This window comes from Corvus hawaiiensis, chromosome 6 (assembly GCF_020740725.1).
Source record: "Corvus hawaiiensis isolate bCorHaw1 chromosome 6, bCorHaw1.pri.cur, whole genome shotgun sequence".
In the NCBI taxonomy this organism is placed as follows: Eukaryota; Metazoa; Chordata; class Aves; order Passeriformes; family Corvidae; genus Corvus; species Corvus hawaiiensis.
Window position 1 is genome coordinate 51,965,451 of NC_063218.1, and position 144,179 is coordinate 52,109,629.

Sequence of the window (144,179 nt, forward strand, 5' to 3'; positions counted from 1 at the left end):
GAAGGCAATAAAAGCTGTGTTTGTGATGAAAGAAAAAGCGTGGGGCAAATTAAAATAGCCATTTTGAAACAGTAGTTTATGTCTTTAAAAAAAAAAATCTTTAATTCTCCTACAGCTTTACATACAAAGAATAAATGAGATACGATCTTATTTCCTTAAAATTTAATATGGGAAATGGGTGCAAGATAAAAATCTATGATGTGGTTGACTTGTTTTAAATGTGAACCTGAGTAAGGGCAGGAAATAAACATGACTTATGACTAAAAGAATAAAATTCCTTCATAATTTAAGTAGCTGAACAGGTTTTTAATGTTCTACCACAAAACAGCAAGGCAACAGATGCTAATGGCCTTGTATTCAATGAATTATCATGAACATCCACTGCAAACCTGAATATTTTCTGCAAAAATAAAACATCAGATTATGCACAATAATAAAAAGCATCAGAAATAGATGCACCTGGATTTTCTTCCTTTTTTTTTTTTTAAACCACAAATATCAGAATTCAGCATTTATGTCACAGTCCTTGAACAGTTGCTCTGAGATGACTACATTAAGCACACTACTGCACTAGGTAGACACCCCACAACAGGCTTGCACTGCAGCAGTAACATAGTTTTCATGTAGGCACAGACTTTTTTCTCATTCATGTTCAAAAACAACATGAAATAAGCAACTCAAGACAATATTAGGATTCATCCCGCGGTTCCTTGTTAGCGAAAAGTTCTTGCCACTTTGGTAATCGAAGTCACTGAATGTTTTTAAAAACTGCAGGTACCTCGAGGAAAAGAAGAGTTCCATATTCAGCAAGGCAGCATTATATCAGGATATTTTATACCAACTAAGGCATAAAGAACTTTGCATCAGGGTGTACAATACTCAATCTCTGAATAAAGTTTCATATTCTGTGTGGCGAAAGTGCATAGGAGTGGGATTCCACCAGAGTAGAAAGAATCCTCTCACAGTATTAAGGCCTTTCGATTTTGTGTGAGCTGTGTCAGGCTGAAGTCAGCACAGTGGAAAAAAAATAGGCTGTCATCACACTGAACACCACTGGAGTTCCCTTAGCATGTCTTGTCTTCTCCTAGTTGTCGTTCGTCATCTTCATCAGCTTCCTCAATAACCTGAATGTCATCTGCTTGAGGTAAAGATGAGATTTCAGTCAGCAGTTTGGCTCCTTCTGTTTTATTTTTTTCTTCCTCTTCGATCACTTTCTTCCATATTTTGTGATTTTCACTGAGGTGGTGTATTAGCTGGCAAAATATTCGTCTACCTTTTTTTCTTTGAGCTTCTGTAAAATTATAAGCATATTGGATTGTTTGACATTCCAAGTAATTGTACTTCGCACATACAAAACCAATGACAGATTGCAAGACAGACATAAATTTGAGCAAGGCATATGGATGATTATTCTGAATATTTAAACAGTGGCATGGCAAAGGATATCACCAAGTTTCTGTTTCAAACTGCAAGTCTCCTGGTAGCACCAAAATTTTTATTGAAAGAGGAAAATTTATGAAGCAGCATAACAGCAAAATCTACAAGATTTGTACAGCACAATTTTAACTGTCATCTCTATGTCTGAAGCTACTGAATGAGAACTACACACCAACTGAAATGCAGAAACTTACTTAAAATAAGATCATCTTCCATTTCTTCATCATCACTCTCTAACTGTGCACCATCGTCATCCTCAGTGCTTTCTGCATCCTCCTCCTCTTCATCAACCCACTGCCCTGGAAGCAATCCAGCTGCATTGTAGGAATTACAAAGGGGGCCAACTATGTGAGTGATGAAAGATTCCTGCAGTTTCGCCAGCTGGGGAGAAGAACGATCCATGAAGGGGCTTATTGGTAATCCAAGACTTGCTTCTTCATCACCCTGAAAGAGAAATGAAAAAGCTTATCAGAATTTCTCACAAAATTAACTTTAAATTTTTATTTTAAAAATTGCTATTAATGAACCAAGTAACCTACAACTTCCTCACGAGGGGAAGCGTAGAGTCAGGCACTGATCTCTTCTCTCCAATGAGAAGTGACAGGACACAAGGGAACAGCCTGAAGTTGGGTTAGGAGAAGTTTAGATTGGATATTAGGAAAAGGCTCTTCACCCAGAGGGTGGTTGGGCACTGGAACAGGCTCCCCAGGGCACTGGCCACCGCACCAGCCTGACAGAGCTCAAGAAGCATTTGGACAGTGCTCTCAGGCTCATGGTGTGATTTTTGGGGTGTCCTGGGCAGGGCCAGGAGTTAGACACTGATAATTCTTGTGGTCCCTCTGTGATTCCACGAACCATCACAAGGATTGTATCTTTTTACTGGTGACAATAATATGGACTAAGTGAATGTAAATGTAATTAGGCCAGTTTAAAATAAAGACACATTATGGCTCGGACTTGCACAGTCCACAATCCTCCCTTCAGCTTATGCCTGGATGGAGAACTAGCTCTACTGGAGCTGCTATTCCTCTGCCTTCACAGGATGGCTTCAGAGGAGGCAGAGACTCCACTTCAGTTGCTGAGCTGGTGGACAGAGAAAATGGCAGAGTGATCAGCCACAGCAAGGCACTCTGGTAATGGCATCCCCTGCAAGGCCACAGACGAATGACATGAACTATAGCATCCAGAGTAAAGTGGTTTGGCTTGGGTTTTTTTCCCATTTTATAAACTGGAGAAGAAAAACACTGAACAGTTGCTCACAGAAAAATCTGATCTCTAATTACTTATCTCAGCATTTCCATGGACTTGATAGTTTTAGAGCTGAACATACATTTCCAGCTTGGGGATTTTGCACATATTCTTTGACCTGGAAACATATCTGTGAACTTACCTTCTGAAAGTAAAAGAAGTTATTTTGGTTTATCAGCATCATCCTAAGGAAAGAAGCCCTCCCCCTCAAAAATCCCCTAATATCTGAAAAATGGAAAATATTGGCTAGGAGCTTGTTTTCTGGACACAATTAGTACAAACTAAAAGATCATCTAGTAAGCTATCAATGAAAATATATTTCAGTATTCAGAATGAGAAGATGGAAATATCTTACCTGAAGATTTAAAACAAGGAATAAAGCTTAATTTAGTTAAACCACTGTTAAAACAAAGAATCAATCATCTGCCCATCATTAAAACAGAAGAGAAAATTGCTCTCTCCATACCCACCTGTTCATAAAATTCATTGACAATGCCTTCAGTCCATTTCAGATGTAGCTCTCTGACTTTGGCAGGGCCATTAATATCAGCCAGTTTGATGCATATTTGACAGGCCAGCAGGCGATCGTTTTCATTGCTCCATTCTATGCCATTACTGTTCATGTCATTCACCTGGCATAGGCACAAACATCAAGTTAAAACTGTTCATCGTGGGTTTATTAGGCAATCTACAAACCATCTACAGCTGGTTTGTACAAAGAAAATACTTTATTTGCGTTTTTAATAACTTAAATTTAAATAATATAAAACTTTAAATGCAAGTAGTTAAAACTAACAACTACTGAGAAGCAGTGATAACATCGGTATATCAAGACCAGAGCAGTGCAGACACTAAAGTGGAACAAACCTTGGCATTAAATTCTGCAAGGAAATCAAAATGCTTCTTGAGGTCTGTGGCAAGGATTGCTTCAATCACTAAGAAACGAAAACGCTTGAATTCCACGTGATCGAGGTTCGATAAAAAGTTGTATTCTGGTTGTGATAAGAAAAGATTCCAGGCAGATGCAGCATGGTGATTTTCTAAGACTGATCTGTCATTGTAGAGAACAGCCTACAGATAAAAAAAACCAGAATATCGTAAATTACACAGGAAAATGTTAAAGTTATAATTAAATATTCTGAAGTTTCAGGGCTAGTCAGGAACTACATTAGGAAAAAAAAAAAAAATAGAAATTATATTTTGCCTTCTAGTTTTTGGGTTAAAGCGACACAAAAATGACAGATGAGGGGGAAAAAAACCCTCAAACTTAACAATTAGCAAAGTTCTTTGATTCTTTAAAAGTCCTTAACAATGTCCTAGTGACATCTACATTCAGACTGTAGGCACACATACACAAACCACTTAAGACTTTGCACAGTGTACGTGTGGAGCAGTGTGTGTTTTATGTCAAATAGTGATGAAAAAAAAACCAAGAAAAAGAAATCTAAGTATATGCTTTTAATTCCTCTTAATTGTGTTGGAAAAACAAAAGCAAACAAACAAAAAAAACCCCACAAACCAAACCATTTAAAAACAAACAGAAAATCCCCCATCTAACAAAAACAAAGAAACAAATAAAAACATAACAAACAAAAAAACCCCACCACAAAAAGAACTCCAAAACATACAAAACATATAAGAACTGTCATTACTGGGAAATGGTGCAAAGTATCACTAGTTTTCAAAGTGCTATGTTTAATGCTGATGCATAAAGCTAACTAAAATATAAAAGCAGCAGCGGATTTTACTCACAGCTTCCATGTTTATATAAAACACTCTATAAATAATTAATCCTGTATAGATGAAACAGAACCTGAAAGAAACCTTCATTTTGTCGATGCTTTTTGCAGTTTTTTAAAGAATGCTTATATTTTTGAAACTTGGTGATGGGTGTCTGTGTTGTTTGCTTTTCTGCTTCCTTGCATGCTATTTTCAGCAGAAATACATATCTGCCTACATCCTAAACTCTCTTTGTAAAAAGGAGTTGTTGAAAACTGATTGGAAAGTTCCCTTTCTAAGTTTTTATCTCCTAACAAGCAGTTCCAGTTTCTGATCTATTGTTGTTATTGGTGTTGTAATTATTATTTAAGTTTCCTGTCCATACCTTACTAAGAGAGATCCAAAGAGCCATCAGAGTTGCTTAGACAGACCTAGGGCCAGCTCTCTATGAAATAATCCTTTACTCTGTCCTGCACTGGTTTAGGTTGTTATTTTCATTTTTGCAAGTTGAAAGTTGTTTCTACATGCATATACAACCAATACATACAAAACACACCACAATTTAACAGGGTAGAAAAATAACAATATTACACATGTACAGTACACATTAATTTCCCCATTCCTTAAATTGGGCCTTAAACACTTAAATCCTAAATAACTTCTTTAGGGATATAGAATAGAAAAAATTTCTTTGTACTGATTTCAAACAGAAACAAATAATTTTCTGCTTACAGAGGTTCTTACCTGAGGTGCATTTGTGGCCACTAGAAAAGCATTTGTACGTCCAGGATGGTCATAGTCGTGCATGGCAGCTGCTACATACAAAGCCATCAATTCCAAAGCAGGAATGTTTGATGCCAGACAGCCATAACTGTCATCAACAATAGGACAGCTTTTTGAAGAAGTGTAGCTGACTTGAACAGGGGCAATACCACTGGCTTCATCTAAAAAAAAAATCAAAGTACAAAAAATAGAAGATTTTTTAGAATGGTATTTCATTCATATCTGTAATACATTATGAATGATGCAGCCAGACACTGTTGTAAACATGGTATTTTTATCCTTGCTGTCATGAAGCTGAATAATTGGCAGAGACTTATATTTCGAAAAAGAAAAAGTCAAATTTATAGATAAATTAACAAATTTGAAGAAAAGCTGAAATGCCATTGAGTTGCAAATTTGTAGCACTAACAGAACGTTCTACTGTTTGTCTCCAACCTCAATTAGTCCAAGAAAAGATCAATCAGCACCTTCCTTAGTATTTCTATAATTTTCCCATTTCTTGAACTTGCAAACCTACAGGAAAACCTTGGCGAGGGCAGTGGAAACTACCACAAAAGGAACTAATTGCATGAAGATAGAAGTATTTGCATGATAAGATTCACAGTTTTATTCTTCTCTTTCTTTTTTCTTTTTCTAGTGACAAAGTCACTACTTAAAGAAAAATAAAAAGGAATAGCACTTATTTCATCAGTGCATAATATAAGAGGAACTCCTTTTCCTTCATAAAATAAGCAAGGATTGAAATCCTGAAACTACTTACACTGGAAGAGTTTCCAAGCAATAAGACTGTAATTTCTTATTTTAATTTTGCTTTTTTTTTGTAGAAGGGAACAAAATTATTTTTATCACTTTTCTCCAGTTAAGTCTCCAGTCCCAATCCATTTAACACTTGGAGAAAGAAAAGGCAATAGGGTGCAATCTGTAGATATGGACAAACTTGGAAAAAATGAGAAAATTCCAGCCTTTTAAAAGCCACACAACTCATGTCTTGTCTTTTTCTACTACACATATAAAGCACAGTTCTTGAAGAGAGTTTGATTTCCTCTCTTCATTTTTCCAAAATACAAACCATTTAGCATCAAAGTCTATGTTTACAATCTTTTTTTTTTTTTTTTTTTTTTTAATCCTTCACTTACAGGAAAGATTTTGGTAAAAATTACAAATTCTTAATTAAAAAGTTAAAAAGTTAGTTCTATGAAGTCATAGACAACACAAAAGCAAGCTTCATTGGAAGTAATGGCACACAAAATTTGAATTTGGAGTCTGTATTACTCTTTCAGGGATGCTCTTACACAGTTATTGGTAGGGTGGTCACTTCCCTGCCTGAAAGTCTGCATGTGACACCTAATAGAAAATTCTGAAGTATTAATTTTTATACTAAAGCCATTAAGGAGAACTTCAATTACGTTAAATACTTTGGTATTTTTTCTTTGGTCTGTTTAACTTTCCAAAAAATTAAGAAATATTAGTCTAACGTATTTCAAATGCTAAAAATACCCCTGACTATGGCAGGAAACAGAGATTTCATTCAGCATAGAAAATTTATTAAGTGAACCAGTTTTCTTGGCTAACAAACTAACCATTACTCATCTAATAATTTTTCTAAAAGTCAATTGCATGATATTTCTGAACGGTGTGTGCTTTGTAATTTTTTTCTACTGCCTTATATTAAAGCACAAAAAAAAAAAAAAAAGTGAGTCATAAGAATAATTAGATCTTTTCTTCCAGAATAATTTGGTTTACCTGCTGTAGTTTCATTAAAACATTCTTCAGCAAAACAAAATTAACTGATGTGAATGCATACCTATATCAGTCTCCATTATATGCTCACTACGGATTTGCTGAAATCCAGGAATGGGCCGTGTTGTCAGATACCACACTGCATGGAGAACATCCGTGGCATGGATACGATTGTGGTCTGAAAATCAGCAAGATACAATGAAGAAATGTTATCTGAAATGTCATCAAAAAGAACAACAACAACAACAAAAGAAAACAAAACAAGTACAAAATGTATTATGTGATTAAATTGATTAAATATAAAAGGAAAAATTGTATTTAAGCTGTTAGTAGAGGATATATGTATCACTGAACACTTTTAAGAGGGAAATTAGATAGACATCAAGCATTCAAGCCTATGCACACTTCATCCTACCTGGGCCTCAGGAAGGGATTAAATGTCCTTTTAAATCAACCATGGTGAGAAGCAAGCACAGCTTGCAATCTAACACCTACGAGCACCTGGGCTGGGGAAACATCTGTGGAGTGGGGAAGTGTGTTTCGTGCTTTGTTTTCCAATAAATTTGGCTGCTCTACACAGCAAGATGAACAACTACCATCAAAATTCTCTATTTGCTTCTCATTTTATTAAGGACCTAAGCCAAATTTCTGTTAAGTCAGCAAATATTCCCCAAGTGACTTCAGTATGTTTGATTCAACCACTAATTCAAATTCTTTAAGATTATCTTCAAACTGCAAATTAACAAATTCGGTTTTAGAGTCCACCCATTTTGTCCTACAATTCATTAGAGCAGTTCCAAGTTCTGTCAAGTGTATTCATTAAAAACACACTAAGCTCAGACACTGCCTACCAATACAAATGCACGCACTGGAGGAGACACACTGATATAAAATTCCACGTGCAGCCAGGGAGTACTTACAGGGAATATCCCGGTAGCCGTTTTCTAGCGCGCAGAAGTAATTCATGAACTCTTGAGTGGGGATTTTGAAAATTTCAAACAAGCCAGTGTCTCGAAACAAGCTATAAGTTACCTAAACAAAGATTAATATTAATTGAATTCTGAAAGGTATACCAATGCATGTTCAGCTTTTTCAACTTTGAGAATATTCTTGTTTTTAAAATTTTACATGCCAACAGACTTTGAAATTACTGAAATTCCACTAAAGATTATCAGAATGATATTGTCATAGAGATATATTTAATAAATTTTTAGCGCAAAAATGTGTATTTTTATGATCCTCTCAATAACAAAAGCTTTTATTTCCTTACTGATAAATTCTATGCACAACTGATTATTTTTAATAATATTGCCAAAATTTTTTCGTAAGGCTAAGTAAGTCCTGCTTTATTCCGTTAGCGACCTAAAAAGAAGAAATTTACATTCTGATTTATTATTCAAAACTTTGAATTACTTAATTATAGCAGCAGAGTCATTAACAATAAAAAAAAGAGAAACAAACAGCACCAGCCCCTCAACACTGTGGTTATTTTTGAGACTTTGACAAAGAGATCCTAGTTCTTGTGTTTATTATGACTTGAGTGTTTTTAACAAAACTAGCTGGTAAATGAAGAAGTATTTCAAAAAGGTACTCAGAATATCCAATTATGTATATGAAGCATATGTTACGGTTTACATGGAGAACTTAGTGTACTTCAAAGCCTAATCCCGCCCCCCCCAAGGCTAAAAATATTTTTTAAAACAAGTCACTGCTACTCATTTTTATAGCTTTTTTTCCTAGACATAGCAGAGGAACAAGAAGTTCTGAAATGTGAGAGGTGCTCACAGGAACAGGAGCAGCAAAAGAAGGAGACATCACTCCTTCCACCTGGCCCAACCTTTCCCCTTTCACATACCCAGTCTGAGAACCTTACAACTGATGAGGGTAAAATGCACTTTTTAATTGGCTGCTAAATAAGAAATGAATCAGGTGCTTAGAGCGCAACAGGCAGAAGCTCTGGGGTGGGAGGAGGAGAAGTAACAACACACACACAATCTCAGGAAGAACTAGTACAGAAATTCTGGTAGAGTTAAGGCCTGTACACCAAAGTACATAGAAGTGTGAACTCTGCCCTAGAGTTCCTCTGCACACAAATGGAATGCAAGCCTGTGTGGATCACTGAGTATCCTGCACTAGAAAAACCACTCAAAAGTGGTTTGGGGCATTCTAGTCTGTACATTAACACTTGTCACTAACTTGGGTGACAAAAGACCTGAAAACATTCGATCAACAAAGACTAATTGAATATTAAAAAAAAAACCAAACCAAAACCACCAAAGTACTGTGTATTATGAAAGAAAAGATGGTGTCTAATAACAAGAATTAAATTATTCCCATTGGTGTTTCCTGACTTCAGTCCAGGGGCAGGCCTGTGATTCCAACTGCATCAGAGTGCTTCCAACTTGTTTCCTTCCCTCCAGCTGATTGTTCCTAACACTGACCTTGAACAAAAGTGACGTGTTCTGTTCCAGAGTGGAAAACTAAGATACTGGAAATAAAACTATTTAATGGTCAGATCAGAAGCTCCACGATTGCTAAATCCACCCTAAGGAAGGAGACAGAAGCTTCCAGATGACCTTGATGAATGGGAGAAGCTGGGGAAGAGCAAACAGAATCCTATTCTTGCACCTGCCAGCAGGTTTGGCTTCAGCAAAATGAAACTGCATGGAAGAGCTTAGTAGTAAGTCAGAAAGAGATAAAAGGGATACTACGTGCAGAAAGCAGCATGGAAAAAACATCCCACTGTTTGTAGGATCAAGAGGCAAAAGACTGCCTAAAAGATCACTTCTCTTCCCTCACGGGGGTAGCACTGGCAGAAATATTTTACTGAAATAAAGAAAAGAGAAATGGTTGATAAACAGAGTAGTAATTCTGAAAGCAGGAGGTAATTTTGCACAGGCAATGGCATATTGTGATAAAACCCAGTCAGTGTGAGTCTAACCTATGTACATTGAGAATAAAATTCAGAAAAACTGGAGCATGTTCTCTATAGATAAACCATTTTTTATGGTTTACAATGGCATGGAGTACATGAGAAGTCATATTTCTGCTTTTCAAGATAGCATTCACACATATGTGCACTGCAAAACTTCTTCATGGTTTAAATAAAATACAGAAGCATGACACCTTTACATACCCTCCCTCGTATAATAAAAGACAACAAACCTGGCTAAGGATCCTTCCAGACTGATCTCCCATTTCTTTTACAAGGTCAAAAATTTGGAAATTCCAATTGTTCATCTTCTCCATTAGTGAATCATGGTCTAATAACATTGTTTCTAATGAAGAGCTCTGTTCCACCTGTACGAGATTAAGATACTTTATCATCTCTAAAATAACAACGAGAACTAATTTATCAGTTGTGTTGGCAAAAAAAAGCCTTGAAAATGATAAATCATTTGTGAATTTATTGAATGGTGCTGCAACTACGGCTATGAAAAAATCATAAATCAGTATCACAAATAGCACAGTTAAAGGCTTGACTTCTCCTGTTTTGGGCAGCAAATTCCAGGGCTTTCTGAGATGGCACTAGATTTTCCTTCTTATTTGTTTTTAAGCAAGATGAGTTAAAACAAAGCCAAAATATGCATAGGCTAACCCAAGATTTACTGAGCTTTAAGATTTTGTTAATTGGACGAGCTTTAAAAACACCTGATTTATAAACCCAAAATGTTAATAGCACTGTATTGAGCATTCCTTTGTAAGTCTCACTGGAACTGCTGCATCTTTCATAAACTTCCAAAGGAAAATACCAGCCAACCAGTGTTTGAGCATACCCCCTCAACATTAAATCTACACAAATCAATATTGATCAACAAAATCAATACAATCACAACCTTTCCTATCATTTGCTAGGGACATTTATGCAAGATAGAAATAAACAGTTGTTAAAGGAAAATTTGAACTCCCATGCACCACCACCCTTTGGAAATTACTATTTTAGCAATGCAAGGGCCTCTTCACAGCAAGTTAGGAATTACAAAGAAATACTGAATTGAGAAAAGTTACTGCAAGTGGTTTTTTGCAATTACATGCTTACAAGCAGTTTATTTTGTGTTTGATCAATCATTTCCTTCCTTCCATCTTTCCTCTCCTCCATATGGTGGAAAGATTCTTTTGAAGCATTAGCACTTGCAATTTCACCTTAAAGAAAGCACATACAGAAATACTATATCAATAATTTATTTGTAAATTACTACTGTCTAATAATTTTTGGACTGATCATACAGATTTGTCACAGAAATAAAAGTAATAGCTTGTTTCTAAACCATTTAATTTAAGAAATATGCAAAAAGAGTTGTAAAGGACAACATTTATTAGACAAAACCTATTTGAACATTAAGAAAAGCTAAAAGCATTGCTTTTATTTGCAAAAATTGGTTCAGTGATCAGTTTAGCTTAGTTGGTAGAGCACTTGTTTGATATATGGAGTACAGATCTATAAAGGTATTAGTGGAAGCCTGTTTTAAAATCCTTACTATGGAGCAGGCAATATTTTGTATTCTTTTGATTATTCTAAAACACAAAACAAAGTCAAATACACACATAGGTTAAAATATAGGAAAAAAATTATGTAGAAATAATAAAATTTTAATTTAACTGGCTTTCAAAAAAAAAGCAGCAAGCTGATATCAAGTATTTGTCTATTTTGAAATCCCACCTGATTTTCTGTCTCTGTATTCTGCAAATTCTGGTTCTGGTATTGGAACAGGCTTGAGTATCTGACGTCCACAGCTTACAGAATACATGAAAAATATTTACAACATTCAGTAACTTTCTTCTTTTGCTACTGCTGTCTTCTACTGAAAAATATCTGCAGATTACTTTTTAAAAAAAAGGCTTGTGAAGATTTCTTCAACAACTGACCTTAGTGTTTTCTCTTAAATTTGGCACACATAGATTTAGTCTGTCCTTGGATAACAATCAACCATCACCTCCCCCAGACTTAGACCTCTGAATTAATAAAGTAGAGCTCATAACTAAGAGGGTATTCAGAAACACAGACTTCAATTCCCAAGTAAGAAACCCTCCTTTTCTAAAATTCCATAGAATATTGTTCCTCTACAAAACAGCTGCTGAGAAGGATGGGCCATGGCAAAGCAGTGACATACATTCAGCATTCTTTATTCTCCCCTGGATAACAGTTACAGATTATTTTGAGATCTTATGCCTTTTTCAATCCTAGTAGGTGCACAGGTCTTGCTTTATTTTTTTGCTTTTTTTTGGTTTTGGTTTTCATTTTAATTGCACTCCTTTCAACAGATATGAAGTGACTGAAACTATAACAGAGTTTACAGTACCTGCTGCACATATAACCTACAGGTGTTTTAACTGGCTGCTGAAAATCTGGAGAGCTAGATGTGTGTCCTGGAGCCTTGTGTATATTAATGCTTGGTTTTGTGAGGAAATCAGCAGTGTCAGGGAACTCGACAGGTGACCAGTTGCTGAAAGCCCCACTGGAGACAGATCCGTGACTCGGTGACCCCACGGGACTCAGGCCGGGAGAAGCACCTTCCAAAACAAACATTGCATGGGGTTCAGATGACAGTGAAGTTGTTGCTGTTTACCAAGACTGGATTTAAACAACAAGGGACATACTAATGTTATTTTAGTGCTGTGTTTTGATGAAAAACCCCTTGATGTACCATCTTGTTACTGTACAAATTGCGTGGTCTTACCTGCTCGTCTGGGACCCATGTGATGGGTCAGTGTCACAGAGGATGATCTTTGCTTTGGTATTGTCAGCAAGTTTGCACCAAAAGACCCATTTGAGTGAGATCCTTGGCTGAAAAGAAAAAAAACAGTAAGAATTTTTTTTTATGTCTTTCCTAGTTTTTCTTCCATTTTTATTAAATAAAATCCTTTTAAAATAGGTATACTGCCCTGTGACATGTCCACCACCATTCAAGAAAGAGAGAATACTACAAAGCAGGCAAATTCAAGACCAGCTAGAAAATATGCCAATCACATGAAATAAAAACTGCTGTGTACTGACTGAAAGCAACAAAAAACTTTACACAGTCCTAAAATGACACAATAAATATACTCAGACTATGTGTGATAGGTTTTACTTTCTAACATGCTACTTTCCTTGAACATTTGAAGCAGGCTGTTTCCGAACAGATCTGAGGATTGATTACTTTGGAAACACACTGAGAACCTCACACAGCCACAGCGGTTTTCAAATAAATTTTGCATATTCAATTAATTATTTTATTTAGTATAAACTTAAAACCAAAGCTATTTTTGACATCGAATCATATTTTGCTTCAGTGGCCAAATCGTTCAACTCAATTGCTCAATTCTGCCATCTGCTGTTGCAGAGACGAAATTTCATGCCATAATTTAAAATTCTATTTGCTTTAGTGAGCAGAAACGTAATATGCAACTAAAAATAATTGCATATGCGCATTTCAACGTGAAAATAGTTAATTTAAAACTATTTCTCTTCAGGAGGGGAAAGCAGTATTTACCAAAACAGATTTAATCTTTCTTAAGCCGATTGCAAAAAAAGTCCAATACAGAAATAATACTTGATCTCCCATCCCTAGTTTAAATATATGAATATGAAAAATGAGTTAAAGAATAAACATGGATTTGTTTCTGTGTATCTACACCCACTGGAGAGGGTCCAGCAGAAGCCACAAAGGGGATGAAGGGTCTGGAGCACCTCCCTTATGAGGAGAAACTGCAGAAGCTGGGCCTGTTTAGTCCAGAGAAGGCTGAAAGGGGATCTCATCAGTGCATATAAATATCTCAAAGGTGGGCTAAGAGGATGGTGCCAGATTCTCTTCAGTGGCACCCAGAAAGAGGATGAGGAGCAATGGCCATAAACCAGAACATGAGAAGTTTCACCTCAACATGAGGAAGAACTTCTTTACATTTTGAGCTAGTGTTTGAATGAGAAACCAAATCAAAAAATCTGCATACAAATAAAACAGATGCTCCCAAGAGCTGCTTTTGAACAGTAAGGAAAGTAAGGAAACCCTCTGTAAATATACATTGAGACTGCAGCAGGAGGGCTGGGCCTCAGATTGAAATCCCATGGTTGCTAAGGTTGAAGCAATTTCTCTGGTCCCTGGTTATTTCCAGAGGATACAACTGAGGAGGTTTGTCTGGACACTGGCAACCAAATCAGCATCAAAATATAATCTTTACATGATTACCAGTGCTCATATTAGAATATTCAATTGTGCTTTATACACAACCCACAATTAAGTTTTACAACGTAAAAACTTAAAGCTCATATTTTACTCAAGGAGAAGAAAAACACTGGGCCAGATTATTTAAATGGTTCACTTTAAAATTAAATATAATACTGACAAGTAAATTCTTGCATGTGTGTATATGAATTTCCATCCTCTACTAATAATTAGCAGTTATCAGCTTAACTCACATTTTCTTTTTTAAAAATGCATCTGTTATACTTTCCTTATGACCTATGTAGAACCATTTAAAGAAAAAAGACAACAAAAACCCCCAAACAAAACAAAAACAAACAAAAAACACAAAAAAAATTAAAAAACCAAGAAAGCCAATGAAAGCAGAACTCCACCCATTTTTACAGATTTCCAGAGCAAAGATATACACATTCATACATTTAATAAAATTAAATGTGCGAATTTTCACTAATATACAACTTTACACAAAAAGAAAAAAAAAAAACATTTATTTTAATCCTAATTCAGAATGTTATCTCAACTCTGGAAATAAAAGCTCTCTTTGTACCATACTGATTAACAAGAAGAGAAGAGATGACTGCCTTAATCTGTTTTACAGCTTGCTTGATGACTGGAGGAACAATAAACATTGTAATACACAAAACAGTGGCTCCCAACCACAAGAAAATTGTCTCACATTTTAGTTATATATGGGTATATGGAAGTTGGCAAGTGATACATATTTTAAATAAAAAGAAGGAGGAAGTCAGTACAAGTTTAGACACTAAACTAGTTTGTTTTGCAATCATGTATGTTGGACTTTTTTTTCATTTCCTACTCAAAGGCCTACTTATTATGACAGAGCAGACTATTTAACCTCAAAATGACCTGATTTCTACTTAAGATCAACCCGAGTTACAAAGCATAGTACATAATTAACTTTTCCAGTTTATGCTGGCAGAATTTGGAGACTTAATTCACAAGACTTTACCTCAAATACTTCTGCCAAGTTCCAGCACTATTATTGCCCTTAAAATGCTGTTCAGTGCTTACCTTGGTGTGTTATACTCCTGATGGGATCTCTTGCTAATGTTACTCCGTTCCCATCTAGATGATGTTGATTCTATAGGTGACAAGCCAGAAACTCCTGAAGATCGTCTCAGCTGTGGGGTTGGCAGGCTGCTCCTGCTAGTTAATCCCTGTGGAGAAATTTGGCCATGGTTAAAACCCATGGAAGTTAAAACAGACGTTAAAATCTTATTTATGGTTTGTAAGGGCTATTTATTGCTTATTTTTATAGTGAAACAGCTGACGTGGTATCTTGCCACAGGTGTGGTATCTTACTCCAGGTGGGGGTCTTCCAAGGGCAACAAGAGACAAGAGATATGAATACTCAGGGGTTTGCCTAGACAACTTTTATTTGCCTAAATTGTGAAAACTGTTCAAATCATGACTGATAATAACAGCAGCAATCCACCCATCCGGCAAGCATTCTGCTGCCATACACTAGGAGAGCTGGGGACACTCTAGGGACAGTCATGATGACAGTGGAAAGTGTTTCTCTCACAGAGCAGCCTTGTAACATTTTTTGTGACAGAATTAATTTTCTTTCTTTTTTTTTAATTTTTCTGAGTACTGGGCAGTTCATGCTTCCTAGAAACCCAAGGGAAAAGGCTAGTGTTAGATAACCAGTTATGACCAGCCCAAGGTCTGAAGCCCAGTTTCAGTTGCATTCTTTCCTTGTTTTTAATTCCTTTCCTATCAAGGAGAACAGGCAGCTCACCACTGAATCATAGAACAGCTTGTGTTGGAAGGGACCTTAAAGATCCTCTAGTTCCACCCACCCTGCTGTGGACAGGAGCACCTTTCCCTAGACCAGGTTGCTCAGAGTGCCATCCAACCTGGCCTGATATCCAATCTAACCCTGCCCTCTTTCAGTTTGAAGCCGTTCCCCCTTGTCCTGTCACTACACGCTCATGTAAATAATCCCTCTCCACCTTTCCTGCAGGCTCCTTTCAGGTACTGGAAGACCACAATTAGGTCACCCCAAAGCCTTCTCCTTCTCCAGGCTGAACAAATCCAATTCTCTCAACCTTTCCTTGTAGGAGAGGTGCTCCATCCCTCTGATCAACTTGATGACCCCCTTAATCAACTTGAAAATTATAACTGAACAAACTTTGGAAGCCAGTCAGGGAAGAGAAATAAAGATGTACATAATCAGCAGAAAAAACACATGGAGGAGACCTTTTATATTCCGAGTCAGGGAAAGAGAGCCCATTTTGAAGAAATACTTTCATATTATTTTCTTTGGAGTTTGTGCTCACTTACCTGCTTTTTGGAAGAAAAAGAAATTTTTCTCTTGCAGTAACACATAGGGGGAAATACTTGGGCTTTACTTAAACATACACCAAAGCCAAAAAATCATTGAATGATAGTGGCAAGCCCTAGGAAAATTTCTATACAGAAACCCCCCAAAATTTGAGGGAAAAGTTACTTTTCGGAAGGAGAAAAAGAGAATAGCTGTGAAAAAACATATCCTTTCAATCTCACATAGTCTTCATAACTCATCTCCAGTAATGAATACTTTTCATTTCACACTATTTTGACTAGCTATAAAGAAATTTTAAAAAACAAAAGGTATACAAATCCTTAGTGGCTTTTAAAGAAATCCACAAAGAAAAACATCCTGAATGACTGTGATCCCTGTCCAACTGATTTCTGCAGGTATCCATGTGACATTCTGAAGAATTTCATACTGCAGTGATTCTGCAGGATCTTCCACCAGAGTAACCTGCAGACACTGAGTTTTTTCCCCAAAAATATGGCTCCCAACAGACATTTCACGATCTGAATCTGGCTCCAAAATACTAAGCCAGTAAGACGATCAGTTTGGGCCAAGCCTCCCACTTTCCTGGAAAGGTAAACACCTCAAGGGCATGTTCCAGAGCAGCCTCCACAATGAACAGCCTCAAGCTGTCAGTACTGGGCTGGAATTACTGGCTCTTGTGCTCTGCAGCTGAGTTCCTACATTGTGATGTTTTTCTACCACATTCCTTAGTGTATCATGTAGTAACTACATTTTTGCTTTCACTTGCTAACGCAGGGTAATGGAGAAGTGACTGTGGATTTTACACTAAGTAATTTGTTGAAGAGAAAAGGGAACTTTTCCTTTGACATAGCTGATTTGCTTCTGGCTGATGGCTGGTTTGCTGTCCACAAGAGCAAATTCCTTGGGGAAGAAAGGTCAATGAAAAAGCCAATCTGACAGTAATAGTTAGATAAAGAATGTGGAAGAATCAAAAGCAGCCCTGTTTGTCCCATATCATGAGACTGTAACATCTTCAGTTTATATTTGCTGTTATTTTGAGGAATGATGTTGTCAGGGTGCAGACCAGTGCTTGTACCTGTCTATCCACCAACCACTTAATTTTGCATTTTGGTACCTATCTCGATTTCATTCAATGTGTTTTCACAGCTGCTCTCTTTCAACCTTAAACATTGTCCATGGGTACTCAGTAGAGAACCTACTACGCATACAGGAGCATTCTTTCCAGATGAATTTTTCTTTATCTATTTATTTTTGTTTAATTGCAACATACACGTGAATGAAAATGAAAGCCATTTGACCTTGAGCAGCTTCCGGTCTTTTTCAGCAGGATCCTCTATTTCAGGACAGGGGAAGAAGCCAGGAAATGGTGTGAATGGGCTGGCCTTTGGCCTGCATGCTCCTGAGAAAGCACCAATGAGACTGTTAATGCTTCGAAGGGAAGAGATCACATGTGGTGGAAGAGATGGGTCACTCAGGAGCTCTGTGAGCATGTTCCGAGCCTCGTTCAGCACTGAGAGATCAACTCCATTTCCACTGCCAGCACCCTGGAATAGATGGAAGTGTTGCAAACTATTAACATGTCAAAAGACTTCATGGTATACTTTATTTTAAATAAGGATTGCGAATTTTTAAAAATAAATTTAAAAAAATTAATGCAACATTTTTCTTTCAAAGGAAATATATACATATAGACATTCAGACAGCAGTTTCTGCAGGTTTTTATCACACAAATAAAAAGTAATTCACAACTCAACATTAGCTTTCAGTTTATTTTTTTCTATTTAAAATCTGTTCTGAATTTTTTAATCTCTATTTATCTCAGCATTAAACTTAGTATTCTATTTATTCCAACAATATCAACAAATTTTGGCAGTCAAACTGCTGGAGCCCCTTACAGAGGTACAATTTCCACAGCCTCATCATTTTTATTAAGCCTGATTCTACTGAAAGAAATTATTAAAAAATTGTCCAAAAAAAAGTGATTCGTTTTAAGTTTGCATAATTCTCTGAACAGGAACAACGAGAGCTTACTACAATGTAAGAGACAGAGGGTAAAATTAGGCAAATATAACATCAACAGAAAACTGAAATTTGACAGTTTACAGTGAACTCTGTACTCAATCACATTTTACAAACCCCCAATTAAATTAATAATATACTGACCTGGTAATAGGGCTTGTACCATTGCTTCAAATCCCAATCCCAAAGTATCATCTGTAAAGATTAAAAAAAAAATAATAATTAAAAAAAGATTAATAGATGATATGCTAATGCTGAAAAACAGCAATGGCATAAATCTTGATTGTGTGGTGCAATGAGAAATGTTTCTCCCTTCATCTTTTCATATGTAATTTGGGCCATATTCTTGGTTAATGCTACCCAGCAAAAGCCCTAAAGAAGAGTTTGAAGAAATTGCATGCAACAGAGATATTGTGATGACAGAATAATACGGCCTTATTTCAATATTTTTGGATTGCTTATAAATCGTTTAACATACACGCTCCATTTGGTGGTGACAGTGCTTTCCTGCTCCTATTCACCTCAACTTACAAAAGCAAATCTAGCCTAAAACCTCAAAAATATTTTTTTCTTTCCAGAATCATTCAAACAGTAGCAAGTTTTTGTAAATACAGTGCAGAAAGCATTACATTAAATAATGTACTTTTAAAGGGGGCAAAAATCTCTCCAATATCTTAGGTTAAAAATTGGTATTTTAAAAAACATTTTCTTGCAGGAGGTTTTGTTAGGCTTTGCTTGAACATGGCTACAAAGCTCCATGTTCTGAATAACCTCACTAAACCCACCAAACCCACAAGAGAACGTCAGCAACACAATTTGAAGATGCTATCAGCTTCAAGTACGTCAACAGCACTCACTTAATTTGTCTTCTATACTGACAAAAAATGAAAACAACATACAAGAAATGAAATTCAGATGTCTGTTCTGTTTCAAAAGCTTTCAGTCTTCATGACTTCTAGACAGATTCTAACTATTCTCTGATAAATTAATTCATTTGCAAAATGCGTACTCACAAATTAAACATAGCTTTTCACTCTTTTGCGTAGCTACAGAGCACAAATAACATGCCAATACCCCGCTTGGTAGTTCATATCTTGCAATCCTGGAAGCTCTTCTGCTTATTTTTACAGGTGAGATCTAGGTATGTTTTTGCTCCTCTGGGACTAACAGCTCTTCCACGGAGAAAACACAATGTTCCAGTCTGGAGCTTGTCCAGAAGAAGGTGCAGAAAGTGTCGAAAAAGAAACACAGGTGGGGACGTGTCAGCAGTGCCCAGGCAAGGGAGGCACTTAAAGGCTTTTTTTCTCTTCAGTTATCTTCACAGAGATACCACTAAACTATGCTTAAAGTTAGTAGTTATGACATCCACTTCTAGGAAAACTGAAGAGATTTACCTCGAAGCATGTGCTTGGACTGGGAGTAAGTTGTGCTCTGTCAAAAAATCATACTGGGTGATACTGAGTAAAGCAAGCAGATCAAAATCAAGAATTAAGAATTTAAGTATTTGAGAGTTTGGGGTTTTTTCTAAGTGACTAATCTAGCTACCATGTCTTTTTGTTTTGCTTTTTTTTTACTGTCTGTCACTGACAAACAGTAAGATAATGACCAACATTCTCTGGCCATACCCATTTTGCCACGATGCATTTGGTTTTAGCAACATCTTGTCAGACTGGGGTGGTTTTTCATTTGTTTGTTTAAGTGGGTTTTTTTTTAAATTTTCTTCATTGTGAGGTTTCTCTTTCTAAATTGACATTTCTGTACTGCATTGAACATCAGTAGATCTTTTGGTTTCATTCTGTCCTCGCACACAGAGACTGCATTAATCTGCTTCATTAACTTTTGACTCAATCAGCACCAAAGATCAGCTGTCCACATGGGTTTTGTTAGTTGTGTTAGTAACCTTTGATACTAATGGGCCACTGAGTTGCGTCAGCTCGCTCGCAATCTTGCAGCCTCCATTAGGGGACAGAAAAGAGGTTTCCCTCTTGGACTATTTTATTTTTCTTTTAAATAAGTGGAATGTTAGCTAATTTTATTTGTTGCAAACGAGCTCATAATAATAATTTAAAAAACATAACAAACGAACAAAAAACCAAACCAATAAACATCTTGCTAACTCCAGAAAATTTCTGTACCAAACATTTTACTGCAACTCCTTTATTCATCCTTTAAGCCACGTGTACATGTACATATGCTCACATAAGCTACAATTTCGGGGGTCCACCTTTGTGACTAAAGAGGTTGAAAACCTTCCTTTTGGTTTTAGTCCCACTATGGTAAATAGATAGGCTCTTGTGACCCATGCTCACCCAGTATACAAAAGGCAGAAAAATCTTCCAATCTACTTTCAACGCAAATAATGGTTTGATATTTTAAATGGCAGGGCATAATTTTATGCAGTTTTACTTAAATGAAAAATTTCACAGCTTGGATTCATCACTGAAAATTTTCTGTTGTCATTTAAACCAGAAGATTTAAGCTTCTCCACTGATACCAATTTTACAGCAAAGACACTAAAACAGTTTTGAAATAAACAGAACTTCAGTTTACATGTACTTTGCTATCAGATTTTTCTTAATTCATGATATATCACCATTAATTAGAAGCCATATCTCCTGAGAGAAGACAGAGCAGTATATCAACACAGCTAGCAGGCTACCACGGTCTGTCACATTTTCAGGGGTCACTCCATGTGCCACACATCAAAGTAATTAAAATGAACTGATGAGAATTATAGGTATAAAGTAGCAATCTCTTCTGCTAAGCACAACTGGAAAAAAGTGCAAATCTCTAAACAATGAATATTTTTCCACGGTAAATCCGACTTGGTACATCTCTACACTAAGCAAATCCTTGCAGGTCAGTAGTGGAAGGAGGGTTACCTTTCTTTAGGTGCTGAGAACGCACCACAAGGTGGCACTCAAAATCCAGAAAGCCTCCCCCACAAAAAACAATTTCGGGAGAAAGGAGCAGAAAGCAGCAGAATATTCCTTAATATACCTTCTGCAGAATTGACAGGGTTTGAAAGACAAGGAGGGTGACTATTTTAAAGGTTAACAGCTGATAAATTCTATTTCTCTGTTTAAAGAATAATTTTCTCCTTAGCACTAAGGAAATTGTACTTTGTCTCACTACCTACCAGACTTAGTTTAAGTAGCCTAACTCCATGCCTTGGAAGCTAAATCTGGAATACTAAACAAGCAGCATTTCTGGCATTATTTTTTGTTGAGAGCTTAGCAGTCGAAGCTTTTTTTCATTACTGTACATCAACAAAAGTTACAAATATCGCATTGATATTACAACAGGAGTGAAAAGACACCATTTATTTTGACCTACTGTGAACAGACCAAGAGACCTTAAAATAGGTCTTTTGCAGAGGCTCAGCAATTTCTGATTTTGCAACCATGAGACTTGTTGCAGAAAGATCTGTAATCTGTAATACTAAGATTTTGTAATCCATTGCACATAACGTTCTTCCCTCACCTCCTCCATCAAGAAACACCTTATCAAGGATGGACTTGAGTCATAAAAGTTCCAAGCTGCAGCTTAGACCTCTGCTTAGTAATTCACACACTTGGGCTTTGAGCATCCATTGTCAGTGGCAACATCACAGCAATCGCATGTTTGGGAGCTCCTCTGAAAATCAAACTGCAGTGGGCTCTAATGTTGCAGATGAACTTCTGAAAGGTAAGAAGTCTATAGCCATTCCCACCAGAAATATGCATAGGAAATTGCCAGTCAGCTTGGAGGAGAAGTTCTCATATCAGCCTGAGTCCAACCGCAGAGTTTTCCCAGCTTATCCAGAGAGCCATGAACACACTCTCCCGGTTTTGTATCACTGATACAAGCTGATCAGGGGTTTGAAGGACAGCTTCAGTAGAAAATAGCTTCAAATAGAAAAAAACTAACCAAGAAAAAACCCACACATGCACCATGCCTTGTTCTTTAACAGTCGGGGACTGTATTACTTTTAACTGTAATAACTGAATCTATTTAGCCTCTGAAATAAATTTCCATCGGTTAAAAGACAAGCCAGCTTACAAAACCCCTTTAAGTACAAGTGACCTTTCCCAATTTGGCCATCATCAGCCAGCATAGGTCAAACTGAAACTTGTCACTCAAAACAGCCTAAGAGTGTCAAGAGAAGGAATTTGCGTCACTGAAAATAAGGGTTTTTTTAAAGGCTAAAAAAGTTGTTAAAGCTCAACAAATTCTGCCCAAAGTTGCTGTTCTGAAGAATTAACACTGTATTCAGTACTATGGGCGTTCAGTCAAATCTCAGGAGATCTTAAATACTTCTCACTTAGTGGATATATGGAGAAAAATTGACAGCAGGCATCAGGCTTATGTTTTCTCAAAGAATAAAAGCAATATTTCCATATAATTCAGAGGAGTTGCCCTGCTATTTGAACACCAGAATAAAAACCTAACCATCACCAAAGCTTAAGGACAGCACTTTTGGCAAAACACACCTTGTTAGCAACATCAGAAGCACGTAAAAAAATACATGAGGTAACAGTAACCGAGGCCTTTCCTAGTACAGCTTATAGCTCCAACAGCAGCAGGAACGTGGCAACGTTACTTTTCACAAAGTAAAAGGCAGTAAGTGCTCCTCTGAGAAGTGCATGGTCTAAATAAACTAAAAACAGATGAGGAATGGGAGAAGACAGTCAAGGCAAATCAGCAGGGTTTCAGGGGGGTTGGTTTTGTTTTTAATTACTTTTCCATTGAAAAGGTTATCTTTCCTATCTCAGCGCACCCAGCGGTTCCAGGGCCTGGAATAGAGGTGTCTTTCAGAAGAGTTGATGCCATGGAGGGTGGAGGTTTTTTAGAACTTCTTTATACAAATACCACAACTCCATTTGTCTAAAGTTATGTTTGAGGAGTTATTTTCAACTTCCAAAGGCTTAAGCATGACAAAAGATTATGGATTTTACTTTTGTCAAGATATAAACCACTGAAATTACTATAAAAGTACACTAAGCATTTCTAAACATTTTTTTTTTAAATGCTAATGTTGAACTCAAAGTATATTTTACTAGGTAAATGCAGTGATGTTTTCCTAATAATTTAACTTATAAAATACAAAATCATATTAGCTTAGTTACTCCAGAATTATTTGTTTGTGAAAAGTTGTACTAAGAACAACACTAATGCTTATGCAGAGATTTAAAATACACAGCTACAAAAAAAAAATATTGCAGAGCTTAGAAATCTAAAAATCAATTTTAAAAGTCAAATATAACCAACACTATTCTCCATGCCCCAAGCTGAGGTGTGCACACTGTCTAAGGCCACACACAATGTTAACATTTGTAACATTGCCGTATGATTCCCTGAACATAAAATAGGATTTCGTTTCACTGATGATACTTTTTAGGAGATTCAATGTGTGCTTTAATGCTTGTAAAGAAAAGAAACCTTGTCCTATTTGAGGACATCCATTCCATTCCATGCTCCAAAATTTTAATGAAGAAAAATGAGCACAAAATTGAGTTTCTACTTCTGACTGAGGCTTTCATTGATCAAATATAAAGGATTCCTAGTTGCCAGTAGCATCTGTTTGACACCATTAGGCATTAGCTCCGTAAATAAGTATTTCCATAGCAACGAAGCATAGAATTAACTAAACAATGAAACCAACACCATAGCAACTTGATTCAGAAATCAACTCCTCGAAAAATCACCTCACTCAAAAGCCAAATTCTACAACTAGATGAGAAACAAATTTATTGTAAAATATGAGAAAGGTTGCGGTCCATACCCATTTCTTTTCATGACTGCCTTTCAAACAGGATTGATCCATTGCTTTTATTTCTAGATTAGTCTTTTGTAGCAGCTTACAATCAATTACCATGTTTTATCCATGTAATTTAATAACACAAAAAAACCCCCCCACAGCAGTATACAACCTAGAAGTCCTGGAGGTCTTATTTATTATTAGAGGTCTTTTCCCTCTCTGTAGAACAGGTAGATGTGGAAAAACAGTATGTTATGAAGTAGTTAAGTTGTATTCAGCATGAACTAAAGGTGATGCAACCAAATAATGACTCTCAAAGTAGAGGCAGCATTATTTAGATAACAAAGACAATGTTCTGTTGTGAAATCTTGCAGGCCAAAACAGCAGCCACTTGAGTAGATTGTTGTGATCAAGACAAAATACAGCCCTCAGCAGGATACTCTGGGCATTAAGAATCATGATGGTTTTTCTCCACTCCCTAAACCTTCCCATGAAAATAAATGGAAGAGGGGAAAAAACTAGGGTATTTTTGGAACCCTAATACTTATCACTTCCTGACTCTATACACAATTTATTTATCCAAGGTTGTAAAATGGCCAATGGGTTGTGAAGTCTACAGATAGCCACAATCTTTGAACAGAAGCTGTGTGTGCTTTCATGGTTCTGAGGTTTGGACACACATCCTGACGGAAACAGTCATATCCCCTATCCAACGACTCAGTTGTTGACTCTGCTGCACTCTTTCATGAAAGACATTACTTTTGCTCTTTTAAGAGCCCTAAAATCTTCCTTCAGTGAAAAGATATTTGCTTCTTCTTAATTGCTTTAATTAACACTCTTCTATACACTAAATAGCACCTGCAATCTATTTGGCTGGACACGTAAGAACAACACTGGAACATGCAGGTGTCTCCCTACTATAACGTTTCCACCAGACTCCACAGTATCCTGATCCTCCCCACAAATACAAATCTTTGACAAGAGCTGCACCTAGGTAAACTTTAATAAGTCCCTTTAGAGTTTTCACAAGCTTCATTACTATTTTCAGTAACTTTGCCCTCAGCACAGATACAAAAACAGAGCAAAAATGCCTCACTGTACACTAAAGCTTCAAAGAAGCCTGCAGCAAGCTTATTCTTACAGCTGATGCTACTCCCTGCAAGCAGAAAAATACTTTTTTGTTTGGCTGGGGTTTTGTTTCTTTTTTTACATGTTTGTTTCATTTGGTTGTTTTTAAAAAGACATGCTACTTCTGCTTTTGTACCCAGGAGTACCAGCAGGACAGCTTCTACTTTGTCTGCTGTAGAAAGTTCTCCATTCTTGTCTGTTTTATTTGATCTGATCTTCTTTTTATATATATTTTTTAAGATCTTTTAATGTTTCAAAAAGGTTCTAAAAGGTAGAAAGTAGAGGGTTTTTTTCTTATTATGTAGGTAATGAAAAAAAAACTGTCTAAAACCACACTTAGGTCATTTCCTGTTCCTTCTAGGTTTTGTCAGACTTGCACGTCAGAGTAAAGGCCAACCAGTAATTTATGGCAACTGGGGGAGGGAGGGCAGACAGGAAAAAAAAAAGCCTGCTATGTGCAGATCCTTTAATTGCCCATTATAAGCATTTTCCTTTGGAGCATGTGGTTCTAATCACCATCAAAGGAAAGCAATAGTGCTAGGTGGATTAGTGCTCTGCTCCGGTGCAGTTGCTTCGGTGTTCTGGCATTCTGCACCACTTTTACTGTCATCCAAAAACCCAAAGCCGTTCTTTTTAAAGCGGTGTTTATTTTACAAAAAGCAAGATCTAGAAATTGCTCCCCAAACATCCTTTTCCCATTTACCTATTGGCATTATTTTACAATTATACACAGTAAAAGCCTTTACTGCTGTGTTGACACACTGTTAATGCATCATGTTGGAACAGACAGAGGGAACAACCTTATATTTTATCTTCCTTCAATAGAAGGATATGCCAAAATCTTATGCCGAAATATTTTACTGTATGCTGGTGTATTCTTAATGCAGTAACTAAAAACACTTAGAGATGAACCAATTTCTTCCTCTTATGACTTACATTTTTCAATCAATTGGTGTTTTTCCACCTATTACCCTGGAAATATAGGTATGAATCTAGGATTTTTTTCTTTTCAGCAAAGAGAAAATATGCCATATGTACACAAGTGTTCCTACAGAATTGAGCTCAAAAAAGGGGGATACTGAATTTTTCACACAGAGTTTTGTCCCAAATTTTTCTTTAAAATAGCATATATATGTATAAAAATGCTTATATTTTCCTCTCTCCCCACTCCCTCTCTAAAACAAGAAGCGTAAAATTAAACCGTACAACTCTCTTAGTCAAAAATTACCATGAATCTGAGAATGGTTAGCATCAAATTAATTAGACCAAATGATCATCTAGTCCAGTATCTTGCCATTAGCAACAGCAGCCACTTCAAGATAAGGATATTCTCAAGTAAACAGCAACACAGCCCAAGAAGCTACATGGTAAGCATATATTACATGTGTAGTACAAAAGTCTGTGGATCTTTCACCTTTGCATTTCTCTGATAGTCTTTCTCAGACCTAACATTATATTCTGACAGATCCAACATCACACACAAAGGCATTTCTCAAGTTAAACGCAGATTTTGCAAAGTTCCCTTTCATTCTGGGTCTGTCACCGTCGAAGTTGTACAGTGAGGAAGCAAACAACCACCAGAACTTTCATGCAGTTCACCCACTGAACAATTGGTTTTTGCAAAAGCTTCAAGTTGTTCTCCAGCTGATTTCAGGCACAAAACAAATTTTTTCAGACTATGAGGCTGCATTTTCATATCCCTCAGGCTACTTCAGAGACACAGCACCTTCAGCATAACAAACCCTCTAAATCACTGAACACCAACACCTGTCATTTGATTGTGTTAGTTGTCATCTTAGGGGTTTTATTTACAAAAATTGCCACAGGGTACAAGCTTTACGCAAATGGGTGTTTTTTCTTTCAATTACCTGATGGTGACCCAAAAAGAAATATTACAGAGTTAGAGAAGTAAGCTGAAAGAAGCTGGTCAAGACACCAAAGAAGATATTATGTCATAAAGGAAAGCAAATATTGCTGCAGTGCTTTGGTTGGAAGTTATACACTGGGACTGAACTGACTCCATCCTCAGTTGCTCAAGCTAAAGACTTAAAAGCAATAATTTAAAAACAGATGAGAATATAATTATGAGGCTGATTACAAGAGCAAATATGTTAGTGAAAGTTAAATCAGTATTAAGAAAAATTATCTTAATGGACAAGTTTCTGGTTGAAGTGCCAGGAAATACAAGATGAAATCTCTTAGGGGGAGAAAAATATTGAAACTCTGAAGAATGTAATACAGATTGCTCTCAGAAAGAGAGGGGAATGCAAATTGCTGCATTCTACAGAAAGTGCCAATTTACTTTGCTCTAATGTATTCATGGTAAGTACTACTTTAGTTGGCAGCTTTGTAAGCAGCTGAGAAAAGAATCAAATGACAGAAGATTTGAAAGAAAGCAATTTTTTTTTCCCCACATAGTGACATTGTGATGCAGCTCTAAACAAAAAATAAACAACAATGATGCCTTCCCACTCGTTGCATTAGGTGATGACTAACTACAAATTACTTGGGAAGATCTGCTTTGTGCCCAAAATGCAAGTCTTGCATAGATATATTTTTATCTTGCATGTGCAAAGTGAACAAAAGAATTACCACCAGCAGTTTGGGAGGATCACAAACATCATTGCACCTTGCTTTGTGATCAATTCATCTTTCTAGGAAGAAAATATGCAGTCAGACCCCTCTGGTAGTGGTTACCATTTACTAATCTGGTGAAAGCTTTCTCTGTGAAAAGACTGAGGGATGAACGGGTTCAGATTTCAGCTAAAAGAGGGAAAAAGAATCCCAACCAGCCTCAAACTCCAGAAGTCACTGTGAAATACTGTGGGTTTAATAAGGTTTAGTAGCACATCCTTCTCAATGTGATCCCCTTTACGTAGGTGTAAACTGAATTTCACATCCTGCTAATGTGGTAACTAAAGGTGAACTTCCAGGAAAGAAAACTCATCTCTGTCTCACATTCAATGTCTCCTAAACCAGAGGTTCTTTTCTTCACTGGCTTTTTATATATTATGTTCCATTCTGCTGTTCTATCACAGGACTCTCGCACACTTGAAGACATAACTGTACAACCTATTACACACAAAGGTAGTGGAAAATTGCATCCAAAAGCCTATTTCCATTCCACTGTTTTGGTTTACTCTGTAAGCTACTTTGCTACCATATTTGTAGGGCACAACTACAGTTACCTACAGCATTCTTATTGCAAAGGTTTCTAAATACCAAAGCCTAGCACAAAAAAAAATAGTGAAAAATACTGATGCCAACATGTTCCCTAGTTTTGTTTCTATAAGTTTTCCTACAATTTTGATGAGTGAAATCCTAACCCAACCTCCCTTCCATTAAAAGAAACTTTCCTTTAAAAAATCAAACCTTTGTTTCTATGACAGATTTTACTTATGATTTTGATGACTAAAATCATTACCCAAACCTCCCACCCCCCTCCAAAAAAGTAAATATCTTCTAAATACCCAGACTCAACAAAATCTTTTATTTTTTTTCTTTTATTTTGGTAGCACGACTCAGATGGAGAACTAATATTAAAGAAGGAGGTCAAGATGGGTCAAGTGTCTTCCAGTGACTGTAAGATAATAATGATAGCTTGCCAGTTTTTTCTATGCAAGCAGAAAGGCATTGGAATCTTCTTTTAAACTACAAGACATTTTTAGCAAAATCATCACAACAGTGAAAGTTACATAAACATCTACAGAGAACAACACTGGCAGTGAGAATATAATTTGCCATTTGGGACAAGTATTACTTACAATAAAGTTACAGTGTAGCACGCCCAATAAATCTATCAGATTTTATAAATGCATGCAAAGGAACTTTTCCTTGGGGAACAACACTAATTTTTTCATTTCTCAGCCTTTTTCTATCAACGTTTTATGTGTTTGCTATGAAATCTCTTTCAGACTGTGTTTTCAAATGTTTTTTTCAGCTACTAATAAGATGAACCTAAAAAAAAAACCCCTACACTCATCTGTGACTAATTCTATGTTCTTATCAACAAATTCAGCTCTCAACTAGCACCTCATAGAGCTTGCATATGTTTTGATTTATTTTCTCTAGAGCAGAAAAGGGGAAAATACCAAGAATTTGAACCATAGAAAAACAATGGGATGCCAAGACTCTCAGCAATATCTGACTAGAAAAATACTGTCCCAGAGAGAAAATCAGGCAAGTTTTGACAAAACCTATCAGACCACTATAATTGGCTATTCCATTAAAAAAAATTTTTAAATCCCCAAAACCTCGTAATCTTTATTAAAAAGGAAAATATTTATATAGCTTGGGGGTTTTAAACTGAACACTATGTACCTCATGCTTTAAAAACAAACATTTTTTCCATTTCAGGAATTATAATTTCATTCTAAAATTAATACATATAAAAATATCTTCTGCAGCATTTCATTATTAAATTTAAACTGATATGAAGTAATTAGAATTTTTTTGTCTATTTGAGTATTTTTAACATATCAGTTAACTTATGATGTCCAAAATGTGTATATTAATCAAATACTTTTGCAAAGCACATACAAATTAAAGTAGGAGAATGTCTGGACAAAACAAACAATCAGGTATTTAGTCATTCATGTAAAATAAGATTTTGTTCTAGTAACTCTGTACATTGTGTTAAAACCAATCACAAACTATGTCTTGTATCATAGGACCAGAAAATGGCAGCTACACCATCAGCTTCTAAAAGGATCCAGAAAAATGTGAGGAAAATGTCAGACAAAATGGACAGAAATTGGGGGGGATGAAATAGGGGCAGGACCCTACAAAATTAATTTACAGCTGCACTATGTAAATGTAATATTGACAAAAATCAGTAGGGTTTTCTACACCAATACCATGCCAAACAAGTCTACTTGAAACAGACTTTTGAAACAGACTGCACTTATCAATAAAAGCGGACCAGTCAGTGAGTGTGCTTTGATTTAAAAAAAACAGACACAAACAAAACACAATGAACAACTTTGACATGGTCTCCCATTAATGGTCCCAAAGAAATCACATTTACATGGGAAGAAAGGAATGGCTCTTCTCAGGATTAGCAATTTGTTAAAACATAAAAAGCAAAGAATGAGAGTAGAATGTTCACAGAAAAGAAAAAAAATTGCCAATAGAGACTTCCTCAAAGATTCAAGCTGGGATCTATCCTAATCACCCCTCTCAAAGTGAATTGAAACAGCAGTAGATGTCTGAAGTGTCAACATGCACCGATGACACAAAATTCCCGAGTATAGTCAAAAATAGAGTTGATTGTGGAAAGGAATCAATAGGCCCTAATCTAGTGATTAAATAGGAATAACACATTGCTGGAATTCTGCACTAATGAGTAAACGCTGAGAACAAAAATAAATTTTAAACTATTTGTGTGGAACGCCAGGCTTATATTACACCAATAGCAACCAGGAAAGAGATCTTGGAGTCATTTGCACCAGCCCCATTCTCAAAGATGTTAAATGAAATATTAGAAAAGGAATGTCAGACAATACAGACAAAACAGCGTCACTGCATAGATCCAAGCAACACCCACAGTCCAAGCTGCAGAGAGACAGAAGTATTGAAGAAATAGAAAAGGGCAGGCTAATGAGAGAAATCAAAGGGATGGAGCAGTTTCTACTATAAGGAGCTGCACAGACTGCGAGACTGGGATCCCTCAAGCGTGAGGAAAACAGAGGGATTACTGCAATGCTCTGTAGTTACCAGTGTCATGGAATGGTTGGTCCGTGCTGTTCACAAGCACAAGAATGGGGGCCATGTAATTAGACCATCTGGCAGCAGGCTTAAAACAAGCCTAAGGAGGTCTTTCTCACACACGACATAAATAAATTATTGCAGTAATTCCTGCTGGTTTTTACAGAAAAAAATGTAACCAAAGATGTTCAAAAACTTCACATAGACTCATCAATCCATGGCTACTCACCACAGCCCAGATGTGTCCTCCAGCTAAGGATGGCCCAAACTGTGATCTGACAAAACATGGCAGAGAACCCCACATGGGAAAGAACCCACTTCTGAAAGAAATGCCACTGCTGATAATTGCTCAAGATAAAAGCCTGAGATGAGGAGGCCAGTTTGGTATTATCTCCAATCAACGTAAAAAAGTAATTATAAAAATGGGCCCATCTTAGCAGTCCTCCTAGTTGCATGAAACTGTACTGTCCTTTATATCCTTGGGGAGTTTCCTACTGAGGCCTGATTACAGAATTGCTCCTCTCATCCACCTCTGTCTGAATTATAGATCTCCAAACTCTTTCTTGTAAATCTCACAGAATAGTTCAGGTTGGAAGGGACCTCTGGAGATCATCCAGTCCAACCACACACCCACATCAGTGGGGTTTGAATGTCCCCAGAGAAGGAGATTCCATGGTCTCCCTGGGCAGCTGTTCCAGTGCTCTGCCACCCTCAGGGTAAAGTCCTTCATTTTGAGGTGGAACTGCTTGTGTTTCAATTTATGGCCATTGCTCCTTGTCCTGTCAATGAGCAGCACCAAAAACAGTCTGACACCATCCTCTTAGCACCTGCCTTGGAGATATTTATATGCACTGATGAGATCCCCTCTCAGTGTTCTCTTCTCTCGACTAAATAGGCTCAGCATTCTTCCTCCACTCTTGTAGTCTGGAATATTCTGGAATATTCTCCACCCAATATGCTCCACCCAGAGTGTTCCACATGACTCAGTCATTCACTTTAAAGGAAATATACTTTAAAATATATAAATATTACCCACACGATTTGCTTATATTATGGCTCAGATACTCTTTAATCTATTTGTTCCCTTTTGCAGAATAATTGACATTAATGATCTAACCCTCCTCCAGCAGTAACTAAGTATGTGGCTTCTTCAAAACTTAAATACAAAACACATCAAAGAGCTTGGGAAATCCTAATAACATTCCTTTTCAGGCTGTGTATATTTTTATATACATGTATATGCATATACAGCTGTATATGTACACACGTATATACACACAAACTCTACAAAAAAGAGTATATAAACTATCTAATCACATTAAAAAAGCTCTTTGAAACACATTATTGCACTAACAGTATTATCACCTCTGTTACACTAGAGCATCAGCAAAAAAAGTAACACAATCAATGAAGAAACATTAAAACATCATCTTGCGTAACACACAGAAAATGCATGGAAAAAGTAAGCTACAGAACTTTTGCTTTTGCATGCATCTCACCTCTTATTTTTCATTACACTTTCAAAATGTGAACATCTGGCAGGCAACTAAAAATGATCAGGAAGGTTCAATAGAGACATCAAGCAGCAGAGATCTCAAGTAACAAAATGCAACACCAAATATTAAACACAAAACTGAATCAGGTGCAGACAGCAGGCCAATAGAGCTGAGAATTGCTTACAATTATACTGAACTAATCAAACACATTGATCAATCTGTTATCACACATCCAATTAGAACCTACTTTTTGAAGATCAGAGGAAATTACAAGTCTAATCCTAAGATGACAGGCACTGTCACAACTGTAACTATAACTGCTGTAAAAGGCACAGGGTACCTGTCTCTGAACATCATCACCGAACAGCTTAAAATAACTTAAATTCAGAAAAAATGTGTAAGAATTCTTGAGGAGATTAGCACTTGCTTTAAAACTAGCTAGAGACCTTCAGAAGCTGCATTTGAAATTTGAATGTGTTCATTACTAATTACATTTCTAAATGAAAACAAGTTTAGTTCTTTCCCCGTTCTTTATCCTCTAATAATTTTACTATTACTGCTTGGAAAGAAATTAGATGAGCAGCAGCCTGAGGCAGGGCAAAGGAGAAATAAGGAAAGAAAATATTATTGTGAGAACCTAAATTACTATTTCTTAACTCGTTATTTTCTTTCAAAAGAATTATTTATTATTTTAAAAGCATTTTACAGACTTCCCATATTGTCACACAAAGGTCCATGATCTGCTTTATCTACACAAGTGCTTATTTTTCAGTTTGATGGTGATGGCTGATGAGCACATGATCCATAAGAAATAAGAGAGAAATAATCAAATTGTACATAGAAGAATTTCTATTTATGCCAATAAAATTGGAAAGAAAAATCACAAAAAAATCACTGACATATAGTTCTATACACCATGGATACCATTGTAAATAAAGATACTTTGCAGACAAAGGGTTAAAATTAGGCTGTCATAAACTCAGAAATATAAAAACAGATGGAGAGAACCTTGTCTGAAATATATGGAAACACAGAATGATTTCTTCTATAGTACTTTTTTTTGCCTTTCCTTCTTTTTTTTTTTTTTTTTTTAATCCTTTCTTTTTAACCTGCCTGTTTATACTGTCTAACTTTTTTGCATTTGTTTCTGCCAAGGACAGTCAGATGGCCAATAAGGGCAATTACATCAGCAAGATAGCACATAATTGCCATGCATATTGCCAGGGATTTTGACCCAAAGATCAGTCAAGAGAAGGTTGATGGGGAAAATAACCAAAACAAGCAACGAAAAATCCCTCAAATTTTGAGGAAGACTTCATAAAAAAGAAACAAAAACTAAACAATGAAAAGTCCCTCAAATTTTGAGGAAGACTTCATAAAAAAACAAAAACCAAAACCAACCAACCAAACAAAAAAAACCCCAAACCCAGTTCACCTGAAAATTACCCACTGTATTTGCTGCTTCTCTTTTTTCCTGCTTTCATAATTTTACAATAAGAACCCTTTAGAGTTTGCCCTTATTTCAACCCCCTCTCTCCATTACACCATTAAGGTTTCAATCTTTCCAGGCCTACCTGTGCAGTGGCTCTTTCTTGGTCAGTGAAGAGAATTATCATAGAATCACAGAATACCCTAAATTGGAAGGGACCCACAAGGATCATCAAAGTCCAGCTCCTGGCCCTGCACAGGACACCCCAAGAGCCACCCCATGTGCCTGAGAGTGTTGTCCAAACACTTCTTGAACTCTGTCAGGCTGGTGCTGTGACCACTGCCCTGGGGAGCCTGTTCCAGTGCCCAACCATCCTCTGGGTGAAATCCAAACCTTTTCCTGATATCCAACCTAAACGTCCCCTGACTCAGCTTCAGGCCATTCCCTCGGCTCTTGTCACTGGTCACCAGAGAGAAGAGATCATTGCCTGCCCCTGTGCTTCCCCTCATGAGGAAGCTGCAGATTTCAACGAGGTCTGCCCTGTCTCCTCCTCTCTGTTAGGCAGTTATCAGTCAGAAATGTTCAATAAAGACCCATTACCAATTCCAGGTTAAATCAAACAGGGAGGACACCCTTCCTCCTGTGGAGCTCTGTGCTGGCACCTGCCTCTGTTTCCTTGTGCTTCAATTATGGCACTGATTGCTGAAAGTATCTTTTAACACGAAGGAAGAGCAGCCACAGCAGCTTTAACAGCAGATGACAAAACAGGATACACAAACACTTATGAAATATTAGGCCCAAAGGGACTAATTTTAATCTTTATTACATAGGACAGAGCAGATAGTAATAATTTCTGCACCCACCCCATAACTACCAACTGGCTTACTCTAGAACCTATTTTTAATGACAATGTCTGGGTCTTATCGCAGAAGTTAATTTTAGTTGAAAGAGAGCATGTGTGAGTGAAGGTTTTAAATATTTGCTCTAGGTTAGGTCATACGCAGCATAACTAGGATTGCACTAAATCACGTCATCTCTCCAGACTGCACAGGAACACAGAAAACTCATCCTCCAAAAATTAATGTTATTTTAAAAACTAATTCTGTGTTGAACCATTACAGCAAGGGAGAATTCAAATCTCTCTTCAGATTCCAACTTCCTACAGTGTCTTTTGCACATACAAAGAGGAGTCCTGTGACAAGTTCAGCAGAGCAGGAAGATCACTGTTACACTTCAGCATTTTCTCTCAGTAGTAAAATAAACAAATCTTGCATTTCAAGACAATCATAAATATTGGGGGGTTGGGGGATCAACATCTGTCATAACCACAAGAGCAAAACTATTTAAATGCTTTAACAACTAACAGGCAATTTATAAATAACATCATGATAAAGACAGACAGACTTTGGTTCTGTGGCCACTTTGTAAGCAGAACTGCTCCCAAATTCTTCACAGTAAGGCAGTAAAGCACAGATTTGACAGCAGTCCATACACAAAGGCAGATTGGACCAGCATTGCAGATCAAAAGCTCTGCCACAGCTCAACTTAAGAGAGTTGTTTCCTTAAGGAAGAAGCAAAAACTATTTTCTCCAAGATAAATTTGGTTAGAGATCAATTCTTTTTCAGAACCTATTTCCCCCTCATTTATAGCAGGTCCTAACTGAGCCTGAAGTAGATTTAGAAACCTTCCCAATTTGCCACCAGCGCATGAAAGTTTAGGAGGAAATTACTGATGTTTCCTCTAAAAGTTCTTTAATTCCTGGAGCATGAGTCCAGATCAAATATCACATTTCTCAAACACAAACCTGATGGCAAAGGTGCACACCGAGACATCAAACTCGGAAGCAGTCTCCATAGTAATGGTGGCTCTAAAAACCCATTGGAGGACTGCAGGCACGGTTAAGTGTAAATGAGAATCTTTGAGGCACAAACTAGAAAAGACCAAAAGCAATTTGTTTTAACAAATGTTACAGTATGGGAACAAAAGATAAATCAGCAAAAGTAGTAAGCTGCTCTGGCTTAAAATTGCTGTGGAGCTTTAAGAAATGACGATTCTAGGATGAAACTTTTGGGATTAGACTGGTTTATGCCAGTGAGAAGACACACAAAAAGGCAAGGGGTGTGTGTGTGTTTGTCCCTGGGTCCTGACTGGGGAAGAATTTTTCCAGTCTCCAATGCAGTAGTATGTGTAAACCTATGGAATTTAACTATGGATGAAGAAGCACGATAACAGAATTCTTAACTAGAAGGAAGTTGCACACGTCTCATACTACTCTTTAGAAGTAGCTTTATAGTATTCTAGCTATTAAACTTCTACCTGTGAGCATGAAGTCCAGAAGAAAAATGTCACACAAATGTCTAAAACACTTGAGTAGACCATTGAAGTTTTCCTATTGTATGCTATTCCATTTCCTGTCTTGCTATAGCCCTTAAAAATGCTCTTACTCTCATTATATAAAGGCTATTTCCTCTCTCTGATATAACTTTTTTTCACCACCTTCTTTCATATAGAAAGCATCACCAATGGTTTTTAATATAATTTAACATTTTCATGCTGATTACACTGTAGTGTCTGCACTGTCCTACAATTCCTTTTAAAAAAATAGAGATGACTGTAAAATGGGCTATTTAGACACTTAAAAGAAAATTAGCAGGGTGGACAAAACCCACTTGGAAACATAATCTCCTCAGGTTTGCTCTCACAGAATGGTTTGAAAAAAGTAGCAATGCCCTAATTTATGGGTGCTTCTCTCACAAGCCATCTGCCTCAAGCAAAACAGCTGCCAGTGATGCAAGCTGGGAAAGTGGCCAATCTGGCTCACATGCAACTATATACCCAATAGAGCAATTAATAAGTCACAAAACAGTACCCAATTATGCAAGCATTTTTGAATCTTGGGGCTCAGAACAGGGTTGAGAGAGCATGAGACAGCCTGAAGGAACTCTCAGCATTCAACTCTGCTCTACGGATGCTCCAGCATCACCTGATCTTTCCTTCCTAGTAAGCTTCTTCAAAAATATGAACCCAGATGCCAGTATTTAAATTGCAGGAAATATCTTAAATAATTGCTTAAGCCCCAAGACTCACATAATGCAACTTTTCATTCAAAAAGCACAGGGTACTTATTCATGAAAAACGAGTCAATAATGACATTATTTTACCTTACTTATGCGAGTGAATTAGAACAAACATTATTTCTATTGTCTTCTTTCAAATATCACCATCTGAGTTTCATATATTTTTGTTTTTAAAAAGAATTAGTAATTTAAAATTTAATAAAAAGGTCCTCTCCAGACATCAACTGAAATGCAGTCAGGGATATTTTTTTGGCAGGTATAAAGCAAGATTCAAGCTGAGCATATCTGAGTAAGTTTTGACAGTTGTGTCATATCAAATTAATTTTTCAATGCTCTTTTGTTCACAGCAAGTTTCACTAATTGTCAAAATAGAGGAAAATTAAAGTCTACACATGTTTCAATCTCTGGGGGCCTTCATCAGGAAAAAGTCAGGCTATGTTAGAGTTAAAAAGATTAGTCTACCCTTTGTGTTTTGTCAGATTAACTGGAGGAGCTGTGTATTACGAGACTATCCCCAGGTTTATTAAAAAGAACACACACTGATCCATATGCATAATAGAAAAATCAAACCAGAAACGTGATTAAACATGTAAATATGCCTTGTTTGTTAGCAGTTTTCTGTTTTATTTCCTGACATAGCAGGAATAGTTTCTGTCAAAATATTATTACAGTATCACTGCTTGGCAACCATCACTACAGAAGAAGATAGTCTAAAATGAAGAATACAACCATACCTCTGTTACAAGCCCTATCCCAACATTACTTCCCCAAATAAGTGTATAAAGCATATTAGTTTCAACTGTAGACAAATTAAGAAGATGCCTAAATCCATCATCTCTCTTACTTTCTCTCTCCCCCTACCAAAATACATAAAGTTATTCATAAAACATAGCAATTTGTTCACACTTGCGCAAAAATCAAAAAATATTCATTATGTTCAATACAGCAGAACATTAGAAATCATAAATCAAAATCAATTTGGCAACTTTTAACTCCAAGAGTGTAAACATCTTCTAAGAGGTACATAAGAGTCATATACTCAACACACTTTTAGAGTAGACAGGGAGCAGCTGGAGGAAGACAGAACCATAAAGAACTTCACATCTTTAGAAACCTCGGGATAACAAGGCAACAGGGAAACTCCTGCCTGATTACTTGGTACCTGCAATGTAGTTAAAGATTTACTGAAAGGATCTCTGTTCCTTGTAATTTTAGCAAACTTTCGCAAAGGTCTCACTTCAAGTAAGGAAATTAAGAAACAAAAGTTCAAGACTAATGTCTCGAAATTCATGTAATGAAATATTGCACAGTAAAAGAGCAAAAGGGAACAGTCAAAAACAATACAGCAAAATATTGGATTGAAATTAGGATTGCCATGCATTCACAACATTTGTGAGGTCTTTCTCCCACAGCAATCTCTACCTGGTAGAGCACAGACAGGAGCTTGCCATGAAATCATTAATACCTACAATCCCAAAACTTAAAGGAACTGGATCATCAGTAAAATATCCCCTCTTCTATCAGTTTTTTTTTAAATGATGCAACGTGTTCAAAAGCTAGCTAGCAAGAGGGGACAAATGCACAGGTAAATACAGGTAGCACAGACACTGTCCTGTACCTTTCTGCCTGCAAGGCAGAATCATATGAGCTTCACTTGCTTTGAAACGGAGCTAAAATACATATTATACCCCCAATACTATTTACTGAATAAACATACTTCTTTCTCTGCAGGAATTGTTCCTTCTGCTCTACTAACTTCCAGGAAACGAAATATAACAGTTCAAATCTATCCTTTACACAAATCTAGAATGACAAAATTGTGAAGGGCATGAAAAAGTGCCAGGCAACCTCCCCAGAACGCTGAAGGGATGCAAAGGAGCTGTGTCTGTCTCCTGCCACGGCACAATCTCTCCACTCCCATATCACACAGAAATGCTGAGGCCATGCAGTTGCCCCTCAGACTCAGATAAGTTCAATATTTATCTCTGACCTCAGCCCTGGCACAGTTTTGTTACTTGCACCACCCTAAATTTAGCTTTGTAAGCCTCAATACAAAGTGCACTGTCAGTACTAACAAATGCATTTGTCACCTTTAAGGAGTGAAACAAAACAATCAAAACCTTTACAAAAATATTTAGATAGATAATAACTCCACAAACTTTTATGACACAGCATTTACCCAGCTAATAACTGGCTTTAAAAAAAACCCTCCTACAGGCTTCCTATCACCTCACTATTTATACAGAGAGGATAAAGCTGACAGGACAGAAATGCCTACTTGAGGCCTGCCATTTACTTAATAAAGTCATGGCATGAGGTACAAGCCAAGGAGTGACCACCTCTAAAAACCAGGAGCCATCTGTCACACACCAACATCCTGCAAGTGCTTCAGGGGCCTTCTGAGCATCTCTAATCAGCCATACCAGGGCACAGTTGTGAAATTTTCCATTCCACTTCACAATACTCCTGGTTTTATGGGAAGTTTAAACCCATAAATAATCATTTTGCATAATAAGTAAAGAAAAGAAAATGCATCTTTATGCAATATAAATGTGATTTGTGTAATCTGTAAAAAGAGTAAGATTTCAGTTTTTGTAATGAAGACCATTCAAGCAAGGATCAAGTTTAACTTGAAAAGTGAAAAGAAAGTTGCATGATTCCCAAATAACAATAAGACCAAAATGTATAAAATCACTAAAGAATTATTTTCTCAAATATTTTATCCATAATAATACCAGACAGTTTTTTCTTACATATATTTTTTTCTTTTCTCTTTATGCCCCTCCTCTGCCATGAGCATTTGTGTGTTTAAAGAAGTTAAAACAATGACAAAGACATTTGCAGGAAAATCAAAGTGCTACAAACTGAGGAAGGTCAAAAGTGTGACGTCAGAACTGAACTTTACTCTACAATGACATGTTTTAAGCCTCACTATCACATTTCAACAAACCAGTTGAATATATTTTACCAGTCTATTTTCAGTGTAATACCTGTAATAGTTTTTAAAAACTCCAGAGTCCTCTTCAACCTTGACCACTGTGACTGGCACACAGCAAGTCTAGAGTTCCAAATGAGATCGATCAGATTTTTTAAATTTCAAGCAAATTCTAATATTTTTCCCCTTCATCAAATCACTTTGTGGAAAAAAAATAACAACTTGCTTGTATGTCCACATCTGGACATGTTGAATAACTTCAGAATTGGGACAGAAGTTGATTTCTTAATTATGCTCAAATATATATCTATGCTTGGTATTCCACTTTGAAACAAAAAATGAGAGTATATAAATACTCACTATCAAAACACAAACCAGATACAATCAGTAGATATTTCCAGGGGTATGAAAGTATACAGAAAAATCCTACTGTATACTGCATCATCAATTTCCTAATTTTAGTTTAAAATTCCAATAGCTCCTCCACCATTCCTCTTCCTTTTTTTGTGTCATTGATCTAAAATAGGAGGAATTTTAAAAATTACTTGATGTCTTATAGTTATTAGATCTACATGGTTCACACTGTGGTTTTCTCATCCTTGAATGAACCTTTCTGGAAGCAGGCTAATAAATGACTCTCCCAAAAAAAACTCCTGAAAAGCTTTCTTGCTTCAAAACAGTCAGAGCTTCTGATAATACTACAGATAAGACAATGCTGGTCATAATTTTATACACAACTACTGAGCACTGAATTCAAACAATGTTATTTGAAACTACAAAAGGTCTAAGGATACAGCCTATTTTCAAGCTACCACTCTGACAAACTACCTGAGACACCATAAATCAAATAACTCAAGAGGCTTAATGCTCTCTCTGGGCTCCCCAGCAGTATGCTGGGGCACTGGGCAGAGGATGCTAACACTGCTCCTGTCTTCAATTAGCTCAGGTAACAGCACTGCTGCAGCAGAAAGAACTAAACTCATTTAAAACCTTTTACCACAGCTCTGTCATTCCAGACATACATCATCATGGCCATTGGGGAATTTCAAAGTACTTCAAGTTTCTCAAATCTACACGGCGCCATGGTTTTGTGCTGAGCTGTAACATAAAAGGCCCTGAATTTGGAAAGCAGTAAGCCCCATATACAAACAGTACTTCCAACCTGTGCAAATGTTTCAGGGGATAGGAGGACACAAAGCTTGGATTATTCAGCAGCTGATAACTAAGGGCCAATGATCTCGTTCCTCAAGCGTACGTTCAGTGATTCCTCTTTATGGCATCATTCCAGACTGATTATGTACAATGACTGTCAAACACAAAATATTTGCTCAGTGAAACTACAAGATTGGCCATTAATTACAGAAAAAGCTTATGCACTTCCTCAGTCTGACACATTGTATACGGAAGAAAAACTTTTTAAAAGGCGACTAATTTGTCTGGAAGATACTTTTTATGAAGTGCCACCCGCTCTGCCCCTTGACTGTGGTGGGTTTTGTGGCAATAATATAAACTTTTGGTCATCTTGAGTTGCTTTTGAAAACAACCTGTACCTTCTTCCCCCGAAGAGCCTAAATTCCCAAAACATCTTACTTAAAATCTAGGATTAAACTGAGAAAGTGCAAAAGGAACCACATAAGCACCATCCTTTTTGGGACTTGCAGACAGGCTTTTTTTTTTCCCACTCAGAGACAACTTCTGAGTTGCATTTTATAATATTATGATAGCCAAGGCTACTTAAGTGGACAGATTGACAGATAAGAGAAAACAAAAATATTTTTCCTTTGAGAAGACACCAGTCTGCACTTCGACAATACCAAAAGCCACTGCCAAGCAGAAACAAGTTTAGAGGTCAAAACCTAGTGCCAGTATTGCTATCTTGAACAATAATCACTATACCCAAGGAATGCTTCTGCTGCTGCATTAATATTTCCTCTGTGATGAAGGAAAAATGCAGACTGAACCTCATAGGATTGCCAGATGTCTTGTATAATTAAGGAGTTATGTTCTAGTAGCCAAATCTAAAGCCTTATGAAAAGCCTTTATAATATGGCTTTTTCTGCATTTCTGTAGTAACTGTTGTTTTTCCTAAAACACAGGAATCAAGGCATCCAGAAAAAGTGGTTATTATGCAGATAAATTGTACTTTCCATGCACAGTTAATCTATGTATGCACGGTTTAGTTCTCTGACATCGTCCCAGATTTTAGCATCCAAACTCTGGCAACCCTAAGACATTGCCAAATTTCTACAGACAAAGAAAGAGTCTGTTTCAGCTCCAGATGTGATTGTGACTAAGGAGCTACTTCTGACCCCCCTCCTCTCTCCCACTGACCTTGGCAAAATACTTGTAAAATGGGACTATTTACATTCATGGGTTGCCCTCTCAGAACTGGTTCATTATTGCATCCTCGGACTGTATACAAAATGATTACTGGGGGTAAAAGATGCAAATTTGACTTTTCTGATATTATTAACATGCAAATGTTGAACCCAGGCTGGTAGGAAAGGAAAAGAAGTCAAATAGCTGAGAAATAAGCATCTTACGTAGTGAGCAGACACAAGCTGTCATTCTGAAGAGCGGAGTTTGCACCGATGTAGGCAGGAAAAGCTGTGAGATTAAGAGGGCAGTGGAGTAAATGACAGAAATTGCCTGCCACAGAAGTAGAGACAGCTTTTCAACTAGGTATTCATGGGACTTCATCAATTTTCACCTAAATCTTCAGAATATATGTCAAATGATGAAACCTTAAAAATATATATATAAATCTCAAGAGACTTGTCATCTGCGTAAAACTGTCAGTCACCTGTGACACTGGAACTATTGGATCAAATCAGCAGGATAGAAATTGTTAACTGAACCTTTAATCAAACCAAAGAGAAATGCTGAGATACCAAATATTAATGTTGTAATAAATTAAATCAATACATTTAACATTATTATATGTGCTGTGTAAGCAGTAGCCCAAATTTTTTTGGAGTATTGTAAAGAAAGTGCAAAGTAAACACCTGGAAGTTAAGAATAAAGTAATAGAAGCATTAAATTAAAACAAACTTTTGAAGCAACATGATGAATCCAAAACTCTGAATAGATACACCTCCTAATTCTAGGAAACATGAATTACCAGGTTTCTCAAATGGTAGAAGCAGGGTGCTAGTGCCTGACTCAAGACCTGAGGATTGCTGCAGTTTCACATGGAGGTGACTCTACCCCTGCTCTCTGGGACATTTTCCTAAGTATTAGGGCCCCTCAGACACAACCATTAGACAATTAGTGTGGCTCAAGCTGCTACTTTTCAAATGCTCCAACAGAAGCATCTTACTCTTTTTAAAAACCAAAACATCTCAAGTTATCACCCCCCAGAGATAATACACAGGGAATGTCTTACTGCACTGGAAATAAAAGCAAATCCATGGGCAATTACTGCAGAACAGCTGATGTACCATAAACCAGCCAAGCCATAGCAACACACCCACCCACACAGCTACATGATCAGGGGATAAAAGGTTAACTTAGACCATTTTAGAGTAAGGAAACGATTTAGTACTTCTTTCTGTTCCACACGTTTAGTGTGACCTCATATGTTTCCTTACCGTAAACCTTCCAAACTGTGATGCAGATTAATTTTCTAATGTGTTTTTTATGATGATATTTAAAAAACATCTTCTCCAAGACAGATGAAAGCATTATGATAAATATTTTAAAGACTAAGACAGAAAGACAATTGAAATAGACTGGTTATCATCATAACAATGCTGTATCAGGCAAAGATTCTTTGTCATTCAGTATCTGCAACCACAAAATTATCCTCTCTCACCTTCAACTCTGAAACAAAACAAAGCACAGCCCCTAAAAAGTCTCATCAACTATAGAACCTATTGCATATCTTTAATTGCCTACACTGATTATTTTCTCTGAACACATCCAGGTTGTACCTGGAAAAGAGAAAAATGATTGCTAGAAAAGGAAAGGTTTTATGATAATCCTGTGCAATGGAAGAGAATTGAGGGCTATTAGTATGGTAACATTTCAGGCAAAACTGCAAAGCATAAATGCAGGTTTCTTAAATGCATCACATGCTTTACTGCACTTTAAACTCCAATATTTGAATTGAACTCTATAAAAATCCCCTATAATATAGATTGTATAAAATACATATATACATATATTTTTTGCAATAAAGTTGTATGGTATAAAAGCAGCACTCACAGTGTTGTAGACACTAAAAATATTATGGTTAATGCTTTAGAATCACAGTACCACTGCCACGTGCTGATGTGTTATTAACAAAGATTTCAATTCATGACTGACAGAACTTGTTCTGTTGCAGCAGAACAATTAATGAGCTGTCACATTCCTTTTTGGTGATGCATGCAAGTAGTTCGTCATCACTTATTCCAGCAAATGGAAAGCGTTTGTCAAAATTCCATGGAGAAAATGTATCTCTGAAGCTCTCAGTCACACAAGGTAGCCTCGAGTCTGATGCAATGATTATGTTTGGGAAACATGCTAACATGTGCACCTAAATAGAAAAAGAAACAAACACTCTCAGTGTCAAAACACCAAGACTCCGTTTTAAGGGACTTGCACATGAGCAAATGAGGTAGAAATTTTGTCTGCCAGCAAGGATTACAGCAAGTGTGAGTTGTCACATGTGAAAAACAACAGATCAGGCCCACAGAAAGAGCACTCTGCTGCTTTATTGTTCAGTGTACAGCCCCAAAATTGCTGACCACAGCTCAAAACTGCACACCCATTTTTCTTTTCACTTCCTCTGCTTTTGGTTAGTTATCCCATGATAACACCTGAATATTCACACACATTCTTACAAAGTTAGTAACAAAATGCTTGCAAAATATTGCAGTACTGTACTGATCAGTAACTCAGATTAAAAAAAGAAATCAAAATAATCTTGCTAAATTTGGATGTCTAACTGATTGTTCAGTTTCTTTCACCCCAGCTTAGATTTCAGTCAGTCAAAGTAGGATTGATGGCCTTCAGTTACAGCAAGAAATGGTTCCTGTTACTGCAAAACAGATCCACAGTCACAAAACACAAACCTAACACATAAAAAAACTGAAACAGACACATGCAATTAGGAACCACTTGGGAATAATAAGATTTTAGTGACACTTCAAGGATCTCACACACACAAAGAAATTACAGTGACAAAGTCAGAATAAATAAAATTCAGTTCTCCAATGTAATGTTCAACTGTCTCATGCTTACACCCATTTCTCATTTTTTTCTGATCTCCAATTCAAGTTTTTGCACTTACTTGGGGTCACAGAGAACTGGGAACTACCATGAGAAAACAAAACAAAACAAATCTCTCACTGCTCACTGTGATGTACCACAAATTTCAGGATTTGGAGGGAAGAGGAGGCCAGAAAAGGGGTATGGAATCATATTTTTAAGTGGCAAAATCAGGTATTTTTACTCGTTTAATTTTTTTAAATCTTTCAGAAACACAGCCCATTTTAAGCTTTTTGTTGCTGCTTCCTAATTGATCTCAAGGCACACCAAAACTCTCAAATTCCACCATTTGCCGTCACACTGATGTAGCACCAAGCCAACAGATCTGTCCCATTGGAGCAGGGAAGGACAGAAGTCAGGTTAGCATTTCTTACTCAGGTGGGTATTAGAGAGTACCAAGAGCCTCTCTCAGGAGCTCTTGGAGCAGAGAACCTGGTGTCATCCAGGTTCCTGATGTCCCTCAACAGGCTCAAATTTCAGCATGTTCTCTCAAATACAAGATTTACAGCCCCATCCATTCAGCATTAATCCAGACCCAACCATTCCAGTTTCATTCTTCAGGTATCTCCAGGTATGTTTACTTCCCAACTTTTCTCACCAAAACCTCCTTGTCTAGCATGTCAATCTCATTACTCCAGACATAAAATTATCCCACCCTCATTCAAGCTCAAACCGCCATTTGAGCCTCCTCTCCTTCCGTCCCAACTTCTTCCCCTCTGCTTGCCAAAACATTGGACTTATTTTCTTCTCCACACCCACATCCCGTTCTTATCCCTACTGCAATCAAATCAGGCAAGACAAGGCAAGGGAGAGACAAAGCACAGAGGAAACCATTCTCTTGTTCAGTTCTGGGGCCCAGGCCAAGCTCAGAGAAGAAACTCTAGGCCAAGTCCACTTCAGATCAGATCATACACATTGTGATGAAATCTCCAGGTACTGTGCTATGAAGATAAAAGAAAACGGAGCATATGCAAAACACCATTTTTAAAAATACAGCTAATCTGAGAGCAGAATTTCAGAAAGACAACACCCCACACATCCTTGCCATAAAGGCCAATTCTCTTCATCTTTCAGTCTTGTCCTACAGCAGAGGCCTTTGAGACAATATTCAAACCAATGATGGAAAAATAAATAAAAAGGTAAGTTTATGTGTCAATTTAGTAGCTTTCAGTTTGGAAAAGGGAGGCAAAGACAAATTAGATTGTAATTTAGAAATCAATTTACTAATCAATTTTGGCTAGACAGGCTTAACAGAAGCTTGACTTCACGTCAGAATCCTGTATCTAACCTAACAAATGTGATCTCCTATGTACAGAGCTAAAAAGCAAACCATACAAATATCTACGCAAATACATCTATGTTCAGGCCAGGCCTTACATTTTCATGATCCATAGCATTATGTAAAACTGAGCTTTACATAGTTGTATTTTGAGTTACTCAAGAGGGACTCCATGAATTCATACTAACAAAATACATAAAGTAAAAGCAACTCCTGTACCTACTGTATTTCCTGTAATACTTGCTGTCACACACCAGCTGCCCCTCTCTTTGGCATTCCAATCAAGCCACATTCTTCCAGCTCCTCAAATTCCTGATAACTGGTAATTCAAGTGACAAAGTGGAGGGTGCACAATCTTCTAGAAATCCAAGCAGACTGTAGCAGATGGATCTTTATTATCTACAAACTTGAAGCTCCTTCAAAAAATTCTCACAAGCTGGTTTGATGCAAGACTCACAAAGGCAGTGTTGACTCTTCCCCAAAACATCTTTCTCTGAAGTGAGTCATTTAACATTTGTTATGATTTCTACCAATTTGCCTGCTATGAAAGTCATAATTATTGGCCAACAGTTCTTTAGAGCTTTCTTGGAAACTTTCCTTAAATGACTTGCATTGGCCAGCTTGCAGTCAACAGGGACATAATCAAATTTAAGTAAAAAGCTGCACATTACATTCATCAGTTTGGGTGGTTTTTTCTCAAGTGTCTTGAGAACCTTGGGTGTGCATTATCTGGTCCTGAGAGTTTGCTGCTCTTCTGCTAGCAAATGTATTTTGCAACACTTAAATTTGACTTACAGGCTCTGAAACATTGCCTGCAAATTTCCAGCATAGGCATTTTCTCCAGATTCTCCCACAATGAACTTTATCAAAAAGAATATTTTCTTTTCCTGCTGCGGATGGCTCCTTCTGTTTCTGAGAGCCCACTGGTCCTACAGGCATTCTAGGAGGCTTCAAGCTTCTAATGCACTCATACAAATACTATTAATCTTTTCATCTACTTTCAACAAGCTGGTCTTAAGATTATTTTTGAGCTGCCTTGAACTATTACTTTTATTTTGCCTATTCTAAATACAATTGTTTTAAGAATACTTACTTTTTCCCATGAGCCCTTTTTAGCATCCTCTTTAATCATGGCATTTGCCTTTTTATCTTTACATCTTGTTCTGATAGATGGCATGCATTTGCCTCAAGTTTCCAGTATGATGTCTTGGAACAGTCCCGATGCTGCCTGCAGGGATTCTACTTCATTTACTTTCCCCTTTTATTTTAAAAGTTTTTTTGAGCCCAGGTGTAACAGATATTTTACCTTCCAGTGGTCCAGCATGAACTCTGAATGATCATTAACACTGCAATCATTATTATAGAAATATTCTCTGATTGCTGTTTTGAAGGAGATCCTAAATATATTCCTCAGGAAGAAGTCAACAGTTGTGTTTCCTTTTTTGGTTGGCTGCTCCAATAAACAATCATTGATGTTATCTAAACATTTCATCTGAACACCCCTCCCTCATGCAAAATCTGCACACTCTACATAAAGATATATTTAATTCATGTAGTTTTAGATTTTTTTAAGGTACCACAAAAAGCAAGACCTCTGAGGGAGAAAAAGTCTCCAGTTAAAATTAATATTGATATTACCTCCAACTCACTCAACCTCCAACAATTTATAATTATCTGGATTCTTTAGATTTGTGAGATTTTCACTATTCTTAATGAAACCTGAAAGCCAACTTGTAAAAAATGACAATTGTGTTCTTTATTTTGTTTAGACTCAAACTATGCTAGTGTGTTATTTCTACCCATAACATCACTCTTAATTTCTAACTTTCTGAATAAAGCCTAGTGTAAGAGACCATGCAACTTTTTTAATCCTATAACATAATCCTAACCCAATCTAGTGTACTACTGATGCAATGAGGAATTATTACAGACCTTGGAAGCATATTTTCCTGTTACAGAGTGTTTAGTTATGATCTCTTAGTGGTCCAGTCCATCAAACAGCTGCTTCAACCCTTATAATAATGAAGATATTAACAAGTATCAAAAAATCCAAGTCTCAAAAGAGATGTCAGTAGCCCCTTCTAATGGAAGAGAATGACATCTAGCAGGACCTTTGTTTGCGTGGCAAGGTTTTGGTAGTAGGGGGCCACAGGGGTGGTTTCTGTGAAAAGCTGCATGTGTGCAGTTTATTCATTCTATATTACATACTTTGTATGTAGTGAAGGACAAGAATCATATGGTCTCACTTCTTTCCCCAGTTTAAGAGGTGCAAATTCCTGATAGTTCTATACAGAACATTTAAAGGAAGGCGCAGATTTATGCTGTTAAGCAAAATATACTTCAAAGTTCATTCTATCGTGACTTCCTTCAGCAACCTTAAACAGCAGCATCCAAAATCAACAAAAGTTTCACACCAGGATAGGGAAAAGAGAACTAAATTAAAAATATCCACAAGAGGTTTAATTTTTGAAGAATTCAGGCATTGACATTAAAGGCAACTAACACTGCAGTCAGAGGGCTTTACAACACAGAGTTAAAACATATGAACATTTTCCTCCAAAATTCACAAGATTTAATCAAAAAGCTGAGTTAAACATCAGAGCAACCAGAAGTTTGTGCTGTGTTACCAGAAGTATTCAGGTCTCAATTATATTTAAAGGCACAATGTGACTTGAAAACACAGTTGCCATGATTGCTGTGCTACAGAATGAGAAAAAGGCATCTAAAATGCCTCTTGCAGAACACAAAACATTTAGTCTGCTCCCACCACCTTCTGAAACATAGATTTAATATGTGCTGATAAGTTTACACTAACGCAGTGAGCTCACAGACTGTTGCAGGTCCTGGTTAAAGCAGCAGGAATCTGGTTTTTTGCAAGTTTAATCCCCTGAACAGAAAGATGGGATATGTAATGAAATATGGCCTATTTCTACAAAGATAGAAGAGATATGAGCAGTCATCAAAGGTACTGAGATGTTTCTAGTTCATTCATAAAACTAGCAAGGAGCATGCTAGGAAACTAGAGAACTATAAGCTAAAAAGCTCAGGCAGTATGAGCTCGGTAGCCACTGAGTGGCTGGAGTTCAACACTGACTCAGTACTTAAATATTTGCTCAGCTCCTTTCCCAGGATTCACAGCCTGAGCAGAATTATGTGCTACTGCAAACATGCCCTCAGCAGTACCTGCACTAGTTAGCTGTGTCTACACAAAACTTCACACCAACAGGTACAGTCTTCCAGGATAATTCTGCTTGAAAGGAACCTCAAGGGGTCACAGAGTCGTAGTGTGTCAATAGCAGATGTTTCTATGAAAGAATAAACGTTGCCCTGTATCCCCGTCTCACCTTGGAGTAGTTGCCAATTTCATTTCCCTTGTGATAAGTTCCATTTCAAGCCTCATTTCTCCTCGGGTTAGAACTCCAAATGTTAATGAGCAGTTAAGCTTTTACACCAGGGATGGAATTCCCTTTGCAACTGCTGTTACCCAAAGTAGGATGACAGCCGTTGGTCGTGCCAAGTAGTTTGGGAGCAACTGATGTACAACACATAAGAGACCCGATAATTCCATCAACAAGAACAGTCAGTTTCTGGAATAAGGTAAGGAGGCAAAGCTACCAGGAGCAGAGAGAGAATAACTAATATTCCCCAAAACATGCTGTAATTCCACTCTAGAAACACCACACTAAAGCACTTGTATCCAAAAAAGCACAAGGCAAAAGGAAATCACAGAATAAAGCCTACATGTCCAGATTGCCTCCAAGGACTGCACTAGGCATAAACATACTGAGTTGAAACGAATTCTTCCAGCCATACCTAGCTTAGGTACAAACCTTTCCCTTTTTTTGGCAGCCATATGTGAACTATCCCTCACAGAATTTATTCTGGGCTACAGAAACAAAAATTGTCTTCAGCACTTATGTGCAAACATATTTGATTTGTAACTTTATAAATGCACCCTATCAGCCAACTTTCCTATTAATTGCAACACGTGCTAAGCAAACCCAAGGTTTATCTGTTGAAGTCTCCTAGCCTTTCAAGGTGTTTCTGAAGACAAAAGCTTTATAATTGCTCAGCTTTATATCTGGAATAAAAGCAAAAGTCGTATGAAATCTAGGAGGACAACATTTACAGGATCAAAGATCAAATGTATATTTTTCTAATCTTTGTATAAACAAAAATAAAATCTCACTGTTAGCCAATTATCAGTGGGAGATTATTTCATTTCCAGCATCTCATACCAGCATCTCATACTAATGTACACATCTTCCCAAATTATTCTATTCCCTTATTTAAAAAATCCAGCAAATAAGTCACCAAAAAGTTATAAAGAGTCAGCATGGGTATTCTTGCAAATCTAGAAACAAATACTTCTCAGTTTGTCTATTATAAATCTACAGAGAGCAGGTTTTGGAGCGGAGCCCAGTTATAGTTTCACAAACTAACAGAACATACAGGATGGTAACTAAGAGACCTGAGACAAGAATGGTTGTTATAGGCTGTACTGTAATTAAGAAATATAATAAAAGCCTGTTGCTTTGTCTCAAAATAATTATGGTTAAGTCATAGGTGTTCTTGAAAATTTAATTTTAGTATTTTATACCCTTAATTCAAGAAGAGGTTACAGTAACTCCCTAAACCGCTTAACAAATTAAAGAGCTTCATTTAAAAAAAAACATAGATTTAAAAAAAATTATAGAATTTAAATTTATTTTCTATGGTATCCCAGAGCAACATTTTGAAATAGGACTGTTATAAGATCATAATTCATAAAAAATGAGCAAGGAAACAGTGACCTTTTTTGTCTATAGACCTGTATTTGGGATCTGCTGTGACTGCTTTTTGAACTCAGTGGCAATGAAAGAATAACTTTTTGAATAATCCATTTCTTTACAAAATCTTTAAAAATTTGCTCTCTGTGAACAAGAGCAGACCAAATACTTCTAAAAGCCCAAACTTTGTGTCCAAGGTGCACCCATTTCTCTGGAATTATGTAAAGACATTTGAGGTAATTCCAACTGATCTCACAACACCAAATCAACAACATTCCCCTGCAAAGGGAAACCAATGTAATAGCGTGGTATCATAGCTCAGTGAGTGGATTTTTCCGCTCTTCTTTTATCTCCAGGGGTTTTCCACAAGAGCACCTGCTATCGTTGGGCAGAACTTTGAGCTGCATAAGCCTGTGACAAAAAAATCCTAATGGCAAATAGTTATTAACCTTCAGGAAACAGAAAGCCTGTGTATTACTGCAATAGATTCAGAATATAAAATCTCATGAAGTTTGAGGTGTCAACAGAGTTTCTAAAGCACCTTAAAATAATTTTTAAGCCAATCAGTTATTGTCATTGCTAGATGTCATGCACATTGCTACAGCGAACTCATGATTGTTGTAAATTCTGCCCAAGGAACTGATCAGCAGAAAGTTAAACACATTAGGGTACTTTTTTACAGCACAAGAACCAAAAGGCACTAGCATGGGCTAGGAACAAGCCAGTCCAAGCCAGAAACAGACAGTTCTTTCCCAACAGGTAGGAAGGAACCTGCTTTATCAAAGGATGCAAGGAATTCAAGTAAGTTCAAGGGAAAACTGGACAAAGGAGGAAATGTCCATACATTGAAAAGGAGACTGAACAGCTCTTGCAACTAAATAGCTAAACCACATCAGAAAGTCCCCCGAGCTGAAAACAGGTGGAAGTAGGGAGAGTGTAGGAAGGTGGTATGGGAGAAAAGAAAGAGGAGTATCATATGTGATCATATTTTTATCCTTCCATTGGCTTCTGATTACAGCTACTTTCTTTTCCCCCATGACCTTTAATGCATTTAATTGCACATTAGCCCTTGCAATGGATGGGAAGATGATAAGCAGCAACTTGTGATTATAGTTTTTATTGATTTTTCCCTTGGTGTGCTGCTTTTAGAGACACTGCAGTAACAGGCAGGTGCATTGGACAGACAGAAAAAGTTTTAACCCATCCTTTGGCCCAAAAGTCTGCTTAATATGACATCTTCAAGCCAAGGATGTAAAAGATATTTAATTGTTATGAACAGATGTTAAACTTGACCTTAGACAAAGATCAGAGATTAGAGACAGAATATTAAGTTAAATGAACTCTTAATCTGAGCTATTTTTGTTTTAATACTAACGAAACTCACAAGTAACTTCACCATTTAAGAACAGTTTACTGAATTAAATGTCATTTCCTAACTCTACCTTTCCTATTCAAAGCTGAAAAAAATATCTTAGAGTACGAATATATGATTGAAGGTAGTAGAGAACCCACCCTGTGAGGAGAAGCTGAGGGAGCTGGGCTCATCCAGGCTGGAGAAGCAATGGATTTTTGCCTTTGGGGACTTAACAGCAGTCTACCAGTGTCTGACAAGAGGCCATCACAACAACAAAGCCAGGCTGTACTCTGCGGTGCAGAGTGCGAAGATGAGAGGCAATGTAGAACCAAGGAGTTCAGACTAGAGGCAAGGAAAAAATGTCTCTCCATGAGGACACACAAGCAGGGAGACAAGGTGAAGCAGAATGCCCAGAGAAGCTGTGCAGTCTCCAGCCATGGAGGTCCTCAAGGCAAGAGTGGATAGCACGATATAATAGTACAGGATACACAAAAAAGATGGATGGGGCCTTCAAGATCGGGAAGACCATCACCACAGCCACATTCAAACTGGACCTTATTTAGCCTGACCTTTTCACCTTTATGCTTGCTAATATCCTCCTATCTGCCACAGGTACTTTTTTAAATTTTATTCTGATTTAAGTTTATTTGGAGCACTTGCTCTTAGCTTTTATTTAGTTCTGAAAGTTGCTGCTTCTATTCTTCAACCTGAAGAGGAGATTCTATGCTTCTATGCTTGTTGTTTTTCTTCCTGTCTTATTATGCCATTCAGTACTACTACTACAAAAGCTTCACTTTTTGGCCTACCATGACTACAGTCCTACTACTTTTATAAAAAGATTTTCATATAAAGAGATTTTGCTGGAGGTAATTTCTATTAATTGTGGGTGTGCTGCAAGTATATTCAAGTACAAAAAAAAAAATTTGCAAAGGTATTTTAGCCAGCTCCACTCCAACTGTATTTGACACAAAGGCATGCAGTAAAATATTCCAAGAGTATCATTACAGTTTTTCCAAACATATAGACTCTGGCCAAAAATCTTTAAGGAAATATGTTTCACTTAAACTGGAAATTGTAAGCCTGCTTTCACTTCTAACAGTTCTATTTCTAACCTTGAGATCAGGTATGTGAAAGCTTCACGCTATGACACACACTCCTTTGAAATTCTCATTCTAACTGTGCTGCAGAAAAGAAGTAAAGCAGCTGCCCCTTTAAAGCAGTAGCAAAGAGAATATATACCCCTCCTTATCATCTCCTGCAAACGAAATACTGTGGCATATGCAACAGAAGATACAACCGCTAACCAAAATAAAATACATTAAAAACAAACAAAAAAAAAAAAGAAGTAAGGCATTGCAAACAGTACATACACTTATTTAAAGCAGTAATCTCTTTGGTCTAATCTAGTTACATACTTTCGTCTTTTCTAAGAGTCTGCCCACAGCAGATAAACACACAAACCTTCTTGTGCTGCACCAACTGACGTCAGCAGTCGCTTAGGAACCGCGTTTGGTGCAAAAGTGGTAGTACCGAAACTATGTTTACAATTGAAAAAGAATGAAGTATGCAGGGCTCACCAGAGCTTCAGGAACAGAGATACAAATTTATAAATGTAAGCTACAAAAGAGCTTCTTGAAAAATTCACGGGGCTTTCAAAGAATGTTTATCTGCTCAAAGATCTGTTGATGAATACCAAGAGCAATACAGTTATTTTTTATATTTTCAATGGTACAATTTTCACTCTGGCCAGAAAAAAATAAAAAAGTAGCTGTCAGTTTCGTCAGTTTCGAATGTAAGCTTTGAGCTTTTTTCACTTCTGTATAATCTGTAAATGAAAATTCAAATCCAGTGACAACTTTATTGGGTAACTGTTTACAGGGACAAAGCCCTGTTGTTCCCACAGCAAGAAAACAATGGATCTCACAAAACAACCTGCACCAATAGAAATAATCATGCCATCACTATTTTCTAAGTAGTCAACTGTTTAGGAAGTCTAGTATTTAAGGAACTTAGAAGTGCTGTATTTTAAATAACTCATTTGAAAAATTATTTAGAAGACCCTGAAGGATAAACACCATAAAACTACAAAGATGCAAAGCTGTTTGAGACAACTTCCCAAATCACCTATATTTACAATTACAGAATTTTAATTTAAAAATATGTGTGTGAAAACTGTATGAACAGGCTTATTTATTAGTCCAGTGTAATTTACAAGTAAAGCCCAAATTCTGAGCAGCCTGATACCTTGCATTCTATAACAACATTCTATAAAGTTTCTACCCACCAAAAAAAATTTGCAGAGTCTATACCAGTTTAAAAAATGGCATTTAATGTGCTTGATACATGTATTACACCTCTATTAAGCACTCTCCAGCTTCAGTCTATGGAAATGAAACAGTTTTCTCATCAGAGCTGGGCCTAATAGGAATGCACTGTAATGTTAGACATCATAACAGAGGGAGTCTGTATCCTGTGTGCTCACATTCCTCCTGCTGGCTCTGAGAAAACATGAAGGAAGAAGCTTAAACTCGAGTGGCCAAAAAAAGGACACACCAGAGAAGAACATGGAATAATTTGAGTCAATATTACAAAACCCAGAATGCTTATTTTCACATTCTTTTGACAGATATCCAGTATGAAGCCCCACATTCAACAGTGCCTCTCAACCCCTGGACTGTAATTATTTACTCAGACCTGAGAGGTTGTGTGTGCATTTATCACAGTTTTTTGCTGCACACATCTCCAATTAAAAAAAAAAAAAACCAAACTAACTGCATGGAAAGAGAACAATTTGCCTAATATAAGCATTACCATAAATTTCGGAAGGCTAACTGGAATATATGTTATATGAAATGGAAGAGATCAAAGTCAGGAACATTCCCCCTTCACTCCACCAAAAAAAAACCCCACCATCCAAATGCAAAGTGGAAAAACTATAGAAAAGGCAGTAAACAGGGGTAAACTTCTCTTTTTAAATACTTGCTTCCTGACATGTAAACAGTTTTACCAATTCTCTAAAACCAAAACAAAGAAAAGGAGCAAGTAAAACCAACTTGATCTGAAGCAGATAATGACTAATTTAATCTTTATTTTATTTATTTCATTCATCTCAGTATTTTTTGGTCTTCTATCAGGAGTGGGAGAAAGCTCTGTGATTCCAATGCACCCCTAAAGAATATTGTCTCTGGATAAAGCCCAGAGGTAATTTGGGCCAAGAATAGCTATACGATCCCAAACTGAAACATTTCAACACCATCCAAAGGTCTAAGTAGTTTATCAGGAAGTGAAGCAGAGAGATCTGTAGAAAAAAAATGGCTCTGCTAAGCTCAGCAATGCCTTATTCATTGATTCAGATAGAGTTCAGAAATTGCTTCAGCTTGCTTTCTGATTTATATGCCTGTACCTGGGCTCTAAGTCAGCTTTTCCAGAATTCTGAATTTACTTCCCATCATACCTCTCATCATGACAGCTCAAAACTGAGTTGCCAGTCTTCTACTACCCTTGGGGAAAAAAGCATCGCTTTTCTGCTGCTGTATCTGGAACAAATCAAGGTGCTGAGGGGAACAACTTGCTGTTCAAATGGCTGTACTTTGAGAATTTTTGAGGGGCTAGAACACAATTCAACCATGCTTCCATGGACAGCAGCAGCAGGAGACTCTGTTCTCCCAAGTCCCACTGCCGGTAAACCTCCCAAACAGAGACTTTTAGAAGCCACCTGGATAATCTTTTAAATATGACCTGAGATAGGAAGGAAAGAGCCAGAAACAAATGTCCAGTTGTTACCAAAAAATGCAGCCTATGCACTAAGCACACACTACACAGAATTCTAGTTAGAATTATGCTCCTACAATGCCAGCTTTGTGACCCACAAAGAGGTAAGACTTACTGGGAGATTAATTTTGTTGTTCTAATAACTGGTCTTGGAAATGGCCAAGTTTTAAGTAAGTGTCTTTTCCCTTCTTCACCCTCTCCTTTGTAAATGCTAGTTAATTTTAAAACAAACAAAAACATCACCTCGCTGCCTAAACAGATGACACACACATGTGAGCAGTGTAATAAACTACCACATAAAAATCATCTGATCTGCAAACGAAACGTGAATTTGGAGATACAATGAGAAACATTCTCCACAAACACATAAGTTCCATTTCTTAGAGTGGAGAAAAAGAATTCTAAGCATCAGAAAAGACTGAGGAAAATGAGTGGTAATAAATGTTAATAAATCTTCATGCTTTCTGGTCATTTGGTGAAAAGAAATTCTATGAAAACTCCTCCTTTGCTTGAAAAGCAAGCTTCTTTGTTTCATCCTTTTATCTACTGTCCATTTTACTACTCAGGGCTTCACAAGAATAGACTGTGACCTATCCTTTTATTTCTGAATAGATACAACACAAAATAAAATACCAGTGAAACAACTTTCTTTCACATCCCAGAAGCAGCAGTAAATCAGGCCTCATGCCAGGTCAGAATTTGTTCAAGCTCGTCCTACAAAGAATGGCCATTGCCATTTCTATTCAGTAGCCTACTGCACTGAAAAAGAAGTTGTAATCTCTGCAAGAAAGGCACAGAGCTTAAAAAAATTAGCCAATAAATAAGTCAGCATTTCATTTATCTTGGAGCTGTCATTGCTAGACAGCTCGTTTCCTTAACTGGTAAAGACTGAAGAGCAACAAATTCAGTCCTATGACATCACAGGAAATACACTGTCACGTCTCACCACATAGAGATCACCTTCCCAAAATTTGAAAAAAAACACCTCAACAAGGAGTATCAGGACAATAAACACACTTTTCAGTAAAAGAGGTAAGTACCTCTGTGAGGAGCACAAATGATGAAATCCTTGGAAGTTTTGTCTTATGACTGGATTACCTGACAACTTTGAGTTGGATGTTTATCCTCTGCCAAATTTCACTGAAATAAGCTATTTCAAGCTATTTCAAAGATACAAAGGATGAATACTTCAGGCTGACAAAGTTGAGGCTGTTCAGCCTGGAGAAGAGAAGGTTGCATGGAGATCACCCAGCACCCTTCCAGTATCTGAAAGGGGCCTACAGAAAAGCCAGGGAGGGATTCCATCAGGAGCTGTAGTGACAGGACAGGGGAAAATGGCTTCAAACTGAGAGAGAGCAGGTTTAGAATAGATATTTGGAAGAAATTCTTTACTGTAGGGTGGTGAGGCACTGGAACAGGTTGCCCAGAAAAGCTGGAAGCGTTCAAGGCCACAGTGGATGAGGCCCTGAACAACCTGGTCTAGTGGAAGTTGTCCCTGCCCATGGCAGGGGGGGTGGAACTAGAACATTAAGATTCCTTCCAACCCAAACCATTCTATGACTTTATGAATGATTGCATGACAGAAAGGAATTTGAAGTAAACTACAACGTGTGCACACATACACTACTTGTACATATATAAATTTGTCTACATTTACATTGAGGTCATAATTCAATAGAAGGTTATATCCCAAATAAATTACCCTAGAGAAGTACATCCAAAAAGGCCAGAGACTTCAGAGACAACCCGGAAAACAGACATCTGTGCTAAGGGAACAAAAATTCTTCACCAAGTCCAGATACAATTATAGAATCATAGAATTTTTAAGGCTGGGAAAGAATTTTAAGATCATCAAGTCCAACAAAGTTTAGCACTACCACCACATCCACCATTAAACCATGTCCTCAAGTACCCTAACCAAATGTTTTTTGAACACTTCCAGGGATGATGACTACACTGCTTCCCTGGGCAGCCTGTTCCGATGCTTTACAACCCTCTCCATGAAAGTATTTTTCCTAATATCCAATCTAAACCTCTCCAGGGGTATCTTGAGACCATCTCCTCTCACCCTATTGCTGGCTGCCTGGAAGAACAGGTGGACCCTGACCCAGCTACCACCTCCTTACAGGCTGTTGTAGAGAGCAGTAAGGTCTCTCCTGAGCCTCCTTTTCTCCAGGCTGAACACCTCCAGCTCCCTCAGCTGCTCCTCACAGGACTTGTTCACCACACCCTTCCCAAGCTCTGTTCTCTGGACACACTCCAGCCCCACAGTGTCCTTCCTGAACAGAGAGGCCCAGAACTGGACACGGCACTCAAGGTGTGGCCTCGCCAGTGCTGAGTACCAGGGCCACCATCCCTGCCCTGGTCCTGCTGGCCACACTATTGCTGATCCAGGCCAGGATGCCATTGGACTTCTTGGCCACCTGGGCACTGCTGGCTCATGTTCAGCACCTGTCAACCAGCACTTCCAGGTCCTTTTCTGACAGACACTTTTCCAGCCACTCTTTCCCCAGCCTGTAGTGCTGCAGAGGGTTGTTGTGACCTGACAGGACAATGTCTTTTATTAGAATTTAACAGGAAAATAAAATAGGAAACAGGAAATTATTTATTCAAGACTTTTTGTCTTGTATCATAAACTTTAGGGATATATTTATGCTTTAGCTTCTTGAGAGGGCTATGATTTCAAGAATCAGTGCAAGTTCAGGACTAAAGCTTCAATCATGAAAGACGTTCAGAGGAAACTCAACTTGAGAGTTCACAAAAATTAGTTGGTTAAGACTAGAAAAAGCTACTTATAAAAGAAATGCTGAATCAAACAGTTCAATTAATTTCTCATCAGTGAAAAAAAATCTATATTGGTGCTTGAAAACACTGATGTAGAAACTTCAAACTTACTAACACCCTAAGACTGAGTCACATTACCATGTTTAAACAATGTTGACTCCCACTTTTGCACTGAAACAGTTTTAATTAATTGCCTCAGGCCACAGAAAGTGAGCTACTACTTTTCCAACTAGAAAATGCAGTCTTTCAGTGTGTATAAATGGTTATTAAAAATTATTACAACTGCTTAAACAAAGACATTCTGTACAGTTCACATCAGTTATCAAATGAGTCAGAATACTAACCAATATGATTTAAATGTCAAAATGCAAAAGCTCTTATTTAACTTCATTTATTTTTGATTATATTTTTGACACTGGCAATTTTACTAATATAAAAAGTTGTGTAGCTGCCTTGAAGTTACGAGACTTCAGTGTGAAATACAGGGAACTTTACAATATTTAGACATCAAAATGGTTCAGTCATTAAATAAACAGATCTGAAAATAGGGTGGGGAAAACAGGTATCTTCTGTGAATGTTGGACGTTCTAATTTTCTTTTTTTCTTTTTATAAAATTTTAGAATTTTGGGGCATAAGGATTTTTTTTAATTTAAGCTTCGAAGTAAATGTCCTAACAATCATTATCCAGTAACTAGCACAGCAGAATGCAGCAATTCTTCAGTCAAATAAAACCAATAAAGCTACACAAAGCACTTCCAAGAAGCTGTGGAATTAATGTTATTATCATCTCAGTATTCCTAATTTTCATATTGAAAATTTGAAACATTTTGAATACTTAGTTGAAATTTTCTGACAAAATATTGTCTCCTAAAAGTACTGTCTTCAAGCATTTTGTCCAAATAAGAATCCTTTACAAGTATTCCAAGAAAAGAGAGACTAAAACTCTCTTTTACATAATGAAACCTAAAAAATACAAATCTGTGATAGCGTTTTTTAACATTTTAACAAAGCAACAAAAATCTGTAACCTTATTGTGAATCAAGCTATATATTAATACCCAAAGTTATATTAATACCAAATACCAAAGCAAAAACTTAAGAGATTCTGAAATCACTTCTGTTTGATGCTTGTTTCTGACCAATAGATAAAAGGGTGACCTTTACTTTTCCTCAACTCACACAGGGCTGTAACAAGCTAATTAATTAATTAAAATCTGCACAGAGAACATTTGCATTGGGAACCAAGCCTGTAATATATAAGAAAGACAGCTCTTTCACTGGAGACCCCCAGACAGTGAGGTTTAAAAAATAAAGCAGGGAAGTCAGATTAGAATTGCCTGGTCTGGCCTGGGGTTATATCCCTGATGGCACTGACCATTTACAGGAAACTTTGGCTAAATTCACAGAGCATTCAACTTCTGACAGTTCGTCAGACACAACAAGGAGTTTTGGCAAAATATTTAAAATCTTGTGGGCTACTTTTCCAAATATTTAATTTTTTAAAAATATTAATGGCAGAACAGAATTCAGCACAAAATATCCACCCATGCTCACCCAATTTCCTGAGTAGGTTTCACAGTACACTGTACCATTGGCAACATTACCTACGGCTGGTTTAGGGCCACCACAAAGAGGAGTCACTGTGGCCCTTTCCTTGAGATATTATAGGATCATTTATACCTCTTTACAGTCATTAGAGTGGATGACTGCTAAGAGCCACACTCTTCAAAGTGCTTACCAAACTGCCTCGGTCAATGAATAATTCTCCTCAACTATTTCTTACAAAATATTTCTGACCGTGTTTTCAGTTGCAAAGTATCTGTTCTGTTTCAGCTCCTCAGTGTATTTCTGCCAACAAGCCATACTTACTAAAGACCTTAAAGAACACCTCCCTGGCAGTGTTCAAGGCCAGGTTGGATGGGGCTCTGAGCACCCTGGTCTAGTGGGAGGTGGCAGGGCAGGGATAGAACAAGCTGATCTTCCAATCCAGCCATTCCAGGATTCTATGATATTCTGGGAATTCCAGTGACAAAGGACCCCGCACATCCTTCCTACTTCACACCACGCTGTCTGGAACACATTATCGTGTACAATCACTACCAAATAGATAAAGCCCTAAAAATTGCTTATTTGACATTATAAAATTTAAGTGTTCTAACTCCATCTTCTGGCTAGGAATAATTGATATGGAAGATCAAAAATGATCAAGTGAATTCAGCTTGGCATTAGGCTTTACTTACAAACTTCAGGCTTCTAAAGTTTCCTCTTTATGTAATTAAATCTTTCTCTCCAGTTTATTTTTCACTTCCCTCTCAGTTCTCCCAGGTTTGAATTTGATCTTAGTCTTCATCTATGTAATCAAGATTTTTGTTAATGTTTTGGTTTAAAAAATGTGAATTTAATCAAGAGCAAATTTCCTCCTTATCTTCCTGAACATTATTTTAGAAGATAATAATAACAATAATTAGGTGATAAGTAACAGTCCTTGTGTTAGGAATGCATCATTAGTTGCCCAATGCAAGATTTAATATCTCAGATTTCATAAAGGAATAGAGCTAACAACTCCAAACAGCAGGGCCACAGATGTTTTCACACGATTTTCTCTTTGATCACAAACCTTGAGCACACAGTAGAAGAAAACACAAAAAGTTCACAAAAGGAACAGATACCAAAAGTCATTTGTGTCTACTCCTCAGCAGGTGAACTTGTTCAAAAGCTGAAATGAGACACATGGTGCTCCTGCTTCTATCTCCACTCCCAATCCCTTCTGCAAAAAATTATCTTGGTGACTTAATGCCTCTTACACTGTTGATTCTACTGAAGGGGTGACAGAGAGAATAGATAAGCAGATAACTCTACAAAATGAACATACCACAGACTAGGAGTTATTGTAAAAGCAGTGAGTGATACATGATTGGATTGCCCAGTTCCACATTACAGAAAATTGCAAACTGGATGGAGTCAAGGAACTGGCAGGAACAAAGTTATAGGACCTATTTGTCCCATGAAGTTCAGCCTGGGCTTGAAATACTAATGAGAAACTGACATTTTCATCATATTTTCCTATTTCTTGCTGTCACATATGTGAATTTTTGGCAGCACGAAAATTAAGAGCCAAGGAGGATTACTACAAAGAGCTGGATAGAAGCTTCCTGACTGTAGCAATTTACTTATCTGGAACTTCAGGTACCCACAAAAGTCAGAAAAATCATCACATAGAAGCATCAGAGGGACAGAGCTGCCTCAGTATGAGAGGATCTCCACTTCTGCATTCCCAGGTAATAACATTTCTTCACTACCATATTACACATTTAGTCCTGTAGATGGAAGCATGAAGAATTGAGGAGTCCAAGACTCAGAAGGTGACTCACACAGAAGTGTTGTTACAGTTTTATAAAGTTTCTGTTTTATTCCAATCCAAGAATTGTGAAGAATTTTTGCATAAACAGAACAGTATTAAAGCACTTTTTAAAGAGAGTGCCAAATACTCTGGTATGTGGAAGAGCCTAATTCACATGTGCCCTTTACTAGTTCATTCTGTTCTGATGTATGAATGCAGTATGATTCTGTTTGTGACCACACGATCTTAAATTGTTCTTCAAACAAACTCTCTGTTCCCTTTATGTACAACTCTCACTTAAATATCTAAATTGCACCTTTCCATTTAAAGTCTTTGTGAAAACCTTATGTAAAACATTCAATGTTGCAAGCAAGGTACCACATCTGCCTGCAACTGCTTCATTTTAACTACCTGTTTGCCATACTTCAGCCATCAATGCTGAAGCATTTTGTTCCTTTACTTCAAACAGACAATTCAGAATATATGGTTCAGTCAAGACATGGAAAAAGATATAGAGGCTTTTGGGCATGAGGGGATGCTCTTTTGACTGATTTATTAGGAAGTTCTAAACACATCCATTCTCTACATGGCAATGCCATTAGTTCTCTTAAATCAGCACAACTTGGCATGGCCACAATAAAGCTGCAACCCTCCCCTCCCTCTGCTGCTCCTTCCCATCCCTGGGTGACTCCCTCCCTTTTGCAGCAAAAGCCTTTACACAGACACGTGGCAAGGAGCTACAAAAAAGAACTGATTACTTTTAACATGGATTAGTTCCCCAATTTAGTTCACTGTGTAGTCTCATGAATGCTTGTGTCAGCACAATGGGGGATGGTGCCAGGGCAGGAATGAGCAGACAGGGCTGGGAAGGACCACTCCTCTCAGTGTTAGTGCCATAAAGCATTCAGGGAATTGGAATATTTGAGTAGAGGTGTTCAGATTAGAAACCATATGTCCAAAGGTCAAAATAAAAAAAAATTCACTTTCTGTGACTACATAAAAACTAGTCTAAATTGGACATAGTTCTTAGCATCAAAAAATTATGCTCTGACCTCAGAACTCATAATTTTAATCAAGACTTGCACTGCAATTTTACCTCCCAGCCAGCAAAACCTGCTGTTGCACCACACATTTTACTTGGTTCTGCTGCTGGTTTTATGGGCAAAAAAAGAGGCAAAAAAAAAAAGCCCTAAAGAAAAATCCCAATATGCGAAGGAACAGTGAGGAAGACTGGGGGGTGGGGAAGAGATAGAATCTAGCAAAGACAAATACAAGAGGTTTTTAAGAAGTAAATAGATAGAGGGTGGAAAAAAAGGAAGGAGGGATAGAAAAGTTACTGATAGCACTAAATTACTTGATTTTAAAAGTCATTGATGTCCTGGCCTCCAGCATGCATTTTAACAAAAACATTTCCTCTAAATAGGTACAATATACATTTTAAGTCAAAAATGCTTATAAAATTACTATCCCAGAAGGAAACCGTAGTGGGATATGAAGACTGAGAAAAATCATCTGCAACTGTAATCTAGAGCAATGAGAAGGAAAAACGAGCTCTCTGTTCCACAGGATTTTAGCAAACTGTTACATTCTATTGATTAGTTAAGAACTCAAATTCTGTGTGGACACCAAACACATTGAGAGGAAGCCTGACACTGAAGAAACTGGGAACCAGTTAGTTACTTGGACACAGCAAATAAATAAACTGTGAAAATCACAAAATAGTAAAGGAAAACTTGTGGAAAGGAATGCCAGGAAAATTTAGAGATGACTAGGGCATGCCTCTCTGCTATTCCCCCTAGCTTTTATCCTCTGAAAATCCAAAACAAACAAAGAAGCCCAATGACAGGTTTAGCACAGGCCGAAGTTGTGATGTTCTAGGGTGGAGATGTAAAGAAACTTCCTATTCATAAGAGGAAGATTTTAATATCAGAAGAAAGAGGCTGGTGAACAGAAGTAAGCCTGCATAATTTCCTCTGTTGATCTTAATGGTTACATGGAAATCAAAAAACATTCCTGGCAAAGATAGTTTGAAAATAAAAAGACCTGGAAGAAAGTTATTCAAATTAGACAATAGGAATAATAGCAATAATTTTTAAAATGCTGCCTATTTTGGGGATTCTAATGATCATTTAGGAATGTGATGAGGACACAAAACAAAGAAAACACCCCTTTGTGCTGCTCAGAAAAGCATGGAAACATTCCTGATGCACAAAACTTTCCATGCAAGGTGATCTGACTGCTGGCCATTTTAGCTACACACATTTAAAAAAAAAAGATTGTGAGACACTTTCTTTATGTTTTCAGTGGAATTTTCTACAAAATATTCCATAAGAGTTGCAAAAATATTTTGGTAATTTGTAAAAATCACAATCAGAAGGAGATGGAAGAGACCTTAATCCTTTTTCTTTCATAGCACCTACCTATTTGACTGGTTCTGTTACAGAACAAACAGTATGAGACAAGTTGACTTGTCATGACATTGACAGATATAAACCAAATGTTTCCCCAGGAATTGGACAAAACATCACTGATTTTGCTGAAAAACATGCAGTCCCTTACTGTAACGCCTAAAAGATGAAATAGCCAAGTAGCATCCAGTTCCATCTGTTATTACCGACTTATCTTTTGAAACATGCATGTATACCAAACAGTCTGGCTGAGAATCCAGAAAACAACAACTGAGTATTGTCAGCTCATACAAGCACTTTAAAAATAGTTAACAAGTGCCAGAATGAAAATCAAATTTGGACAATTAAATAATACTAAAAGTTATGCAGAAATATAAGTATGCAATCATGTAACTCCCATTTCCTTCATTGAAGGAAAACTGACAAGGCTTACAGGGCTAAAATACTAAACAAGGATAAAACAAAATATTCAATGTGCCTGATGTATAACTCCTGCATAACTTGCAGGAATTGCCCTAAAAAATTGGCAGAGTTACAGGAGATAATGGAGCGCAACAGTGACCTGATGACACCACAGCCTCCATTTTATTGTCCAGAATTGAAGCGGCAAAGAAAATGAAGGACTAAATTCAGAAGTGTGATTTCCACATCTTGCTTTGTTAACATCTACACTAGCTGTTTATTGATCCCACAGATTTAAGTCCCAATAGCCATTGACTTCAACAGTAAAACTTCCTATCTTGCAGCTGAGCCAATACAAACACACACCAAATACAGCCCTTACCAAGCAGAGGCCACAGGCAACGTCTTAGTGAGGCTGGGCAAGGCAGCCAAACTACTCTGAAATATCAGAAAAACCTGCTGCTCTTCCTTTTTAATGGCCAATAAACCCCTGGTGTTTTGGCCGCCTCCACACAATTTTTTCTTTTTTTTTAATTTAAGTAAAATACAATGGAAGAGAAAACTGTACAAAGATCCCAGGCCACACAGACAGTGATCACCATTTGGAATGCAATCCCGGTGACCAGCTAACCATAAATGACACTGGTCTACAGTCCAAAAAATGCCCTAAGAATATGGGCTGCCAGACTCTTACAGCCAAGCCAATTTATCATAAGTGTGCAGAAATGAAGATAGTCAATCTTTCTAAGCCTTGTATTCAAGGGTTTGGGGATGAAGAGGAGGGGAAAGTAGCGTTCAAAATTGGGAAGATTCGGCGATTTGTTTGGTTGTCTTTTTTCCTTTATGCTTTTAATATGGATTAAATTCTTCTAAAATCATTTTAAAATCCTAGTATTCAAACATTTAAATTATATTGACTTTTTAAGCTTCACACAAACTGAGGAACGTGTATTCTGTATTAACCTTGACATTTTAACAAGTCTGGCCTTCAGCTATGTACTATAATTCTAGTTTGTTAAAATCTAAGTTTATTCATGTGTTTGCCTATGTAACAAACCCACGGAAAAATAAAAACACAAACATTTCTGGTTTAACCTGTTGGTCACAGTGTGATTTTTCCCTAAAGAAAACCCAGCCATAGCTAGCCATGAGGCAATACCCATACTAACAACACAGATCAATATTAAGCCAGTTAGTGTAAATTCGCTTACAGTTTTTAAGCGAAATCCAGAAGATATGATGATTTTCTGAGATAAGACACACACTGCTTTCAACACTAACTGGTTTATATTAGCAGCTAGGTAACCGCTGGAAGTAACTGAATTTTAATGAACACAGAAAAAAAGGATTTAGGAAAAAAATCCCTTGCTTTAGAGGTTAAGCCTCAGGTAACATTAATTTTGAAAACTATGTTTTAATATGTAACATACGAAAATACTTCAGATTAATTGCTCGAAAGGGTGGTGATACCCAAACTGTTGGTGAAACTTGCAGAGCACTTAATTTTGGCAACTAGGGAAGGTCATTTTCATACAGATCACAAAAATGTGATTGTACATTTTTGAGAACCAAGCACAGCTACAATGTTCTTCACAGAAGCAGCGTGGAAAGTTTAAATAAATTGAAAAATTATCCCAAGCAGCGCTTCGCAAATTCTCTTGAGCGCCGTGGCCGCAGTCGCAAGCGAAGGGCTTGAGATGGAGCCAGTCTTTCCCTTTGTAGCTGGCGAGTTCAGCTTGCAACACTATCAAAAATAAAAGAACTGTAGCTAATTGCTGGCAAGTATGACGCAAGCGGTTTCCTCGGTAACAGCCCAAGTTGCTGAAGTGCCTGATCCAGCATTTCCTCATCTGTTTGCACTCACACCAGCAGTCTGACAATGTAGTCACTGCATCCTGTTTCACTCAGCAGCCAGCGAAACGCTCGGCTTAACCCTTGAGTTACATCTTTCCAGTTAGCCCAGCTTAGCTCAAACTTAACTTTTTACAGCCAGGCTTTGCGCAGGCGTTTGCATTTTCTCACACCTCGGCAGCAGCTGTCTACACCGCCTTTTCTATTTTTAATTGAGAAGGAAAGGATGAGAAAGAAAACTATTTTTAAATTAAAAATTTTAAAAATATATGTATCTTTTAATTTGTATTTGCACTACTGTAAATACCATTTCGGCCACAAATTAAATTTTAAAAGATTGGTTGCCTGCAAACTTTACATAAAACAATGATTTAAATGTATTTCTGATCTTAACTTTATAGCTACAGAATTTTCCTGATTTTATACTATTCTTAAAGTAAATTAAATACAAATATCATCTATCAAACAGTTTCTCATTCAATTCAAACAGATGCAGACTCATTTATAAGTAGCTGTAGACTCATTTATAAGCAGCAAACATATTTTAAAAATTTATTGGAAAATGGTGAAGACACCAAGGAATAAAAATTAAAAATAAAAAAAAACACATTTTGATCTAAAAAAATGTAGAGAGCATGGATCTCATCAGCGAGCAGGGAAATTGCAGATTCCAGAGAAAAAAAATTACAAAGAAGAACAAATGCTGATCTTTCTGACGATATACTGAACACATGAAAAATAGATTATTTTACAGTTTACTTCTTAAATGTGAATTTGGTCATTTCAGGACATGAATAAACATGAAACAAACTATTTTCAGCACAGAGCTTTTCTGTGCTGACATCAGTGCTTATCCGGTGTAACACACGACTGTTTTTCTGTACTATGGGAATAGTTGTGGGCCACAAAGAAAGCAAAAAGGTGAGATAAAACTAACTTCTTGTTGTTGTTGTTAAAAATTCTGGGCAATTCTTCACCAAGGGAAAATGCACGAGAAGTTTACTGGTGAAAAAGCCTCCCACTTTTACAGATTGATCCCCACAGTGCACTTTCAAATGGGAAATCCCCCTCAAGCACTCAGAAATAGACAATGGCCAGCCAGAACAACCTGTCACAGCAGCTTCCTGACCACCAAAGAGAACTGGGTATCGAAAATGTGAAGGTGCAGGCAGGAGGCAATGGCAGGGACTTTTCAGAATTCCCTTCCCCAAAGCTTAATCACTCAGGGGCCAGTCCACATCACGCCAGAGCTGCTCTGCAAGGAGATTGAAAATATCCTGATTTTCCACTAACTGGCACTCTCATTCTTTCTAATACACTGCGTTTCTCCAGTTTCTTGAGAAGCCCTCCTGCTCAAATCTACTATCATAATGTAATGACATTCCAAAATATAAAATACCAAGTCTCAGGCTAAAAAGCCCAGGGGTACAGAGAAAGGAGCAGCCTGAAATAAAACTCCTGAGAACAGTATGCAGGTATGCACTGTCACCTGTACTTCTGTAGAAAATAAGAAACCAAAAAGTTAACACAGCATGATCAATGCTCTGGCTTAGTCAGCAATTAACTATTTGCTAGCATCTCCGTGGCGTTTTTCTCAAAATACAGATGTTTCCATCAGCAGGCTTTTCTACTCTATTAATATAGATTTTTCTCTGCATCACTTCTTAGCTTCTTCCCATCCACCTGCATTCCTCTTATGTTATTCCCCTATGTTACAGTACCCACATAGTTTGTAGGAAGGCAGAAGAAAAACAGAAATAAATATTTTCTTCACCCATAGACAATTTTCCCCAGCTGAATGGAAAGCCAGCCCAGGAAAAAAATAAAGGAAGAAGTCTGGTATGTGATTATGGAAATTCCAGAATGAGATCAAGAATTTTCAGGGATGAGGAGACAATGATAGGGAAAAAACCTGAGACAGCACAGGCATGTCGAGGAACCCCAATATCCCTGTAGGGAAGAGAAGCAAACCAGCACAGGCTAGCAAGATACAAAAGATTCCCACCCTAACTCTATTCAGCAGTGGATTAGGGAGCCCTGAGAAAAGTCACGAGCCACACGATGGCTTTAGCTTATGGGATTCAAGGTTCAGACAAGTTCTCCAAAACTAAAACATAAAATGGTTGCCAAGAATATCTTTGATAAAATGAGATTTTAGGTGACTGGATTAGAAGCAGGTGGAAGAACATCCACAAACAAGTTCCGTCAGAGGACACTAAAAGATATTTATATATAAATATGAACAAAAGCCTCCACAAGGCTTAGAAATCTATCCACATACTACTGACTTAGTACTTTTACAATACTCAGAATTGTTGTCTGCCTTATAACAATCCAGTGATTATGGAATCTACCATCATAATATAGTTTTCTCCAGCTCTGTCTCCAGCTACGCTCTGGGACACAAGAAGAAAAATACAGCTCTGGCCACCAAGCTAGGTGACATCCCAAAAGATGCTCATGACAAGAGAGAGGCAGGGAACTCGCCATTCTTTTTAACTCTGGCTTTTCTTGGCTTACCTTTCTTACTGAAATCTGCAGGGGTACCACTGCAGAACATCTCAGAGAGTGAATCAGAGCTGGGAAGAACAGGACAGACCTGGGACACAGCAGGGAATCTAACAGATATGCTGAACCAAAGCATTAACTCAGATATAGAAATAAATTCAACATTTCCTTAAAAAGAAAAAAAAAGTTCTGCAGAAGTCCAGTTAAATGTGCTTGCCTTATGGAGGTAAATAAAGCTCAAGGTATAAGGACAAAATATTCCTCTGCTCCTAATGATCCTGTTACAAGCCAAGCTGTACTCAGAATGAAGTACCTCGATTACATTCAACATCAGTATTATAAAGATCAGGCAAAGCTTTCCTGTAGCTCTCAAACATTGCAGGAAGGTACAATGACAAATACAAATCCCCTGATTCTTTCCCTCCATTTTTAACGCTGAAGTGAAGGGAGGAAGATGTTCAGTATTTATTTTCTGAGGCACAGCTCATTCCATATTATCATTAGTGAGCCAGCTCCTCTTGCTGCAACTGCAGTCCTTGAGTCAATACTACTCCTATTTCTCCCTCCTCACTTGCTTACAATAGAAGAGAGCAAGGCAAAACAAACAAGATATCTAAAGGTTTAGTATTCTTAAAAAAACACACACACACAAAAACACCAAACCCCAAACCAATCTAGAAAACCTCTGTCCCCTCCATCCAGGAAATAAACAAACAGGGGATTTTTTTGAGTTTTGAGACTCCTGAAGACATGCAGATTCTCTTTGGGCAGCAAAGAATAAACTCCCAGCTACCAAAGCCCACATCTTAAGACCTCAGATCTCACAAACAAATTTGCAGCTGCGCTTAAGGAGAATGAAGCAGATCAGTGAGCACCTTGCATCTAACCTGCAGAGCTAAAAAAGCAAAATGAACAAAGAACTTTACCATATAATGTAGTATCAAGTTAAAAGAAGGTCTGCGTGACTGTAAAAAATAAGTGTATGCACCATCTTGAATGTAGCTGAATTGTGTATAACTTTTCAACAATGGACAGTTACAAGTAACATATTCTAGAAACATTTTAATGCTGTAAGTGGAAAAAAAAAATTTAACTCTTCTGTGATACAAGTTGTACGTTAGCAAATGCTCTGTAATTTTTTGAACAATAATTTGATTGCTATGTTTCTAAAAAGATAAAGTATTTTGAGTCAGAACATTTTCATATCTCTGCTGAAGCAGACAATTGTAATTTTGGACCAAATTATGGTACTGATCTTGTAACAAAGAAAGAGAAAGATCACTCTGGTAGAAAGAAGTACTAAAATTATTGCAAATAAAGAAAAGGTAAAGACAAAGAAAAAGAAAGAAAAATTATATTTCAAAAAAAAAGACCATAAAATAAGCAATTTACTTTTGAACATTAATTTCCTGGAAAATTATTTTTCTTGTACTTTCAAGGCCCAAATAATTAAAAATAAAGATGTGGCTTCTAAAGGCACACCAAACATATCCATCACCAGACAGGTGAAAGAAACATAGCTCTAGGAATGCATTCAAGACTGTTAACACTTGCTAAAGTTATAAATTACATTAAGGTCTGTGAATTTTTAAACAAGTAAGGACTATAATCTCAATCCTTAAACACTGCAAAACACATGTTCTTTTCCACTTGAAAGCTTAAGTGCTCTGCTGACTCTAGGGAGCTTCCTACTAGAACAAGTGTTAAGGCAAGCATGGAAGACTTACAAATCTTTAGCAAGGAAATTTTAACAGTCTCATAAAAGACAAATTACATGAGACTAAATATACCTTTAGAGGTCCATTATTGAAACTGTACTGACTTGTGCAGACACATGAAATGGCATCTCTTTATTACACAAAACACAGTTTAAATATTTTCTGAAGTTGTAAGACACTTTGCTAAACAAGACATCAATTTCATGTTTAGAGGTGTAATATCAGATTCTAAATTAATTTGTCCTGAAATTTTGTGCTGAATAATGAGTTGTGAAAATCTTACATGGAAGCACTGAGTTTTACTCAGTTTTAACAACACAGTTTGAAGCTTAGGGTCTCTCATCTAGTTTTGATTTTTACTCTTCATAAAAAATTCTCACCCATCCCACATGGAATAAAGTACTGGTTTTTTCATCAGACCATTCTGCAGATGTGTCTGACATGACAGTCATTGTCTCAGAGGATTTGAAAACACAGACCACACTTAAAGCTATAGCCAGCATTGCATCTGCCTCTTCTCATCTACTCCCATTTTCTTATTTTCATCTTGATCACAGACAATCTATTGCAAACTTATTATTTTCAAACTTTTTGGAAATTCTTTGACATCTAATGAACAGGCTGCCAGTAATGAAAAATAAATTAATTAACAGCAGTGACAAAAAAAGACTGGTCATTAACACAAAAGCTGTTCCAAACTCTTCTTTCTTAATCAAACTTGTTCAAGCAGAGACTCCAAATAGAAGGAAAAATTAGCCTTTCAATAGTATCAGGCTACGGAAATATTCTGCTTTGCTGAATAAAAACTAGCAAGAAAAGCTGATATAAATTCTAATTAATGCTTTCTACAACTGCCTAAAAATAAGTTAACAGATACTTATAATCAAAATACTTTCAAGTGTGCTTTGCTGTAACAGCAAAAAGCTGTTCTTCAAATCACAGTAATAACTAATTTTAACTTCAGACAGACCTACTACATTTCTTTAATCATTGGAAAGATCCTAAGTAACAAGTCACAGCTTTTTTACTATTTAAACAAAAAAAAAAAAAAAAAAAAAAAAAAAGAAAGAAAAACTAGAAGATGCCTAAACATCTGTGTGAATAATCTATGGAAATTCTCTCATTGCAACGTTTGTTTGAAATTTGCTTTGTAAGTGTGCTCCAGTCATCCCCAGAAGGATACTCTGCCGCGCCAAAAATGCAGTTAGCTGAAACAAGGACAGAAGGAGGATGCATGCAAGGTAGACAAGACAAGCCTGTGTATTTTAGTTAAAATATGCGATCTAATGCTCTATCCTATACTAACATGTTAGGAATAATCATATCATCGTTAACAATTGATTTCCATCTGTGTCTCAGTGCCCTTTTGTATGGACAATCTCAATGGAAACAGGAAAACCTGGACCAATATTCATCTTTCCCTGAGCAAAATAAAGTCTGCTTCTTGCAGATCCAACTGGCCAAGAGGAAAACTGTGCTAGCGTGCCTTTACTCCTTCCAACCTGAGCCAATTCCTTCAGGGCAGTCGCTGCCAGAGCAGATGGTGTTTCACAGGCACAGCAGGATCTAAACTTTTTCAGCCTGCTAATCACACCTTCAGGTTTCAACACAAATTTCCCTCCCTGTCTACTCACACATCTGAACGTAACAGCTTTTATCTACAGAAATGCAGTTTAAATTAATTGAAATTTAATTTCATACTATGTAATGAGGCTAATTCCAAGGGAGGGAGAATGTGCAGGAAACTACAGAATTGCAAGAGCAGGTATGGAAGAGCCTATGAGTGTATTTACACATTACACTGTCCAGGTGGCAAATCAAATGAAATGAAGGCCACTGTGAACACTAATCAACACAAGAATCACTTAGGGTTCTCTCAAAACACATTCCTTTTTATTTTTTTAAGTTAGCATCATTAAACCACACATGACACTGGCTTTTCTTAACTACTAACGATGTCCTATGAATACAGAGACCTATCCCTGCCTCGGAGAAGGCTCACAAAAAGTCAGCTCACTTTCGGAGGTACAAGCCCAGCTAGGAGGCCACCCATGCCTGTAGAGCACACACGATGTGAGGCTCCTTGGCCACCACACAGCCCTCACACAGTAGATAATGAAGTGTCTGAGGGTCACTGTTTAGCAGTCATCAAGTGTTGAAAAACAGGAGGTGTATCAGCAACTTCTGTGAAAGGATGGAAACTATTCGGGACAGCCAGAAAGTACTAGAAAACCTCACTGATACTTGTCCTTTATGAATAATCCTGTACTTCTTAAATTAGTAACTTTAGAGTACTTAGAAATTCAGAATTCTTTTAAGAAACTCTACTAGGCAGAAAGAACAAAATTATATCCCTGGAGTGGCAAACAGCTATCACACAACAATACTTAGGAGGAAAAAATAAATAAAGTCAACCCCCCAAAAAATATGTTGTGATTGAACATGTAATATCAGCTGGCTCTAAGAAAAATAAAAAGACCCTAAGTGAAAACACTGGCCTTTAGTTTTAGGTCACAGCAGAAAAAAAGTCATGCAGACATTAAATCTAGTATAAGAATGTCTTTTTTACCCTTTGATTTAGATCCTATCTTGTTAAAGGGGGTTAATTAATCAAAAACAAATGAAGCGTGACCAGTAATGAAGGTTAAAGAGACACCCCTATACCATAGTGACTATGCAGGGGGTCATAACTAAGTTGTTATTTCAATAAAACTGATAAAATTTCCCTCTGGTAACTTCAACTTTCACACACTTTTAGAAAAGTTCATTCTGTATTAAGTGCTTTGCTGACATAACTGTCTTGACAATAGACATTAACAGGCAGGTGTGACACAGGCTTTCTGTATCACCACCCCTCAGAGGTACAGTTCCTTTGGGGTAGGGGAGCAGCATATGCTTTGGGCATAATGAATGAACTCTCCCCAAATTAAACCCCATTCATATTTCCCACTTACCATCATCAGCATGGATATAGCTAAACCAACATAGCTGTAACTCTAATTCACACCAAAAAACCTGGGATGTTCCTCATAAAAAGAGGGAAGATCTCTCAAAATCAAATCCAAAGCACTCAAATACAGTCTCATATGGTACATTTTCTATGGTATCTTGAATAACTTAAAAATAGTAAATTATTTAAGGAAAATACCATTTTCATATCCCATAAAAAAACCTTTTATCAATCAGATGAACAACAAACTAAACATTTGCTGCAATGTCAAACCCTTTGCCACCTGGTGTTCTTCAGCTCATGGTTTGGTCCTTCTTTCACCCAGGGAACAGACGGCAAACGTACCTTTAACTTAGTGAAGGTATTTGGGTTTTCATAAAGGGACACTAGGGTTGGCAATTCAATACTGGGTAACAAAACTTGTCAACATTATCATTTCATCAGTCACTGAATTGAAAATATGCCAGGTTTTTTCACTGCCTCCTGTACAAAGTGAAGTGAACACTGGTGGTCACAAATGTTCTGCATAACAGCACTGCTTTTCATAAATATTGAACTATCAAACAAATAGAGGGATATAAAAAAGCTACTTGGGTATCTGTGCCCTGGTCTGTCCCTCTCCCAATAAATTTGCACTTGTTTCAAAGGAACATGCTACATACAAAAGCTCTGTGTGAAAAACTAAGCACATCAAAACTTACTCCTGGTCACCAGCTGCCTGTATTTATATGAATGATGCCCTTCCTCCCCGCTGTATGATCCATTTTCAAACATAAAACTGCTCTGGAAGCTGACATTTTGTTTCAGCAGTCATGCCTTGTTATGGCCCTTCTAGTTCCTAGAACAGTTTGTTTTGCCACACTCGTCAATAAGGCCATTCACTTAACTGGTCTTCCGTAAGCACAGAGTTCCCTGACCTATTTCTCTCACACTTCCCTTCCCCACATATCATCATCTGCCAGTTTACTTGTTACCCTGTGAACTCTCATTTATTAACATCCATGGCTCCTGTCTGTTTTGAAGGCTCTGGTACAATTTTACTGCCACTGGATCCTTAAAGTTATTGATCCTTTTCATGCTTCAGTAACAATCACTCAGACATTGCACAGTCTGCCCTGACCAATCCAAGCCCTAGCTTTAACCTTAAATTTTCGTTTCTGCTATTGAGTTGCAGGAAAGTCCCCTTTTTTTTCTTCTCACCATTACAGTTTATTCTGTTGTGTCGTTGCATCTTGTAAAGCATTGTTTTAAGCCGCTGGAAAAGAAATGTTGAAATTCAACATTTCTTTTCACTCTCTTTTATTCTCATCTTCAACTATTCTTTCAGCTTGCTCTCCACATAGTTTTATCCTGGAAAAATCAGTGAGATTCCAGCAAAATATTCTATGTCTGTAGCCTCCTGTGGTCTGCCCGCTCTTGTCACTTGGCAGACAAAAGTTTCTCATCTCTTTTCCTCCAGAATTTTTTACACCAACAACAGAACGGACTACATCCCCTGTTTTCTCTGCCTGTAATCCCTAATCTTTTCACAAAAGTACAGTACTTACTCTTTCCCATCTTCAGCAACTGGTATCATCTAATAGTTGTATTTGGCTTTGTTCAGTGATTTATTCTGAGGGTGGTAAGGCTGCATGAAGTTTTCATTTTAAAGTATCAGAAAAGCAAAACAGGAATAAAAAAGCTTCTTTAGAAATATAACTTTCCAATCAAATGTCACACAGGGCCCAGGCTGTAACAGACTCCTCGCCCCACCTGCATGCATCATTCTGGCATTCACTTGTGACGTGAGACACTGTCATGGGGATTCTGAGAGTTCAGCTCACACTGCAGACTTGCCCTGTGTCAAGGCATATTCCACAGGCTTTCTTCACTTCCCATTCATATTCTTTTCATAAAATTTGCTGCGATTTCATCTTCTAAGGCCAATATACGACAACCGGTTCCATTGCTCAAGTTCAACTATTAGAAGAGTACTATCAGACATATACCTGCACAGATATACATTGTGTGAAAAGATGAGACCTTTTCTCAGGCAAATATACCAAATTTCTTTCATATTTAACCTCCCAGAATACACTGTTCACAAACCCTAGCATGGAGGCTGCCCCCTCTTTTTCATTCTAGAGACTCTCCTGGGCACCTTTTGTTTCTCATCGCTGCAAGTTTCTTTCATAAATTTAAAACATCTTCCAGGTCCAAACTGAATATTAGTACTTCATGCTATTTATTCTGCTATTTTTCTTCAATACAGTCAATTATGCACTTGTTGGAACCATCTCTCACAGTTTCTTTCTTTTCTTTCCTACTGGTGCTCTGTGACATGCTGCCCTCGCCTTCCAACAAATTTCTCCAACATTTCCACAGCAGAGGTCTTTGATCTCCTTCCTTTCTCCATTTATATTTTCTTTCCAGGAAAACACACCTGAAGCAACAGTCAACCTCCTTTGCTACACAGACAACTCAGAGACTTGCCTGCTTTTACTTATGCAGAATATAAACTGCCACCAAGCCTTGGGTGTCTAAAAGCCAGCTTAAGGTAAACTTAGCTAACAGAGTTCTTGAGTGCACTCAGTCTACCTAAAACCCTTCTTTGTCATTCTCGATGATGGTCCTAGGAGTAACTTTGCCAGAGGACACCATCTTAAACTCTGACCCCTCTATGGGCAAACCATGCTTCAATCATCCTTTCCTTGTGGCATAACACTACAAGAGAGAAAGAGCGAGAGAGTGAAAGAGAGAAAGACCAAGAGCCTTCTCATTTCAAATTTCAACTAGCTCAAAATATTTTGTCAGAGAGAACCAGCCAGAAACAAGAGAATCCTACCCATCCAAAATATGGTTGCAGAAACAGTTTTCTAAGTCTGTTGCTTTCACCACGTAATCCTTCCCTTTGCACATTCCTCACATTCAGCTGCATCCCATTCGAATTGATTCCATTCACAGCTCAACACACACTGCTACCTTGATTTTTTTTCCCCATAGGACAAACCCCAGAGACAGGAAGACTCTGTGAACAACAGAAACACATCTTGCCATGCAGGTACAGCTGTGGTAACAGTCACTGGAATCGTGAGGGGGAAACTTCAAATAGCGAAGAGCTGGTTTGTCAAATACACAGCAAGGAGAATTATATTTTGTTACTGGCTGCACTCAAGAGGTAAATGTTCACGTGTTTCTGGGCTGCAAACAGTGTCTGAGCATACCAATTTTAAGACACTCTAAAATACACATTAACAGACAGCTTCTGCACTAGGAAGTTTATACCCTGAAAACTTAAGGACAAAGTGTAATTTGTTTCACAAATAGGTAACAGACACAGATGTCAATTTCATGAGTAAATAAGGAACTGCATTAATTTCAAGTTACACAAATATTTTAGACTCTTGAAATCAAGTCCTGATCTTCCTAAGGTAATACATCAAAGGTATGAGATATCTTGGAACAGCAACTGGGGAGAGGTGGTGGTCAATCCAACCCTAACCACAAGACAATTCTTCCTGTAATTAACAGAGTGCAACATGAAAGCAGTCTTTGTCCATGAAATAACCCAGCTTTCCTACATGTTTGAACTTAGTCAGATAACCAAAAAAAGTCTGTTTGCAGACTTTTTTGGACATGTATCATGTGTATTTAATTAGGAAGGCCTATTCTTTACTCAAGGAAAAATATGAATATTCTTTCTGGGCTCTGAGAAGCTCCTATGTATGATTTCCTACACAGAGCTGTTTGCTCTCATATACATGTCCACTATTAAGTTAAAGAATAAACAAGTCTTACTACCATATGTTTCAGGACATAGTGTTTACAAGATCTGCAATACTGATAAACACCTTTTAGATTCCCTGATTTGGCTTTCAGACAAAAAAGAAATTATAAATTAAGTTCTAAATGTGCAACAGTCAATAAAGATAAACCCTTTGATATTAGTAGCAATAGGTAGAGCTAACAGATTAGCAACTAATTAATACATGCAGTCAAAATATGACCTACACAAAATTTGACAAACCAGTCAATACTGCAGTCTTACTGCAACTCCTCTCTAGGTGCAAGATGAATATTGAAGTAAGAATACAAACAGCCTGTTTACTGCTAAAATCATATCAATTTCTGTTGGCAGAAGTGTTAATATAGTAGAGTTCAGAAAAGGCATTACCTTTGCAAAATTTTTACCTGTAATTTTAGTCATACTGTTTTCCTCTATGTGTATTTATATATTTTGATATTGGCATTTAAGTATACTTAGATAAAAACATAAAGATATAATCTGTTGAAATTTCTTTCCTCCTACCTCAAACTATGTTGCTAAACATGTACTGCAGAGGAGACACACACAGCATGAATTTAGATATTTTGATGGCTAACGTAAATATAGGTATTCGTATAAAAAGTAAGAATAATCTAATTTTATCAACCTTCCAGCCTCGTAATTGCTGCACCTGTTGAAGTACAGAAAGCAATATCTAAATATTTGTCATGAGGATTGCTCAAATTTGCAAGCTGCTACAGGATCATGCTTAGAGGGCCTCTTTCCACGTGTACCCCAGAAAGCAATGATAGTTCCATCCAATTTCTGTGTGTATGTGCTGCTGGTTGCACATTCCCCCGTGTGTTAGTATTCCATCCTGCTCCCCCTCTATCCATTCACACAGACCCCTTAGAATTGTTGGCTGAAAAAAAACCCCAAACAATCAAATAAATGTAATTATTTCCTTAAGTACTTACCTAAGTACACAGAGAACACATATAACTTCAAATCAACACGTTACTGAAAATTTAAGTTCAACACTAACATTTTCTATTTTCATCAAATAATAACTAAAATCTACACAAAAGGAGGTTTTTTTACAATGAGAACAATCAGCCACTGGAATAATCTCCCCAGAGAAGTGGTGGATTCCCCAACATTGAACAAGTTTAAGGTTTAGATGGATAGTGTGCTGGGCCAGCTTGTCTAGACAGTGGTTTTGCCAAGAAAGGTAGGACCAGATGATCCTTGGGATACCCTTCTGACCTGCTATTCTATATTTGACATAAATTTCTTCTACATATAAGAGATCTGTGATAGTCACACAACATACATCTAATAGAATCACAGTAATATCTCTCATTCATCAAAGTATTTTTGTCATGGTGGACTAGCAGCACCTTCCTTGTACTGATCTTCCTAACACTGTTCATTAAACTCCTTGAAATATTAATATTGGAAAAAACCACTGTACTGCTTCATAAAGATTTGCAAAATGTGTAATCATCCCTTAAAGAAAAGTCACATAATAGATGCTCTCTGAAAAGCATAAAGCACATACATTCCTTCAGTTTCAAGGAAGCAATATAAAAACCTTGTACTGTTTATTCAAATAAAGTCACACATTATGGGCTTACTTTTCCCTAGCCCTGCCCAAACAATTGATGTTTTATCAGCTCTGCAATGTCTGATCTCTCTTCAAGTCAGACAGGAGATCAGAGGATTTAACCTGTGTTATCCTTGTAAAACTGCATATAAAAGACATCAGAGAACATGTATCTATGAATTTCACTTAAACTGTGCTTAGCAAAGCACAAATATTTATTGTAAAGCATAATAGATTATTATGAAAATTAAGAACTTCATATCTCTTTGTTGTTCACATCTAGTGATAACAAAGATATCAAATTCTGGAAGTCTACCAAAAAGTTACATTTTATTATGAACACGTATGATTTAAGCACTGCCAATAAATTCTACGTGTTTAGTTATAGTTGACATTTATGATGTTACTTGAAGAATAATGAATGCCCTAACCTGAAATATGCACGTGCCTTTAAGAAGCGAGCTGAACGTCAAAGAAAGCTTTTAGTAACTTGCATATGAACAAATATCTTCTATCATTAGGAAGGTTAATGAAATCACATTTTCTGAGGTTTCTGTGCTACAGACAAATGTGACAGAAAAAGAGAATATTTACTATCCAGAAGGGAACAGAGAAAGTAAATTATTATATGATAGTCCCTACATATCTTAACTACTAGTACAATATTTTAATGTTTCTTTCATTGTATGCATTAGATAATCAGCAACTTACTGAATGAGTTATTTCTGAAGACTGTCACAGCACACTTGCATTTTAACATTTTATGCAGAAACAATTACTGTATTAATCACTGTAAACAATTACTGTATTAATTCTCTTGTGCAAACTGAGGGAGGAAAATGCTCAAAAACTACTCCACCGCTTCAGATTCACCTCGTACCTCCTCAGACCTAACTCACAGTCAATCACAAGACCTGCATTATAGAATAAATGTCAAAGAAAAAATAGAAAATTTCATTTGGCACCGATGAGTTTCAGCCACGACAGTAACAGACGAGGGATTCTGAAGCAACAATCACTTCGCAGAAACTGCTCACTTGCAGGTTTATTAAATACACTCCCCTCACTCTCCCCCCTACCACGGGCTGATAATCCACTTGCAGCAGTCTCGGGCCAGTTCCAACACAACTCGATGTTCCTACAGTTGACGTGCAAGTGCCCAAATAAAAACAAACTCCCCCACACGCACGGGGGTTTACGCTACAAAAAACAAGACTCATTGAAAAGTTTTCCGGGAGGTAGAAACCAACAGAGTTCCATTCAAGAAAACTGAGCGTTTCGGGCATCCCTCCAGCCCCTACTGAACAGCTCTCTCTTCAGTAAAAAGAAGTTTCTTAAAACCCATCAACCCAAAACTAACGTTAACTTAGGTGGAGCGAGGAGCAGGGGGTGAGAGAGAGGGAGAGAGAGGAGCAAACGACAGTCATCTGCAGGGCAGAAGGACAGCTGCCACTCAAACAACGCCAGCATTCGATAAATAATATCCCTCAAAACCTGGTATTTCTTAAGCACTTGGCAATGGTTTTGTCGATAGAAAGCGGGAAGAACCAGAAGTGCCGAGCAGCTTAGAAAGCTGTGGTTTCTTTCTCTCGGAAAGGCTGCCAGACGCGGAGGAGGTGGGGGGCTTCGCGAAAGAAACAAAATAACAAGGTAACTGATAGCTGAAGCTGTCTGGTTTGAGGTTTCGCTCGAATCAATAAGAACTGCTGTTTAATAATTGAGACTGCATAAAAAGCGAGCGAGCCTTCTGTTCTACGGCAAATACATTATTATGATTTAGCACCCATCAGAAATAAAGGGTTATATCGATTCTGCAGAACCGAGCTGAGAAACCCGCTAAGGGACTAACATTCTCCTCCATTCCTCTAGCAGGAGTTTGTTAGTGAGCAGACATCCAGCACAGACAGACACAGCAGTCAGGAAAAGCTATGGAGCGGCGCTCATTCCTCCAAAAGTTTCTCCTTCAAGTTTCGGAGAAACCTACCTGCTCTCTGGAAATGCAAGGCAACGAGGGTCTCCTAAACATTTTGCAGCTGCCGTAGTAGCTGGCCGAAGTTTCCCCTAAGGACACGCAGCTAGATCTCCTCCTGGGTCTGATCACAGGCACTTTTTCCTCCACGCTGGGGAGCCGTGGGTGGCGGTGATGCTGGTGGTGCGCTCCTCGGCTCTGCGCCGAGAAGATGCCGTGCTCCCCGCCGCAGAGTGCCAGAAGGCAGCCTGCCACCCCGACCGTGCCGGCCAGCAGCGGGCCGAGCGCTGGGGGCAGCGCCTGGAGGCTGCTGAGTGACACCAGCCACACCAGGCTGCAGAACACCAAGACGAGGAGGCTCCGGCGCAACTTCAGGGAGCTCTGCAGCAGGGTCAGCGCTGCCACCGAGACCATCACCGTCAGGAGCCTTCCTAGGAACATCTGCGGCTCCTCTTCGTGCCCCTCCGCGGGCAGCAGCCATTGCAGCGCCACGAAGTCCCCCGAGTAGCAGCACAGGGGCAGCGCCAGCAGCCACCAGCGGGTCGTGCCGCCGCCGTGCTCCCCACGCCGGCCGCCGGCCAGGTAGCAGGTGAGGAAGAAGAAGGCACAGGCGATGCTGAAGAGGGGGCTGAGGCAGCGGGACAGGCACAGCAAGGTGTGCAGTGGCCGCGGGCTCCGCCAGCTGCTCCCGTCCTGCTGGCCCCGGGCGCTGCCCCGGCCGGGAAAGGCCAGGAGGGAGAGGACAGCGGCGGCCAGGACGCCCAGGGCCAGCCGAGCCGGGGAGGAGGAGGCGGTAGGAAAGAGCAGCAAGGAGAGGAAGCTCTTCGGGGGATCCTGCCGCAGCGGGGTCGCGCAGCTCTTCACGTATCCGTTCCGCAGGCTCTCCGCGCTGCCGGGCAGCGCCGCGGGGGCGGCCGCCCCGCCGCCGTCCGGCTGCGGGCAGTGCTGCGGGGCTCTGCCGGCCCCGGGGGGGGAGGCGGCCGCCGCCGTAGCTTCTCGCTCTTCCCTCATGGTGGTCGGGGACGCGGGAGGGGGAGGACGGCGGAGAGGCGCGGGTCGCGCTAGCTGTGTCCCGGCCGCGCCTCCCGCATCCCCTCAGGACAAGGGCGCCGGGCTGAGCCGCCGCTCGTCCTCCGCGGGCAGCGGCGTCCGCGGCATGGTGGGTGAGGACGGGAAAAAGAGAGAAAAGGTAAAAGTCTGGCTCGCCCGCTCGCGTTCCTCAAACGGCTCCGCCGGCGGGCACTCGCTGCCGCCTCCCAGCGCCCAGCGGCGGCAGCGGCCGCGGCGGAGCCGGCGGGGGTGGGAGTGAGGCGGGGAACTGCCCCCGCCGCCCGCCCCCTGCTCTCCCCTCCCTGCCTCCCGCCTTCTCGCCCGCCTTCCCTGCCTCCCCCGGGCCCTGGGATCCGCACTTCCCGCGATCTTTTTTAAAATATAAATCTGTGTGTCTGTATCTGCCCAGCCGCCCCCCGGGGCAGCGTGCGGGGAGCGGGCCGGCCCCCGCCAGGCGCTGCAGGCGCGGCAAGGGACGCGTGGGGAAGCGATGGAGGGACAGGAACGCTGAGCTGGCGCGACTTTGTGCTTTATCTTGTCAATTAGCTTCGAGATGCCGCGGAAAAGTTGCTCGTACGGGCTGTAAAGCACACGCAGAGTATCGAAGTGTTTTCCCTCTGAGGAGCATCACTTTTTCCGGTTTTGGTTTTCTTTTTTTTTTTTTAGCACCCGAGAAGTAAGTATGGATTAGAGAAATTTTCTACCTTTTTTTTTTTTTTTCCAACCCTCGTTAAGACTAGACCGCATTGCACGACCAGGTTTATTTGCACAACTAATCCCTTTGGAATGGATCAAAATAATAATTTTGGAACGGACCGTTGGAGTGTTTAGACTGCTGTAAGGGAAAATAGGCAGCTAATGGCATATTGAGTAATGCCTTTGCTCATTCATTCTGTTTGTTTGCTTCTGGAAAAGTAACTGCTAAGCACTTCTGAAATTTATTATAATTGTGCATGTTTACCTTGTTACTTAGAACAAAGGTCCTTTGAGCCACGTTTCCACATAATATTGTACTGCTTTACTTACACTGGTTCAGAAATAAGTTCGGGTACGTCCGTGGTTGCACTTTTTGCTTTTTTATTGAAACAAGGAACTCTTGAAATTAGTTGGTGCCATGGCTTGTGATTCCCTCCCTTTGAGCAGCCCCCGAGCAGCAGCTGGTTTGGGGAAGCTGTGGGGTGGCAGGAAGTGCTGCTTCAAGACACGGGCCTGAAAGTTGGCCATGAACAGAAACCATCAAGCATGATTCCTGACAGAAAATGCAGTATGCAAATAGAATAACTCCTGTACACAGGAGGGAAATAAGTAATGATTTATTTTTTAAAAGGCAGATCAATCTGGTGGATTTTAATACCATGGTATAGCTTCCTCTGTTAGAAATACCCCTACACTCTTTTCCCAAAAAAAAGAAAAAAATTCTGTCCTGACTTGGTACACTTAACAAAGAGTCTGTGCCAACACATTGGTTCTAAAAAGTTTTTTGGAAAGGGAAAATGTTAAGTTCCTTTGGGATCATATTCTTACATTTATTTGTATTCATATGTTAGTGATATCAACTGGACCACAATCAAGCGTACTTGTAAATGCTTTCAAGGCTGAGATACACCTTGCTATTATGCATATTCTTTATTATTCAGCTATAAATAAATGCATTCCAGAAATAATTAGCTGGTGTAGTTGTCAATAAAACACATTTGAGTATATTCATCTGTAGCAGTGGAGACTAGAAAGTGCCTAAGGAAGACTACGGAGATAGGACATGATATGATCCCTAAATACCATGAATGCAACCATCTGTGGCTTCAGCACTTTCTGAATCAGAAGTGGTGTCTTATTCTTGACAGTTCTTAGTAGGTTTTTAATCCACAAATTTGCTCAGTCTTTTTTTTTTTTTTAAGTCCACATAGGGTTTTTAGCATCTGCAGAGTAGTACAAGAAAAGGTCCTTACTCAGTGCAACTTGACTATGCACTTTGTGAAATATGGTTGTTTTTTTAAAGTTTCCTATCTGTCTTAATGGATATTCTTCTCATTTTGATAGAAACAATGAACAGTTGGTCTCTCCTCTCTTCAACCCATGATTTTATGTCTTTCCTCAGTCTTGTATTTATTTTCTAAGCTGGAGAGTTTGGGCGTATTTTTTTCAGATTCTTTTCATGTTACTGGGGATTTTTTTCTTTTTTTGAGCACCACTATATGCTTTTGGAGCAGAGGAGACCAGGAGTTACACCCAGTATTCAAGACACGAGCACAGTCCAAATAATGGTTTCTTTCCTTCTCTCATTTGTTTTGCTTTGCTAGGGAAGTGAGACTTCCCTAGCAAAGACAGATAAACTAAGCATTGTTGAAAGTTGTTCTGTTGAACACTGTTTTCACAGCGTTAAGTATATAGATCCCAGGCTCTACCTTCTGATTGTTAACATCTACATCCAGTCGATAGTTTTATAGGTAAGATTAGGATTTTTTTCTGTGTTTACATTTCAGTTATCTACAGTAAATTTCACCTGCCTATGAACTCAGGATGTGAAGCTGTAAGCACATTCCCTCAGTCAGTTCTATCTTTACTACCCTCATAACTTTGTACTAACAGTGTACTTTACCACCTTCCTATCTTTTTTCAGATTATTTATCATTAATTAATTAGCTTTAATTTCAGTGATATGTGTGCTGAAGAAATGTATACATTCCAAAATGCAACGGGAGTATAGTTGGTCTTTAGTAATGTCTCTGTTGCCTAACAACACTCTTCCTACTACATTACAGGATCCTGTCTTGAGGAGTTTCCAATCTAATAATGAAGAATTTCAGTATAAAGAAAACTTGGTTGAGTACTTTAGTGTCCCTTGTAAACTACAAGAGCATTAACTAAATTGCTCCTTGCAACAGAATACTTTTTAGAATAAAGAAATAACTTTTCACTAGCTATTTCTTAAACAAATACAGAAAAACATACTGTTTCATTAAAATTGGAGTGAATAAATTTATTTCAGGTGAATTTATTTTTTTTTTTTCATACTCCAGTTTCACTACCAAAACAAGGTGGGTAGCTTAGTGATTGGAATCAGATTGGCTGTCTGACTACGTAACAATAATAAATACTAATATAATTAAATATTCATTTTAAATAGTGATAATTAAGATTTTCCAGGTTAAGTCTGTTTCATCAGTGACCTCCCTGTCTTTATGCTGAGGCAGCTTTCTTGTTCCTGCTTTTTTTATTTTCTCCCCTGTGCTCCTGAGAGGAGGGAATGAGCCAATGCCTGGGTGGAAGTTTGGCTGCCAGCAAGGGCCAGGCCACCACAATAACAATGTATACTCAACCTGAGAGATCTGATCAAGAATCTACTGTTAGTTCTTAGTTTTTCATTGCAAAGACTGACCCTGCTGCGAATCAGGTTTTAATAGAGAATTTTCATTTGTTTTGTCAAACTCAAAACCAGACCTAATTTTAAAGTGGAATTCTTCGTGGATGAGACTATGAAGAACATGGTGTTTATATCCAGAGCATACTGACAGTAAAGTAGAACAACTCGTAACTGATTTGGCAATAAAGACATTTTTTTCTTCACTAAATCTATAGTAGCAAAATTCATAAGCTGGTGATATCTATCTCTACAGTGGAAAATATTTATTAACTTTATTGACAATTTAATATATTTTGTCAAGTTTTGTTGCTTAGTTTCTATTGATCCTGAGACACATGGGGGTTCCTTTTGCTTCCTAAGTGATTAAACTTGAAAACACTTGAAATCAGATTTTGAGAAGATGGGTATATATGACTTCGTAATTCACTTCTGAAAAACATAATGATGATGAATATTTCAGATAGAAATTATATTTAACATAAGAATATGAACCAAATGCAGTCATAAAACAGTTAAGTTCTCCTAATTCAGAGGATAACTATTTTTATAGCTTTGTTTTGAGGGGGTTTTTTTCTGACTGAGGGAATGGCAAGTATTTATTTATCCAGCTACCTCCACATTTTCCACCATCGTTATTCCCAGTGATCCTTACAGTGATAAGTGGTCAATGACCCTCACATAGGACGAACTACAGGAGTCTTACAGACTTGCCTGTTATTCATCACAGTGGTAGGACAACTGCAACAGCATAGTGACATTTTGCTAAAAGCTCACATTTTTCCCAATAGGTTCTTATACACACAGAATAAAATGTTTCTTAAAAACCAACCACGTGTTTTCTCCGCCTAATAAGTCACTTTGGTTTTTTCTTAATTTGGTGAAAGATGAAAAATAAAAAGGAAACTCAGAGGCAATGCCAAAACTACCAACTGGTAGTGCTTCTGTGTGAATGTCCCCATTTACACACTCAAAACTTGCTCCTAGAGACCTTAAAACTAGATTTAAAATGTAGTTTAGCCGGTGGTCTCAACTACTGATTATCTTCTTCCATTTGTTTTCTGTGCTTGTTTGGTATCCCTTCAGAACCTTACCAACAATGAAATTGAGGTGTAAGAGTTGAGGGAGTAGCCTTTGAATTTGTAAAGCTGATCTGTAGTCTTTATTCCTATTTGATTTTTAAGGATGGGTAAGCCATCAAATTTAGCATTCCTCAGAAAACAGCAAGATATTCCTGCTTCCACTGAAGGACGTTTATTTTCACAGAGGTGCTTGATGGTAGTGTAAAGGAGCAAAATGCAGAATGAATCAGAGGGAAGTCATTTAATCAGCGAGTACACATGGTTAATTCCTACAATCACAGTAAGTCAGGGGTTTTTTTGAAGGAAAATTATTTCTAATGCCATTCTGAAGGTCAACATGATAAACAGAAAGAAATAAATACAAAGAAAATACAAATATATGAAAAAGAACGGGTCCTCGCTGCCCTGCTCCCTGGCAGAGGTGGAGAAGCTCCTGGATGCATTTGGCTGCCTGACTGCAGTCCTTGCCTGGGCCCCAGGGATGGGCCCAATGTGTGATTCCCACAGCATCCCAGGGATGCTCCTGCCCTTTTCCTGGTGCCCAAGGGTCCTGCAAGCAACTTCTGTGGCCACCCATACATCTCCCTGTGCCTTTGGGGGCTCCTTGGCACAGTGCAGAGAGGGATCCAAGCAAAGCTTCCTTGGAAGATGGAGGCAGGAGAATATTGACCACCATCTTCTTTCCAGCTGCCCTCAATACTCTCTCAAACCTTGCTGTTACACTCAGGCTCTCCATTCCACCTGGGCTGGAGCTCCTGTGAGAACCCATCAATCGCTGTGTCCCCCCTTGGAATATAAAAAAAATAGCACAGCAATGTGTAGAAAATGTGAACTTTATTCAACTGGACTACTCAAAAAATCCAAAACTAGGGGGTGAGAAGACTACAGGGGGAGAATCTTATGCCTAAGAACTGTAAACTTTCTGGAACTTGAATGGCATGAAAAACTTTATCTTCTTGGGAAAAAGTTTTCTGGGAACCTATGGCTAAACTATGGGAAGCTATGGCTATCAAATGGGACCTTCACTAAAACCTATGGTGGGGGATGTCGCAGAGCCCAGGCTGAGCAGCGGTCACACGTCCGCTTGCACTGCTCTGACAGCTGTTCGGCGAGCTGGAGCTGGGGACTTCAGAGCTGAGGGGAGAAATGCAATCTCCTCCTCTTCCAAATGCCCCATTTTGCTGGCGTCTTCTGCCTGCGCCTCTGCACGGAGCTGTAGCACAGGCACAGCAGCATCAGGGCACGGTTGTGCCTCAGCAGCTGCAGCAGCTCCTTGCAGCAGCCACGTCCCCGGCAGCAGCTCCTTGCAGCAGCCACTTCCCCGGCTGCAGCTCCTCGCAGCAGCCACGTCCCCGGCTGCAGCACGGCCCTGCAGAGACCGAGGGACCCTGGTGCTTCTGCAAGACACAGCACAGGGAGAGGATAGGGCTGAGCCCTCTTGGGATGCCTTTGGACAACCCGGGAGAGACTCTGGCCTGGCTGGGCTGCTCCAGGCAGAGGCTGCAGGAAGAGGGCTTCCAGCCAGCTCAGTCTGGTGTGACCAGGGCTCAATTCCCATCCAGGCTCTGATCCCACCTCTGCCTTGGGGCCTTGGGCAAAGGGCTAGCGAAGAGTCCCAGGACCCTTTGGAATCTGCCCAGCTTTTCTCCCCTGCAAGGGCTCTCATGCCTTGCCTGACATAGGCAAGCCCCAAGGCCTTGCTTCCTCCCAGTCCCCGGGCCGCGGTGCCGCCCGGCTAGCACGCTGTCCCGGGCACCCTCTGCCTGCTCCGAAGGGCCGGACGGAAGCGAAATCGCGGCACAGGAGGGCAGGCGAAGGTTTGGGTTGGGTTTGCCTTGCCCACCGGTGGCAAAGGTGCAAGAAGGAGGTAGGAAAAAAAGCGGAGGGACTTCTTTGTGGGGGTGGACGATTTAAAAGGGAGAAAAATCCACGGAGAAAGCCGAAGCCACGCGGCTTGTAGGGGATCTTGTACTTCCACAATGTGGGCGTGGGAAACACACAGTGACCAATGGAACATCAGCTAGGGGGTGTTACCGAGGCAGGGAGAAAGAATTACAGCAAATGGAAGAAGTAACGAGGGCCAATTAACTACCGAAGAACATAGAACTTTCTGGAAATACAACCAAATATGAGAAATAAGGGAGGGGAGCGCTGCGGCCAATGGTAAGGCACAAATTTATATATTTTTCACAGCTTTATGAATGCTCAGGGCTTTTGGGCTGGGGCAGCATCAAACCTATGGACCTTTGGGTCCGCTTGACCCAGCTGACCCTGGCTTTGGCTATGGTTCACCGCAACAGCCCTGCCCCCATCCCACCTGCCTGACACTCCTCCCTCAGCTCTCCACAGCGTTTCCAGAGCCTTCTGCCAAGGCACCATCTGAGCACAATTCCCGTCAGCAGCAGCTCCAGGAGTAAGCCAGCCAACGAAACCGCCACCATGACCCACAAGGGGAGTGTCGCAGGGCCCATGTCCTGGTGCTCCACGTCCTCAGGAATCTCGCCTGTGGTGCCCATGTCCCGCTCAGGACGGCTGGAAGGGCTGAGGGGATGGGCCAGCATCAGGAGCACATAGACTTGCAGAAGCCATGAGGATCCGTGGCCAGCCATGGTGCTGCTGTGGGTCGAGCTGCCAGCTCAGCACACGCTCCAGCCGTCTCTCCGTGACGACTTCTGCTCATGCTCTGGGCACGGTAACGGGCTGGGGACAGTTCGCAGCCACCACACTAGCCCAAGGGGCTGTGATGTCACAGAATCTAAGGTGTTTGTGTGTCTGCAGTGCTGAAGACTGAGAGGGAGCTGTGGTGGTTTGTAGACCACCGGATATAATGGAAACAAGCTCCTGAAGGAGACGGCAAAATGCCGTTACTGGGGGAATTAAAAATAGACTGGTGAAAGAGGCTTCTTGTGCAAGTGTATTCACTATGCATGGTGTCAGTACTCTTGCAATTAGGTGGTGTTAATCTGTTTGTCATGTCTAAGAGTGGCAAAGAGAGATTCAGCTGCACTCCACATTAAGCAGAGCAGTTGCTTTCAAAGTAATACAACGTTTTGATCTTCATCATGTGCTAGTAATGACCAAGTTCCTACAAATTACATCTTCTGGTTGAATTTGTCAAAAACCAGGACCATGGGAAAGAAAACTGGAAAGGACTAACGAAAAGTAAGTTGTTTCTTGCATGAAAAGGTGTCTTTAATGGATGTAGTTCTCGTCAGTTTAAAAAGCATGGGCAATAGCACTGGAAAGATGGAGTTGCTGTGGAAGGCCATTGTTAGATGAGATTTCCCATTTCTAGTGAAGGAAAATATGCATGACATGATCTTTGACAAACTATCAGTGAATAGCAGAAATATTGTATCAAGTTAATTAAACACTAACTCTCTTAAGAAATTAGAAGGGCAAAGATCTTTCCTGTGCCCATATTTTTATTTTTATGAAAAGAAGCAGCAGTATGTTGATTTTTGGTACTATATCCAAATGCTTCCACTATTTTATTTTTTAAATCTAAGGGATCATCTTCCTCATCTGAACAAACTGTGACTCTTTGGAAATGGACCAATATGTGCAACTCCAGATAAGCACATGATGATGTGCACCTCTACAGCTGAAATGTGTTTTGATCATACCCAGGCTCTAACTTTGAAGGTGAAAGTGTCAACAATTATTTTTTAATGTTTTACAGACAGAATCTATCGATGCTGATGTGATTTTAGCAGTTAGACCACATATAATCTGCATGTTCCTTCATATAAAATTAATAGTCTAACACTTCATATTGACTTTCTGGAAAGTTTTCATGGAATTGTGTAACTTTTTAAAACATCATTTTTATGCAATATATAATGTATAAATTTTAAAAAAGTATTGAAAAGGTCACATTTAAATAAATTCTGATCTCTTTGGCCGTTTCTTTTTCCAAGGCATCATGAATTTGGATGTTTATATCCTAGCAAAAAATAAAGATAATGGGCTACCACGTTCAACAGATATCTGTCAAAGTTCTGGCTTCAAGATACTTGAGAATTGTGTAATTAGATATGATACTAATTTTTCTACATGAGCCTATTTAAAGCATAGTGGTATTGTTTGAGGGGGAGTTTACCAATAAAATGTAGGAATTCATCAAATATTACCAGATTTTAATTTTCACCTGATTATTCAAGTACAATTTGTCATCCTATATTATAAGTGAAATTGGAGGTTAATAATAAAACAGAAGGTAAGTGACTTTCTTCATATGTAGCATTTCTATAAAAAGTTTATTTTATGCTGAATCATGTTTTGTTATAAAATCTGCACCTTTAGTGAGATAGCATTAAACTTAAGAACACATACTAATATTTCAATGTCAATTCAGTCCTTAACTTGCTAATTGAAATTTCTGTCTTGAATTGAAATAGAGGCATTTTACGGACTCTGCTTATTCATAGAGCTACAGATTAAATCTAACTAGGGAGCTGGTTTGATTTTTCACATAAGCCTGACTTAACGCATGAGCATCAGATGCATAAATATATTCTGAAAAATATCAAAATCAGTGTGAATCAGGTCATTTATTGGGAGGGACAGGGGAGAAAAAAAATGACCTGAGTCTTTCAGTGAGCTTCCCTCATTTCCAGGTCTTTCAGATACCCATTTTATTGACTTTAAATCATTAAGACAGGTCCTTGTTAATTAACATCCGTTTATATTCTGTTAAATTGCTAAAATTACATTATACTGTCAGCAGGCATAAAATAACCCAGTAAAGAAATTTGCTGAATTATGCCTCTTCAGGGTCTGGCCTGTTTCAGCACATGCTTGAGTATAGTCTCAACTGTTTTGCTTGGCTGTATTATTCCATTCAGTTTTGTGCATGAAAATCTTACAGGCCTTAATTTATTTAGAAATTCATCACACTTTAATGCTTTCTTATGATAAGTACTGGAAAAGCTTGGACCTTGAAGAAAATAGCATAAATGTAGTCACTAATTGTTTTGTTCATAGTTCAATAAAACTGGAACCTTCAACTTGAAGTATCAGGCTGCAGATGTCTGAATAATAGTGGAAATATGTACAGTATCTTACCTCTTGAATAATAAAATCTGGACTCTTAAACCTTCTGGTCTTCTCTATTGTTTGGAGATTAATTTTTTCTTCAGCATTCAAAGCAAAAAATGTCTAACAAGACAGTCTATGTAAGCAAATCTCCAGAACAAAACATGTTCCAAAGAAGGAGAAATGTAACAGAATCCTGTAATTGTGACTTAGTAATTATAGCTGCTAGAGATTCCACATGAGATTAAAAAAACAGCAAAATTATGCAATTAAGCTAATTAGTTCATTAATGTGGAAGTATTTTGTCATTCTAATCACAGAAGGAATTCATCTGAGTAAAAAAGCAGACAGGAATAAATTGTGGTAGGAGACAGAAATTGTCTGGTTTTAAAATGATAAATTTATGTGGTTTATGTCTGTTCTCTAAAACCTAAGCACGGCACCTGCATTTCTTAGGTTAATTTTATTTTTATTACTTGCTGAGACCAAGTTGTTCATCACACATAACCTGAGCCTTCTGTGTTGTTCAGGAAGCCATCACACGCAGTGAAAGTGCTCTAGTTTCAAACAACTTGGCTCAATAATCTTTCCTATTTGAGTCTACTATTGTAGCTAAAAGTCACTTTTGTTCCTCATAAAATGCAATAGGATTTCTTAGCATTGGTAATCAATACTGTGTACAATTGCAGTAATTTGTCAGCCTGCTCGAGCATCTTAGCTAAAGCTCTGTTGGCCATTCATGCATGAAGCTGTGCCAGGGCAGGTTTAGGTTGGATATCTGGAAAAGGCTCTTCACCCAGAGGGTGCTTGGGCACTGGAACAGGTCCCCCAGGGCAGTGGTCACAGCACCAAGCCTGGTGGAGTTCAAGAAGCATTTGGACAGTGCTCTCAGGCCCATGGTGTGACTCTTGGGGTGTCCTCTGCAGGGCCAGGAGCTGGACATTGATCCTTGTGGACATTGATCCCTTCCAATTCTGTGAACCACAGTTTACTGAAAGCAGTACCCATTAAGACAACTCAGAATTTACCACATGAGAAGCTGCACACCAAGTGAAGTGAAATATTTTAGTCATTCTGATGGGGTTGCTGCTTTTGTCACCTCTGTACAGCACAATGATACAACCCTCAATGTTTGTATATAATCCCAGTGTATTTAGTTGTCAAAGGCAAACAAATGGAAGTAAAGCAGTGTCACAAGACAAAGTTAACAGGTAAGTGACTGGATCATTTAACTCAGCTATTTTTGTGCTCAAAACTAGTGCTTATCACCCCAATGCATGATGTTACAGTAAGAGGAGGAGGAAGACGTGGATGTGGAAATCCAAGTCCAATGTGTTTAAATATTTCCAAGATGTATATTTTTGTCAGTCGATATTTTTAATAAGTAGGATCCTCTAGAAAATTGTTAACAACATGTCTGAACTGACTACATAAGTAAAAATGAGGGTATGCTATGAAAATTTTACAATTCCAAATCTAGGTAATTGTAATTCTGTTGATTAAATTTTATGTGCTTATTTATAGCTAAAATGAGCCCAGCATGCTGGTGCACAACGTAATGATGTAGAAACAATCAGCCATGTGCACCTGTTGGATCTTTCTTGCAATTAAAAAACAATTGACCTGCAATAGCAAAAGCAACGCATTTAGAAGGGTTCTTCCGTTGCTTTGGAGCTTTTGTGTTTGAATTTACAACAACCTTTGAGGAAAGGACCTTGAAAGGAAGCAAACTGGACGCAGCAATAGGTTTTTACCAGAGCTGATTAGGGAAACCCAGAAGTTGACATTATGATATCTTTGCACTTATGCTCAATTAGTAGTAACGAGCTAGCAATGACTGATGCTTAATATGAGAAACTCAAACACTGTATGAGCCAAGAACTGTGTTTCAGTTTACATCATTAACTGAGTTCCTATTTGTCATGTGCTTGCAGTATCATTTATGCCTTTCCATAATGTTTCCTGTTGTTAAATTAGGAGTGACCTAATCGCTCTCTGCAACTCCCTGAAAGGAGGTTGTAGCCAGGTGGGGGTCAGCCTCTTCTCCCAGGCAAGCAGTAACAGGGTGAGAGGACACAGTCTTAAACTGTACCAGAGGAGGGTCAGGTTGGACATCAGGAAGAATTTCTTCACTGAAAGGGCTGTTAAACATTGCAACAGGCTGTCCAGGGAGGTGGTGGAGTCACCATCCCTGGAGGTGTCCAAGAAATGACTGGATGTGGCACTTAGTGCCACAGTCTAGTTGACACAGTGGTGATCAGTCAAAGGCTGGACTTCAAGGTCTCAGAGGTCCTTTCCAATCTAAATGATTCTGTGATTACATAAGATTTTATGAAAGCGTGGAAAAAACTGTCTCAAGGGTTTTTTGTAACCTGAAAATCTGTCTACTTCAAACTTGATGGAATTTTATTTACATTTGGAAAAAATACTATATCCATTGCAAGTTACATGAAACACATATGTCTTATTTTCTTATAACTACTACTAGTGTAACACTGGCCATGAAATGAGTTACAGACGTTTTTATTTAGTCAACATTCAAGTCTTTTTTCCAGAGCAATAGATAGCTCATAGTAAATTTCACTGATACAGTATTCACTAGCACTGACCTCCAACAAACTGCAGCTATGTTTATTCGATTATTTTTACTACTACATTAAAAATGTCATATTTACTACAATTAGAATGCTTATTAAACACTAATATTGTATTATGCCAATATATTGCTAGAGAGAAAAGCGGAGTGAACAAACAATACAATTAGTAAATGAAGTGAACACGTACCTGTATTACCCTTTATTATTATTTACTTACTGATTTGTAAAAGCTCTTGGTTTGTAATCTCTTTCTCTGTCACTGCTGTTAAATACAAAGACGCCAAAATTTGTAGTGATAACTGCTTAGTACCAATATGTGCTTGGTAACAGTTTGAAAATTTGTGATTCCTGGCCACTTTGGTATTTAGTACTTAATCATTGTAGGGCTTATTGAAATGTAGCACCTTTCTAAATGGAGGTGTCCTAGATGTATACAATCTTTGGGATTTTAAATACTACACACTACTTTCATTATTTGATGTCTGAAAATTACCAAAAAGCTATGTACCGGGAGATTACCCAGACACCAAAAAAGCTGAGTGACACACTTTAGTTGAAGTTGCTTACATCATGTATTCAAATTGCAGCTGTTAATTCTGAGGCACTTTTATGTTAAAAAGTGAACATCACATGTCAGGTGGTACTGTTAAAGTTTGGGTCTAAACAAGATTTTATGATCTTCAGTTTTGGTCTTGGATTCTTACTGTGAAGTTGTTTAAGTAGTTCTGATCATTAAAATATTACATACTTGGCATATTTGCTTTCTTTAATTCTGAAAGTGAGGAATACATCAGCTACACATAAATTTAGTTTTGCTTTTATTTATTACCATGTCCCCTTTACATGATTGATGCATTTTTTATGTGAGTTCTGAAAGGAGTGGAGGGAAGAAGGAAAACAGCATTCTGGTTTCAAGTAAAAGTTTCGTTAAATTTCCAATGCTTTCTGATATATTAAATGAAAAAAGGTAACAATTTTCCAGACTCAATGGTTTACGAGTTGTTGAAAGGTACACGAGACAGTTATGGTGTTAATTGAAATCCTGAGATGTATCCTATTTAGTTACCTCCCCAGTCAGGTCTCCTACACAAATAGGTCTGTACCGAATCTAAAGGTGAAATTATCATATTTCTGAACAGAAAAACGTTGAATTGCTGTAAAACATATTAGTCTGGCATCTAAATTAAAATAACTAGGTAATTTTTGGCTTTTGAGTAAAGAGGCCTGATTCCTTACTGCCTAGCAAAGTAAAAAGGCCTTAGAGAGGATAGGCAGGATTACTGCTTAATTATGTATTTTTTATACTCAGGCTTTAGACAATAATTATCTATAAACATGCTTCTGAGACGTCTAGCTAAAAGCCTTTGTTTTTATAGTAGATACAGGAACATATTGACTTGGGACATAAGTGAAATGAGTATATAATAGATTGCTATGTGTAAGGTAACAAGGTTCCAGTTGCCACAGCAGTATCCACAAGCGCATTTGGTTTTGGTTTATATTAACCTGAAACATGGATAAACTATTTTTATAAATGGACATGATGGTTTAGAAGATGTTTGTGAAGTCAGGCCAAGCTTTTCAAGTTACTTGAAAAGTTTGTATTAAGTGACAAAATGATCTGCAGAAGTTTAACTCATGTGAACCTTAACCAGTAGAATGGGGTACTTCCCATGTATTGTTGATTGCTTAATCACCAGGAATACACAAATGCAAATGTAAAATTTTTAGATATGGAATGCAAACAGTATGTTCCAAGAGTCAAAAGCTCTTGCTTCCGATAAGATATCTGCCATCTGTTTTTCCTCCTTCCCCACCTTTTTCCCCCTGCTTTTCACCTCATTTTTCCACACAGACAGGCTATAGGACTCTAAGAGCTCACTTCTTAAAAAGCTTTCTTGATGATTAAGAGTAAGCTAAAGATACTTTATTTGAATAAGGCAAAGATTCCATATACTTTTTATCAGTTGATCTGTTTCTGTTCACCCTGAGGGCCTTATCTGTACCAGTGCTCCAGGGCAGATAATCGTAGTGATGGCAGCAGGAGAGGACACAAGTAGCAGCCCCCTGCATAATGACAATGGGACAATAAGCACAAACCTATTCCCACAAATTGCTCTTAAATGTCCACTGAATCAAAATGATTCCTCATTTCATACATTGTGGAATGTTGGCTCCCCACCTGGAAACTTCTTCAGTTTTCTTACAGAAAAAAGGGTTTTGGCTCCTGCTGGCATTTTTAAGTCTACTTTGTTTGGGTTCTGCTCTGGGGTCTTGAGAGGTGTATTGATCTTGGCAATTGTTTCCTAATCTCAGATAATCATTCCCTGATAGCCAATATTCCTTGGCAATTTTCTCTTTATACCCACTGAGATCATTAGCACTAGTGTCAGGAGCATTTGTTAATTAGGTTTTTGGGTTCTTCAGGACCAAATAACAAAATACCTTATTATCCCACTAACACAACTAGAGAATTGCTTCTGAGCATTCTGTTTCAATCAGAACAGGAAAGAGCAGTATTCCAAAGACAAAACCCCGTAGCTGGGACCCTCTGATTCCTGAACGAGACCTTAGTAGTATGTCAGCTTCATGACCATTGTGGTAATTGGAGAAGCTTGTCAGACCTGCAACATCACACAACCTGTTTTCCAGACAGCCCTAACACAGGTTATTGCCATGTTATCATGGACTTTTAAGGAAAAGACCTCCCTGTGATCAACATCTTCAGCTCCCCTCAGTGCATCATAAGTACTTTCCAAGGCTACTTCTCCAAAAACTCAGGAGTTATTTGTGCTTCATAAAAGACTGGACTCTTCAGCTTCATTTTAGTTCCACATTTGGAACTACCTTGTGTGCTTCTCAAACGATATCCACGTGATCTTTGACCATCTGGTGACCTTTATCAGATTACTGCCCAAAGATTTTTGCCAGAAGTTTGACACTCCAATTATTGAGGGTCATATATCATCTAGAACAATCCTGCAAGCCTCACTTGACACAGCAGGGACAGCAGTCTGTGCTTTCACCTCCCCCTTATTTCTTAGGCAATTTTCTTGTCTTCTGTGTTTCAAGGGAGAATAAAACCATTATAAAGAAAGATTCTTGAGTATCCTTTCCAAAGGATGCTCATGTTCTGGAACATCATACCAGAAATAAGCAGAAGTGGTAGGAAATTAACTCTTCTACTGGTTGTTTAGTTAAGTTTTGTCTTTTTTTTTTTGAAGTATAGACTTTTCCATGGATGAGTCTGAGGACCTTTATTATTAGAATGCTCTTTTAACTACCCATTCTCCCTGGTCTTTGTAGAAGACCCTTGCTTCCTTGGCTAGAAGTTGTGCCTGAGACACTTGCAATGGGAAGGAGGTATGCTGTTCTCTCCAGAAGTAAATATATCAGGTATCAGACACATTTGCTAGCAATCTGCCTGGGTTCTTGAATGAGCTGGAAAACAGATTAGATCAGTCAAGCATCCATATCACATGCAGGAAGTCCACGCCAATGTTCTTGAGACTTTTCTACAGGAATGTGATTAACCAAGACCTATTCTTCCCATGGATGTGAATAGGAAATGCCAGTCTTTTTACTCCAGAGTGGCTTCCAGACTCTTTTGTAATCAATTGTTAAAGGAGACAAATGCATTTGTGTCTTTTTTTTTTTTTTTTTTACTGCCCAGAGGCTTTTTTTCTCCTTTCAGAGAAATACTGTAATTAATAGAAGAACAAGTAAAATCCAAATGTATTTGGCCAAGTAGACTTAATTTTCCATGTGACACACAGGAGAGACTATTTTCTTTTCCTTGTCCTCGTTGTCAGGAATTGTGCTTTATTTCCTGGATGTGCTGGATTCTTCTATCAGCTCACTCTATTTGGATGCTCCTACAGCTCTGCACTTCCAGGCTAGTTCCTTCCTTGGTTTTGTTGCTACAATAGTAATTGTATCTTGAAGGGTTTGTTAATATATTTTTCTCCTTTATCTGCTAGCTTTCAAGTAGGTTCTGAATATCATAGTTGTTTCCTCTGTCTCTCAACTTTGGAGTGGTCAGAAATGTCACTTGAGCTTTGAAGTACTTGTGAATGCTCATCACAGATCCTTCATAACCCAACCTAATCTTGGAAGAGTATGCATTAAAACAGAAAAATTATGGAAGAACACATGCAAAGACAGATATACATTAAAAAAGTTATCAACTGTTTCAAGGAAAGACCTTAAAACAGTGATAATGCTTATGCAGCAGTGCAGATTAAGAAATGGCATTTCCTGAGCTGAGAAACATTCTCTGAAATTCACATTCGCTTCACTTTGCAGAAGTGAGTGTATAATGAGTCCATCCCTGCCTAGAAACCAGAGAAAGTTGGTCAATTTTTAACCAATGCTCAGAAGTCTCCTAAAGGAGAGGTAAACCCCTCCTAAGAATGAAGTACTGCAGTCATTTTACTGGTATACTACATTTGCACAATGCTGTATTAGTAAAAACTTTAAAAATACAAATGTGCATCATGAAGTTGTTATAGTGTCAATTCCTGACATATTTTTAAATTTCTTTCCTTCTTTGTGGCTAATCAGATTTAGGCCAAAACCCAGAAGACCATTGACAAATATGTTGCTGGAGGGTGATACTCAGTATCTACATTAATCCTTTAAACTCACTAGGCAGAGGATATGACACTGAATTTGGAGATTTAATCTTCAAACTGTCACCTATCAATAAAAGCAGAAATAAAATATTTTTTATATACTTTAAAATCAACCTAATTTGATTTAAATTTGGCAGTACCAACTACATGTTCGAGACCCAAGTTAAACTGTGGCTATACTGAAGTTGGTCAAAAAAATCATTGGCAATGGCTGTAAAGAGCATAAACTCAGAAACTGCATTTTAAGACTCAGGTTGAATATGTTCTGAAGAAATGTTTAATGAGTCTGATTTGCATTAGAAATACATATTGATGTCACTTCAGGAGAAAGCTATAATATGAAAGGGCAAGCTGCATACCCAGGTGAAGCTTGGTAATTACTGATAGGGAAGCAGCACCAGGGAATACTTCAAATTCCATTGTATAAGTGATTTTCTGGATAAGATCCTAAACAAATTAACTTAATGTTTTGCTTTAGTGGTAAGAAGAGTATTTTTGTCTGAAACTAATCTAAATAACATGTACTGAGTATTGTGTAAAGGTAATATTGAGAATACAGAATTTGATAAAAGGAGCATTCTGTTTGAGAGGAGATTATTTTGTAAGTTTCACCCATGTGATTCTGTGCAATACAAAAGGAAATACAAATCCATTCATATTTGCTACTCACTGTGAGGCAAGAAGGTGTCCAGGGCTTTCTGGTAATTGTATTGCCATAATGCATTTCAAACTGCTTAATAAAAAATTGAGAGCCCCTGTCACTGGTCCCTTCAAAATCCTAAGGCACATATTCAATCTCCAACCTGGAAAACATCTTCTTGTGCTTATTAATTATTATAACACAGTTGAAAGGGTCTATATAAATGCAGGAATAATCTTCTGATTTCACAGTCTATTATTTTTTCTTATTTTTTCTTTTTAGTTTCCCTATTCTAAGTATGAAACCTTCCATTTGGCAACAACTTTTTTCTGAATAATTATTATTCCTGTTCACTTAATGATGTGATAAACACAGCTTAAAAATATTTTCATGCCATGGAATCTGTTGTGAATGAGACATCTGTAGTCACAAATTTATTTGATATATACTTCTTAAAACCAAAACCAGACGTGCAGATGTGTGACTCCACAGTGTGACTCTATAGTGATATGTTAATAACTAATGCAGAGGTTTTTAGATACTCACTCACTACATTCAAGACAGGGTTATATCAAGGTGGTCTGGAATTTATTTAGAGCCCTTTTGGCCCATCACTGAATCCTTCCATGGACCAGGCATAGGAGCCAAGGACTGTGCCAAATACTCTGGATTTAGAATTATCCTTACATCAATGGAATTTTTTCATAATTTAAGCTTGTATGATGCAGTGTCTGAGCTCCGTGATCCATCAGAATTATCGCAGGCAACGGACACAGCAGTGCCAGAAGCTCTCTCACATCTGTCAGGACAGCCTTAGATTTCTGCTTGCATTGTTGTTAGTTTAGGAATACATGCAATATGGATGACAGTGCCAAACAAAATTTGTTCTATGAAAACTGGAATATGCATGACAGCAAAGCTGTTAAAATCCATGTAGCAAAATTAGGAGCTTGGCAAACAGTTAAAAAAAATGACAGCAGGATTTTTAAGACTAAAGCCTACTCAAACGTCTATTTTTCCTGCGTACTAATTCTCTCTATTGTAGTCTTTCCTAAAAAAAACCTGAATCCAGAGTAAGAATAGGCTGAGTCACTTTTTTAAAAATGTGGTCTACAAATACCAGAACCACTGCCTAAACAGTAACTGACTATTACAATGTTTAACTCTCCCACAGAACTTGAAAATGCCTGCAAAGAGAAGTGTCACATAAATCCTTAATGTTTTGCCATGAGTAGTACGTCATTCCTAGGGCCTTTTCTCCCCCCTCCTTTTTTTTTTTTTTTTTTTTAGTTTAATATCCTCTGGAAAATTTGTTTCTGTATGTGAATGCCTTTCCATTTTTCAAGCAGAAATTTTTGGCAAAAGAAGATGTGGCAAAAATATTGTGAACATTTTATTGTGTGATCTACATATAAGTACTCATTGTAAAATATTTATGGCATATAAATGCATAAGTAAGAAGGTAATACTTTGTCTAGTCATTAATTTAATATGACAACAATATCAGTGGTAAGGAAATGGGATCCATTAGAGGTCTCATGGCTTTATTTTTGTGCCACTCTCTTATTTCCTATCTGTGATGACAATTACACTTACTTCTTTCATAGGGAGAAATTTTGAACATAACTGAGATAGTGTTTATTGGTGAATCTGTTCCCCATTCATAGATATCTATCTCAAAATGTTATATATCCACTACTGAAGGTTTGATGATGCTTTGGTTTTGATTCAGGTATACTCAAAAATAGTTCCAACAATATGAATCAACAGAGGAGTTAATATATTTGAAAGATCTTATGCAGCTATATGCCCACTGAAATGGATCTTTTATCCACAGAAACTTAATAACTGCCATTCTTTTTCATTGAAATGAAAAGCTTAGCAGATTTCCTGATAACTGCAATAATGTCTTTCATAATTCTCCAAAAATTATGGTAATAATTCTTCAGTTGTATTTTGATGACTCAGACAATTCTATGTATGCTGCTTAAATCATAACTTCTAGGCTAGCAAGCAATTTACGGCTCAAAATAAATTTTTCTTGTACAATAAAAGCATATAATACAGAAACCCCTCCTCACTCAGAGTGAAGAAATAAATTTCAGTTCCAAGAAATAACTAGCAATAATATCCATGTAAATTTATCTCTAAATATAATTTTGTTCTATTCAGACAAGAACCTACAAATAAAAACTATTTCCATGACCAGGATATGCTACAACAGTTTTGCTGTGTTGAACCTTGTGCCCTTGTTTGTTCCAGAACTGGACAGAGAGAGCCAGACTCTTTCCTGCAGTTCTCTTTCCACAGGGATTATTTAAGCCTGCTTTCAGCATTGCCTGGTCTTTCCTAGCCAGCTTTGATGATCAAGCAAGGTTAGTTGCCCTGTAGGCCTGTCCTGAAAAGGTCGACTGACGTCAGTCCACAAAAGCTATGGATTAAAAAAAGTTAGGAGTAGACTTTAAAATGCGCGTAGTCAACATCTTTCATGGCAAAATATTCCAGTGATTTAAATTGGTCAGTAGTTCAAAAATGGTAAAAAAGTCTTTTTGGCAACATGAATGCAAATTTGTCATAGAGACTGAAATGTCTGCACCTCTACTAAGGTGCCAGCAAATGAATAGGAAAGAAATCTGGCATCATTTATATAGAGAGGTTATTTTTTCCTATTTACAGTATTAATACAAAATTATAGACTTTTTTCTTTGTAAGGACTTCCGAGTTTTTCTTTAAATGATTCTAAAGACAAGTATGTACATTTATAGCAGCTGTCAAATTTTTATTTTTAGCCTTAACATACTTGATGAAAATGTCATCAAATCTTACCTATGTCATACACCAAGGCTTATAATTAAGTAGTCTTGATCTATTAATGAAGTCAATCTCTTTCCTGTATTAAATCCAGATATGGACTGTTCACATTGTCAAGGCAGTAAGACAGTTCTCAAAATAACTTAGTCAAAATGCTCAGTCCTGAATGCATTATGACAGCACTGCTATTTGTGGGCAACCACTTGTCCATCTGACAGGAGTGGCTCTGTGATCTCTCTGGGATCTATCCTTCCCCTTCTCCAAGGGGATGGAGGTGCTGCCTTCATTCAGTCTATCTCTTATTCTGGCACAACAAGTTTTCTTTCTCCTTCTTTGGCAGTCTGCTGTGCCTACGTAGCACAACGTGCAGCCCCTGGGACTGCTACCAGAGTGTTACCATTGACCTCAGAGGAGCCAATCTTTTGCCAAAAAACTCCATATAACTACAGGAGCATGGCACGCAGGGGTTAATGTAGGCTGATGGTGAGTGGTATCCCAAAAGGGGACTTGCAGGAATGTTGTTTCCTCTCGTGAATCAGCAGAAGCGGAGGCATAATGGCCTTGCCTTTCAGTTGCTGTACATTAATCTCTGCAGAGCAATGCCTGTCATCGCTCAGATGTCAGATGCTGTTTATAACTCTGCTGGAAACAGAGCATAGAATAAAACAGCCTCATTAGTTTCTCTTGAGACTGTATATGCATGTTTTAGGTTAGCTATGCTTTCACTGCTGCACTTAGTTCAAACATCGTATCAGCAGCATTGGTGGCTCGGAAAGTTGTTTAGTCTGTGAATTTGTCCAGTTGCTCTCTCAATATATGACCAAAAGACCATGATGTGTTCAGGAGCAGAGGTTTCCACAGCACTGGTATGACATGACTCAGAAGTACCTCCTTGTCTTGCCTTGGCTCGAACCTGCTGGTTTTAATGACCCCCTGTGCCAGAGCTGCAGGATAGAGAGAAGCATTGGATCTATTCAGCATCTCTGTGCCAGCTGTGATTTGGCAAGTGTTCAAAGCCTTTCCTCGTTTATCTGTTATTCAGACTGAAGACTTCTACTCCTTACTGGCATCCTCTGTATGAAGCTATTCCTTAACTTGAATCCTTCTTTCTACTTTGCCAGTGCCACATCATTTCAAGGTGGGAAACAAGAGTCATGGCCAGTGTTCGATGGTTTCAGATGCAATATGGATTTATACAGTGGCATAGCAATGATTTATCGTTTGTTCTCCTTCCTAATCATTCCTTACACTTAATTTGGCCATTACTGAGCACTGAACTTATTTTCATAGAGCTATCGAGGGTGTATGAAGTGGTCCCGGTTATCAGGTTGCCAACTGTGAAACTAAAAGTGAGCAAATACTACTTTCTCCTAACTTAGATTTTTTAATAAGTACTTCATTTAAATGTGAGGATAGTTTAACTTTCCAGTCCTATACTCTTTTATATTGTAGTTTCTTGATGTAATACGTTGATTGCTGCTCGTCATTAACTTTTTTTCTCTACAATTAAATTTGTAATATATGCAAAATTCTTCCCTTCTATTTTGGTACCTTTGTTATCTGAAAAAGAGCTATTTGATTTTGCCTTGTTGATTTTGCTTTTGTCACCTTCTGAATTGACCCATTACACCCTCAGTTCAAATACTTTGATGAGGAATAGGCTGAGTGCTCTTTAACACCAGCACACTGAGATGAAATCACAAATGTATTTCCAACCTTCTGGCTTTAGCCCTGCCTGTAGAGGTCTCGTACTGAGCCTAAAGGGCAAGAAGGAGCATCCAGAAGGAAGTGAATGACTTCCTTCCACGGTTAGCATTTCCCCGTTCTCGAGATTATTCCTGCCTCCGGCATCCTCTCGTACTGCTGCCTTGGGAATACAGGAACAGTTGCGCTGCCTACAGCCCTGGAGCAGCTGGAACTCCGTCCCATGCCACCCTTCCCGCTGCCATGTGATCCGAATCCGTTTGCTTTAGAATAAATTTTTAATAGCTGGACATCTGGTGAGTTTGGGTTTGACTATATTTTGTTCTATCCGTCTAATAAAGGGGAAACATTTACTCGGGGACATACTTCAGTTATTATTTAATAAACCCACATAAGCCTGTTCATACAGCTTCCAAAAGTTCTTCATTTATGCAGCTATTACCAACTTTCTCCATGAAGTTTTACAGCCCTGCCTTTTTGTCTCTGAAGTCGCGGCTGCTGACGGTACTCGCTGTACAAATACAGAACAATGGGGAGCCTTGGCGTGGTTCAGCGCTCTATCAAAACTAAAGCGGCTTTGCCAAAATGAGAGGAAATGTCTGTGTGTTGTTCTGCTACCGTAGGCGGAGTAAACGGGGCTTTAGGGAGTCCCTTATTGCCGTAGGAAGTTATTGGGAATGGCATAACAGGAGAGGCTGCGGGAATATTTACTCGAAGCCCTGCGAAACTTGGAAAGCTGTTCGGCTCGCTTAATAAAATGTTTATATATCCTGTCCCCACACAAAAATGGTGAGGAAAGGAAGTTGTTTCCGACCAAATAAACTTTTTTGTTCATCAGAAAGTTTAAAAATAGCAAACCAAATTAGGTCATTTTAATCGGCGCTTAAGGAGACGGCCGCCCCCTCAGAGCCACTGCGCACGCGCGCCCCATCGATGACTCGGGGCGCGCCTGGCGCTGCCTGCCCGCTCCCATCCCGGAGCGATCGCTGCCCCGCGCCGCCCGGAGCCGCCGCCGCCGCCGCCGGGGAAGCAGGAGGATGGTGAGGGGCCCCGGCGTGGGCCGGGACACGGGCCGGGACGGGCAGCCCCCGCCGCCCTGTCCCGCCCACGCAACCGGCGCGGGGGAGCCGGGAGGGCGGGCGGGAGGCAGCGGGCCCGTGAGTAAGCAGTTCCCGGGCCACGCGGGGCCGCGGGCGGGACTGGGCCTCGCTGCCGGCGTGAAAATAAATGGGAGTGGGGAGCGGGCCCTGCTTGGGTCCTGGAGAAATACTTCCGAGGCCCTGTGAGGATCCGTGTAAATATCTCTCCAGGGGTCTGGAGCATCTCTGTTACGAGGAGACTGCGGGAGCTGGGCCTGTTCAGTCTGGAGGGCAGAAGACTCAGGGGATCTCGTCAATACATACAAATATCTCAGAGACGGGCTAAGAGGATGGTGCCAGACTCTTTTCAGTGGTGTCCAGTGGCAGGATGAGGAACAGTGTCCGTAAACTGACACAAAAGAAGTTTCACCTCCACATGAGGAAAAACTTCTTAGCACTGAGGGTGGCAGAGCACTGGAACAGGCTGCCCAGGGAGGTCGTGGAGTTTCCTTGTCTGGCGACATTCAAACCCACCTGAATTTGTTCCCGTGTCACCTGGTCCAAGCTCGCCTTCCTTGGGGAAGGGGGGTTGGCCTGGATGATCTCCAGAGGTCCCTTTCAACTAACAGCTTGACAAAAGGAATTTAACAAAGCAAGAACTTATTCACAGAAAGGATGATTATTGGAATGGGCTGCCCAGGGCGGTGGTGGAGTAACCATTCCTGAAGGTGTTTAGGGAATGACTGGATGTGGCACTCAGTGCCATGGTCTGGTTGACAAGGTGGTGTTCCGTCATAGACTGGACTCGATGTATCAGAGATCTTTTCCAACCTTATTGATTCTGGGATTCTGTGGAAAGAACCAGGAGTTCCTTTGGGAACACTCTTTCTGTTAGCTTATTAGGGATACTAATGAGTTTTATTTTGTTCATTCCAGTTTCGCAACCAGTATGACAATGATGTCACCGTTTGGAGCCCTCAGGTAAAACCTTTATACACTTGCTCACTGGGTTTTCAACTTGCTTTCTGGGTTTTCTCCACCTCACAGCAGTGGTATTGCAGTCACAAAGGTTGTGCTCAGGTGCCTGAAGCTCCCTGCAGGCTGCCCCCCTCTCCCTTTGTAGGCTGTAGGTGTCCAGAAAGCCCTCAGCACATCCCTGTCTGCTGGTGCATGAACATGAGTGGTGCTTACCTGGGCCTTGTCACCTCCAAGTGCTTAAGGGAGTTGCTTGCTGAATGTACCTGTGAGGTACAAAGAGATGCTGTCATCTTTGGGAGGTTGGACTAGACAGTCTGTAAAGGTCCCTTCCAGCCCAAACCATTCCATGATTCTGTGGTCCATTTACAGACCTCTAGTAAGTTGGTAAGTAAGGTACAAAAGGCATGAAACAGTTTCAGTCTTCCCAATGTTAGGCCACTGCTAGGTCTTTCTCTCTTCTGCCCACTAGATAGTGTTGGAAAGGAGCTATTTAGTTTATAATTGGGAGATTCAAGTGAGATTTGCATTTGAATTGGAAATTTTATTACCTCTGAATGAGTTTCACACTGTGTATTTTTGCTAAAAACATATGTGGTATGTTGTGAAACTTACACAGGTTGTGTTGAAAATAAATATGCTGGAATTTTAAAAGCCAGTGTCAGCTGAGGTATTTAATATTGCCTCTTCTCTCACTATGGATATCTTAAGACAGAATACTTACAGAAAACCAGAGCCTTGGAAAAAGACTCATTTATATATTCAGCAAAACTAGAGATTTATTTAAAATGCAAGTAGCAAATTGTATTGGTGTAAAGCTAATGTATCATTAGTTTGTGGGTTTGTATTGCTACTGAAGTTCTTAATCATCTGGTACTATTGTATGTGAGACACATTTCCATACAGTGCAACAGAGAGTGTTCTATCCTTCCCATTCTCTGTGAAGACAACCTTGAATATTTCTGGGTTTTTTCAGTCAATACCATGATAGATGTGGGTGCCTTTGAACTGTTTTCATCCTTCTTAATGATTGTGTTTCTCTGGCAGGTTCTGTATCAGAAACTTTCAATTTTTTTATCTTATCTGTTACTTTGAAAATTACTTTTAAAACTATAACATTCTCATGAGACTTTTACTAGATATTGCGAAATCATCAACAGGACAAGTTTCTATGTTTTTCTGAAATTGCCTTGACAATATTAATAGTGTTAGTTTTTCTAAAAAAAGACATTTAAAATTGCTACTGTGCTGCAATTGCTACCCCATCCATTCTTGTAGGTGAGGCAGTGATGTGATGCCATAATAATTCTTGGCACTGCTAATACAGGAGAAAATCATACTTTATTAGGAGATGCTTTCAAATATGATAGTAAAGAAAAGGAAATAGGAGATTTAAAAACTCAAAGTGGTTTCACATTTTTACAGTCTTGCATGTCATTCCTGACAGTTGACAAATTCAGGTCACTGCGATTCAGTGCTGTTCTTGGGCAGGAAGTATCCTATGTTATTAAATTCCAGGTATAACAATGGATGAAATAGGACATTAGGGTCCTTCTAGTAGACTTAAATAAAGAACCCTATGCCCAAAAAACCCCAACAACTTACGGGAAGGTGATTTTCTGTAGATCATCTCCTGCACATTCACCATAACAGCTACTGCCTTCCACTCCATCCCAGCTGGTGGGATGCAGCTCCATAGTGTCCGTGCTTGCAGGATAGGAGTGCCCACGTTAGGTGTCTGACATGGGCTGGAGTGCTGAAAGTGGGAAAACCTTAAGTGGTTCTGTTGAATGGACATTAAAGCTCCTGGCCACCTCTGCAGAACTTGTAGGGACTTCATTTTCTTTGAGACCTCTAGTCCTGTTTCAGACTTGACTGCAGTTGGCCAATAACTCGTTCAGAAGTTATTGGGGAATGGCTGGTGAGGCACAACAATTGCATAAGATTCATTTCTTCAACAAATTCGATTAAAAGTTAAGTGTCCAACTTCAGCTGGAAGTTCTGTCTTTGAATCACATTGGGTCAAACACTGATTCCTCTGAAGACAGTGACAAAAGTCTTCTGATTCTTGTAGTGTCAAGAGGATTCAGCCTTTCTTTTTGGTTTTCCTGTTCCTTTGTGTGCAGTAGTGGGTGGTTCAGAGATGGCCAGATTTTTATGGGTTAATGCTGAGGCATCACAGAAGATAACTGAGGAGATGTACTGGTTTAACCTGTTATGCAGTAGGTGTCCCTGTTGGGGTGAGAATCAAAGGTCTGAAAATGCAAACCCATTGGAAACTGATTCAGAGGATTAACTAGAGAATGATTGATGACCTTTGACTTGGTTTTACAGGGCCGAATTCATCAAATAGAATATGCCATGGAAGCTGTGAAACAAGGCTCAGCTACTGTGGGGCTGAAGTCGAAAACACACGCTGTCCTAGTGGCTCTCAAGGTGACTTCTAAACTCTGCTCTCAGTGGGGACAATAATGTTCATAGAAAAGTTTTGGTTTGGCAAATTAGTTTTGTGCGGTCTGTAGTTCTATGTGAAATGTAAATGCAATTACAGATTCCCTTTTCTTGAGTGCTGAAATATTTCCAGTACCTATGCAAAGCAGATCTTCACAAAATGGTGAAGGAAATGAGTGAAATATTTTTTTTTCCTTTAGAAGATGTCTTCCTCTTTTTTTTTCTTTTCTCAAAACTTGAGTGAGTGTCTGTTGTTTCTTTTGTTCTGAAAGAACTGAAGTGGAATTAAGTTTTTCTTGTCTTCTGTTGCAAGTGTATAAATTTAATTTTTTATTGTTTCACGAACATATTCAGTTCTTTCTATAAATGTTAGCAGATTTCTCCACAGTGCTTGGCAGACTGTTCAGTTTGCCACATAGCTTTCTCCTTTTACGCATAGAGAGCACAGTCTGAGCTGGCAGCTCACCAGAAAAAAATCCTGTACGTTGACAACCATATTGGTATCTCAATTGCTGGACTTACTGCCGATGCAAGACTCCTGTGGTGAGTATCCTGGTTGTTGACATACACAGTGCTGCAATAACGAGGGAAAGTTCATTCAGACTATTGCAAATGACATTTGCTGCTTGGCTAAGGATTAGTCTTGAGTTGCTGCTTTGTTGTATTATGCCAAAGACCTCAGCATGAAATTCAGGCAGGTTTTTAACTAGTTGGCAGGAATCTCATTGTTTGGCCCAAAATATTGCTCTTTGGTTTTGTTACAAGTAAAACAGTCCTGTCTGGTTTCCTCGGTGTGACAGGGTTTCCAAGCAGTCTGAGACACTCCATCACTTCTTTCCCTCTGGCAGCTGCTTCTGTGTACACACATTTGAGAAAGTTATTAAACACATACAGTGCTCTTTGTGTGGGCTGCAGGGGGGCTTGCTTTTAGCAAGTTTAATCAGAAGGGGTAGGAAGGATTTCTGAAATTACTTTTAATTGCTGCAGTGTTATAAAGCACTGTTACCATTTAACCATTACCATTTTTCCAGAATATCCATCTGTTGCCTGCATGAACTTCTACCTTCTTTGCATTTGTTTGGCTGAAATACCCTTATACTTTATCAAACCTGTGGTCAACTTTCTCAATAACAATGATAGGTCATGTTGAAATGAAATCACGGAAAGCCTTTGACCCTTTTTCTCAATGAGCAGAGCTGAAACAAAAATGCCTACCTTAACAGACAAGCCTTGAGACAAAACCTCATTATGTCTTTGATCTATGCATTGATTTGATTTTTTTAAAAAAATTTTTGTATTTTTGCTCCTAGCAATTTCATGCGTCAAGAGTGTTTGGATTCTAGATTTGTGTTTGATAGACCTCTTCCAGTTTCTCGCCTAGTGTCACTAATTGGAAGCAGTATCCTTTTTTTATACACTTGTTATACTTCTATAGCTTTCTACTCCTTCATAAAATGAATTTCATCTATCACAGCTTAAAAGTCATATTAAGTTAAAAAAGTGTATTGCACAATTCTTTTTGTTCACACTGCTTGTGTATACTTTTGGAGAACATTGCATTTTGGTGCATCTCTGCTTGGTTTAGGAAATATCTTGGGTAATTATCATGTAATGTTGAGATTGTTTCCTTAGCTTTCTTAAGAAACGCAGATTCCAACTCAGCGCTACGGCAGAAGGCCCTATGGAGTAGGACTGCTCATCGCAGGCTATGATGTGAGTAAGCTGCTCTGGCTGCTACTGATCTGCAAGAAAATGTGCTTAGTGGAGCTTTATGCAACAAATAGATGTTGGGAGGGAAAGATAGAAGAGGCAGAGTCATCAAAATTCTCTGAATAAGGAAATAATTTTCTCTATCTTACTTAAAGTGCTAATTAATAGCTGATCCTACCTACACTTACTAAGTATTTTAAGGTGCAAAAATGAGATTTGTTTATGTAAATATTTTGCTATTGATTTTGGATGCTTACAAACTATTGTTTTAAATACTTTCAATAAAAAAATGGATGTGGAAATCGCCACTGGCCTCTCTCTTACTTGTTTAGCAACAACATTTGCTTCATGCAACACACACAGAATCTCTGCCCTCAAGATTGTTGACATGAGGAGGAAATTACGGTATTGCCTGAAATTTTGGATGGCATGGTTTAGTCTACAGCAAGTTTTTACTTTTGTGTAGATAAGACAGAATGTGTGTAAAACAGCTGCTGCAAGCCATGACATAGGGAGCATACATAAGCACAGTGGAGTAGAACAGAGAAACATTTTTTTTTGTGCTAGCCATCCTGTCCACATAAAAACTGTATTTTAATGAAGAAAGTGTAAAGAAAGAGTTTATCCTTTTTTTTTTATTATTATTACTGGATTTTTTTGTTTTGAAGGAATTGCATAAGAAGAGTTATGTGATCAGCAATATAAAATGTATTTCTGTGCATACATGTAGGTGGGATGTACCATAAAGCAATATTCTTTTAGAAAATGTCATGTTCCAGCAGGAGACTTGGTATGAATTTATACATTTGTTTAACATTCTGTGGGTTTTTTTTTCCTCTTTGTAGGATATGGGTCCTCACATCTTCCAGACTTGTCCCTCTGCAAACTATTTTGACTGCAAAGCAATGTCCATTGGTGCTCGTTCACAGTCAGCACGAACTTACTTGGAGAGGCACATGACTGAGTTCACTGACTGTGAGTAATGGAACCCTCTTTACCTACTGGTATTCATCAATTCTGCAATTTATTTCCTGCTGCCACTCCATTCTTTTGCATTTAGGGAGATGAAGATAAATTTTGGGAGCCAGGTTCGGCATAACTGTAAATCTAACGCGAAGACAAAATCGTAGAGAATATGGTTGAGATTTTCATGTCTTAACATGTGGATGTTTATTACATCTAATGGAAAGAGAAGCTGTGCTCAGAAAAGCTGTGAAAAACCTAAAAAGCCTCTGCCCTTTTTAACCCAGGAGAAGTGTAATTGTTTCCATAGCAGAGCAGGGATAGAATGTCAGGGCAAGTATTTAGTGCTGCATTTAAAGTGGTGAATTTATTTTTGTATGGAATAATGATGAGGAACCATTGAATACCTGCTTGGGGGAAAAAAACTTGAATATCACCGAAGGCAAGGCAGGTGTCAAAACCAGATGCAGTTGACCTCAAATACAGGGGGAGGCTGGTATCTGAAGGAAAACTTTTATAACCAACTCTGCTCAGTACCAGAAAGGAGAGGAGCTCTGGGAGTCAAGCTCACCAAGCTGATTTCATAGTTGTCAACTAGGAATAGGAAGAAGGGGAAGGAGTGTCTAGAGGTAATACCATTTAGTTTTGTCAATGTCTTTCTGATCCCATTTGAAGGTAATCTAAATGAGCTAGTTAAGCATGGACTGCGAGCCCTGAGAGAGACTCTTCCTGCTGAACAGGATCTGACCACCAAGGTAAGGAAGAGGTTTCACTAAGGAACTTTACTGCCATTGTTACTTGGAAGTACTGTGACAGAATTCTTGTGAAGTGTGGCTGGCACTGAAGCTTGCAAGCTGAATACTGATAGATAATACCATCTTTATTTCATGTCACTAGTTTATCTACTGTTCCCAGATCATCTCAGATTTAAGCCTCTTCACAGAAGTGATGCTTTCACTAAATAAGACATTGTTTCCCTGGTGGCGTTACTCTTATTTTAAGCTTTGATGAGTGTTTAAGATGCATTACATGCAGCTGTAGCATGACAGCTTTGCATTGTGAGCATAGTCAGTAATTCACCTGGGCGGTAAGTGAAGGTAATGCACCAACAGTTTAGAGAGTATCCAGCATCACAAAGCTGCACAAACTTTTGACAAGGAATTGAGGAACTGTTGAAGAAGAAAATTCTAAGGATATCCATTGGTTGGTGTTCTGGCTGTGGCTGATCAACCATTTTCCATGTTTTTTTATTCTTAGCTCACCATGTTTTTTAGAAGTCTTAAAATATTGAAAATCAAAATGAGATGAAAATAGGTGATTTTGAGAAATTGTGTGTGTGTGTTATTAAAAAGAAAACAAAGAAATTGAAACCCTCAAATGGCTTTGCTTAGAATATTTTGAAACATGATAGCTTTTTTAAGTGAAAGCTGTGAAGCCAAAGTTAATTGCAGGAAAATTCTTCTCATTGCTTTCAACACTTTGCTTGACAGAATGTTTCAATTGGAATCGTGGGCAAAGACATGGAGTTTACCATCTATGATGATGATGATGTAGCACCATTCCTAGAAGGTCTTGAGGAGAGACCACAGAGAAAGGTGAGTGGTTCAGATATGAATAAATAGGCTTAGTTGAAAGACAGTAATTAGATATGATCTATTATGTTTAAAATAAATGTAACTCTACTACTGTGGTAGAGTTTTAGAAAGGCAAGTTTTAAAATACGAAGTTACTATATGAACACTATATAATGTTAACTGGTAACTCAGCTGCTTATTAAATCAATTTATGCTGAATTTATGCCAGGCTGTTTCAATGTCATCTTCTTTCATCATCTCTGATCTAGTACAAGTTTTCACTGTTTTGCAACAGAAGTGGCTGCATATGTTTCTCATGCCCTTTGCAAGATGCCTCCGTTGTCTCCTAATTACCGAGTCCTGCTCATGTTTAGTTTCAATAACAGTAATTTGTGAGCTGTTGGCTGACATGAGCTGCATTTACCACTCGTGGTGCTCCAATGGCAATAAAGCTGATATGTCAAATGTTGTCTTCTGCCCTCCTAAAATATTTCTTTTCCCTCTCTCTAAGGCGGTTCCGCCTGTTGAAGAAACCGTGGAAAAGGCAGAGGAGCCGATGGAGCACTAGTTGGTGGATGAGTTCTTCTGTTAATGTATAATTATCCAGGAACACTTATCCATTTGCTGGTAACTTTATCCTCACCTATTTTCGTTTTCTGACGCTACATTGTGAGGATTGCTCGTAAAGAAAAAAACCAATCCACCTATCCTTAAAAGGCAGGAGGTCATAACTGGGTGTAACTGCTTGGACAAGAAAGGTGTAATCATTTTCTAAATAGTACATGATACTGTTTTTTAAAGAAAAGATACTGTCTTTAACTCATCAGGACAAATGGAAATAAATCACTTTCTTTGACTCTGCTGTGAGTTTGGTTTTTTTAGTCTGAAAAAACAACTATTCACAACTACTTGTGTCATATCAAGGTGCCATTGTTTGTTTGACTGTTTGTCAGAGTGAGTGTTTGCTTGCTGTAGAGAAATGTGGTGCTCTTGGAAACTGTTGAACTGGGAGGACCTTAAAATGCTTATGAAACCATAAAATAGTCATGGAACAAACAGGGTACAGCATTTCCCTGTGTCAACTTGTCTCCACCTGAAAAGGCATTTGTGGTTATGAGGCTGAAGAAGCGTGAAGCTGACAACCAGCTTGTGTTTGGTTTTTTGGGGGGGATTTAGTCAACCCCAGCTCTTTTAGAACTGTGTCAGTGTTTCTTCAGAGCCATCAGCTAGCCTTTGGGCAGTACTGGGTATTTAGCTCACTGAGGGCCGAATTAGAGTAACAAAAGAGCACCTGAAGTCCGTCCCCCTTGCAGGTCTCCTGAGATGAACTGTGGAGTCTCTGCATTGCTGCTGAATGAACACGGTCTCCAGGGCTTTGTCCGTTCAGCTTGTTCTGCACCTGGTGCTCTTTGGATTTAAGCTGAATGCCACAAAATTTGGGACTAACAGTGACTTCCTCAGGGTCCTCTGCCAGGGAAGCCCAGTGAATTGGTTTCCTGGGTGCAATGCTGTATTTTAAGGAAAATGAGTTCAGTCTTTTCCACTTTTTATGTTGGATCATTCTAATGTAATAAATCTCCCTAAGATTGTATTGAAAATGATAAGAAACAGCTTTATGGGGTGGGCCCATATAGGGACCTGATAGCCTGCTCACTATGCTTAAAAAAAAAAAAATAGGCCTGAAACTTGCACCTTGTTTAATTACTAAATATTAATAAATTAATAAAAACTAGTAAATCATGGTGCTGTTTTGAACAGGCTTTAAATACTGTCTTGAATCCATACAAATAGTTCAGTCATGAAAATAGCAAAACAGTAATGTCAGGGCTGCTTTTATTTTTCCTAAATTTATTTTATTCTAGTTTTTCCCTTTTATTTTTCTATTTATTTCCTCCCTTTATTCATTTTCCCCCTTACTTACTTTTTCACTGTTATTTATGTTTTCCCCTAAATTATTTATTTTTCCCCTTGTTTTTTTCCCTCCTTTCCTTCCCCTTGTTCTCCTGCTCCTTGTTTTTCCATCTCCCATTGGTCTTTTCCCTCCCCTTGTTCCCCTCCCCTTATTTTCCCTCCCTTTATTTTTTCCTTCTTTATTTACGTTCCCTCTTCTTTATTCATTTCCTGTAATCTCATTTCCAGTTCCATACTAATTTTCCCCAATTACTTTTCTTTTTCGCCCAGTTCTTTATTTTTTATTTATTTTTCTCTTTGTTATTTCCCACTCCACTTTTTTGTCCTTTGTTTTGTTGTTGTTGTTACTTATTATCTATCTGTCTATCTATCTGTCTGTGCGGGGTTTTTAAGCTTAGTTTCGACCACTTTTCCCGGTGTTTTCCTGCATCCCGAGGGTCCCCGGTCTCCCCCTCCCCGCTGCCCTCTCAGGCCCGTGACGTCACAGGGCGGCCCCTCCTCGCGCGGGGAGGCACCGCCCCTTCCCCCTTTCGCGCTGGCGGGAGGCGTGTCCCGCTGCGGCCGCCGTACGCGCGATGTGGCTGGGGCGGGCCCGGCTCCACGTCAGCCATCGCCGGAGCGGCAGCGCCGCGGGCTCAGCTCCGCACCGGGACCGGCCCGACCCGACCCCACCGCCCAGGACGGAGCCCCACGGTCGGGCCGCGGCGACCTCGCGGGGCCGGGGGGAAGGGGCGAGCGCCGCCCCTCCGCTGGGTGCCACAGGCCCGAGGCCTCAGGGCCCCGCCGGCATCTTCCCGGTGGCCCCCGGCAGGGCCCCGGGGTCGCGGGGCGGCTGTGGGAGGGTTTGTGGCGCGGAGAGGGCTGAGGGGCTGTGGGGTCTCGGGGTTTGCTCAGGGGAGTGGACGCGCTCATTGAGGCAAGTTTTGCCTCGTAGCTTTAAATGCCCGGGTTTGGGCTAGGAGTAGGAACTCGGACATTAAGGGAGAAGTACCCCTCAGCTGGCTCTAAATTTGTCGGGATTTTTTAGTAAACGTCTTTAACACTCTATATTATAGTTGTGCATCAGTAAAACGGTGTATTCTTAGGGTTTTGGTTCATAAGGTGCCTCCGTTCCTAAGGCTCCCCAGGGATGTAGGTGGCGAGCAGGCGTGGCTTTTTGTCTTCCTGGCTCTACAAACTCTGTAACTTTCGATTTCCTTGGGTGCCGAGGCTCTGGCACAGGTTGCCAAGAGAAGTTATGGATGCCTCTGGATCCCTGGAAGTGTTGGATGGGGCTCTGAGCAGCCTGGTCTGGCGGAAGGTGTCCCTGCTCATGGCACGAGGTTGGAATTAATTCATCTTTAAGGTCCCTTCCAACCCAAACCATTCTATGACTCACCGCAGGTGACAGAAATACTACTGCTGGAGAGTTAAAACAGCACCTACATCTGTGTCCGTGTGGATTCTGAAAGATCAAATTGATTTCAAGTCTTGGTGCCTTGCAAGGAGGAAAACTTGGTGATGGTTCTCCCTGCCAAGTCTCCCAGCTGTGCCTTTTGGGAGGGTTGTTTTTCATTGCTGCTTTTCAGAGCCCAAAGTGCACTCATTTATCACATTTCAGAGACATGTTTGACTGTGATTTTGGAAATTTCTGCAGCTGAGGTCTTTGTATGAGTAAAGATATGTGCCCTGCTTTTGCAAGGATATACTTTATGGTCTGTGTGAATTGTTCTTGTAGGTGAAGGTGCTGGCTGCAGGGCTTTGAGGTGGGAGTTCTGGGTAACAACATTGGAAAAATAAGCAAAAAAGCTGCTGTTGAGGCAAGAAAACAGTTGGGAAAGACCTCTGAGTTCATCAAATCCAACCTTTGACTGATCACCACCTTGTCACCTAGGGCATGGCGCTAAGTACCACATCCAGTCGTTTCTTGAAGGAGTGGTTTATGTAGATATTTGTAAACAGCAAGCTTGAGTGATCTAGTCCTTAAAATACAGAATTCATAATGGAAAGAGGAGTGTTTCCTTGAAAATTTGTATTGCAGTTATTTTTTGGGGTAGTTGTGGTGCTGATTGAGGTGAGTTGTTTTCTTGTGTGGAAAGAGGCAGCAGCCCAGGTTAACACAACTTCCCTGCTCCCCGTTCTGGGTGAGGTTCTCTGGGTGCCCATTTGATGCGAAAAGGGAGTCTAAGACTTGTAGACAATTAATATCAATAAAAGCTAATTTATTTTGACACAATTTCTGTAGAAAGTACAAAATTGCTCACGTAATAAACAGTAGCAGTTTTCTTTGCTGTGCTGGTCAGTGTAGTATCATAGCATTAGCCAAGCAAGCTCAAGCTTGAGCTTTTTGCATTGCTTAAAAGATAGAGTAAAAAGGTTGATTTGATCCTAGATGTCTATTATATAAAGAATAAACAAACATGAGAATGAGGATTGATGCAACAAAAAGGTTTATTTCATCCTAGATACCTATTGTATAAGGAAAAAACAAACATGAGGATGAGAATTGAACTTAATAGCAAATTTTATTACCTGGACTACCATGCACACAGCAGCTTTGATAGATCTGTAGCCTTCTTGTCCTTTTTCACCATAAAAAGACTTGGTTTCCTCATTAGTGCGTAGTGGAGACAGTAGAGTTTAGCTGATCTGATGATCCCTGGCAGGTTAAATGCTCCTCTCTCCATCACATTGTCTTTTCTCCCATCCTTGGTCTCTGCTCTGTTGGATCACATGCTCATCTTCAAAGCTTCCTTCACAGACTGATTCAACTTGTTGATCAAGTCAAGAACTTTATCTTTTCTTTTTTTCTTTTTTCTGTGAAGTTTTTCAGCTGATTTTGCAATTTGGATCAGTCCACCTGGTGAGGCACACGAGCTGGGAAGGTAATAGGATTATACAGCCAGGATCAGGGGATGATTCTGTGAGGGAGAAGCTGCTGCATCCATTCACTTTCAGTCAGGTGCCCTGTACACTTCTGTTATTCCTGACTGTGCCCAAAATGTTTAAAAGATTTTATTCTTTTTTTGATTGTCTCTGAAAAATGTCATGCTCTTCATCGTTGTGGTGCTAACGGGAATATTTTAGGGTAACAGCAAAGTGAGAAGGCTTTTGAATGTGGCTTCTCAAGAAACCCAGCAATGCCTTCAAGCCATTAAGTCAGTTATAATAATGTTTTTGTGTTTATTAATAAAATCTTTTAACTTTGGGATGGCTGTGTTTGCTTGGTTTTTAGGTTGTCTGACATTTGTGTGAACATAATTCTTCCCTTGAGAGAACTCCTGTAACCAAGAGCCATGACTGCTGCAGAGAACGTGTGTTACACGTTAATCAACGTTCCCATGGATTCAGAGCCACCTTCTGAAATCAGCTTAAAAAATGATCTAGGCAAGTATTGACAGTGACTGAAGGATACTCCTTCTTACCTGAATTATTCTCTCATTGTGCCTTTCCTAGAATTTTGTTTACATTCTATAAACTCAAGTCTGTTTGATGTTTATTTTCTGTTGATTTCTGAAAGCTCTATGTTCCTCTCTTCGCTGTGTTTTGAGAAACTTTGTGATATTATCTTCTGTGCATTGGTGCCCTCCTCAGTCTGTGCAAAATCTGAAATCTTTTGAGAGTTTTAAGTAATACCTGTTTGGGCTGAGGCAGATTTGAGCAGATTTTTTGGAATAAGCAACAAATTGTATTGTCATTTGTTCGATGCACTGTGGAATGTGCTGGCCAAAACAGCAGTGTTAGTATCTGATATATGTGTGACATCAGAGCATATTGTAGTATCCTGGTATAAATTTAAGCATTGAAACAGCCTTGGAATTTGAACTCTTTCAATTCCAATGTATTGATCTCGGACTAAGTTGGAATTCCGTGCTTATTTTTAAGTATCTCTTTCTTCCTCTTTATCCTTTAACAGAATAAGGTCATGAGTTTTATTGATATGGTCTATTTCGCTCCTTCAGAGGGGTTTGTGTCTTCTGACACTGAAGATCAATATTCCTGTTAAACTAATTGTGACATGTCAGCCTTCCTCACTTCATTTCCTCCTCCTCTAGAAAAAGGAGATGTCAAGTTGAAGACGGAGGCCTTGAAGAAAGTAATCATTATGATTCTGAATGGTGAGAAACTGCCTGGGCTCCTGATGACCATCATACGTTTTGTGCTGCCTCTCCAAGACCATACTATCAAAAAGCTGCTGCTTGTCTTTTGGGAGATCGTGCCAAAGACCACTCCAGATGGCAGGCTCCTGCAGGAAATGATCCTCGTGTGCGATGCATACAGAAAGGTAGCCTCTTGTTTATTTCATTGCTTGTGTTCCTGTGCTGAATCATTATAGAAGGGGTATCATTTTCTGTTATTGAATAAATATAAACAGGGTTTATGCTCAGCATTTCCTTCCTAACAGTTGTGTTTCAGTGCTTCAGAGCTGGATGACTGCAGATAGGCAGCAGACCTACTACCAAGGAGTTTTGTGTTCTTTTACTGTTACGACTTAACAAAAATTTAGTGCTCCGTGTTTCCATGTCAGTGAACATTAAAGGTGAGGGGTAACTTAATTATCATCTTCAGGGTGTCTTGGGACAAGCCATGGATCATAAAAGGACACGATTGTGGTATATTTGGGAAACTCTTTCATAAAGATATTAAAGACCTTCAACTTTGGGAATGGGTTGGAAACAGGTGAGCTAATATATACAAGAAGTTAGTATCCCGTGTGCAGGAATGCCCACAGGCTGAGCTTTCACAGCTGTGGTAATCGGAGAAAACAAATACAATCCAGAAAAAAATCCTACAGGCTTTGTAAGTTTTACTGCTCAGAAACACATGTTTCTAAATATTGTGTAAATGTTTTCTTTAGGAAAACATTTCTTGAGAGGACAATGAGGTGTCTTCATGGATGTTGGGAACTTGTACCATGGGAAAGCTGCGCATGGGAGAGGGTTGCAAGTGCATTCATCTGGAGAGTCTGTAATTTCAAATATGTTTCTTGTTGCTTTTAGGATCTTCAGCACCCAAATGAGTTTATCCGAGGCTCCACTCTCCGTTTTCTCTGCAAGCTGAAGGAGGCAGAGCTGCTGGAGCCGTTGATGCCGGCCATCCGCGCGTGCCTGGAGCACCGGCACAGCTACGTGCGCAGGAATGCCGTCCTGGCAATTTACACCATCTACAGGCAAGTGCAGAAACAATTCACAATCCTGCATGCACAAGACCAAGGCTACCTTTAGTTTTGGAGAACTCAAATATTTATGAATCCTTGGTGTGGTGTTTAGAATTTTTATGTTTGTTTGCCTTTTCTCCTCTATCTGTGGGCATCCTGGGGTTCTACTCCTTACCAGTAGCTCTTTTAATTAGGATTTTTTCTTGTAAAGGAACTTTGAACATCTTATACCTGATGCTCCTGAACTGATCCATGATTTCTTGGTGAATGAGAAAGATGCAAGCTGCAAAAGAAATGCATTTATGATGCTAATTCATGCAGATCAGGTAAGGATACCTGCCCTCAAAATCATTTGGTTTAATAATTGTAAATATGCTGGGTAACTAGCCAGTAGTTTGTTGGTAGTATAAACTGCTTGTATTCATAAAAAACCCATGTATGATAGTGTTAATGCTTTTGTGGGATATTTGGTACTCATAATGTAGGTTTTTAGTGCTCCCTTTATTTTAAAGGAGAACTATGTTTGGTGAAGGTGCTGAAAAATGTGAGCATAACGACATTGAGAAATGCCTCATTATCTACTGTTCTAAAGCTTTTATAGTTGCATGAGAAAGAAATGGCAGTTTCTGTCTAGTGTTTTGGATTATTTGCTTTACAGGCAATTGTCTTTTGTGCCTAATTACCGTTAGTTTGTCTCTCTTTTTGTCCTCTCTAGATGGGATGGATTATTTTGCTCTTCAGGTCTACAGTGTTTTCCTAAATTGTTGAAGTGTTGCATAAAGGCTGTTTCATGTTTTCATTTTTAGAATGTGTTTTGATTTAAAATTCAACTGAGTGAGCAGATTCTGAATAACATAAAATAATTTATCTTCTATTTGTGTAGGATCGAGCTTTGGATTATTTGAGTACCTGTATTGACCAAGTGCAGACCTTTGGTGACATCCTGCAGTTGGTTATTGTTGAACTAATTTACAAGGTAAAAGGGAAATATTGTGGCACATTTAAAATAAATGCACATGTTGGATTATATTAGACTGTTTTTTAAAAGGGATAGACTGTTGCCAGAAAAGGCATCATAGCTGCCTTTTAGTCCATGTCAGGAATATGTTATTGCTTAATACAGCTGAGTAAGATTTGTCTCTTGAAATGATAAAGAGCTCAAGTGTGCACAGTATAGAGCAATATGTCTCACATGATTTGCTGTGATGGGGACTGCGTTATTAGACTGAACTTTGTGGGCATGAGCAGGGTATCTCTTACAGAAGCTGGTAGAGGCTCTGCCTTTCCTTTTGATGGGAGATTTTAAGATGCTGCAGCATAGCGCAGAGTTGTTGAGAACAGCTTTTGAAGAGCTGTTGTAATTAGATTTTTACAGCTGTGAATGATACTTCCTGTCACCATGTGCTGGTTTGGCCAAATTTAGAAATACATCCTCTGAGAGAGGGCAGGTTACAAACCACCCCTCCCCCACCAGGTTCGGGAAAAAAGAAACTTTCTCCTCAAAGGAAAGTGAAGGAGATAACAACTATTTATTTAACAAACACACGGGAAAAGGACAATAATGCTAAATAATAAAATCCCTCGCTGTGGAGAAAAACCTGGGAAAGCGTTGGGAGTCTTCCCTTTGGTCTCCTCGGAGCTGGGGCTTGGCCCAGGGCCAGGCCCTCTGCCCGGTGGAAAGTCCTCCCGATGTGTTCTGATATTGAAGCAGTCCAGCAGAAAAAGGGAAAAAATCCAAAATTCCAGGAAAAAACAAAAGTTCAACTCTCAGTCTCTCTCTGGAGAAAAAGAAGCTGAAAAGCTGGCCAAAAGCTGTCTGGAAAGCAGCAAGCCGGGTGCTTCCCTCCGCTCTCGCTCTGCTGCCGCAGCTGAAAAAAAGTCTCTATCTCTGTCTGACCCTGAACAAGCTGCAGCCTGCTTTGAAGAAGTTTTGCTCAGGTTTTCCTCCCCCTTCTCAGGCTCAGTTTAAAGACATGGAAAGGCACAAAATTAGTTCCTGGGCATAGGGCAGCAATATGGGATACACATCATAAAGTCATCTCAAGACACACCAGAAAAGGTTGTCACCTTTTGCTTAATTTCTCCTCTCTGTAAGATAGTGGAGCAGGTAAGCTGTAGGATTGCTCTTTTCTTTATGTGCCAACTGTGGATCATTCTTTTATCGAGGTCTGTCATGCAAATCCATCGGAGAGAGCTCGGTTCATTCGCTGCATCTACAACCTGCTGCAGTCCTCAAGTCCTGCGGTGAAGTATGAGGCTGCAGGTACTCTGGTCACACTCTCCAGTGCACCCACAGCAATCAAGGTATGCAAGTGTGGGTTTCAGCTCTTCGGGAGCTTCTAATGCACTGAAATGAACACTGTGCTGCATGTTGGTACTTCGAAGGAGTGAAGGCTTTAGTAATATGGGCTGTGCAACACTTCTCATGTGAAACACTATCTTAAAGTATCTCTTAGAACTGGTCACAAAAAAAGACTGTGCAGGCCTGGAGCTAGTGGACATCATGTCGCTTTGGTAGGGGACAGGCTTGCATACTCTCCAGAATGTTGGACCACCCTACAGTCTGCTTGGCCTAGTTAGCAAAGCAGATTACAGCTGAAGATTTCAGAGGTTGGATTAAATTTTTTCCTTGTGAATATGACTCATTTCAGACCAGGGTAGAAGCATAAAACAGTGAAGATTCATGTTGATTACTGATTGACCTGGGGTTCTTAGTTTTATGTTTGTACAGCTGATTATTTAAGATCACTCAGAAATTTTGAACTTGTATGGAAATTTCAAAGATAGGTTATGCATAGATTTAAAGCACTGTAAATAGTAGTTTCCAAAGGTCAGGGGAAGTATGAATTCCAACCTTCTTGGTTTGGCATCCCCATTTTTGTTGAGTAGACACACTGTACATAGAAGCTGTCATTAAAACCATATCTAGCTAGGCTAACACTGCCAACTCTTTTAAGTTGGTTTTCATGCCCTGTTGCATATTTCAGCTGACCCAAAGCATGTCAGATAATCTATCTTACGTCTTTCTTTGAATTTGAAATCAAGTCTGTGTATTGTAAATTGATGTCATTGTGAACCTTCATATGTGATTTTTGTAACGTGGTGGTAGAATCAGTTTATGATGGACCAAAAAACTTTAAAGTCTGTGTATCAGGTTAGTTTCTATGCCAACTTTGAGCAGCTGCTTTAATAGTAAAATAGAAGGAGTCTTTTCCTTGATTTTGGAAATTTTCCAGTTTCTGCTCTTCATTACTTAAAAAATGGCTTTGATCCTTTTAATTTTAGGCTGCTGCCCAATGCTACATAGATTTGATTATTAAAGAAAGTGATAATAATGTGAAACTGATTGTCTTGGACCGGTTGATTGAGTTAAAGGAGCATCCCTCCCATGAACGAGTGTTGCAGGTATGTGAGCTGTCTCTTTTCCTGCAAGCCTTAGGAAGGAAAAGCCTTCAATAACAGAGCTTTCAGGTTTTTGCAATGTATGGAGAAAAATACTTCTGAAGTTTCAATTTTCTGTTGGTATGTTTTTGGTCAAAACATATTGGATGCACTTTTATGTTTACGACTTGGTGCTTTTATTGTCTGCATAAGAATTAACGAGACTTCTGTGTAAATGTAGAATGTATTAAATGAGCACTGAGAAATTCTAATGCCTGTTGTTTGCTTGTCAGTAGATCATATATTATGTATCCAGAAAGGCTTTGAAAATCACTGAGGACTGAAAAATAGAACTGTATGAAAAGGAAGTAATTTAAAACAGCAAAATACTTCTTTTGTTACTGTTTCAGGATCTAGTTATGGACATCCTCAGAGTGTTGAGCACCCCAGATCTAGAAGTGCGCAAAAAGACCCTTCAGCTGGCTCTGGATCTTGTGTCTTCAAGAAATGTGGAGGAGGTAAATTACATGTACTTTTGATTCATTACACTATTATTTTTCTTTTGAAAAATGTCACTTTTTAAAAATTTGGTTTGATCTTTTCTGCAGCTTGTGATTGTTCTGAAGAAGGAAGTGATTAAAACTAATAATGTGACGGAGCATGAAGATACAGACAAGTACCGGCAGCTCCTGGTTCGGACACTGCATTCCTGCAGTGTTCGCTTCCCAGACATGGCTGCAAACGTTATTCCAGTGGTATGCAAATGTTTCATTACGTTGTCATTAAGTGTGTTATACCTATACTCAACACCTGCAGAATTGCTGAAGCTGAGGTGTTCCTAATAGTGGCTTCACAGAAGCAATGCTATTTTTAATTCCTAAAGAAACATAGGACTTTTGATGCTGTAATTATTTGTCTTCTGAGACTATTTTTAAATATTTTTGAAGAACATGAGCTGAAGAGGACCTTTAAAAGTGCAATAATTTGTATCACTAGAAAAACAGTTTGGGATTATGATTATTGATGCTTGTCTGGAATGTACTTAAGGTTGTTTGACTTCAGTTTTGTTTCATGGGAGAACATAAGCAATTTTATTTTTCTAAACATAGAAGGGAAGTATTGTACAAACTTATCTGTGCTGCTGTTTTTGATGACGTTCACCCTTCTGTGGCAGCTGATGGAGTTCCTTAGTGATAACAACGAAGCAGCAGCCGCCGATGTCCTAGAGTTTGTGCGGGAAGCGATCCAGAGATTTGATAACCTCAGACCTCTTATTGTTGAGAAGATGCTCGAAGTCTTTCATGCTATTAAATCTGTCAAGTGAGTCCAAAATATGATATCAAACAGACTTTGGAGCACCTGGTGGCTCACTTGCATTGAATGTATTTTGTCATGAAATATGTACCAAAATCCATGTGACCCACACAGAGAAGACTGAATCTGAGATATTTTGAGGTAGAGGATTTCTAGGTACAGCTTCCTTCTTGTCTGCTTGTACAAGAGATAAATTGGGTGTTTGTTGCATTGAATAAAGAAAATAAATACAATTTTAATTTCTATAATGCAGTTGATAATTGTGATTCCACTTGCTAGGAAATAGCATTGTTGATGAAGGCCAGCCTTAAAGTAATATGTTGGTTAAAACAGAATTCCTAAAGAATTTACGCTTGTAGGCAACTGGAAATACTGCACATTTATTAGAAAACCCAATCTAACATAGGCTGAGCTTTGCAAACAATAAAGCTGTTTTAGTACCTTTCAGGGCTCTAAACACTTGGTTTGCTGATGGATCTGTAAAAGTTAAGTCAAATGAGAATTTCTCTGTATCAGAAGAGCACTCTGTCATTCTAATACAGAGAAAACTCTGAATCTCATCTCCACTGTAATCTCATTAAATGGGAAAAAAAACCCCTCTGAAGCTTTGCTATTTTTTTCCTAATTTTCATTCTTGTTCTGGTTTTTCATTTTCTTCTGTATAATGGAAAAATTAGTTTGTCTCAGTTAAATGGAGAATTTAGAGCTGACTTTATTCACATGCAGTAGAGTATTTCATTATGATCACAATGAAATTTAATTTTGTGTATGTCAGGATTAACACAGATGGAAATAAATTTGTAGCAGAGAATACATCTAATTTGATGTACTTGTTCGTGAGTTTACTGAGGCCAGAAGGATAATTGCTTTTGATTTAACCTGCTTTTGTCAGTTGTGTCCTTTTGAATTTGTCAAGACTGGCCTTTACCAACTGACCATAAATCAGTTTTCTTGGTGCTAGTTTGAGTATATCATGAAAGCATGATTTAAATTAGTGTTCTTGTTTCAGGATTTATCGAGGAGCGTTATGGATCCTGGGAGAATATTGCAGCACAAAGGAGGATATACAGAGTGTAATGACAGAGGTTCGCAGATCACTCGGAGAGGTGTGTGTACTTCGGGGTTTTTGTGTTTACTGGCTCTTTGTGGTTTGTCCTGCCATTATTTTAAAGTACCTTTTTCTTAGAAAACCACTGGGTTTTCTAAGAAAAAGGTATTTTAGAAAGATCAAGTAAGATGCAGCAGTGTTTTGAGGACTTCTGATGTGTAATGGCATGTGCACAGGAAATCTTAAGTAAAAAGCAGTCAGGGTTTTGCATTTGTTATTCATTTTTTTTCAAGTAGCATACTTGAGCTGAGAATAAATGATGTCTATTAAAAGAAGAGTTGAGAAATTCCTTATTTCAGAAAATTATTGCAAATTGGAAAATGATGATTTAATATATCTAGTAGCAAAGAAAGTATGCTAAGTCTGGGTTGTTCTGAGGAAAAGACTTCTCTGACAAAACCTAATTCATTAATGAGAGTTTTATTGCATATGTAGGAAGCATCTGTATGTATTTCAACATCTGCTTATCCCCTCAAATTCTCCCCAAAGTGTTGCACTGTAGCTGACCTTTTGCTTATAAAAACTTAAGTAATGCAGGTAATTTTTATTAAAACCTTCTGCAGAAGAAAACTGCATCTTTTATTTTAATTGTAACAATTGCTTCCTGCTCATTTCTAGATCCCAATAGTGGAATCTGAAATCAAGAAAGAAGCTGGTGAGCTCAAACCTGAAGAAGAGGTGTCTGTGGGTCCAGCCCAAAAATTAGTGACAGAAATGGGCACTTACGCAACACAAAGTGCTCTTAGCAGTTCCCGACCTGCCAAAAAGGAAGAAGACAGGTATTTGTGATTTCATGCTTGGCCAGGAATGACTTGGTTAATTTTTATGTTTTTTTATTTGAGTGGTATTATCACTCATACAGAGTTCAGTGGTTGAGGGAATTTCCTGTTTTAAGGTATTATCCCAACTAGATCGTATCCCACAGGAAGTTGCCCAATTGCTTAGGATTTAGTAATCAAAACTTACTGCATAAATAAGAACTTTATTAATTATGATATCCTAACTTCTAGTCGATTTTTCTTAATATGTAAAGCTCTTTCACAATTTTAGTTGGATACAGAGATGTTGTCTTTAGATTAAAACATTTTCTTCCCTTGATATCACCTTGCACTACTACACCTCTCTCTCCCTAGTCCATGTGGAAATGACTGTGCGACTTGTGAAAATCTTTATATCTGGAAAATTACTTTGAGAAGGAAAAAACCCAACCTTGTGAGGTGTTTCAAGCTTTTTTTGCTTGTACAGTATGAAAGTTAAGGTATCAAGAGAAGTAGGCTGAAGATTGTAATCCAAAAGTAGTTTTCTGAGGATCATTTGTCTTTGCAGACCTCCATTACGAGGATTCCTGCTGGATGGAGATTTCTTTGTTGCAGCTTCCCTTGCTACAACTTTAACCAAGATTGCTTTACGTTATGTGTCCCTAGTTCAGGAAAAGAAGAAACAAAATGTGAGTCATCTCTTGTGTTTTCCCATTCAAGGAAGTGCTGCTTATGGGTTCTTTTCTTTTAAACAGATGAAAAACGGGTTAAGTCCAAAGTGAAGTGCCAGTTATGTGATTGGATAATAATGATAGTTTGGGTCACAAACAGGACCTGCTTTCCAGCCACTCTGTCTAGACAGTGTCTAAATCATTCTGCTTGGTTTCAGATAACAAGTACTAAAAAACTAAGTAATCTGCTCAGACATGTTATAATTTGATTAATAGGCACCTTTTTTAAAATAAGTCAGAAGTTAACATTTCTTTAAAGCTGTGGAAAATGCAATAACCTTCTTCCATTCTCTTTTCTTTGTCCTCCTTCTCAGTCCTTTAATGCTGAAGCTATGCTGCTGATGGCCACTATTCTCCATTTGGGAAAGTCTTCTCTTCCCAAGAAGCCAATTACAGATGATGATGTGGATCGTATTTCGTTGTGTCTGAAAGTGTTGTCAGAGTGTTCTCCTCTTATGAATGACATTTTCAACAAAGAATGCAGGCAGTCCCTTTCTCATATGCTGTCAGCCAAGCTAGAAGAAGAAAAACTTTCCCAGAAGGTGAGCTATTAAAAGTGTGTAACCATAAACACTTGGAGTTTTCTGTGGATGTTCACATCCAAGCTGGTCCCAGAAATGTCGCCATTTGATTCTGTTAGTCAGCCATTATTTGACTGTTTTTCTGTGCTAAAGAATGGAATTCACTGTGAATTCTTGAATTATTCTCTTCCTGCAGAAAGAATCTGAGAAGAGGAATGTGACGATTCAGCCAGATGATCCCATTTCCTTCATGCAGCTTACTGCTAAAAATGAAACGAGCTCAAAAGAAGACCAGTTCCAGCTTAGCCTTCTTGCAGCAATGGGAAACACACAGAGGAAAGAGGCTGCTGATCCTCTTGCTTCCAAGCTTAATAAGGTAGTGGGAAATCGGTGTTTTAATTATATACATGGGATCACTTTGGGAATTGAAGGCTGGAACTGATGAACCAGACTATGCTGGTTGATTGGGAAGACCCAGGTATATCCTGGTTGGGGTCAGGAGAAAAAGAAAAGCACTTGTGCTTATAGTTGTTACCTTCTCAAATGGGATGGGGACTAACAAGAAGGAGACTTGGGAGAGGGCTGAGCTGGTGGAGTATGGAGAAGAAATTAGGATTTAATGGTTTGAAGATCCCAGTAAGGTTCACATGGAAGGGAGCAGGGATGTCACAAGTGATTAAGAACCCCTTTCTTTGGATGCTATCCTACTGCCAAGTGCAATGCATCCTTATTTAACTCTTTATGCCCTTTTTTTCTGCTGATTACCAGAACCTGCTGAGGAGTTTTAAAGAGAAGAAATCACTTGATTAATTCATTAGTTAAGAGTTAAACCCCCAGACTTTTAAAGACTGGATAAATTCCTTTTGATGTTTAAAATTACCTTTTCATTTTAAGTCAGCATTTCCTTGTCCTACGGATCATCTGAAGGATAAATGGCATTACAGTTCATATTTTAGGAACTTGTCAGTTCAGAATACATTTCATCTGGAGAGGTTTTATAATTGTACTGTGTGTGCAGGGGGACGTGTGAAGGAAAGCTACTTATTTTGGAGGCTCATATTAAAGAAGAATGGATTTAATTGTACTTTATTACTTTTTTCTTATTTTTTGTCATTGTTGGACATGATTCTGTGTTTTAAACTGGTTTCTGAGAAGGCAAATCCCTTGGCTTGTGTCACAGGTTACTCAGCTGACAGGTTTCTCAGACCCTGTGTATGCAGAAGCTTATGTCCACGTCAATCAGTACGACATTGTGCTGGACGTGCTGGTGGTCAACCAGACCAGTGACACTCTGCAGAACTGCACCCTGGAGCTGGCCACGCTGGGTAAGGAGGGCTGAACTGCTGCAAACAAAGCAGCTCTGAGGTTTTGGGCATTGGGCTGTAAGGAATTCCTGAAACTCCTCCAAAGTGATGCCAGTTAGTTGCCATTTTGAAAGTATGTTTTTGAATGCCTTTAAAAATACACTTTTTTTATATTTGCTGGAAGTCTTGTATGTATTGACACTGACAGTGGTATCTGGTGATATAAACCCTAGTCAGATTTTATCACTAAAAACATAGCATTCATTTCCCCTTCTCATTTATTTCCTGAAATATAGACAGGTTTTTTTTATGTACTTATTTTCCATTGTGCTGCTACCATAGACAGGAAAATAAAAATAGGTCAAAATCCCAACTGGTATGGAGCAGAAAGCCATCTGCCCTAGGTGGTTTTTGCACTCAGCCTGAAGTACTTAAGTACTGCATTCACCCAGCTGAAACCATTCCCTGTACCAAGAGCTGTGCCAGAGTCTTGCTTGAATAATACTGAGGCTTTGTTAACTTCTCTTAGAGGCATCACTGGAGCAGATAATTCAAGAGCAGTAACCAGTTTCTTATTAGTTGTCCTCTGCTTTGGCAGTCAGGAGCTGAAATACATTTACAATATGCTGGGAGAACTCATGTACTTTTCACTATTGTAAATATGACTGGAGGGGGCATAACCTTTCTCCTAAAATTTTGTAAATCATTTGATGGGACTAATGATGGAAATAAATAAAATGGATGTATTATTTAATAGGTTGTATTTTTCTATTTGTCAGCTCAGTAAAGTGGAATTCTGTATTTCCCAGCTAAGGTACTACAAAAGCTGACTTGAGGCATTAGTCCTGTGGATAGAGCTCATGCTGTTCATGCTGTGTTCTCAAATTGCAGTTTAATAGAACTAAGGAGTCTTACAGTTGCTTGCTGAAGGATTAGTAAAAATGCATCCCTTAGTGTTTCCTTGGAGCAATTATATTCAGGATCAAGGGGATACTTTGACCTGTTTATAAATAGCTTAGTGCCTGCAGTGCTGGACGTTGTACTTCGGGTTTGAGGCACTTGACTGTAGGGTTAGGTCTTATGATGTTGTCAGTGATTAAAACACAAGGTAGAATTAACCATTTCCTTGTTAAATAATTAATGCTAAACTTGATCCAAAGCCCATTTCAGTCAGTATTTGCATTTGTTTTCAGTGGGGTTTGGGCGAACACAGCAATATTTTAACTGAAATTTGTATGTAATGTAATTTATCTCGCAATTAGAAAACTATAAAGGACAACCAATTGCAAATCAACTAATATCTTTATGGTGGTGTTTAGTGCAGCTCTGTAGATACAAAAATTGAATGGCAAGAAAATAAAAAGGTGTTGTTCCAAAAGCTAAGCTCATTGTGTACTGCTAATGTTCCCTGATCCCCATCTCCAAATTTCTTTACACAGGTGACTTGAAACTTGTGGAAAAACCGTCTCCTCTGACACTCGCTCCACATGATTTTGCAAACATTAAAGCTAATGTCAAAGTCGCTTCAACAGAAAATGGAATAATTTTTGGTAATGTTGGTAAGTAAACAACTCAGTGTGCAAAATTAACATGAATGTGTTGCATTTTTAACTGCTTAATGAGCTCAAAAATAAGTAAACCACTTCATACTGGGACAAAAAATTAAATTACCACGTAAGAATATTTAATGATGGTTTAAAAAAAAATTCTATATCACTGTTACTTAAAACCATCATAGAACGTGCTGCCTTTAGGATGATTGTCAGCATGAGATTGAGCAAGGGTTGACTGTTGTTAGCTGGCAGGTGGTAACTCAGCACCCTTATTAAGTGCAAATTCACTTTTTGGAACCTTCAGGTGGTTTTGTGTGTTCTCTTGCAGTGTATGATGTCTCTGGAGCAGCCAGCGACAGAAACTGTGTGGTTCTCAGCGATATTCACATCGACATAATGGATTACATCCAGCCTGCTTCCTGTACAGATGCTGAGTTCAGACAGATGTGGGCAGAATTTGAGTGGGAAAACAAAGTTAGTTTTGTTTTTTGTATGTTACTTTGTTGATGAGGTACAATTCTTGTTCTACAGCAGCTCATTACAGCAGCATTATCTATTGCCACATAAACCTCGTTCAACATCCTCATTGGATGTTTGCCTCAAGTAGCTTATTCTCTTACAGCTATCTTATCAGTTTCACAAGCTTAGCAATGCAATAACTTGGTGTTTTGGCTTGCAAAAGAGGTTGCGTGCATTGTGCTTTACCTCCTGTATGGAAGCTGTCCAAACTGACTGGTGATTGCTGTGTATTTTGGCTCAAAGGTGAGAGGCAACAAGTGTAAGTTTATGCTGAGGCTGCAGAATTACTCGTGCTGCTCAGCCTCTCCAGTTCTGAATTACTTGTCTTTTGGGTGGCAAGGGACCTTTTAAAGGTCATGTAGTCCAGCCTTCTGCCAGGGGGACAGGAATATCTTTCTTTCACCTTGCAGTACAGCTGTAGCATAAAGTTGTGGGTGCTGTGTGAGACCAACAAGACCGTGGCTACACTTCATCGTAATTGAGCGTGCCCAAACCTAAAGAAAGGGTTTAAGGGAGATAATATAAGGATAGAGTAGAAACATTAAACCAGAATGGGAGATATTTTACGTGAACTGCAGCCTTGTTTAGTACATAGGTGTGCTCGCTTGAGGCTAGATTTAAATGTCTTGGGGGAAACTTGTGCATGATAAATTATAATACATGGTATATGAAGCCTTAGCAGTTTGTAAACTCCTTGTAAGAGATGTGTTAAAAACCAATTTAGACAAGATCTATAATATTCAATATGATGAAGCCAAGGCAGCACAGAGAGCCTTGTTGCTAGAAGGGGAAGATGAAAGTAATCTTTATCACAGGTTAAAAGCAAACTTTGGACTAGGTATCTCTATTTCTTGTTCTGGCAATGTGTAAACTGTATTCAGGCAAGGGGTTCACTGTTTGGTGTAGAGAATCTAGATGTTCAACAGATTATCATATTCATCCAATATATTTTAGAAACATGGTAATAACATTAAATTCTCCATCTTAACAAGTGGATGGCAGGAGGGGAAGACTTCCTATGATGCAACCACATAGTGGGAAGTGCATCCAGCTTACTGAGTGTGCTGTTCCTCAAGGAGGAATGCAGAAGTGATCTCCTTTATAGAGCCCTGAAGGAGAGATTTCAGAAATACTTGAGGTGCTAATGAAAGTAATTGCCTTTTTTTTTTTCCTTCTTAAAGGTAACAGTGAATACAAATATCATTGATTTAAATGAATACTTACAGCACATACTGAAGTCAACCAATATGAAATGCCTGACTCCAGAGAAGGTGAGCTATTTCTTGGAGATTTTTGAATACCTTTTTTAGTTCCTATGCTTTATTGTTTAATTTGGTCAGCATTTGTTATTAATGTAGCTGCTTACAATATGAAATAGTACATATACTTCAAAGTTTTTAAATGAACGGTCTGAAATGAGTACAAGCAAATAAATACTATCAAAATTCTCCGTTGTCCCAAGCTGGAAAATCAGAATGTCCGTTTTGATTCATAGTAGCTAAGCTGTGGTATATACTTGGTGGGGCCATCTGTTTACATCAAGGATTTTTTTAGTAGCTCCAAATTTCTTCCTTCTCTGACAAAATTTACCTTTCCTTTGCCATTTTAGCCTTTTTATTGTAAAGAAAAATAAATATATAGAACAGCTACTTGCTGTTAAGATATAGTATGTGTGGTAGCTATTAACTAATACATGTATCATAGCCAAATTAAGTATAGTAGCTATTGAGCTTCTTTGCCATTTTGCTGCTGGTTAAAACAAACCATAAAATGCCCTCCTGTCTTGTCTTGATGTATTTTATAGACTGCATAATTTCCAATATTAATTTTAGGAAAAGGACACCACTTTCCCAGTGCATGATTCCCACACGTTACAAAACGTTGCAGGTGAAGAAAGAAGTTTAAACGTGATACAGTGACAACTGCCTAGCTAAAGTGGGGTGAACTAAACTGTGTTTAGAGGATTTTGGGTTTTTAAGAGTTCCCCTGTGCTTTCCATAGGCTCTCTCAGGCTATTGTGGCTTTATGGCAGCCAATCTTTACGCCCGTTCCATATTCGGAGAAGATGCCCTGGCCAATGTGAGCATTGAGAAGCCAATTCACCTGGGGCCAGAGGCGCCTGTCACAGGTCACATACGGATCCGGGCCAAGAGTCAGGTAACAGGGCTTGGCATCCTTGGCATTTTTAGGACAATGTACCAAGCACTCTTAAAAATCGGTGGATTTTTTGCAGTCTTTTCTCCTGGTGTGTTACCATAAAATAGGCCTTTGCGCCAGGATTTCCCAATTTTGTCCATAGAGCTGCAAATAGGATGGGATATTTTATTTGCTTTTAAATAAAGAGCAAATATGCCCCAGGGTTGCATGATGTTCTTCCTACCAAATTACACTTTCAGTTGTCACACAACAAGGAAATTTTATGCATGTAATTGCTGTTCACTGATTCTTTTTAAAAACAAACCCCAGGTTTTTTAGTAGGAATATTTTCTGTAGGTATATGAGTCTGCTTTGGATTTTAGAATTTCTACCTCCCAACTAAAAAAAAATGAATGGCATTTTGAGTAAATAAAGTAAACCAATGTACAATAGAAGTACTTTAAGCAGTGTACAATAAAGGAGTACCTAAGAGTATTCAAGCCATTTTGTTTATGTGATGTCACTGTAAAGATTTTGGACTGGTTTAAATTAAAGTTTCTGATATGTTACAGTGCCATTTTTACATAATCTGCATTCGATTACGTATGCAGCATGGTTTCATCTTGAAGTCATTGTGCTATTGAATATGTGGATTTATTCATGCAGTTTCTTTTGAGAGTTCCTCAGTTTCTATGCAATATTAATATGGCTCTGTGATTAAATTATTTTCCATAGCCTTGGTGCGCTGAGTGTGCTGATATCAGCACTGGGACTTTCAACAGTTGAGTTTCAGTAACTGGACTGGCAGTTTTAATTTCTCCCCTGGCAGTCCTCTTTCAATTGATGGGAGGTCAGAAGGTTAAAATTGGTTTTGTTCTTCTGCTTTTCAGGTTGCTAACACTTTTAAAAGTTCCCAGCTCAATTAAGTTTGATTGTTTCAATAATATATGTAGACCTAACCTTTACCGAGTGTTGAGGGAGTGACCACTATGACATGTGCACAGTGAACAGCTAGAAATTTCCATGCCACTGACTTCATAGATTTCTATATATGGAACTTCCATTTTAATGTAGATGGGATAAAGTTATTTTCAAGTGAAGTATTTGTGTCATGATTGTTGTCTTTCTTTTCCTTACAGGGAATGGCCCTGAGTCTTGGAGATAAGATCAATCTGTCTCAGAAGAAGACAAGTTTATAAATTTTACCTAATGTCTTTACAGGTCTTTTACAATTTAACCTTAGGTATGTGGCTTTTGGGATCCAGAACATCTTATATTCTTCAGTGTTCTGTAATTATAGAAGCCAAGCTTTTGAGCTGAAAGCATTCCAGCAGATAATTTATAGGTTCTCCATGATTGATATTGAGCAAACTTTTAAATCTCCAGGGTTTTTTTTCTTTGTCCTGGAAGTCATGTTTTCTTTGTCTCTAATATATACTGATGCTCACAGTACAATAAACAAATTATGCCACTACTGTTTTGTCTCTAAATTATAATCTCTGTATTCTCTGATCGGTATTGAATATCTGTCCAGGGGTATTTTGATACTCTGAGAAAGTTGGAGTCTGTACTAGCTTGAGTGTTTACAATAATGCCTAGGCCTGAATTTGTGAATGTGTGATCATGATTCTTAAAATACACTGGTATAGCTAGGAGAATATAAATTTGCCAGCTAAATTAAAGGCTCTGTATAATAGCTTGGCACAGACAAGCTTGTAGTACCAGAAAAGAGACTGTCAAAATTCAGCTCTTGCCAGCAAGTTGTAGAACCTTAAACTTTGTTTCTGAAGTGCTTTCCTAGCGTTGTTATCCCGAGTAACGTAACATTGCTGGTGGTGTTCTTATTTTTCAGTTAATGTGGAAAAGACAGCCAAGTGCAGTGTTAAAGCTGTAGCAGCATAAGCAGTTTTTCAGTGAATGCAGCCATTAGCCACGTGTGTGAGCTCAGGAAGGAAAGATTCAGACTCATGAGCTTGCAGTGAATTGAGCTAAGTTGAAAATGAAGAGTTGTGACTGAAGGTCAGGTCAGGATGTTGAAGTGAGTTAACACCATTTGACTACTCAATCTTACGCAAATTAGCAGTAGATTAAAACCTATAACCATTAGGTTGCAAATACTGTCAGCTGAATCTATTCAGCCTTAATTCTGAATTTGTTAAATTGTTGCAAGCTTTTACTTCTACAGAAGAGTGTCCAGAGCCAGCAGTACTTTTCCAGTACTCCAGAAGGACAGAAGAGAATATTCCAAGTAGCTGCTTCCCAAAACATTTAATGCCTCAGTGATGAAAATACTTATTTTTCATTCTGAATAAGCACAAGGAGCACATATGTAAATTCTGAAATGAAATAGTCTGGCCGACTGTATTTTATCTGACTAAAGGATGGCCCTAGAAGTGCAATGCAAAACCTCAGCATGGTTTTGCTGAATTAGCCATTTGTTTTGCATGTTTTGAAATCCCTGTTTGATTCTGCCATTTTTTTGGTTTTTAATGAAAGCTTCAGCTCATGCGTAACATGATAGCAGCAAGAGCTGAAGCTGTGAGGATGCAGAGCTGCTTTGATAATGTACTTATGTCTCTGCGTGATCCCACAGCAGTTGTATTCCCTTTCTAGGAAGTTATGCCAGATTCACAAGGATGTAGTAGAGATAATCAAATTGTGATCTTAACTGCTTAAAACTTCCTAATTTGAGGGCGAGAGGTGGTGATGGGAGAAAAGCATTAGGAGTGTGCTCTATGGGAGCTCCTGTGAAATTCCATGGATATCAGTGTGCTGCTTTGGGGTGAGTGTGGGGGATCTCATTCTGCAATCACTTAAAGCCAAACCAAGATAAAAGAAAATCCTAGGAGTCCAGTGGATGGTTTCATCTCTCCATGAAGATACTGTTGTAAGACACTAACAGAGACTGAGTCATAGCTCTTTGTGTACTGACTGGTTTGGATGGGATGGATTTGGTGACCACAGCCAAGGAAGGGATGTTTTTGGAGAAGGATAATGATTTCCAGTATGTGTTATCCAAGCCATGTTTCAGTCACAATCTGCTCTCCTCATTGGAGAATAGCAAAACATCCTGGCACATGCAGACATCCATATTTCAAGTGGCTCTTAGTCAGCTGGGAGGGGAACATAATTTTGTTTAGGATATTTTTTGCTATCAGGATTTTATGGAAGGACATGGAAACACCTGTGCAGCAGAAGCTGCCGTGACTTTAGGATTCATTTTCCACCTGCCATGCTTTTCAGTAGCTCTCCTGCAGATTTTGTACAGACGTTCTCATTGATGGCATGCATTTTTTTAGTAGCCTGAACACTAAAAAATGTTAGATCTGTGTTTCATGTCTATACTTCAGAGATGAAATTCCCTTCTTTTATATATCCATCCTGTTGTGTTCTGGCTAAGCTTTTGCTCATCAGCTCAGATAAAAAACTGATTCTGGTCCTGTGCATATAAGGGAATATCTTGATCATTCTTCAGGATCCACTTGCAGCCTTTTCATTGCAGTAAAAGCTGGTGTACATCTGTGGCTCTGAATTGTCCCTGACTTGGTACCAGGAGGTTGCCATAACCTGTTTCCTGCGCAGCAGTGTGTATTGCATGCACTGTGCTTCGGTTAAGAGAGTGTTATTCCACTTCTCTGATTTCAGAAACTTTGATGAGAAGAGGAATAAATTACCAGGAGGAGTAAATGGAGCAAGAAAGCTTGCTGCTTTTCCATTAAAAGTTTTAGAAAGTCATTGCAGGATGCAGTGCTGGCATAGCAGGAAGCCAGTTTCTCCTATGCCCCTGCTCCTGATGTCCCTGCTACTAGGAATCAGGGACAGGTTTCTTTATTCAGGCCCTCACGAGGATTTATATTTATGTCTTATTTAGATGATAACATGAGAAGCAGGAATTTTTTCTGAGGACAGGCAGATGTGGGAAACTCTCATCTGGGAGTGGAAGGACTCATCCTATGAAAGCATGAATAGGGAGACTGGATTTATAGGAACTTTATAGGTAATGTAAAAAAATCAGTCAAAAATCAGGCCATAGAGGAACTTAATTTGTAGGCTGACATTCAGAAAGATTTATGAGTGGTTCTGTAGAGGCAGCTTTATGCTCCTCTGAGAAATGTGAAGCCTTGTGTGAGGTATTTGCTTTGTATCATGTGCTTTTTGGCACAAAACTGCAGCTGAAAGACTCAGTCACTTAATCCTGTTAGTTAGCAGCACCCCAGCACAAATTTAAGGCATTTTATAAATTCTTCAAAGTTTTCTTGTGCTGTTACACCAGGGGGTGCTGTCTTGCAACTGATAAATTTTGGGAGGTTGTTTTTTTGTTTTCTGTTTTTAAGTGTTAAGGAAGAAAGTAAAGGATCTGGTGCAGGGATGTGCTGCAAGTTCTGTCATATAAGCAGTAGAAAGTAATTTTGGCCCACTCTTGGGGTCACTTTCCATTGGTTTTTGTATATTTTTAGGTTGCCTAGCTAAGTGTAAGCAGTGCACAGCAATTCACAGCTCAGATTACTAATACAGTACATCTGTTCAAACACTGCCTTTTCTCTAGAGATTTTACTTGTCTAAAGCACAGTGAGATAGATTTGGCTGTATACAGCTGGCCTAGGGAGGATCTCCCATTTGAGAGACATGAAAATGAATTCACTAAGAAAGGGATGTAGGTGTAATATAAGAAATTCTAACTGTAACTTTGCCTGTACATTTGTAATACTAACCTAGGCCATTTTCTGTTTGAGCAAAGCTATAAAACATCCACTGTATTTCACTAGACATTTCTCCTGATTTTTTTGGTGTATATTCTGTAGCTTGTGATTTTAACCTTTTCTAAACTCTGTGTCTAATTTTTTAAATTTTGTCGGTGATCCACAATTGTTACGAATAGAATGGAGTTGCTACCAAAATGTGATTTCTTTTGTTTTGAAAGATCAGCATAATTCTTCCAGCCATAGACTCTAGGTATTTTATAATTTGATTATAAAGTACAAATATTTTATATATATAAAATGTAGACATTTTATACTTGAGTTATTGGATGCTGTCAAAACCAGTTACATTAGACAGGTATAAGGTCTGCAGTTTCTGTGGCTTCTAAGTGCCTGTTTCACTCTTTATTTCACTGGAATTTCATTTAGGGGAAGCAGAATGTACTAAGCTTATTGTTATCCTGGCCCCAAGACAAAAGCAGTGTTAGTGGGTCTCACTGTTCCTCCATCTTATTCACAGTGGTTTTCAGGTTTGATGTTTCATGTTTTTCCTGTAATAGCTGATCAAAGTTTCTACAGATGATCACGCTACGTCTTTTCACTGAAAACGTGGTCTCTTCTTTTTCTAAGGTCTTACAGCCAGAAAGAGTTGTAAGAATTTTATCATGCTTCTAATTTTAGTTACATCCAAAGTTTGGAGATGAATTTCAAAATGCAGTAACGAGTTCTTAATCTAATCTTTCAGAATAACTTCTGACATGCATGTTTAGACACAAGAGTAAACAATTATTTCTGCTGTGTTGTTCTTAAGCTATATGTAAATATTTTATTACTTTGTAGAAATGTCACTTAGATGGGATTCCCCATGTCCTTTTGTTTTTTCCTTCCTTGATTTTAAATATTTTTCACTGACAATGATCTGTACATGATCTGTCTGAAACTACCATGATGTGTTGCATAGGCATCCCTACTTGTAATTGTTTTTCAAATGAAATTCTGTCGTCTTTTTTAATATCCATTGAATTCAGTAGCACTAGTGGATCAGTTTCCTCTGAGCTATGACTAAAAGAGGTGAAAGGGCTGTTCATGTGAAGAAGCATGCATCATCTGGCAGGAGATTCTTTTTTGAGGTCAGGAATGGTGGATGACAGGCCTATGTAAGCCCCTTCAAACTTTGGAGGGTAGAATTGTCACTTCAGAGGTGTCCCAACTTGTGGCAGAGCTCTGTGGGCACTGAAAACCCACTGGGTTCATCTTTTCTAATAAGGTAGTGCGTGGTTTTAGGTGTGATTTGCTTTGCATGCACAGTAGTCTTTGGGATATGCTTGAACTCAGCACAGTTTTCCTCCTGGTGGGACCTGTAGTTGTGATCCAGGGCACTACCCTGTGCCTCACTTGCAGCGTGGCTGCCAGGACCTCCAGCAGTTAGGGCTGTCTGTGGGATGTGCACCTGGGACCAGGACCTGGCAACAACTTCATTCCTGGTCAAAATCAAGCCTGGGCATTCCATACCAGAATGGCAACAGGTCAGACCAGATCAAAGCTGATCTCCAGGCTGGTGTCCAAGCTTCACTTCAGCCATGAACTAACCTCTGTCTTTCCTACTTCATGCAGAGAAGTGGCTGCCTGCTCTAGGCATTACCCCATGTTCTGAGACCTTTCAGGCTCTTCCTGTCAATAAGAGGCTGTTCTATATCATCAGGCATCTTGTCAAGAAACCAAATGTACAGTTCTCTGTACCAGATGGGAGTTATGCTCTGGGCTTCAGTCTATTGGATCTTGAGCACCATCTCTGCTTGTTTACAGCACTCTAGTATTTGAAAACTGCAACTTGAAATGGTTCACTTAATTTCTTGTGTGTTACGCACAGATTTGCTACCAACCTGGAAGGCAAGTGACCCAGTTGATTTGGTTAGTGCAGCTGATGTTTCCACCATTTAGAAAGTGAGAGTGTTCACTGGCTCCTTACAATTACATCCATATTGACATGAATTATTGTTCTAAGGAGAAGGAGTGGGGTTTTGAAGTCTTGTCATCTTTAAGGATTCTGTATCCCTTCAGCCATGCTTGAACTTGAGGAAGAAAAGGCAGCTTGAATCTGTAACTGATAGCACATGCAGCAAAGCACCTGTCACTGGCTGCTTCAGACTGGCTGCAAGGTCCCACACCTGTGCCCAGGGAGAGTCCTGCTGACTGCACTCGCTCCTAAAACCCCTATAAACTTTCCATAAATATACTCCTATGAATAAACCTCTATAAAGTTTCTATAAATCCAGTCTTCCCCAGTTTACCAGGCTGCATTAAGGCAGCTGTTTACCTGCTCAGATAGCACCTAGCTCCAGTAAAAACCCTGGTGCAGGAGCATTCTGCTTTTCTGGTTCATCCAGTGTAGAGCTGGTAGATTGTCTCAGAAGAGAAAATTCACCCTAGATATGGTAGCTTGTTCCCTGTGCCATCCTGTGCTATCCTATGAGACAAGCGTCTGTCTCTTGCCTAAATTTCTGACATGTAGAGACCATCAAGGTGACTGACAAAACTGAAATTTTTTTTCTTATAGTTTACTTATATAAATATTTTATCATGGAAAACAGATTCACCTTTTACTCAGATTATCAGGAATTACCTTGGGTTCCTAAGTGGGGTTTTTGTAATGGCATATCAAACCTTCTTTGAAAGGTGCAAGAAATAAGGTGTTTGACCTGATAGTTTAGTGCTTGTATTTTCAAGCATGTAACACTATGTTAATGCATCTTTACCAAGAGATACAATTATTCCTGATCTATAAGTAAGAACAGGTGTTTTTTTCCTACGCCTGTTCTCACTTGCGCTTTCAGATGCACAGGTTCAGCAGTGCTACTATATCCAGCCTTAATAAATGGGAATGTTACCGTAGAAACGCCATCAGTCTGGGAGAGGTATGGAACGCCACAGAAACCTGCTCTTGCAGCAGGCAGGTGCTAAAAGCACATGAAGACATTTATCAGTTAATCAGTCAAGCTTAATATTTATGGAAAATACGGATCGTGTGAGACTATGGAATGCATTTCTTAATTAAGTGAAAAATCAGGAATTGCATGTGTTCCAGCCAATTCCTCATGTGTTACTGTAAAGCATGAAGATACAAGCCCTAACAAATACATACTTTTATTTCTGGAAGCAAAGTAGTCCCTAACTTCCCAAGCTATGTATATTAAAACACATAAATAACAAAGCTACAAATCTTGTTTAACCTTTGCTCTATTTTCTTACCAATGTATTTTTGCATTGCCAGTTTTCTTGGAAATTATTGGAGTTTGTAATTGTGGCAAGCATGTTTTTGAAAGCTTGTAACTGATTTTTGTAGCAGCATTTAATGGATGGTACCTGGGAGTAGGTCTTGAGAATGAAGCAGATTTCTGTGATTTGTCTCATATATCCAGGAAACCACCTTAGGATGTCAGTTTCATAGCTGTGGAGATAGGCTGCTGCCTTTGTGAAGTGTTCTGAGATGTGCTGGTGAAAAGTTCTGTATGAAAGCTTAGTTGCTGTTGTGCTTCTGAAAACGTCAACAGTCCCCACTTTCTTCCTCATCAGTAAATGGGCAGGTAGTTGAGCTTGGACAGATTTCAGAGACAGCTCTGGGTGAGTACAAGAAGACAGAGCTGGGAACTGGATGGCTGTGCACGCCTTGCAATGGATCTCTGATGAGCAGCTGGTTGGCTGAAAAACAGAGGCTCTGCCAGCTCCATGATATAATTTACATTTTGCTGTAGTTTTGTGTGAAGACAGTAAGCTCTCAGGACAGCAAGAGTAGTTGTTGACCTGCACAAAAACTAGTAAACAGTCAGTTATATGATGTGCTGTTTAGCAGTGGCAGGACACAGCTGCAACAGAGACAGCCTGGTGTGCTTCAAGTGACCTTTCCCGTGAGCCAAGGAAAGGAAATGGATAGATAATTGAAAGCTGGGCTTCTCAGACTTGTCCTGCTGCTCCCATGCCACCTGGAGTGAAAAGACTTGTGCAACACCTTGTTTGTTACAATGAAAGCATATTTTCTAGCTCTGTTTTCCACTTTGTCTTTAACAGAGACAGGCACAGCCTCTTTTGGAGCGCAGATGCAATGGTCCTGTTGACATTTGTAGGCAGTTCTTTGGAAGCTCCTCTTCTTGCTAAAATGTTCCTGTTAAAATATGTGCACATCCCTGGATACAGGGGGCCAGATCCTCTTCCAGAGGGCTGTACCAAATGTCTATTTTGATGCCTTTGAGGCACCCCTGGCCTTCCTGCAATATGCTTGTCACTGTCTTGTCTCAGGGAACCCAGGCACAAGAAGGGGCAGCAGGAGAGCAATCCTCAGGAATGGCACCCTCAGCTTCCCCCCCCCCCCCTTTCTTTTAGGCCACAGGCCCCAAACAGCCGTATTTGGCCACATACATCCCATAGGAGTGGTCTCCTGATGTCACAAACCATCTTACTGCCATTTTTGAGGGCTCTAAAAATACAGGAACCCCAGCAGTGAGCTCACAGTTGGCTGAGTCTAAGCCCTCAGGTTCCAAGGATGCCTGAAACCAAGAGGCCCAAGACCAAAATGTCTGATTGCCCATCTTTGTGGGGAGGGACAGAAGACACGTGGCTGTAGGAACTGCAGAGGAAGAAGAGGCCACTTCAGATGGGGTACCATCAGCCCCATGGACCATCTGGCTGAGGAGGGTCCACCTCCAGCACCATTTCCCTGGCACCAATACACCGTGCCAGGGCTCCCTTCTGTGCCACCTTGACACTGGCATCACAGGAGCACCCATCCCAGCCTCTGCCCATGCCTCCAGCTGGGAGTGCCATTCTCTGTGCCTGGCCACCCTGCCAGCTCACCCAGCCCATCTCCCAGCAGCCGCAATCCTTGTGTTCATTGCCCAGGTGGTGTGGGCTGTGTATTGGACTAGATGACTTTTAAAGGTCCCTTCCAGCCCAAACCATTCCATGATTCAGTGCTTCAGTATATTCCACCAATCTTCTGTTGCCTCAGGTTGCAAAGAAACCAAGCTGATCAGGGGAAGCCTAGAGGCCCAGATCTTGCTATTTTAAGGAGAATCTGCAAACTGACGTATACTTCACCCAAGGAAAGACACAAGGGCTTTGTATTCATAGAAAAAGGGAAGAGCAGTGGAGTTGGATCTTCCTCCAAAGAGCTCTTAAATGCCCCTTGAAAGGTTCAGCTGACCCTGCTTAAGTTATGATAAACTTTTGGGAGGAGGTAATTTCTTCAGCTTTCTGTGATACTATCCTATAGGTACCTTTGTGGAAAAGGTTAGTAACCCTGAATTATTCAGAAATCCTTTAGTGGCACTGTCTCCTGCTGTGGAAGTGCCCAAATCTTAACCAAAGCAAGGGAATATGTACATTGCTGGCCTAAAATATGTTATGTGCAATCACTGTAGTTACTTGAATTACAGGCGGGGCATTTTAACTTTATGTTTTGCAGTATATGATGTATTTTTAAAGTAACCTAAAAATGTGCTTAAATAATGAGGAGCTGTAAGTGCAATGACTTCTAAAGCAATGTTGCTGTCCACTAAACTCCTGACAGTGCTCATTCACAAATGTTTCTGCCCTAAAACTGTACTACATAGAGGGTGTGAATGACAGTGGGAACAGAGGTATGTTGTGGTGTGGGTCTGTATCGCATGTTCAGAGTTTTCCTGGGTGATGTAAGTGATGCAGGTATTACAAGCACTTGTCTCTTCATGTTTTTGATGGCAGCCTTAAATGCCATAGAGCTCTAACATTATAGATTATCACAGAAAGTTC

At 38.7% G+C, this 144,179-nt stretch overlaps 3 protein-coding genes and 1 non-coding gene across 6 annotated transcripts; 2 read left to right on the top strand and 2 right to left on the bottom strand.

Annotated features, from left to right (window-relative positions):
* Positions 1 to 285: 285 nt before the first annotated feature.
* On the bottom strand, positions 286 to 82,907 carry PDE3B (phosphodiesterase 3B). Its single transcript, XM_048306343.1, has 16 exons — positions 81,670 to 82,907; positions 18,580 to 18,630; positions 17,715 to 17,960; positions 15,141 to 15,286; positions 12,606 to 12,712; positions 12,228 to 12,438; positions 11,588 to 11,661; positions 10,967 to 11,070; positions 10,093 to 10,227; positions 7,848 to 7,959; positions 6,992 to 7,105; positions 5,149 to 5,348; positions 3,553 to 3,756; positions 3,156 to 3,317; positions 1,632 to 1,881; positions 286 to 1,291 (listed from the first exon to the last, which is right to left on the bottom strand). Exons 1-16 carry the CDS (start codon positions 82,663 to 82,665, stop codon positions 1,065 to 1,067), a joined length of 3,339 nt encoding a protein of 1,112 aa, XP_048162300.1. The 5' UTR covers positions 82,666 to 82,907; the 3' UTR covers positions 286 to 1,064.
* Positions 52,380 to 52,566, bottom strand: LOC125328222. The gene has a single exon (XR_007204604.1). It is a non-coding gene; the product is annotated as a U2 spliceosomal RNA (small nuclear RNA).
* Positions 82,908 to 105,497: 22,590 nt separating the features above from the next.
* PSMA1 (proteasome 20S subunit alpha 1) lies at positions 105,498 to 114,175 on the top strand. Its single transcript, XM_048308096.1, has 10 exons — positions 105,498 to 105,610; positions 106,586 to 106,630; positions 108,959 to 109,060; positions 109,515 to 109,618; positions 110,386 to 110,474; positions 110,718 to 110,788; positions 111,631 to 111,760; positions 112,424 to 112,503; positions 113,239 to 113,343; positions 113,834 to 114,175. Exons 1-10 carry the CDS (start codon positions 105,608 to 105,610, stop codon positions 113,888 to 113,890), a joined length of 786 nt encoding a protein of 261 aa, XP_048164053.1. The 5' UTR covers positions 105,498 to 105,607; the 3' UTR covers positions 113,891 to 114,175.
* Positions 114,176 to 115,814: 1,639 nt separating this feature from the next.
* Positions 115,815 to 135,166, top strand: COPB1 (COPI coat complex subunit beta 1). 3 transcript variants are annotated; one of them, XM_048307575.1, is made up of 22 exons: positions 115,815 to 115,926; positions 118,448 to 118,599; positions 119,268 to 119,497; positions 120,213 to 120,382; positions 120,582 to 120,696; positions 121,254 to 121,346; positions 122,537 to 122,674; positions 123,656 to 123,775; positions 124,162 to 124,269; positions 124,360 to 124,506; positions 124,926 to 125,071; positions 126,075 to 126,171; positions 126,792 to 126,952; positions 127,500 to 127,620; positions 127,977 to 128,204; positions 128,380 to 128,559; positions 129,364 to 129,508; positions 130,927 to 131,046; positions 131,369 to 131,514; positions 132,741 to 132,830; positions 133,561 to 133,716; positions 134,835 to 135,166. In XM_048307575.1, exons 2-22 carry the CDS (start codon positions 118,509 to 118,511, stop codon positions 134,892 to 134,894), a joined length of 2,862 nt encoding a protein of 953 aa, XP_048163532.1. In that variant the 5' UTR covers positions 115,815 to 115,926; positions 118,448 to 118,508; the 3' UTR covers positions 134,895 to 135,166. The 3 variants fall into 3 exon arrangements, with proteins under 3 accessions (XP_048163532.1, XP_048163534.1, XP_048163533.1); XM_048307577.1 differs by having other exon boundaries at positions 115,815 to 115,921; XM_048307576.1 differs by lacking the exon at positions 115,815 to 115,926 and adding an exon at positions 118,083 to 118,174.
* Positions 135,167 to 144,179: the final 9,013 nt, after the last annotated feature.

Coding starts and splice junctions, on each gene's coding strand:
- COPB1 (XM_048307575.1), top strand. CDS start 118,509: ATGACTGCTGCAGAGAACGTGTGTTACACGTTAATCAACGTTCCCATG. Junction 120,383..120,581: donor GCAATTTACACCATCTACAG/GCAAGTGCAGAA, acceptor TTTCTTGTAAAG/GAACTTTGAACATCTTATAC. Junction 122,675..123,655: donor GTGCACCCACAGCAATCAAG/GTATGCAAGTGT, acceptor TTTTAATTTTAG/GCTGCTGCCCAATGCTACAT.
- PSMA1 (XM_048308096.1), top strand. Junction 109,619..110,385: donor GCCGATGCAAGACTCCTGTG/GTGAGTATCCTG, acceptor TTTTGCTCCTAG/CAATTTCATGCGTCAAGAGT. Junction 112,504..113,238: donor AACAGGATCTGACCACCAAG/GTAAGGAAGAGG, acceptor TTTGCTTGACAG/AATGTTTCAATTGGAATCGT.
- PDE3B (XM_048306343.1), bottom strand. CDS start 82,665: ATGAGGGAAGAGCGAGAAGCTACGGCGGCGGCCGCCTCCCCCCCCGGG. Junction 12,713..15,140: donor CAGGAGTATAACACACCAAG/GTAAGCACTGAA, acceptor TTTTCTTTTCAG/CCAAGGATCTCACTCAAATG. Junction 1,882..3,155: donor TCAATGAATTTTATGAACAG/GTGGGTATGGAG, acceptor TTTCTCTTTCAG/GGTGATGAAGAAGCAAGTCT.